The 103,560-nt window shown below is 42.5% G+C and overlaps 1 protein-coding gene and 1 long non-coding RNA gene across 2 annotated transcripts; one reads left to right on the forward strand and one right to left on the reverse strand.

The window, feature by feature from the left end:
* Positions 1-38,176: 38,176 nt before the first annotated feature.
* Positions 38,177-102,151, reverse strand: LOC135246813 (ribonuclease inhibitor-like; the record flags this gene model as incomplete). Its single annotated transcript, XM_064320100.1, has 9 exons — positions 38,177-41,367; positions 41,608-41,654; positions 42,415-42,576; positions 46,752-46,925; positions 56,522-56,695; positions 58,121-58,294; positions 84,918-85,091; positions 90,053-90,226; positions 102,077-102,151. Coding segments are annotated over 9 exons (1,753 nt in total), but the record flags the coding sequence as incomplete, so codon positions are not given.
* Positions 72,137-79,535, forward strand: LOC135246812 (uncharacterized). Its single transcript, XR_010327956.1, has 2 exons — positions 72,137-73,335; positions 76,661-79,535. It is a non-coding gene; the product is annotated as an uncharacterized LOC135246812 (long non-coding RNA).
* Positions 102,152-103,560: the final 1,409 nt, after the last annotated feature.

Raw genomic sequence — 103,560 nt, forward strand, 5'->3', positions numbered from 1 at the left:
GAGGTGGCTGTGAAGCCCGATCCTTGACCCGCATGTCCTGCCACAGCTGGGGCACGTGAGGGCTGGGTCTGCTGATGCTTGGGGTTGTTGCGCGTGATGATGTCTGCGCTGTCGTTGCGCTTCTCTCTGGGACGTGCGTTTTTATTCAAGGAGGTCAACGCCAGAGTTCACGGATGCGGCCCAGGCTCAGCGGTCCATGGCGTTTGCTTCAAGGGCCCCTGGCTTTGTTCCACCCTTCTTGAGTGACTCTCTAAGATGGTCCTTGTACCTCCGTTTTTAGCCTCCAGGTTTCCTGCTGGCTCCCAGGAGCTGACCATATAGGTTTGTCTTGGGAGACGATGTTCAGGCATCCTAATGACGTGCCCGACCCAGCGGAGTTGGCGCTGTAGCAAAGTTGCTTCCACACTGGTTGTCTGGGTACGCTGGAGGATGGATGTATGGGGTATGCGTTCCTGCCAGGTGACTTTTAGGATGCGCATGAGGCACTTGATGTTAAATGATTCCAGCTGGCGTATGTGATGTCGATAGGGGGTCCATGCATCGGCACCGTACAATAAGGTGGAGACACAGACTGCTCGGTAGACTGCTACCTTTGTGGACAGCTTTAGGTTGCAGCTCTCGAGGACGCGAGAGCGCAGTCTGCCATAAGAGGAAGAAGCACGATTGATTCGAGCTTGGATGTCATCATCAATTTGGCAGTTTGATGCAAGGATGCTGCCTAGGTAGCAGGACTGGTGGACCACCTTTAATGGTGTGCCGTGGATGCTAAACACTGGGGGGGTGGATACAGGAGCTGTAGTCTGGACAATAATTTTTTTCTTTTGGGTGTTGATCTGAAGGCCGATGGCACTGTAGATTTCAGATATTGTGCCCAGTTGCATTGCAGCAGGGGTGTGGGCAAGGAGGGCGCAATCGTCTGCATATTGAAGCTCTTGTATGGTGGTGGTTGTGGTCCTGGTGAAGGCTTGTAGACGGCGGAGGTTGAAAAGGTTGCCACACACACACACACACACACACACACACAGCACACTGATGCACACAGCCTCAGAGTGCATTAACATATAGCCTGCCAGGCCCCAGCAACACACACACACACACACACACACACACACTCACAGCACACTGATGCACACAGCCTCAAAGTACATCAACACACAGCCTGCCAGGCCCAGGCACACACACATTGTTCTCCTGATCACATGGATAGTCGGTTTGATACAGTGGTTTGTGTCTTTGGAGGCCCTACTAGACTGAATGCTTTTCTTTCTGGGGAGGCTATGCTCCTTCGGTGTGTGTAGCAGGATGCTGGCCATGTTCTACCAGATCATTTCTACATGATGAAACCAAAATGTCTGTATAAACTGGCAGAAACTAATAAAAAATCTTTTTTTATAGATTCTACAACCTGATGCACATACTCTAGCAGTCCCATGCCAACCACAGGCAGTGGGGATAACCAGGGAGGAACAGGGGACACCACCACGCCAAGGTAATATTCTTTCAAGGTAATGAAGGGACAGGTCCAAACTAAAAATTCACCACTACAGCATTCCCCTGTACCCAATCACACCTCCACCACCACTCATTCACTCTCAGCGCTTACAACCACCTCTCTAAATGATAACCCATCATTCACAAAGGTGCAGCACCCTCCCCCCTGACCAACTTGTCTGCCCCTCCGCACTGATCTATATCCTGATAGGACAAACGGCAGGTGTGCAGTTAGCCAAGTTTCTTCAATGCAGAGAAGGTCAGACAACTCAGGCAACTCTTAAGAAAATTTTTAAAATCCCTGCCCGTTGGCCACCGAACACAAGTGGAGACGTTTAAAAAACACCAGTTGTAAACTAAACTGTCAATCACCACTTTGAGATGCATGTGCCATCGCTGGAGCCAACAACCCTGTCAAGTCCTCCAGTGTTACTCCAGTTCTCCCTAAATGCACACCCACAGCAGTCACAGTGATTTTTTTGTGATTTGTATCAGTTTGGGCAGAACAGTTAATTACATTAGCCAGAAAATCTGTCTGTACCAGGCTGTCTGTCTGGGGCACCTGTGTGTACAGGCCTGTGTGTTCTCTTCACTGATCTCCCATCCTGCCTTATTGAAAAAAATAATGAAATAAAGCAGGAGAGATGGCCAGCCAACACTCATGCATTGGCGAAGGAGGAAATGCCAGCGTGTTGCCTCTTCCAGACTCCACTGCTGAGTTAGCTTGGCAACATGTCAAAAATACTGGGGAGAAAACCTGTTGGGGACTGAGTTTTTATGTGTATTAAAAGGGTACTCCTCTGTTTTTAATTATTTTTCTGTTATCATTTAAAAGTTACTCTTAAGAATTCTTGGAGTTGACAGCTAACATGCCAGAATAGTTACAGTATAGCCTGTAGATGACACTCTGTATCAGCAGTGATAGGAAAAACTATGGTTCTCGTGACGACGCTGTCACAAAGACTCTTTACAATGGCTTTACCAGGCCTGAACCCCCAAAAAAAGTTTGTTCTGATTGTAATTGCAGCAGCAAAATTTACTTTCAACTCAGGAGACGTTTATATTATTCAAGGTTAGTTAATCTATTTTCATGGTTTCATTACATTACAGGCGTTTAGCAGACTTACACAATTTTTACATTGTATCCATTTATACAGCTGGATATATACTGAAGCAATGCAGGTTAAGTACCTTGCTCAAGTGTACAACGGCAGTGTCCAACCCAGGAATAGAACCTATGAATTTTCGGTTACAAGCCCAGTTCCTTACTCACTGTGCTACACTACCACCACGGTTAAACAAATATCCATACATCAACCCTGAAGAATATTCAAATATCAAATTGTGTAAGAATGCACATCTGAAGCTGGATTCCTCCTGAGATTTCTTTTTTCTGGCCACCGCTTGAGTGTTTCGTCTTCCCATCTGGGAGTTTATCTTTACCTCTGCTTGTTTTTGGGGGTTCATGCCTGGATATTGCCAAATTTTCCTTCTGTTACTCTTTAAAACATAAATATCACTGAATTAGGCATGTTAATGCGATTATACTGGAAGATTGCCATTCCTCCCCACACCTCTTCACCTTCAGTTTATATTCTCTCCATCCCACTCCACAACAGGTTACTTACTCCGTTCTTTTTTCAGTTTTATTCCTTCTTTTACCCCCTCTTCTTTCTCATCCGTCTTTAAAATGGTGTTTGAGTTTGAAACACTCCCAGATTCATAATTTTGGACTTTGGACCATCTCACCCTTCCAATATGCCTTGCCCATTCACTTCCTCATGATCAGTTATGGCCCTTACGTAATATGCTAAAGTTTGTGGTGAATAATGTCTGTTAATACTAAAGTTATTTATTAGCTCCAGTTCTTAACTGACTGGTTTTGTTCATAAGTTTTTGTGTAAGGTTTGCTATTATGATGTCTGTATGTTGGTTATGTGACATTTCCAGTCGTTGACTGTTTGATTTCTTTTTTGGACAGTCTGGAAGGTTATTTGTTATTTTCATGTTTGTCATCCTGGAGACCAGGATCAAGGAATTGCAGCACTCATATAGTAAAATTATGTGATGAAGTTTATACTATTATTTCAACAATGCATCATACTTAACAATGTTCAACTGCAGAAAAAAATAGCTAAATGGCATTTAAAGGGACAAATTTTAAATGCTTAAGCAATGACAACAGAGTAAACAGAATAGCCTATGACAGAGTGAGCTGAATAGCCTATGACAAAGCGAGCTGAATAGCCTATGACAGAGTGAGCTGAATAGCCTATGATAGAGTGAGCTGAATAGCCTATGACAGAGTGAGCTGAATAGCCCATGATAGAGTGAACGGAATAGCCTATGACAGAGTGAGCTGAATAGCTTATGACAGAGTGAGCTGAATAGCCCATGACAGAGTGAACTGAATGGCCTATGACAGAGTGAGCTGAATAGCCTATGGCAAAGTGAACTGTCCCCCTTCAAATGGAAAGAAAGACAGTTTATGTGAAGGGGCTACTAGAGCTTACCTCTGTTAAATGTAGTTCTTTAGCTGAATGTCCGTCCTGTGGAAACTGTCTCTGCTGTTGTCCCTGCAAGTATCAAAATGTGTCAGTTGCTCTGTGCCGTCAGTGGAACCATCGCCTGACCTAACTAGGCAACAGGTAATATTGGAATGTGCAGCCTTCTTCTCTACGGATAATTATAAAACTGTAACACTAATGCTGCAATGCTTGTGTAGCTCTGTATTACCAGTTTGACCTCAGTACCCTACTGTGCTTTAGCTAAACCTGCTGTGTTAGCCAAATAGCATTAACACAACAACTGTAACAGTAACATGCCATGTTCTGTACATTCTGCCACATTTTACATTTTTACATTCTGCACAAATCCGAACTGCTTGATTATAGAGAAAACTCAATTCTGACATCCCTTTCCACAAAGTGAAGACTGTCCACACAAGGCTCATCATGTCCAACTGAACTGTTTTTTTCTATGTTATTCAGTACAAAATCAGTGTCTGTTAGACAAAACTACAACTGTTTGAAAAAAGTTTGGAATGTTATTCAATGTTACAGTTGCAGGTGTCAAAATGTAGCCTTCTCTTTAAATAAAATTACTAGGGCTGTGACCACCGCCACATCTCACAAGGTAAAATTATCATAAACTAGTTTTTTTTTTTTTTAAACAGAAGTAACACATAATTATTTAAAATTATTTTTTGATTACTTTTAGTCCCAAATGAAAAATTTGAAAAAAAGTAGCCTATTGCATCAAAACCGCCATTTTATTGTCAGTTTCCTGTTTTGCTGAATTAGGCGTGTTAATGCAATTTTGCTAGAAGATTCCCGTTCCTTCCCACACCTCTTCACCTTTAGTTTATATTCTCACCATCCCACTCCACAACATGCTACTTACTCTGTTCTTTTTTCAGTTTTATTCCTTCTTTTACTCCCTCTTCTTTCTCATCTGTCTTTAAAAATTCTGTTCGAGTTTGAAACACTCCCAGGTACTTTTGGACTTTAGACCATCTCACACTTTCAGTATGCCTTGCCCATTCACTTCCTCATGATAAGTTACAGCCCTTATTGGGATGGCAGGTATGCCATCCTGCCAAGTTACGCCTTGGCGGGGGCATGCCCCATACCTACACAGCACCGAGAGTTTGGCACTTTTCAGGGTTCCCCACAGAAATAACCACAACAGCCACAGACACTCAGCCCATAAAAACATTAAATTGTGTAAATTCTAACCCCATTTCAAGAATTCATAAACAACTTCACATGTCCACACAATAAAGCCCCAAACTAAGGGGATTTTGCATTTTCTCCTTCTTCTGATTCTTCTTCTTCTCATTCTTATTTTTCCTACCGGCTAACCCACAAACAAAATGTCTCCCCATTGGACAGTTTACCGACACCAGCCAATCCTTCACCCACACGAGCCAATCAAAAACTTGCATACACATGCAAAATACCCATACCTTTTTAGTCTGAAACATTTCTAATCTAAACAGCTAGTCTGTTCATGGCCTAGTGGTCAGGCTTACAGCCTAAGGTCCCTGGGGTGCTAGGTTTGAACCCTGCTAGGAACAAGTTTCTTTAACCTGAGACTTTAAAGAATTGAGGAAACATTGGGTAGCATTGCTTTGGAATACAGCTTATTTAATTTCAGTGAGGCAAGATAGCCTATATTGTTTGTACTACAGTAACTTGGTGTAATTTTGATATCAATACTTTTAATGGCAGGCCTAGATTTTGGCAGTTTGAATGAATGAGTTATAGATGGTGTATGTCTTGTATGTGTGAGTAACTTGGCATTTTTCTACGTTGAAATCATGTTTTTTATAAGATATAATTTCTTTTTGCTAAGCGTTTTGTTATGAGAAAGTGAGAAATGCGAAGCGACCCTGTAAGAAATGGTTGTGGATTATGGCTATTTGTCTGATGACCCTGTACCGTTTAGCACTTTCACTTTGCTATATATGTAAAAACAGTGGCTGTGACAAATAGTGCGGTGGCGTAACGTATGAGAAACGCAGCTGAAATATAGCCAGTGTACGTACTCACGGATTTGACGGCCATCCAAGGAGCCTTGATTGACAAAATTATCAGCAGTAGAATTAGAGCTCCCTAGGTCGCAACTTGTGTACCCTACTGTCCTGCTCCGTTGTCTGTTATTTCGTGGAGATGCACTTTTAGTGTTTGTAAGGTTTATAAGGCATTTTGATAGGCTTATCTGCAGGTAGGAGTCCTCTTCTCTGTTTTGCTAAACTAGATCAGTCACCTTACGTGAGAATTAGAGTTAGTAGAACTGGAAGATTTGATAGTGGAGAATCGGAGCAGACGCATATGTCCCAGCAAGCTTTTCATATGATAAAATAATAATAGTACGAGAGAAATGAGGAGAAATTATGAAATTGAGTAGTTGAAACAATATGTTTTTAGCAGAATGGGCATGTAGGTGAAGGCTGACATGATCACAGACTATAGTGCAAAGTAAATAAAGTGACCACGAGCGAGTTTCCTTATGGAACGGTATATATATATAACAGACAGTATAAAGTATCAGACGTTAAAGTGGTGGGTAAAGTAACGTGTGATAATGCATAGAAAATATTTTTTTGCACTGATGTACGTTTCCCATGTTCAGTACTAGTAGTTATAATTATGAGTGAGTCATGATTTTAAATGTAATGTTTTAATGGGGAGTTGCAGACCATACATACATAGTAATTGTTTGTATGTGGCTAGATAGAGAACAGGGCGAGGTAACATGAATGTAAAAACATGGAGTTTGCTGATAAGAATGTTTTGTACAGTAGCCAAGTGAAGAAATATAGTTAGTAGAAATGGCACAATGGTGAACTGGTGTAACTTTTTAATAAAATGAATACATTTGCCATCATGAAATGAATGGCCGTGAGTGACTTTTGGTAAAGCAAATATAAGCGTAAGAAAACGTTAGTGTAAAATATGAAAATATCTGCCTGAGGGCAAGGAGGAGGTTTACCAGTCTGTGACATTGTTAGTGCAGCACCATGACATAGCTATGCAATGCGTGAAATATCATTAGCAAGCCTGTCCGTGGTTTTAAAGAAGAACACAGGCCAGTAAGCACAGAAGAGCTCCCGTTGAATCCATATGGCCTGGCGATATTGTAGCCGGTTAAGTGAATGTGCAGATGGTATGTCATAATGCAGTGTATACGTTCGGTGAACAGCGGGTAGATGTGGTGCAAAGGCAAATTGTTGAGAAGTAATAGAGAATTATTAGTGAGCAAAAAAGCAGATTAAAGAAACTTGCTTCTGGCTGGGTTTGAACTGGCGACTTCATGATTCGTAGACAGTGAGACTTACAACTAAGCCACAAACTGACTAACTGTATAGACTGGAAATGTTTCAGACTAAAAAAGGTATGGGTATTTTGCATGTGTATGCAAGTTTTTGATTGGCTTGTGTGGGTGAAGGATTGGCTGGTGTCGGTAAAATGTCCAATGGGGAGACATTTTGTTTGTGGGTTAGGCGGCAGGAAAAATAATAATGAGAAGAAGAAGAAGTGGAAGAAGGAGAAAATGCAAAATCCCCTTAGTTTGGGGCTTTATTGTGTGGACATGTGAAGTTGTTTATGAAATCTGTCTGTTGAAATGGGGTCAGAATGTACAGAAAGGGCTGAGTGTCTGTGGCTGTTGTGGTTATTTCTGTGGGCAGCCCTGAAAAGTGAAAACTCTCGGTGCTGTATAGGTATGGGGCATACCCGCCAAGGCGTAACTTGGTGGGATGGCATACTTGCCATCCCAATTACAGATTGCCAGATAGTGAGACTCCACTGGCTTTGTATTCTGGCATTAGGGGTTGCCAGATAGTGAGACTGTCCATTGGCTGGCATTCTGCTATTGGTGCCTCAAGATAAGGAGACTCTCTTCTCTGGCCTCTATTGGGTATTTCCTGTATACTATACAGTGCTGCTTGAAAGTATGTGAACCCCTTGTGCAATTATAGATTTTTTTTTGTTTTTACCATGAAATCTTTATTTAATCAGAACCTGTTTTTTTTTATCTGACATAACAGGTTTATATTTTCCAATTCCATATTTCAGTTGAGAGAAAATCATGAGTGTAGTAGAAAAACAAAATGAAAAAGGAATTAGTGCAAAAATAAGTGAACCCTAAATTGATTGGTTGCATCAAGTAGAATCAGGTAGGTAAATAATTGTGTATCAAATGATCCAATCAAAGGAGAGGTCTTCAGGAAAAGGTTTTGGTTGGACTCTGATGAATAGAGGTAATAAACTTAGTCAGTTTGGTGTAACCCATACATCTGAATGCAACACACACCATGCCGAGAGGAAAGATCTCAGAGGAGTCTCAGGAAGAGGGCAGTGAGAGCACATCAGTCTGGGGAAGGCTATAAAATCATCTAAAAAAGATTTGAGCTCCATCAGTCCACTGTGAGGCGAAGCATTTACAAATGGAGAGCATTTAACATGACAGCACCTCAGACTAGAAGTGGATGCCCTTCTAAAATATCCCCAAAAGCCACAATAAAAATAATGAATCAGGTAAAAGCCAACCCAAGCATAACATCTAAAGATCTGCGGACCTCCCTTGCGGCATCTCAGATAACTGCGCATGTTTCAACAATAAGAAGAACGCTGAATCAAAATGGGATGGGATGGAAGAAGCCTCTGCTGTCAAAAAGGAACCAAACTGCCCGTTTTAACTTTGCCAGAGGCCACCTAGACAAACCTGAAGGTTCCTGGAAGTCGATTCTCTGGACAGATGACACGGGTCACAATAAAAATTGTTATGTTTGGTGAAAACTTGGCACTGCCTACCACCAAAAGAACTTTATCCCAACAGTCAAGCATGGTAGCGGGAACGTCAGACTCTGGGGCTGCTTTTCCTCCTCTGGACCTGGACGACTCCACATCATTAACGGAACCATGAATTCTGAAGCATACCAGGAGATTCTTGAACAGAACGTCTTGCCATCAGTCAAGGAGCTAAAGCTGGGCTGAAAATGTGTCTTCATACAAGACAACGACCCAAAGCATTCAAGCACATCTACTACAGAATAGCTCAGGAGAAAGAAGATTTTTTAGTTTTGGATTGACCAAGTCAAAGTCCTGACCTAAATTCAGCTGAGATGCTGTGGCAGGACCTGATGCTGGCAGTTCATACCAGACACCCCTCAAACCTCACTCAGTTGGCAGAGTTCTATAAGGAGTGGGCAAAAATTCTTCAAAACAGATGTCAGACACTGATTAGTGGCTACAAGAGACCATTAGTCCAAGTTATCACAGCTAATGGAGGCGCCACATGCTATTGACTGACTATTAAGGGGTTCATAATTTTGCACACATGAAATTTGCGTTTTTGTTAAACAAAACGCTTTTGTTATATAAACAATGAAAATAATATATTGTTTTGGTTTTTTTGTTTGCGTCCTTTATTTGGAAAAACTTCATTACAAATTGAGGTTTAGATAAAGATTTTGTAAGTTTATTTAAACATTTTATACAAAAATAATGACCATCCCTTCAGGGTTCACAAACTTTCAAGCAGCAGTGTATATATCCCCTGATAGAGCCATGGGGGTGTTATATACTGGGGAAACTGCTCTCCAGGAGAAATTGGCCCTTTGCATCAACGTGTCTTGATTGAACTTCCCTTTGACTGGTTTGACTTGATTTCTGTGCTCTGGAATCCGATGTACAGTTCCCTGCAAGTCACTGGCTCCTGGGTTACTATTTGGCAACAGTAAAACCAATTATGTTTATTAGTATTGCTTTCACAGAATGCTGTTGGGATTAACTGTCACTTTAATATGGTGTCAGAGGCTTGCTTTTAAGTGTAATTATTTGGAATGCTACTTAATTTTATATGCTTTTCGTTTTAGCACTTATATTCTGTCAGTGCTGATTTTTTGTCATTGTCACATTAATTCTTGATAGTCATTATGTTCTGTCCCTGTTAATGCCGCTGTTCCTGTGATGTAATATACATATTTAATAAATCATAAAAAATAACTTGTTAAAATAAATTTGTGCGTGAATCACTTCATATTGACCTGTAGTCTAAATTTAGTGTCATACACAAAAGTGGATGTTTTACACTCATATTTTACACCGTTGTAACCTTCAGTTTGTTCTGATATAATTGATACTTTTATCGTGTAGAGGACAGTACAAACTTTTGAACGGTATATGGCATGCTTCATTTAAATTTTATTAAAAAGTGCAAGAGCCCCGTGTATCTGCAGGAGTGGTTGCTTCAGCACAGCATTGTGCATTCAAGTGACATTACGCATTTATATACGAGCGCTCGTTGAGACATAATTGGTCTTTTCACAATATTTTACTAATTTAGCTGACTGATCAGCATGGCTAAAGCAAATCCTCTAGGGGTGGATCAGAAGGAAGTATTCCGTCTACCTAGGATATACAGTATGTGAACATGTATGAATTATTGCTTGTAACATTTCTATTATTTATGTTTTTTGATATTGTTATATTTGCATTGGTTGTAACAGACAACTGTTAGCCTTTCCTAATAATCCATCCATCCATTATCTATACCCACTTATCCTGGGCAGGGTCGCTGGGGGTGCTGGAGCCTATCCCAGCGTGCATTGGGCAAGAGGCAGGAACAGACCCTGGACAGGGCACCAATCCATCGCAGGGCACACACACCGTTCACTCACCAATGACTCTCACACTCACATTTATGGGCAATTTAGAGTTCCCAATTAACCTACCAGCATGTCTTTGGACTGTGGGAGGAAATCCACGTGGACACATGCAAACTCCACATTTGTATAACAGCCCTAGCTGTTAGTATGGGATGGAAATGGTATAGAATATACTCATTAAAATGTACTGTGTGCTGATATGTGCTAGGTGAATGTAAAATATCCCTTGAAGTGATATGACATCTGTAAAATGCTGTCTCATCCCCATGCAACAAAATATGACATACTGTAGTGTACAAAAAACATACTGGAGTGAATGATTACATATTTAGGTATGTGTACCACTGTGCATCACAATGTTTTTCACATCATTTTTCAATGTCATATCAATGTTTCATCTTAAACTGTCATAATGGATGAAAATATTTTTTTGCAAAAGTTTTGGATAGGTTTTTAGACCCCTAAACATCTTACAACTCTGTCCTGATGAAGATATTCTCATTATCATTTTAAAATAATGCAAAGGTAAGTTTCATGAGTCAAAACAGTTTATTTGTAGTGAAATATATGAGGTTATGATTTACAGCAATGCACAATTTAGACATTTTAGATTTTAGATTTGGAGACACTAAGGAACACCAGGGTACATTGCTTATCTTTAGTTGTTTTGCGTGTCACCCTCAGATTTTGCATACTTGCTCTCAAGGAGTTTATAATTCAGGACATGCTATACTGTACATGTGTGATCTCTCAGTATTTAAAAACTGAAGGAGAACAACATCATTTTTGCATCATCCAGATAATTTCATATGTGACTCTTCATTTCTGCCCGTAAATGTAAAAAGTGTCTTGCTTCATTTAAGCCAAGTCTCTGTGATTCTTGATTCTGGAGTTAGATGAAATAGAACACCCTTTAATGGGTAAGAATTGGCCAGATTTGGCACCAGCATGAAATGGTTAGGCAGAGTTTCTCAGAATAGCCACCTGCAAGCTGTCCTCCTATTAATATCATATTTTACCCAAATGGAATAGAATCATATTCGAAAATATATAATATATTCATAACATTCACAGTATAAAGATTTTTAGAATGGAACATATCTTACATATGTATTTCAAATATTTGAACGTAAAAATATTATTTCATTAATGTATTTGGGCATATTCAGAAATATTTTAGTGTCATTTAATACATAACAATTTTAAGACAGTTACAATTACAATAAATATTACAATTACTGTTTTAAATATTAAAGGACAATTGCATGAATGATGGTATAAATTCCTGTAAGCCACTGAATTTATTGGTAGTGACAAAATGGAAAACATAAAGCAAGTAATTGAATTTTAACATTTCAATTGTACCATCTAGAGTACAATAAACTTATTCATGAAAATATGATAATTGGTCTTATTACTACAGATTTGCTTATGTTATTAAAATTGAATTTGGACAGTCTTGAAATACTCAAAACAGGTACATCATAACCATCAAACTTTTAACAGAATACATTGCTGCATGTTTGTGCAAGAATTTTGTAGGCATTCTGTTTAAACTGAAACACATAGCAAAGCATTTACTCAAGAGTGTAATTGTATTGCAGTGCATTTGGAATACATTCGGTTTAAACTGACATACATAGCAATGTATTTATTTTCCATATGGGATAAAATATATGGGCTATGAAAGGCAAATATTAGATCAAAGGGGTTTGAAGAGGCTTTTGGCCACCAGAGTTAAATAAGCGTTTGGAATTCACGGTGTGTTTCAGCAGTTATCCCGTGTGAGTTCTGGCAGGACCTCTGTGGGTCTGCCGAACTTCAGCGAGGGGCTCAGCCCATCCTTTCTCTTGAGCATCAGCGCTTTAGTGCGCATACTTTTCTTGCCATTGTTGCAGGAGCAGGGATTTTTTCCCCCCGCCTTGGAAATTTAAAAACATGTTTTTTGTCTTTATTCTTTTTTTTTATTTTATTTTTTTTATTTAGTTTATTTAAACAGGGACAGTGTACAAAGAACATTAACCTTATATAAAACAAGGAAAGATGTACCGGGTTATAGCAATTTGCTAATTTCCACCCGTAGTCCCTGGGCAGGTAAGTAAGACAATAAAATAGAAAGTACATTAAACAGTAAAATAGAAAGGACATTAAAAAACAAAGTACAAAATACGAAAATAGTAAAAACATACAAAACACAGTCATCCCCACATCCCAACCCTAAAACAAAGCGCCACCCCCATCTCCCCCCCCCCCCCCCCGCCACACATACTAATTTACTAATGTCTGCAAGTTTGCTGTGTAAGGAGTCAGGAGTAAACCCTGTGAAGTACCTGCTACGAGCAGCAGTCTGTGTGACCCATTGCATTGGATTACGATTTTACATTACATTTACATTACATTCATTTAGCAGACGCTTTTATCCAAAGCGACGTACAAAAAAGTGCATTTTCATGATCGTAGACAACTGCTGAACACGGGTTCAGTAAGGTACAATTACTTATTTTGTAAAGCTATTTCTAGCCGACAACAAAGAACACTATCCTGGTCTAACATCTGCAAAGCCAAACTAGGCAGAAGAATAAGCTAGAGTATTAGGACAAATACAATTTACCAAGAAGTGCAGGGATGGGGCAACATGTAACAAGTGATAGGAAAAAGGGTTTTTTTTTTTTTTTTTTTTTTTAATATATATATACACAGCGTGGTGGTGGTTATTCTAGGTATAGTCTGAAGAGATGGGTCTTCAGGCCACGGCGGAAGATGGACGATTCTTTAGGAAACAATTCAATGCATCACAAAATCTCTCATTTTACCATGATTCAATTCAGTTTGATTATCTCGATCAATTTCATCATTTTTAAAAATTCATTGAAGAAAAAATGTGACTGGAAGAACTTTTTTATGCAGTGTTAGTGGAATATAGACATGAAAGTCAAGACTCCAAACGTTAAGTTCTCTGCACATTTATTTTCAAGTAGTGCCATATTTCAATTTTAAGAAAAACCTTCAATACCAAAGGCCAACATGTGATTAAGTCCTACTGTGGCAAAGTTGTAGCCAACAATTAGTTAAAAGGACAGTTAGCAGGACCTCCTTCTTGCATATAAAGCTTATATTTTATTTTTGCCAGATAAATGAGCACATTGCCTTCTTGAAATTGTTATTATAATTATAGTGGATTCTATCATTCCAGATGCAGTTGAATCACCACCGTAAGATCGATGCATCACACTGCATCAGTGCATTTTACACCCCTAGTACAGCACGAGGAAAAGTAGAGACAAAAAGCAAAGCCTGTATCCAAACCCCTGAGCACCCCCCGCCCCCTTGCTGTTTAGAAAGAGCCAACTTAGACACCTACCTTCCCATTATTACTCACTCTGTGCAGTCCAGCAAATTGACCTCAAGATACACAACTGACCGCCTCAGATATTCTGTCATGGTTCTGGCATCAAGCACACAAGCTATCTTTGAAACTCATTTCAAAAGGTGAAAAGGGAAACATGTTCCTGCAGTGCACACAATGTGTGTGTTTTTGCATTTGTTTTTACTTTTTTATTTTCCGGATATAAGTTACATATTTTTCCATCTGCTGCCATATCTGGATATCTAGTATTTACATTTCCGCCTATGAAAAACGCCATGACAAAGTTTAAACTCACACGATGGCTGGCTTTGTTTAGAAAGAAAAAAAGTAAATTATTGTTTTATTAATTTCAATGTGAATATTTTGTCAGTAAAAGGTCTTTATTTGAACAATGATAATCTATTTCTTGATTGCCTTTTGTCATATCACAAACTATTGAAAACCTGAAACATTCCAAAGGAACATATGTTTAAAATTTGCATTATAGTCTCATAATGGACCATTATTACTTACAAATGCACCACATATAAACTGCAACCCAAGTTGGCTCAGTGTCTGCCAAATGACTGCATTGCAAATTGTACATGAAATCTTTCCAGTTCCAGCATATGAAGAACACAGTAAGTCTGGTAATCATTTGGTATATTTCCATTTGATTTGGCTTGTATTGGTTTGGTTTACATTCATTGACATTGTTTACTATTCTTCTCTACATACATAACTTTGTTAACACATAAAGTAACAACTCTGAAAACAGTTTAACAGTTATGACAAGAAAAATTATGTAAACATTACATCATCCAGACTGTTCACAAAAAAAGAATGCCATTACCTTTCTCTTCTATTTTTAAAAATTTGCACAGAATGATTATTTTTGGTGCCCGCAAAATATACATATTTGGTGTCTGTAATGAACTGAAATACTCATGGAGGCTTTTAACAGAACCCACATCAGTGGAACTGATCATAAAAAAAATCTATTTAAAATAAAACTGTACTGAGAATGGTCCTATAGGCAATTAAATTCAACTAAGACCATACTGAGAACAGTCTTTTAGGTATTTAAATCCAATTAAGACCGTACTGAGAACAGTCCTGTATGCAATTAATTCCAACTAAGACCGTAGTGAGAACAGTCTTTTAGGTAATTAAATCCAACTAAGACCGTACTGAGAACAGTCTTTTAGATAATTAAATCCAACTAAGACCGTATTGAGAACAGTCTTTTAGGTAATTAAATCCAACTAAGACTGTATTGAGAACAGTCTTTTGGATAATTAAATCCAATAGCTTTCCATTTCATGACTGGAGAAAGTGGAAAAGAACAGGCCTGACCTCTGCAACATTACTGAACTGCATAATTACTGCATTAATGCCATGTCTAGCCACAGACCTACTGCCCGTAAGCGGCCGCATCTGAAGATCCCACAGCGCTCTGCAGGAGCGAGTGTAACAGAGCCTGCTCAAAGCAGAGAAGGCGGGAGAAAAGCCTGGCAGGCTGCTCTTCAGCCACTCAGAGAACAAGCAGAAACCTGGTCGAGATTCGTTTCTGGGAGATAAGGGGATGAGTCCTCCTCCCCTTCATCCGGAGTTCCCTCATCGCCGTCGTTCCCCCGCTGTATTTTGGGCGTTCTCTGCTTGTGGCGGCCGGCCCTGTCAGTGGCGTCTCTTCAGTGTGGAGGAGTCCCGCCCACGTGCACCCACTCGGAGCTCAGACAGGCACTGGTGTTGTTACAGATTCAGCAGGCCCGTCTCCCAACCTCGGCCCTCAGCAGGCTTTTGAGCAGCAAGGAGAAACTAAAAAAATAACATATTTGGGGTTTTGCTTGGAAGGATATTTCTCCTCCTCCCATTCGGCTTTTCCATCTCTTCACCTCTCTGTCTCACTACATCTCCAGTTCTCTATCTCCTTGTTAGGGGGCTTGTAGGTAGGAGTTGGGGGGGGCGGGGCACACGAGGGGTTGCCATGGCGAGAGTTGCCGTGGACGCCCGGCGGGAACAGGGTTCCGCGGTAGACTGTGCAAACGCGCGGCGGTTCCGCTCCGCAGGGGGTTAGAAGAACTCTGCGCCGCCGTCAGGACTCCCCTCTCTGTGGAAGAGCGGAGAAACGGCCCGTTAGCCAGGGTGCGACCCAACAGTGACGCCTGTAAGACCACCCTCCGGGCTGGAGCACCAACAGCTGCCTCTCAGCTTTGACTCAGATCTCCCATCCTGATGTATTTCTAAGGGTAATACTGTGGGGTTTAAAAGGCCACTTTACTGGTGAAACATGTTGGCAAATCAAACTGTTATTTTAGTTTTTTATGCTTTTTCCCCCAGTTGAGAAAGCCCAAATGTATTCGTCTCAGCTCACTGCCACAGTGGATTCAGCAGAGCGCAGACGAGCATGTGCCCCCCCTCCTCTGAAGCACGTAGTGCCAGCCCCCGCTTCTTACCACACTGCAGCTCAACAGGCGGACCGCGGGCTCCTGATCAACCAGCGGAGGGCGCTAGTGCACAACGAGGCACATAATCCTGGCTGAATGAAACCTCCCATTCGTGTTAAACTTTGAGCTGAGTTTAACTTTAGCCGGCTTGCTAACGGTACCTGCAGTCACTGACCGAGTCGTCAGAGCAAGTGTAACGTTAGCTAGTGAAGGTGTGTGGCACCAAAATGAGGCACTCAAATCTGTGTTGCGATTCGGTCCGGTAAGTACTGAGCGTATTGGAACCGGTGTTATAATGGTACCACGTTTCAGTACCCAATTAATCCAGTGTGTGAATAGGTTGCACAGTCTGGTATCTGTTAAGGCTGTGTTCCATTATGTGGATGAGCCCCATGGTCTGGTATCTGTTAAGGCTCTGTTCCAGTGTGTGGATGTGGCCCCATGGTCTGGTATCTGTTAAGGCTCTGTTCCAGTGTGTGGATGTGGCCCCATGGTCTGGTATCTGTTAAGGCACCGTTCCAGTGTGTGGATAGACCCCACGGTCAGGTATCTGTTAAGGCTCCATTTCAGTGTGTGGATGGGCCCCATGGTCTGGTATCTGTTAAGGCACTGTTCCAGTGTGTTGATGGGCCCCATGGTGTGGTATCTGTTAAGGCACTTTTCCTGTGTGTGTTCCACTTTTCCTGCATTCTGATATCGAATCTGGACCATGTCAGTACAGAGATGGGAGGCTTCAGCTGGCTGGGATTAAAGCATCTGATTGTTCACCACTGACCTCTGCTGGTCGACCGGGGCCCTGCAAGTTTTAACCTGGCACATGTTCCTCTGGATCATGCCTGTTTAGAGCCCTGCTTGTAACCTGCAGTGTGATGAGAAGCATCTGCCTGGCATGGTGAGGTTTGGAGAAAAGCAAACGCTGGTCTGCGCTCTCCTGAACGGACAATGTGATTGTGAGGGTTAGGGTTAGGTCACAGTGGAGGACAACAAGGGCAAATTATTTAAAACTCTGTAGAGAAAGAGGACTTCAACCCGCACTAATAAAAGCACCGAGTTACAACGGGCCCATCAGTTCAAAAAGGTAAGACTGGCTGTGAAAAGCAGAACGTGCACACCGTCTCATGTCTGAGGTAGGGCACCCGGCCTCTCTTTTCACTTCTGTTTTGCACTTGAGCACTTTTTGGAACTGATGCAGTTATGCAAATGAAAAGAGGGATGTCAGCTTGATAATTGTCTTTTTTTGGTTGAATACCTCCCACCGGTGAGTGGGTTTAACTTTTTACAGATGACAGGGGAAAACAGCAGGCCTCTTCAGCACAATCTTACAAAACCTGCCAATTCAAAAGAGTTACAATTAAAGTCAAGAGTCCAGTTTCCCTATTTAAAGATAAAGAGACCAAACTGCACACTCACAGAAGTTCAGGAAAAGTGTGGTAAAAAGAATATGTTTAAAATGAAAAACAACATCCATACATTTTCTCCATTGCAAATTTCAATTGTTTATTGAAAGTGTTGCTGCTGAGCTTTCAGTCAAAGATCGTTGTCAGAGCAAGAGTCTTATTTCCCTGCTTAAAAAGAAAAAAAAGTTACTATGGATCAGAGCGTCCAATTTCTTAATTCCTCATTTCTGAGATTAGCACCTCCTACTCTGATATCAACACCTCCTGCTCTGAGATCAGCACCTCCTACTCTCAGATCAGCACCTCCTACTCTGAGATCAGCCCCCCCTACTTTGAGATCCGCACCTCCTGCTCTGAGATCTGCACCTCCTACACTGAGATCATCACCTCCTACTCTAAGATCTGCACCTCCTATTCTGAGATCATCACCTCCTATTCTGAGATCCGCACCTCCTGCTCTGAGATCAGTACCTCCTATTCTGAGATCTGCATGTCCTATTGAGATCAGCACCTCCTACTCTCAGATCAGCACCTCCTACTTTGAGATCCACACCTCCTGCTCTGAGATCCGCACCTCGTACACTGAGATCATCACCTCCTACTCTAAGATCCACACCTCCTACTCTGAGATCAGCACCTCCTGCTCTGAGATCAGCACCTCCTTTTCTGAGATCAACACCTCCTACTCTGAGATCTCCACCTCCTTCTCTGACCCTGATCTTGGATAAATTCAACCTGTTAGGGCATAATGCACAGGGTCAGGATAAGGACAGATCAAAGCTAATCCTAGATCAGCACTCTCAGATGCTTTATGAATATGGGCCCTGGCCTCACCTCTTGTGATACTGTTCCTTCTCGTGCGGGAGCTCCACTCCAGTCTTCTTGTAGTCTTGGGAATCTGCACGGGTCCGGCTCAGGTACTTTCCGGCTTCGTGTTCCGATGGGGTGTCCTGGTCCGGCTGGCCCTCCGAGAGGTTGCTGTCATCCTCCACCTTCAGGAACCTTCCATAGCTCTCCTCAAGCCGGGAGCCCTCATTGTGGAAGAGGAGGGTACGAGAGCGAACTGCAGTGACAAAACATCATCAACAGGGGGAGTTAAATGCAGCTCAGTCATTTTCATTTCCGCATGTAAAAAACTCTAAATGTGAATGACATTGGAATGGACTCTCATTCTTAGCGACGATAGCTGCATTAGGCTACTGGGGGGAATGTACATCAATAATGCTGAATTTATTGGACAGAGAACCTTAATACCTTAAAACCTTTTTTTCATCTGAAAAAGTTAAACCATTATGACCAACACAGACTTAGACACAAATGGAACCTCTAGGGAAATACGAAGCAGGAATATATCCCAAAAGCTTCAATTGATTACCACAACACTTCCTGTGTTAGTTCAGTCATACACTCTGAGGCTGCCCACTTTTTACAGTTTCACTATAATATACTGCTGGCAAAGGGCTCCATTGGCTTCTCTATAATGAATTTGATTGTTTAAACAACATGGCTGGGGGTAAACGCCTTTGCATTCCACTGTACACTTCCTACACTTACTGCCTTTCTTGGGATTAACATCCCCCTCTAGGGAACTACTGCACCCAACCCTGGTCTTTGCACTTGCATTTGCACTGTGTGTCACTCTGGATAAACACGACTGCTAATGGCCACAGCAGTAAATTAGAGTATTGCTCAAACCCATGCCAATCCCTACAGTCCACGTACCTATAACTATAATCAAACCATGCTAATCCCTACAGTCCATGTGCCTATAACTATAAAAAAACCATGCCAACCCGTACAGTCCATGTACCTATAATTATAATCAAACCATGCCAACCCCTACAATCCATGTACCTATAACTATAATCAAACCATGCCAACCCCTACAATCCATGTGCCTATAATTATAATCAAACCATGCCAACCCCTACAATCCATGTACCTATAACTATAATCAAACCATGCTAATCCCTACAGTCCATGTGCCTATAACTATAATCAAGCCATGCCAATCCCTACAGTCCATGTACCTATAACTATAATCAAACCATGCCAATCCCTTCAGTCCATGTATCTATAACTATAATCAAACCATGCCATTCCCTACAGTCCATGTACCTATAACTGTAATCAAAATGATGGAGTTGTATCTTGCCTTGCAGGTGGCACAGAGAATTATGCCAAATGGATATATGCAAATACATATTTCAAACACATGAATATGAAAAATGGTCCAGGGCCTGATTCAGCCAGACACACAGGGTCTGATTCAGCCAGACACGTAGGGCCTGATTCAGCCAGACAGACAGGGCCTGATTCAGCCAGACACGTAGGGCCTGATTCAGCCAGACACGCAGGGTCTGATTCAACCAGACACGCAGGGTCTGATTCAGCCAGACACGCAGGGCCTGATTCAGCCAAACACGCAGGGCCTGATTCAGCCAAACACACAGGGCCTGATTCAGCCAAACATGTAGGATCTGATTCAGCCAGACATGCAGGGTCTGATTCAGCCAGACATGTAGGGCCTGATTCAGCCAGACACGCAGGGCCTGATTCAACCAGACATGTAGGATCTGATTCAGCCAGACATGTAGGGCCTGATTCAGCCAGACACACAGGGCATGATTCAGCCAGACAGGCAGGGCCTGATCCAGCCAGACACATGCAGATGGGCCCACTGTTGGAGACCGAATGCAGGCCCTGTGGGCTGTAAGCCGTGAAGCACAGACGTACTTTAAGTGGCGGTGTAGACTTCAGCCGACAGGAGTGGGGAGGATTTCACTGTGTGGGTCACAGAGGAGAACTCGGGCAGACAGGGCATAATGGAGCCCAGCACCAGCAAGAAACACAGCGCCACCACCTGGCAGGGATGAACATATACAGGGAGATTCAGGCTGAAGGCATCTCACAGGACAGCCTATAGATGGCACTGTTCCCATGGCCACAGTACGCAGTACACAGTCACAGCATGTCCTCATGCTGACAGCCAAGTAAAATGGAAATAATGAGCCCACTAATATTTTATTTCACATCTGAGTTTGATGAGTTGGCCCTGTATCAAAGATTTTAGATGTGACAATTTGCAAATGTATATGTGTGATATGTGTGTGTATATGTGAGAGAGAGAGGGTGTGCATCAGTGTGTGGGTGTGTGTATGTGGGTATTTGCACATGTATACAGAGAGGATGTGCATCAGTGTGTGGGTGCATGTATGTGGGTATTTGGACATGTATACAGAGAGGATGTGCAGGAGTGTGTGTGTCTATGTGTTAGCGAGTCTGTCTCATTGCACACAGCAGAAAGCTCTGGATGGCTGCTTACCATCAGACAGGTGCCAGTCTGAGTGGAGGCCATCTTGCACAACTGAGGCACCTTCCCAGCCACCAGAACCTGGAGCTTCTGAAGCTGCTGGAGCAGAGACCTGTCAAGCAGCAGGATGGACAAACGGACATGCATCACACAAACCCCCAACCCTACCTGCATTCTGCCAATGCCCGCCCCCCAGCCAATGCCCATCCACCAGCCAATGCCTGCCCCCCAGTCAATGCCCGCCCCCCAAACAATGCCCACCCACCAGCCAATGCCCATCCACCAGCCAATGCCCACCTCCCAGTCAATCCCCACCCCCCAGCCAATGCCCGCCTCCCAGTCAATGCCGGCCCCCAGCCAATGCTCACCATAAAGTCAATACCCACCCCCTAGTGCAGCAGAACCTCAGCCAGTTTAGAACCGTGAAACATTTCATGACTTTGAAACGGATGTGAAAATCAATTTTGTTTACTTGCTTAAAACAGCAGGCTTGTTTTTAGGCGATTTTCATTCTGTGGTTGTCCTGCTTAGCTCAGTGCTACTCTACACCAGGTCCCGTGGGCTACAGTGTCTGCAGGTATTTGCTCCATGTACTACAGCACCGGAACCAAGGAGGTGAAATAATTAGGGAAATCTGGTGCTGTAGTGCATGGCTAAAGGAAATACTTGCAGACAGTGTGGCCTGCAGGACCTGGAGCTGCGTAGGCCTGGCTTAGGTTACATTAATGAGATCAGTAAATGAGATCTCATTAGAACATTCACCTATTTTTTTATCTACTGGCTTTCCAAAACGCAGCCATCATCCCCCTTTCCAAAACCTGCTATGTCTGGCTTTTCTTTTTTGGAAACCGTTTGAGTTAATCTCCACCTTCTGTAAATGAAACCCTTTTGACTTTCCTATATTCTGCTCTTCAGAAGTAAGACAAGACCAATACACTGCCTTTTGCATGATTTTGGTTGCATTTTAAATTTTGGTCAAAGGATTTGATTTAATGCTTGAATTGTTTCTTAAATACATAATTTGTTAAGTAGTTGTTAGGCAGATTCTCCCGTCTTTATGACATGAGGATGGCTGGATGCCCTTGGCTCCATGAACAGGATGAGCCATCCAGATGATTTAGAGCTCAGTGCAGCTGTACAGCATCTGGAAAAAGCTGATCCCACAGACTGACACAGTCCTGTTCTGGCTGAAATGAGACTGAGATAATAGAAACCTGCAGTGGACACTGCACTCTGAACGGTGGCAGAACCACAGACTTCTTCCCGTTGTGTTGTTTGCGAAAGCATAGCAGCCATTCGGTTTGAACAAGCTTCCCTCAGTTTCTATAAGAGCCACTGATGCCAGCTGCTAAATTCATTTTACATTGCAGTTTATAAAACTTTTGGGCATTTAGCAGACTTATTCAGAGGAACTTATGTCTCCAATACTAGGATAACTGAAGTCAGGCGCACTCTCACAACAACAATCTGTCATAAGGCATGGGTTTTTAGTCCTAGAGGTGCACACATTATAAGACTCTGCAAAGACTGGAATCATACCGCTTCACACATTATAAAACTAAGACTCTGGGAATCATACAGCTTCACACACTATAAGACTCTGGGAATTATACAGCTTCATACATTATAAGACTCTGTGAAGACTGGAATCATACAGCTTCACACATTATAAGACTCTGAGAAGACTGGGAATCATACAGCTTCACACATTAATGCAATTCATTATAGACATTATATTATGAAACTGCCGTCCAGGCATAATTTCAGACTCTTATCCCTGTACTCTTTTTTTAAAAAACACTGTATAACACCAGTTGCAGTTGCACCATAATTTGTCCATTTTTCCTCACTGAGCCGAACAACAATTTGCAAAATGGTATCTTATTGGTTAGAGAAATAGGAAGCCCGAAAGTCTGATTGGCTGTTGACGGGTCATGCCTGTGAAAAGGTGAACTGTGGACAACATTTTTCAGGCAACTTTGGTTGCTCAGTTGCCCAGTTGCTCCTGTTGCTGGGCGTCGCTCAGCTACACTGAGAATGAATCGACTTCCTGCAACTCGCTGAGCGCACCGTCAGATAGCTGCCAAAATCATTCATATCTTTCAGTTGAGATTTGTAACTAAAATTCATTGAAGGGTGAATGTAAAATTTGATTTGTATTTGTGTTAATTTATAATGAGTTCTGCATGTGCTGTCTGCACAAGCAGAGCTCATTATAGGAGTGTGCGCTCGATTCTCTAAGTACATGCAGTTTGGCGGTATGGTCAGAGACTATGGCTCTTGGGTATGGTGGCACCTGCACTGAACTGTAACCGTAATTTGGAATTCATAACCACAGCAGTGCGAAACTAGATCAGGAAACAACAATTAAACACTGGATGTCTCAGAGACAATGTTTTCAAAAGTTGTTCCCAAACAATGTCAAGTAAACGTTACTGTTTTTGAGCAGTTAACACGCCTCTCTGGGTGTTAACTTTTGTTCAACCAAAAAAATACACAAATTAATCATTACCTTTTCAGTACAAGTGTCATGGAAATCTCACAGATACTAAAGGAAGAGAGACTGTACTTCAGAGTGTCACACAGAATCACTCTTTATTATATTTGATCAAATAGGAGAAACAGTTCAAACACCTCTTCATAGGAGCTCGGAAAGAATCTCAACTAACTCTTTCACACCATGCTAGGAGGGGAAGAGACATTCCCTTCTTATCAGTAAATGGCAAATTCCTCTATGTAACATGGCAATCTTATCCTTTCCTGTCCATCCATGTTCTACCCTCCCTCGTCTGAGGGAGTCGGGCAGCCTTCTACTTTCAGCTTGTGAGAGTCAGCAACTTATTACATTCTCAATAGCCAAGCATATTTAAATGGATAAAAAAAGCGGCCCAGAACATTTTCTCCCACTCTCAACCCTTTTGTTACTTTTGAAACAACACAGATTATCAAAAATATCAGTGTTAGACATACACTCTTTCTATTTCTTTTCCTAGTAGGCCACAATTATCAATTTTAGCTCTTAACCCTCTCATTTCACACTACAGTTTCTTCATTTGCAAATGACATTTCTAAAATAACACCAATGCATTCTTCATCATCATCATCATCATCCTTTTTTCTTGTTGTGCAAGCAGAATCCTTAATCAAGCATTTCATACAGGTGCATATGCAAATGAATCCAATAAGGCATAGTATTAAAACAACGAATAAAGGTAATAACCATTTTACTATAGCTCCCCAAGATCCAAGATTGTGGTAATTGTGAAATTGCGCTCCTTCTGCTCTAATATGTTTGGTTAGATTATTAATAGTTATGTTGTTGTTAGGCACATATGTGCAGCAGGCTTGTCCCACCATAGCACTCATACCACCCTTTTCGGCTAAGCCCATATCTAGAGTCATTCGGTTTTTCATAGTCGTTGGCTGTAGTGGCATTAATTCAACAGAAAGAGTAGATAAAGCTTTGGCCGTATCATTTCCTAATTTTTTCACGGTACTTGCCATATTTATCATCTCCCTGGCTAATTTCCCCATACCATACAATGGAATTGCTATTGCCAAGAATTGCTCAGTTTCAGTAATTCCCTGGAATGAGCAATTTGTATGCACTGTTACATGGGGAAGAACATATGCCAAATAACAAACACCATGGCTCAGGCAACCAAGGCAGGGTTTATCTCCTGTGGCGTGGATCGGGGCATGCCCCCGCAGTGCCCCTCCCAGCCTGATATGCATCAGCTCAAACCTACCACCAGGCCCGCTGTTCAGGCCCCAGGACAGCGCCACTCTGTGAAGCCCAGCCACAGGACCCTGGAGAGCGGCAACCTGGAAATTCCCCAACTCCCTCATTGGCACTCAACACACCTGAAGTCAATGAGGCCACACAGCTGCCGCTACTCCAGGGAAATGAGCTGGGAGCTTAAGAGGAGGCCTTTGTCTCCCTTGAGCGGAGGGGGTTTTTGGGCTACAGCAGAGTGGCTAAATATCTTGTAACTTTTTACTTTTTTGCAGAAGCCAGCGGAGACACGGGATCACATCCCTCTTCCTGCTTTAAAGAGGGATCCCCTCAGCGGTCTCCTGGTCATCATTACCTTAATTTCAGTTACTTTACTTTAATTTAAAGAAGAAACTTTTGTTGTTGAGTACGGCTTTGATTTGTGTGCTTAATTTTTGTTTAATTAAAGAGCCCTGTTGGGCTATTTTTCCCCAAACCTCCGGTCTGTGTATTTCTGTGCCGCCCCGCCTGCACCGTCACACCCAGTACGGTGCCACACTCCACACACCCACCATGATACATTTGGCAGATCGTCCTGTGTATGGTTCCATACAGGAACAGAGTATCTATTGCCTATTATAATATGTTTGCCTGTGCTTTTGTTTGGGCCCATACAGCTGTTTCAATACATTTACTATATCCCATTATATTGTTTTTCCCTGGTATGATTTAAGAAGTAGGTTCCATTTATTTTCCCAGTTAACATTATAAATGGTAGCTGGTGGATCTGTTTATATTGACGTGGAAAAAATCCTGTAAAATGGGTTTTGTTCAAGTGTCCGGAGGAGCAGCTTGCCAGGCTATTATTAATGCAAGAACAGATTGGTGGGGTCGAATCTGGTGTGCATGTGGTATTTTCCCAACTCCTCCTTTAAACCACCGATGTAATCCCATCATATTGGACATATTGAACGGTAAAGCAGTCATTGGAACCCCAAATTTACAGGAGTGGGGCATGTGAACGCACACCCATCAAGAGCTTGTGTTGCCGGCTCTAGCAGCTTCAAGAGCCAACATCATATAAGCGTTATGGCCCTGGTGTGAGTGATGAGCGTGTTCCAAGGATGGTGGGGAGCGGCTGTCCTTTTAAGTCCTGCTGTGGGACTACGGGGAACAGGAACAGAGCTGGAGCTATTAAGCCCAGGACCCCTCCTGTGGTCCTTGTTAGGGTCTTCATCTCGGTTGATCCTCAGGGATGGTGACCTTTCGGCAGCGAGAGGCGTGTACCCACAAATCGTCCGGTGACTTTCAGCGCCGTCGGAGTGGTCAACAGCACCTGACACAGTCCTGTCCAGTGGGGTTGGTGCCAATGTTTTCATCTGAGGTCCTTTATCACCACCCAGTCTCCAGGCTGCAACCCGCACTGGGCATCTGTCCAGGGTTCAGGTCCTTGGGTTCTGCATAAATACCTTTCAACACATTGTTTAATTCCATACAGTAATCTCCCATAGCTTCTTCACATCCTTGCAGAGTTCATCTATTCTGGGGAAACGGTGCGTTCACCATCCACATTGGTCACCCTGTGAAAATCATGAGAGGACATTCCGGTTGTGCAGTGTGTTCTTCCCCTCATATGCATCTGAGCCAACGGTAGCACTTGTACTCATGACAGTCCGCTTTCTGCCATCAACACTGCGAGCTTATTCTTTAGCGTCCCGTTGGCCCTTTCTACAGCGCCTCCACTCGCAGGGTGGTAAGCACAATATGTCCACACATCGATCTGCAGACAGATGCTGAACTACCATATTAACAAGTTAGTCCCATTATCACTAGACAGTTTAGATGGAAGTCCCCATCTAGGAATAATGTCTCTCAGCAATGACAGTAGCCTGTTTTCAAGGACAACATTCAACCCATTTGGAGAACATATCTACAACAACAAGACAATATTTGTAACTCTGGCATGGGGTTAATTCAATAAAATCCATCATTAAATGCTCAAAGGGTCCTTCTGGTCTCAGGTGAGCAGATTGGGGCATTACTGTCCCTCTTCCAACATTGTTGGTGAGACGTATAATGCATTTTTCGCCTAAATTTTGTGCATAAGTCGAAAATCTGGGAGCATAATAATAACGGTTTATGTAGTCAATCCATCCCCCTTTTTTGACACATGATGGGAGGAATGTGACAGTTACCCCAGAAAAGGAAAGGCTGACCTGGGCAGAGCGGGGTGCTGTTGTGAATCAGTCCATAAACCAGAAGGAGTCTTTGAGCAATGGCAGGCCCACGTCCAGATTTCACAAGGGTCTGCAGAGGACCAGAAAACCTGTATATCCTGTACTGAGAAAAGGTTAAGATCATTTACAGGCACCAAGGACATTACCAACACGGGAGAATTAAGAAGTTAGGATCAGCATGAGCATTACCTAGGGAAACAAAATCAGTGGAGGAGGTGTGAGCCTGACATTTGTAATCAAAGAGGGTTTCAGAAGGGCTGAGAGCAGGTTTCAGGCTAACTTGGCCTGAGAGATGGGTTTTCCTGTGGAAGTAAGAAAATTACACTGCTGCCTAAGAGTCATGACACCAAAATAATGACACACACCTAAAGCGTCGCGAGAATCAGTGTATACAGTGAGGGATTTTCCTTCTGCTATAAGGCAAGCTCGGGAGGGAGCAAAGAGTTCTGCAGCCTGTGCGGAGAGGTGAGAGGATAAATGAGCGCTCTCTGCTGTGGAGAAATAACTAAATACAGCACAGGAAACAAGGGGGATCCCGTGGTGGGACTGCAATGAGCTGAAAAAAAGGATCAAGTCAGAATTAGGCAAGGGCACATCAGAAAGGTGAAGATGGGGCTTAGTGTAAGCATCAATCAGAGCCTCACAGGAATGAAGTTCATCATCGTCAGCTGTGGGGAGCAGAGTGGCAGGGTTAAGGACAGAACAAAGTGGCTTGAGGCACATTAGTCAAAACATTGCTGTAATGTAAGGTGCGTGCGGGGGTGAGATGTGCCTACAGAAGAATCGAGTGCACTGCATGCGGTACATGAACAGTCAGAGGGGAAAAGGCTACGAGGCTAACTCAAGCTAAGTGCCTCAGTTGCAGCAGCAATAATTTCAGCTGATTCCAGTGACACATGCAAACCACTTACTCCCTCGGTGGCTTCTTGACAAGAGGGGCTATCTCAAGCCTTCTCGAATGCTGGATCTCTGCCTGTGTCAGAATGTAATGCCATACAATGCAACCTAGTTGGTTTATGTGAGAAGCGGTTCCCATGCTCACATGAGTATGTGTGCGTGCTGTGTGATCTTCTTCAACCTCTGCCTTTTCCTATGTGTAATATGGCCCTGGCCCCCCAGGTTGTGTCACCGTCACATCTTGGGGTGATGGCGTTGACCATCGTCCTGATTCTAGTTTATTTGGGCAGTTTCTCGCAATGTGTCCTGGTCGGTGGCACACTGATAAGGTACAATAGTCATTATGTAACAGTCATTCATAGCCACGATCACGTTAAGTCCAGTTCACACAGTAAGCAAAGGCTGGGTCAGAAAGTTATGGTGAGTCATAACACTCATAACAGATCACTGCGTTTGCGGTACCCCGTCGTCTCTGTCCTCCATTTTGAGCTTTCCCTCTTCCTCTTTGTCCCTGATTTGCCCCGCTCTGATAGTACCTTATTTGTGTGCTTTGCAGGTCCTTGCTTTTCTTTTCTCTCTTTTGTGCTTCTTGCCTTTCAGCATGTAAATCATGAGCCCAGAGATGTTCCAGCATTCCCCCTTCCTATCCAATGCAAGTGGACATGGCCGTTTTTCGTAGATAAATAAACCTCCCACCAAGCTATTCTTCAGACTATGTTCATAAGCTTGGTTGTCGGGTCACACGCCGGAATATTTCTGGAAACAGTCAGTCATGCAACTTCTGTTATTCGCGCAGGATTCAGTGTGCCTCTTTTTCTTTGTTCTTTCTGAGTCCAATGAAGAAGCTAGTGTATAGTGCACACTCACTATGGAAGCATGTTGCAGGCAAAATTCAAATGAACATGCAATATGTAAAATGTCTGTGTAATTCTACATTAGAATTTAAATTTCCCCCCCATATACGCACTTGCCCTTCTTTAGCACCAGTGAGGGTGCACAAATACTGTAAATCTACGTTGCTGGTATTTTCAGCTTTTATCGTTGCTTTTTAAATTCTCCCTTAACCTTACACACACTGTTTCACTCGCCATACATTAATTTTAGCTGAGTGATGAAAATAGAAACAGGAATATTAAAAAAATATACATTGTCAATTTTGATATTACCCTGCCTCCAAATCCAAAATTAAGATGTTTCTCATGAATATTGTTCTCTTGTCTTTGTTTCAGACCAATACTGCACTCTGCAGGAGTTTTCAGATCATCTTCTATATTTCACAGATGAAGTCCAAATGAAGGCTATTCCCCTGAGCACCTCTCAAGCGAGTGTCATGATTGGGCAGTTTTATGTACATAAGGCTGCTCCAGAAGGATATAGATTAGAAGGTTGATAAACGTTTATACCGTAATACCTGTTCTGTTAAGTGCTTTTTAAAACTGTACTTAAGATTAAGGTGATGTAGGCTTTGTAATACACATTTACTGTCATGGTTCTGTGTTTCTGTCTCTGTTTTTCCCTGTTGGGCCGCCAGATGGTGGCACTTCTGTTTTGTGTCCTGCTCGTTCCCCTGTTGGTTAATTGTATTATTGCTTTCAATTATTTTATTATTGTCTCGTTATTTAATCATCGTCCCCACCTGCCTCTCGTTTTCCCTTCCCTCTGGTTTGATTGTTCTTTGAGTTCACCTGTGTCTTGTTACCCCTGTCTATTTAAGTTCTTTGTCCCCTTGACTCGGGTGCTGGTTCCTTGTGTTTGTTTCCGACTTGTGCTTGTTCCTGACCTGTATGTATCTTCTTGCGTTTCTTTTATGTGTTTGCCTGTGTGTTCCACATGCCTGTACCCTGCCTGCCTGTGTTCTGTTCTGTGTTTTTTTGTTCTTAAGAATTTTTTGAGTTTGTTGTTTTGCCCTTCGTGGCCTTTTCTGTTCCCTGTTTGTGTTTGCCTTTTTGTTAGTAAAGTCTTTGTTAATTTTCCCTTTTTGAGTTTGTCTCTCCTTACTCTGCGTTTGGGTCCTCCCTACCAGTTACGTGACATTTACCATATTTATCATATCTATCTCTCCCAAATACTCTTATTAATATTGTTGGTTACCCTAAAAAAAAATCATTCGAACTATGTGTCATCACCTTCTCCTTTTCCTTCCTCTCTCTCTAAAGTTTTCCATGCACAAGCATTTTTTAAAATTGTTATTTTTAATTTCCATGATGTTCCAGAGTCTCGAGAGTGTCTGTATCATCTGGAATACTGACAGAACGCTTTTACTGGACTCAGAAATACTGCCTGTCAGAAATACAAGACCAGCAGTATTACAAGTAATACAAGTTGAGGTATGTGAAAAGTAAGTGGCCCTTGATACTACTCTAATGTTTTTGATGGCTATTCTATTTTAAAAGGAATAAATATCTTGGAATGGTATTTCAATTTAACACAAGTGAACATGAAATGTCCACATCTTGTGAAAATGTCAGAGCTTTTAATGTGCTGTCAGTGGGCACATTGGGTTGTATGAGAGAGACAGAGTGAGGTCTGATGACAGTGGCAGTTTAAGACAGGAAGTAAGAGCAGCAGCAGGGTCAGAGAGCCACGCTGAAGGGCAGGACAGGGCCTCAACATCAGGGCCTAGTGGCTCCTCAGCCAGTCACTGCCCATCAGCAGAGCCGGCCATTGAAGGTGTCTCCATCCGAGCCTCATCACACAGCAGCACCATTCTCTGCATTCTTCTGCACATTTTCAGAGCCAAACCAATGACAGGTGGTGTCATGAGATTCATCATCTCACTGATTTCAGCATGAAGCAGTCCCTTTGATGAAATATGTTTTCATTGTTAATATTTGTTGATGTTTTCAGAGAGGAAGACAGAACCTGTTCTGAAAACAGCAGCCCGGATGTATCAGAGACATGTTATAAAGAATGCTGAGGACAGGCCAGAGTTAGTTCTTATGCTTGATCTAAATAGTGATGAGAAGGATTGTGCACGTGAAATGTTCTTTTATAAATGGCAATATATTGACTGGACAAGGACAAGTCCCTTCACCAAAAGCCTTAAGGGTAGGTAAAAGTAAATCAATCAGTATTGCAGTAAAATTTGACTCTCTCTCTCTGCAGCCATAGCCTGATACTGAATCTCTTTCCTTTGCGTTTGCTTACTGTACTCTAAACTGGAGATGCTGCAATAGAGGACAGGGCAACACCACACTTCTCACTGATAATGGAAAAGCTGAACTTTAGATTTGACCTTGACCTTGGTGAGTCACTGTAACTCCCACAGAATTAAATAAGTTCAGATTCTTAAACTAACGTGTCTAGAGAAGATGCAAAGATGTTCAATGAAAAGATAATAATGACAATTTCTTAGACCTCTGGTGAGATTTCAAATTATATCTGTTTGTAATATTTTCACAAATTGCTTTGTGTGTTTTATAAGACATGCATAAATTTTAAAATGGTTTTAAAATGAATCAGCCAAGTATTTTGTGATGGCACTTATTACACTGATGGTGGAAAACACTGTTTAATTGGCTATTTTCTTAAACTACTGGTAACCTGTTTGTTCTTAAATGGCACGTTCCATATTTGTGCTCTTTGATAAATCCGCACTTCCATGTATTTGATCACATGTATATAACAAGTAGTGTCTTGTAAGCTCATAGGGGCTGGGCACCCTAAAAGGGTGTAAGACAATGAAATAAGAAACAAACAAACAAAACCCTGTTCAAAGAATATCATAAAACGTGATGTTCAAAGAATTACTGTGCTGCAACCCTGTGTTGTATGTTAGGAACTGTAAAATTGTGTTGAGCAATGTTAAACTGACATGGTGAAATGTTTTGGCTTTAAGCTAGTGATAAATACCATTCCATAGGCACCAGCAGGTAGGCTGGAAAAACGTTTTACCAATGACTGCTTATGATGGCATTTTATTGTGTCATAAACTCTCTCCGGGGGCAACACGGTGGTCCAGTGGGTAGCACTGTCACCTCACAACAAGAAGGCCCTGAGTCTGGCCTGGGCCTTTCTGTGTGGAGTTTGCATGTTCTCCTCGTGTCCACGTGGGTTCCCTCCCACAGTCCAAAAATATGCAGGTAGGCTAATTGAAGATAAATTTCCCATAGGTATGAGTGTGTGAGTGAATGGTTTGTGGCCCCATTTATTATCAAACAGGTTTCCAGTAGTTTAAGAAAATAGCCAATGAAACAGCATGTTTTCCACTGTCAGTATTGTTAATACCTCCCTTGCCTCTGGTCATGTTCCCTCCGATTTTAAGATGGTTCGCTTTACCCCACTCCTCAAGATGGCTTGCTTTACCCCACTCCTCAAGAAACCCACCTCAGACCCCTCTGATGTAATGAATTATCGACCTGTATCGCTTCCACCTTTTTTGTCCAAAACCCTTGAGCGAGCAGTGCTTAAACAACTAACCTCTTTTCTCCATCAAAACAACCTGCTAGACCCTCTCCATTCTGGCTTCTGATCCAGGCACTCAACAGAGACTGCTCTCCTGGCTGTGATGGAGGCACTCGCTACTGCAAGAGCCTCACGCCTCTCCTCTGTCCTGATCCTACTAGAACTGTCTGCAGCATTTGACACGGTCAACCAAAACTACTCCTCTCCACCTTGGCTGAGATGGGCATTTCTGGGACTGCCCTGTCTTGGTTTGCTTCCTATCTTGCAGATAGGTCCTACCAGGTCACCTGGATGGGGTCTGCCTCTGCTTCTCATCCCCTTGTTACAGGAGTACCACAGGGATCTGTACTGGCTCCTCTGCTGTTCTCCATTTACACCAAATCTCTTGGTTTAATTATTAATTCACATGGCTTCTCCTATCACTGTTATGCAGACAACACGCAACTCTTCTTCTTTCCCCCCCTCTACCTCACAGGTTAATGATAAAATATCTTCCAGCCTGGCTGACATATCAACTTGGATGGCCAGCCATCGCCTGAATTTCAACCTCAATGTCACACACTGCGACACACCCCTTTCTGAACAGGAGAGATTGACACAGGGAGATACGTGAATCCGGAAATATTCCGGTCTTTATTTACATACTTTTAGAGAGAGAGAATCCAGTCTATTACAAAACAACAAAACAGCTTTGCCCTTCACCCTCACGGGATCGGGGTAAAAATAGTAAAGAAACACAACAAACTAAAGTAATAAAAACAAAATTGCAAAACTGACACTTTCTAGTCTCTCTCTCGGCTCGCGTTTTCCTCGGCCAGAGACACCTACTGGGAAGAAAGCACACTTTAAATACCTGGATTAATTACTGACGCACTCCAGGTGCGTGTGCCTACTTAACCAGTAGGTGTGGTCCTCAGACTGCCCCGAACCACTCCCACAAACTGAGCCCTGCCACACAACAAAACTGAACTGCTGTTCTTCCCATACAAGACCTCCCTACTACGTGAGCTCTCAATCACAGTTGACCCACCACAGTGACTGCCTCCACCCAGCTGCTTGTCCAGGCTATGGTGACCTCCTGCCTTGATTACTGCAACTCTCTCCTTGCAAGCTTGCCAGCTTGTGCCATACAGCCACTATAGATGATTCAGAATGCTGCTGTCCGACTCATCTTCAACCTTCCCAAATTCTCCCATGTCACTCCTCTGCTGAGGTCACACCACTGGCTACCGGTCACTGCCAGGATCAGGTACTAAGTCCTGACCCTCGCCTACACTGCAGCCAACAGGACAGCCCCTGTCTACTTACAGGACATGATTCGATCCTATACGCCTGCTCGACCACTCCGCTCTGTAGCAGCAGGGCGCCCTGCACCCCCTCCCACTCGAGTAAAGGGATCACGGAGCTTCTCCACCCTAGCTCCCCAGTGGTGAAATGAACTCCCTGTCCCTCTTCGAACCTCTCCCTCACTACCCATCTTCCGCCGTGGTCTGAAAACGTATCTCTTCAGACTATACCTGGACTAACTGCCACCACTCTGTAAATCATTTCACTTTAAATCCCCCTTTTCATGGCACTCATGTTACATGTACCCCCATTCCAGCACTTTTTGTAATTTGTATCTCATAAAAAACACATTTTCAACATACAAAAATGCCAAGTTACTCAAAAGTATTGATATCAAAATGACGCCAAGTTACGGTACTACAAACAGTATTGGCTATCCTGCCTCACCAAAATTAAATAAGATGTATTCTAGAGCAATGCTACCCAATATTTCCTCAGTTCTTTCAAGTCACTTGGCCCTGTGTGTATAAGCATGCACTACGAAGACTGAATGATAGTATGTGTCTTGGTATAAGTGTGTGTCATAAATGTGAATGTAACATGCTGCGAGGGAAATGATAAAGAAGTTCTCTATATATGTATGTACAATATGTATTTTACATGCAGTATTTATTGTATGTAGCAAATATACAATAACATCAAATTCAGTTCAGAAGCAAGAATAAACATGTTTTCTGGAGAAATATGCTTCCTGTAGTTACTCAGCAGCAGTTTTGTACATGAATTTTTTTGATCTTACACAAAGTTTGCATGACATTATAAAATGGTAAGATTACAAAACACAGGGCCAAGTGACTTGAAAGAACTGAGGAAATATTGAGTAGCATTGCTTTGGAATACATCTTATTTAATTTCGGTGAGGCAGGATAGCCTATATTGTTTGTAGTACCGTAACTTGGCATCATTTTGATACCAATACTTTTGAGTAACTTGGCATTTTTGTACGTTGAAAACGTGTTTTTTATGAGATCTCATTTCTTTTTGCAAAGCGTTTTATTATGAGAGTGAGAAATGAGAAGTGACCCTGTAAGAAACGGTTGTGGATTATGGCTGTCCTTGTGTGAATTTGTGCAGTCTGATGAGCGTGTACTGTTTAGCAGTTTCAGTTTGCTATATATGTAAAACAGTGGCTGTGACAAAGGGTGCGGTGGCGTAATTATAAACGCAACAGAAACGCAGGTGAAATATGGCATGTATGTACTCACGGATTTGACGGCCATCCAACAAGCCTTGATTGAGAAAAGAATCAGCAAGCCCGTAGAATTAGAGCTGCCTAGGTCGCAACTTGTGTACCCTGCTTTCCTGCTCCGTTGTCTGTTATTTCGTGGAGATGCACTTTTAGTGTTTGTAAGGTTTATAAGGCCTTACGGACGGAGGACGGAGTGTGGAGTAGGACGGAGTGTGGCACAGTGGGTAAGGAACTGGGCTTGTAACCGAAAGGTCGCAGGTTCGATTCCCGGGTAAGGACACTGCTGTTGTACCCTTGAGCCAGGTACTTAACCTGCATTGCTTCAGTATATATCCAGCTGTATAAATGGATACAATGTAAAGTGCTATGTAAAAAAGTTGTGTAAGTCGCTCTGGATAAGAGCGTCTGCTAAATGCCTGTAATGTAATGTAATTATAAGGCATTTTGATAGGCTTATCTGCAGGTGGGAATCCTGTTTGCTGTTTTGCTAAGCTAGAACCGGAAAACTTGATAGTGGAGAATAGGAGCAGACGCATATGTCCCAGTAGGCTTTGCATATGAGAAAATAACAACAGTGTGAGAGAGATTAGGAGGAAATGATGAAATTGCGTAGCTGAAACAATATGTTTTTAGCAGAATGGGCATGTAGGTGAAGGTTGACATGATCACAGACTATAGTGCAGAGTAAATAAAGTGACCATGAGCGTGCTTAGTTTCCTTATGGAATGGTATATATAACAGTCGGTATAGAGCATTAGCTGTTAAAGTGGAGGGTTAAGTAACTTATGAAATTTATTGTAGCCGGTTAATAACTGAACGTGCAGACGGTACGTCATAATGCAGTGTATACGTTCGGTGAACGGCGGTTAGATATGGTGCAAAAGCAATAATTGAGAAGTAGTAGACAATTATTAGTGAGGGTAAAAGCAGGTTAAAGAAACATGTCCCTAGCTGGGCTTGAACCTACGACCCCATGTTCCCATGTTACGTCCCCTGCCTCTGCTTGCCTGGGTGGAGGTAGTGCAGGTGGAGGTAGTTGCTTAATTACTTAATTGCCTGATTGCTTCCACCTGCCTGTAGCCCAATATAAACCCAGTAGTATGAGGCAAGGGAGATTTTCTTTTGGGGCTTGTGATTTGTGTGGAGAGCTTTGGTTTTGTGAACTTTGTGTGTTTTTGTTTGTAATTTAGATTAATACATGTCTGGGTTTGTTTTTAGATCAGTTTCTGTCTTGTTTTTGATGCATCTGGACTTTGTTTGTTGCGGCCAGTCGAGCCAGCCGTAACATCCCAAGACTGTAGGCCACAATCAGATTAGCTGTTTAAACTGGAAATGTTTCAGAGTAAAAAGGTATGGGTATTTTGCGTGTGTATGCAAGTTTTTGATTGGGTCGTGAGGGTGAGGATTTGGCTGGTGTCGGTAAAATGTCCAATGGGGAGACATGTTGTTAGTGGGATAAGCGGCAGGAAAAATAAGAATGAGAAGAAGAAGAAGAAGAAGAAAGAGAAGAAGAAGGAGAAAACGCAAAATCCCCTTAGTTTGGGGCTTTATTGTGTGGACATGTGAAGTTGTTTATGAAATCTGTCTGTTGAAATGGGGTCAGAATGTACAGAATTTAATGTTTTTAAGGGCTGAGTGTCTGTGGCTGTTGTGGTTATTTCTGTGGGGAACCCTGAAAAGTGCCAAACTCTCGGTGCTATATAGGTATGGGGCATGCCCCCGCCAAGGCGTAACTTGGTGGGATGGCATACCTGCCATCCCAATTTTTGTCCTAATATTGTAGCTTGTTCTTCTCCCTAGCTTGACTTGGCATAACCTGGGTCAGAATAATGCTCACTGCATGAACTGAACTGTGTGGCTATAAATAGCTGTACGAAATGAGTATTGTACCTGTGTTTTGTAGTTGTTCCGATGACCTTGATATGCAATTTTGTACATCGCTTTGGATAAAAGCGTCTGCTAATAAATGTAATGTAATGTAATGCCCTGCGATAGATTTGCGACCTTTCCAGGGTGTATTCATGCCTCTCGCCCAGTGCACGACACAAGAACGACACAAATCAAGACTGTGTGTCCAAAACATAAAATCTATGACATAGGAGCTCTGACAGCATCGATCACCATCAATCTCTGAAATAAAGACACAACAGCATTACTGGGACAGTATAAACAGAAGAATGCTTTACAGTATGTACTCTATGCGCAAAAACAAGGCAATTTATGTGCATCATATTCATATCAGTACTGTAATTCTGTAATATCCCACTGTAATATTGTAATAATATAAAATGACAGCAACACATTTCTGTAATGTAATTACAGTATCACATTTTGCATTAAATAATCAATGTTCAGTCCAAAAACTCATATTAGGGGCCATTGTTGGGGCCACCTTTTAAAGTTTGGCTGTACAATCCTTCCAGCTTCTCCCATTTTTATGCCTGGGTTTATAACATAGTCAATATCTGTGGCTCTAAATTCATTTTATACAGCAGTATTTTTGCTACTTGCTTGACCACAACCTCAGCCTCAGCCACGACACGTACATCAATACCAACTGCATTGGGCTGCTCCATGTTGTCAGACACTGCTGAATGTAGTGCTGTAAAACAGCCTTTTATGTTGGGATTACCAATCATGCTGCAATGCGACTCACCTGGGCAACGTTGCTGGAAGTGACGAGACAGGATTGCAAATATCTTGACTTTATTTCACAATCAGCATGTCTAGCAATAACAATTTGGATGTCTTAATATGAGGTGACTGTTTTGTGAAAACTGAGTGTGTGATTTAGAGTTTTGTACTTTCTGTGTAGGTACAGAAATTTGTGTCTTAAGGTAAGAATTTTGCCCATTAGTTTGGCAAATTGAGTTTTCCACATTGAGTCAAAGCAATCATAACATACTGTAATGCATTTGTAATGTGTGACTGCGGTTATTAGAAATGCATCTGAAAAAATGAGAATAAGTGCAGGGTCTCAGGAACATCTCAGAGACTGGATGTCATGCAAACCACACTTCTGCCCTGATTTTGGCTTTGTGGTCTAATCCATTCAACTGATGTGCAGCAGATCCAGGTTCAAACCTACAGGAAAACCATTTCTCTGAGAAGTAACATAAATATACCAGCTCAATAGACAAGCAGTGACTTTTCAAAATGTATTGAGTTGTGGTTACACTACAGTAACAGAAGCAACCATTCAGCAGACACTACACAACTTGTCTTATAACAGATTTTATTTCCACTACTGTAAATGAATTTCATTGCTTCAACTGTGCAGATTTTAGCCCCATGCTGATCTACTCATATTGAGCCCAAACATAATCCCATACAGAATATGAAATAAGTACTACTGTGTCACAGGAGTTCAATACATCACACAACAATGAATCATAACACCAACACATCTGATATTTTTTATAATTCAGGTTTAATCATTGAAGATTGTTGTCTGAAAATACAAAACATTAAAGCAACAGATTTAAAAAAAAAACAAAAAAAACAATCCCGACCCAACAATTAAGGAAACTAAACTCATCATTGTTTACAGTAATGAAATTAAAAAAGTACACTGCAGTGATCATTCTGCATTCTCCCTATCAGCTGCATTTGCCCACAGAAATTTGCACATTGGAACTCTTGTGAAAATGAATGAAAGCAACTGTAAAAACTAGTAAAATGCACAGTTAACTGGAGGAGTTTGCCACTGGCTTCTTTTATACAAAGATGCAGATACTGGAGACAGAGTTATTACTTCAAAAACATTTTACTCTGCCATCTTTTGGCATTATTACTCTCAATGTTATATTGATGTTTTAATAATCAAAAGTACATAAACACACCTTGAACATTTTCAATATAAACGTATAAAAATGTAAAAAAAATAAAATCATATTTAGACAGCAAGTGCTTAACCTGAACCTGCTAAAAGATCATACTCTCATGTACAGGGTTTAAGCTGTACTGAGGTTAATATTGGGCACAGCTGAAATTGCAGTGGTAAGGCATTGGTCAAGGAAGGTTGCAAGTGTGTCGACGTGTGTGTGTGCGTGTGTGTGACTGGGTGAGAGTGTGTTTGTGTGGGTGTATTTGTGAATGTGTGTGCATGCATGCGTACGTTTGTGGGAGTGACTGTGGATGTGAACATGTGTGTGTGTGTATGGGTAAGAGAATATGTGTGTGTGTGCGTATGTGTGAGAGTATGATTGAGTGCATGAGTATGTGTGTGTGTATGGGTAAGAGAATATGTGTGTATGTGCGTATGTGTGAGAGTATGATTGAGTGCATGAGTATGTGTGTGTGTATGGGTAAGAGAATATGTGTGTATGTGCGTATGTGTGAGAGTATGATTGAGTGCATGAGTATGTGTGTGTGTATGGGTAAGAGAATATGTGTGTGTGTGCGTATGTGTGAGAGTATGATTGAGTGCATGAGTATGTGTGTGTGTATGGGTAAGAGAAAGTGCGTGTGCGTGCGTTTGTGTGAATGTGTGTGAGACTGTGTATTTGAGTGTGTGTGCGTGCAAGAGAATGAGTGCATGTATGTGTATGTGTGTGTGCGTGACAGTGCCATTGTGAATTTGTGTGTGTTTATACATATGTGTGTGTGTGTGTATGTATGGGTATGAGAATGTTTGTGTATACATGTGTATATGGTGTGTGCACGCATGTATGTGTATGCATGTGTGTGTGCATGAGTATGTGTGTATGTGTGTGTGAGATTGTGTGTGTCCGTGTGTAGGTGTGTGTGAGTGACTGGGTGTGAGAGAGTGTGTGTGCGTTGGTGTGTGAGTGCGTGTGTATGAGTAAACATGAGTGTGTGTATTTGTGAGTGCTAGTACATGACTGAGAGAGAAAGGGTGTGTGTGAGAGTATGTGTTTGTGTGATGGAGTGTATGTGAGAGAGAGACGGTGTGTGTGTGTGTAACTGGGTGTGCGAGAGTGTGTGTAGCTGTGTGAGTGCGTGTGTGTGGGTCTAGGTGCATATGAGTATGTATATATATGTGTGAGTGTGTGTATGTGTATATGAGTGTGTGTGTGTATATAAGTGTGTGAGTGTTTGTATATATGTGTGTGTGTGTGTGTGTGTGTGTGCAGGTGTGTGTGGGTCTATGTGTATATGAGTGTATGTGTTTATATGTGTGTGTGTGAGTGTGTGATTGAGTGTGTGTGTGTGTGTATATATATATATATATATAGTGTATGTGTGTGCATGCGTTCGAGTGTGTATGCGCACATGTGTGTGTGTATGCGTGTGTGCATGTTTGTGTGTGCGCGCATGTGTGTGCGTCTCTACTCCAGTTAGCAGAGGGACACTGAGGAGTGTGTGTGTGTTGACACGTGTTTGTGTATTATGTATTATGTATGCATGCATGTGTGTGTGCGCGTGAGGGTGCACTGGTGAATGTGTGTGTTTGTGTGTGCGAGAAATTGTGTGTGTTCATGTGTGTAGGTGTGTGTGTGCATGTGTGTGATTGGGTGTGTGAGTGGGTGTGAGAGTATGTGTGTGTGTGTGTGGATGTGTGTGTGTTGGTGTTGGTGTGTGTGTCTATGTGTATCTGAGTGTGTATGCGTGAGTGTGTGTGTATGTGTAAATGAGTGTGAGTGGGTATGTGAATGTGGTGTGTGTGTGTACGTGAGAGTGTGTGTGTGTGCGTGCATGCATGCGAGTGTGTATGCGCACGTGTGTGTGTGTATGCGTGTGCACGTGCATGTTTGTGTGCGCGCGCATATGTGTGCATGTTTGTGTGCGTGTGTGTGTGTACATGTTTGTGTGTGTGCACGTGTGTGTGTGTGAGAATGTGTGTGTCTCTACTCAAGTTGGCAGAGGGACACTGAGGATCTCCTCACATAAAATCCAGCACAGAGGGGTGTGTGTTGAGTGAAGTGTGTGTGGAATCTGTGCAGGAGGGTCAGTGTGTCAGAGTCAGAGACGCTGTAGAAGGATAGAGTGCCGGCCGGACGGTCCACACACACTCCTACCCTGCACACACACACTCCTCTACCAGCACCATCACACACTCCTGCTCTGCGGTAGGGGGGGAGGGCAGGTATGCGTGTTTGGTTCCCATTGTGCCAGACAGAGTAACTGAGTTTATTACACTCCAGACTCCAGGAGATTTTATTGAATCCAAACCCACAGTCAGAACCCTCTCCTTTCCTGCTGATTCCTTTATATGTCACTGCTATAAAAACCCATACCCCCCACTCAGACACACTGAACTCAGCCTCCCAGTAACAGCGCTCACACACACTCTCTCTGCACACAACCTGGGGCTTGTACTCAAATCTCTCTGGATGATCAGGGTATGGCTCCTTTCTCCCCAGTGTGTGTGTCACCCTCCTGTTCCCCTCAGACAGAGACAGCTTTCTGTGCGCTGTGTTTGGATCCAGTGTGAGCTGACAGCCATCTGCACACCAGACATTAATGAGATTAATTATCATTATTAATATTCACCTCCTTATGTGTGTGAGAGAGAGAGAGAGCTGTGATAGTACCTGTGTGTGTGTGTTTGTGTACATGTGTGTTTCTGTTTGTGTGTTTATGTGTGTAAGAGAGAAGTCTCTCTCTCTCTCACACACACACACACACACACACACACACAGCAGTGTGTACCTATGGAAAGTGTTCTGTGTCGATACACACTCACATTTCCTGGGTCCTGGTTTGGTCCTGTTCTCCCCTCCATGGTCCACACTGTAAGAACAGCAAAACAGAATTTAGAATTTTAACCATCCTTTATTTCCACTCTCAACACACCAATGACATCACATAAATAAAAACAAAGACACAATAAAACACAAAACCAAGATCATATTAAAAACACACAAATCTGTCACAAAGGAAACTTATTCCATTCCCTCACCCTATTCCAAGTGCAAAAATAGCTCCCCTCCCTCCACTGAACATAAAACACCCTTATAACACACACACTCAGGTTCTCCATTGCTTTGTAATACTGAAACTCCACCATCAGTGTCCCTGATCAAACCCCTAACTACAACAACCACATCGTATTTACTGCAGTGATCCCCTGCAGCACCCTCCACTGGAGATCCCCAACCCTCTCGAGTAATGCTGGTTTGAATAGTGCCCTCCATGCCCCCCAACTCCTTTTGTGTGTGTATGTGTGTGTGTGTGTGTGTGAGGGGCACTATGGAAACTCTCTGTACTTACAGCAGTGTGAGTGTGTCCAGTTTAGCAGCAGACAGCACTCACACTCCTGAGTCTCCTGGGTGATTGTATTTCAGGTCCAGCTCTCTCAGGTGTGTGTGTGTGTGTGTGTGAGGTGCAGTGTGGAAACTCTCTGTACTTACAGCAGTGTGAGTGTGTCCAGAATAGCAGCAGACAGCACTCACACTCCTGAGTCTCCTGGGTGATTGTATCTCAGGTCCAGCTCTCTTAGGTGTGTGTGTGTGTGTGTGTGAGGTGCAGTGTGGAAACTCTCTGTACTTACAGCAGTGTGAGTGTGTCCAGTTTAGCAGCAGACAGCACTCTCAATCCTGAGTCTCCTGGGTGATTGTATCTCAGGTCCAGCTCTCGCAGGTGTGAGGGCTTTGAACACAGAGCTGATGCCAGAAAATCGCAGCCTCTCTGTGTGACTCTACAGCCTGACAGCCTGCAGAGAGAAGGACACACACCTTACACACATTAATATAAACTAACAGGGCCACGTGTGTCAAACACGTAGCAGTGTGTTACACACCTTACACACATTAATATAAACTAACAGGGCCGTGTGTGTCAAACACATAGCATGGTGCTACACACCTTACACACATTAATATAAACTAACAGGGCTGTGTGTGTCAAACACATAGCAGGGTGTTACACACCTTACACACATTAATATAAACTAACAGGGCTGTGTGTGTCAAACACATAGCAGTGTGTTACACACCTTACACACATTAATTGGGATGGCAGGTATGCCATCCCGTCAAGTTACGCCTTGGCGGGGGCATGCCCCATACCTATACAGCACCGAGAGTATGGCACTTTTCAGGGTTCCCCACAGAAATAACCACAACAGCCACAGACACTCAGCCTTTAAAAACATTAAATTCTGTACATTCTGACCCCATTTCAACAGACAGAATTCAAAAACAACTTCACATGTCCACGCAATAAAGCCCCAAACTAAGGGTATTTTGCGTTTTCTCCTTCTTCCTCTTCTCATTCTTCTTATTTTTCCTGCCGCCAATCCCACTAACAACATGCCTCCCCATTGGACATTTTACCGACACCAGCCAAATCTTCACCTACACAACCCAATCAAAAACTCGCATACACACGCAAAATACCCATACGTTTTTATTCTGAAACATTTCTAGTTCAAACAGCTAGTCTGCTGTGGCCTAGTGGGCAAGGTTACATTCTTGGGAACACAGGGTCGTAGGTTCAAGCCCCGCTAGGAACATGTTTCTTTAACATGCTTTTACCCTCACTAATAATTGTCTACTACTTCTCAATTACTGCTTTTGCACCATATCTACTCGCCGTTCACCGAACGTATACACTGCATTATGACGTACCGTCTGCACGTTCAGTTATTAACCGGCTACAATATTGCAAAGCCATATGGATTCAACGGGAGCTCTTCTGTGCTTACTGGCCTGTGTTCTTCTTTAAAACCACGGACAGGTTTGCTAATGATATTTCACGCGTTGCATAGCTATGTCACGGTGCTGCACTAACAAAGTCACAGACTAGCAAACCTCCGGTTTAAGGATTGAATCCCGCCTCGCCCTCAGGCAGATCATTTCCTCTTTTACACTAATGTTTTTTTACGCTTATATTTGCTTTACCAAAACTCACTCACAGCCACCCATATGCATTTCATGACGGCAAATATATTCCTTTTATTAAAAAGTTACACCAGTTCACCACTCTGCCATTTCTACTAACTACATTTCTTCACTTGGCTACCGTACAAAACCTTCTTATCAGCAAACACCACGTTTCTACATTCATGTCACCTCGCCCTGTTCTCTATCTAGCCACATACAAACAATTACTACATATGTACGTTCTGCAACTCCCCATTAAAACATTACATTTAAAACCATGACTCACTCATAATTATAACTACTAGCACTGAACATGAGAAAAACACATCAGTGCAATAGATTTCACGTTACTTAACCCTCCACTTTACCGGCTAATGTTTTATACCGATTGTTATATATACCGTTCGATAAGGATACTAAGCTCTCTCATGGTCACTTCATTTACTTCGCACTATAGTCTGTGATCATGTCAACCTTCACCTACATGCCCATTCTGCTAAAAACATCTTGTTTCAACTACGCTATTTCATCATTTCATCCTAACTTCTCTCACACTGTTGTTATTTTCTCAAATGGAACGCCTGCTGGGACATATGCGTCTGCTCCTATTTTCCACTATCAAGTTTTCCGATTCTAGCTTAGCAAAACAGCGAAGAGGATTCCTACCTGCAGATAAGCCTATCAAAATGCCTTATAAACCTTACAAACACTAAAAGTGCATCTCCACGAAATAACAGACAACGGAGCAGGACAGAAGGGTACACAAGTTGCGACCTAGGGAGCTCTAATTCTACGGGCTTGCTGATTCTTTTGACAATCAAGGCTCGTTGGATGGCCGTCAGATCTGTGAGTACATATACTGGCCATATTTCACCTGGGTTTCTGATGCGTTTACACTTACGCCAGCGCACACTTTGTCACAGCCAGTGTTTTACATATATAACAAACCAAAACTGCCAAACTGTACACACTCATCAGACTGTACAAATTCACGCAGGGATAGCCATAATCCACAACCGTTTCTTACAGGGTCACTTCACATTTCTCACTCTCATAATAAAATGCTTTGCAAAAAGAAAAAATATCTCATAAAAAACACGCTTTCAACGTACAAAAATGCCCAGTTACTCACACATACAAGACATACACCGTCTATAACTCATTCATTCAGACTGAAAAAATCCAGGCCTGCGATTAAAAGTACTGATATCAAAATGACGCCAAGTTACGGTACTACAAACAATATAGGCTATCTTGCCTCACCGAAATTACATAAGATGTATTCCAAAGCAATGCTACCCAATATTTCCTCAATTCTTTCAAGTCACTTGGCCCTGTGTTTTGTAATTTTACAATTTTACAATGTCATGCAAACTTTGTGTCAGATCAAAGTGTCAAATATTTCGAATTGCCTCATGGAACACTTTGAAATTCATGTAGAAAACTACTGGTGAGTAACTACAGGAAGCATATTTCTCCAGAAAACATATGTTTATACTTGCTTCTGAACTGAATTTCAGTAAATGTACAAGTTATTGTATATTTGCTACGTACAAGAAGTACTGTATGTACAATACATATTGTACATACATACATAGAGAACTTCTTTATCCCCATGAGGACATTTCCCTGGCAGCATGTTACATTCACATTTACGAACACACACTTATACCAAGAAACATACTATCATTCACGCAACAGAAAGGCTGGGCAGCGAAATACATACATACCAATACAAATTGGACATATAGACGCCGATTCAATCAATCTTGACTGTGAGAAAGCCATCCACACATATGTTTGGCCTGCCCATGTAGTGCATGCTTTTATACACACAGGGCCAAGTGACTTGAAAGAATTGAGGAAATATTGGGTAGCATTTCTTTGGAATACATCTTATGTAATTTCGGTGAGGCAAGATAGCCTATATTGTTTGTAGTACCGTAACTTGGCGTCATTTTGATATCAGTACTTTTAATCGCAGGCCTGGATTTTGTCAGTCTGAATGAATGAGTTATAGACGGGGTATGTCTTGTATGTGTGAGTAACTGGGCATTTTTGTACGTTGAAAACGCGTTTTTTATGAGATATAAACTAACAGGGCTGTGTGTCAAACACATAGCAGTGTGTTACACACCTTACACATGTTAATTGTCTTCAACCTGCCCAAGTTCTCCTCTGCTGAGGTCACTCCACTGGCTACCAGTCACTGCAGGTTCAATGTCCTGACCCTCACCTACACTGCAGCCAACAGGACGGCCCCCGTCTACTTACAGCACATGATTAAATCCTATACGCCCACTTGACCACTGCCTTGCACCCCCTGCCATCCGGGTAAAGGGTTCAAACTTGTCTCTACCACGAAGCTTCTCCACCCTAGCTCCACCCTAGCCAGTGGTGGAAAAAACTCCCTGTTCCTCTACGAACCTCTCCCTCACTACCCATCTTCCGCCGTGGTCTGAAGATGCATCTCTTCAGACTATACCAGGACTAACTATCACCACTCTGTAGATCATTTCTATCACTTAAATCCCTCTATTTCTACACATGTACCTGTGTTCACTGTGTGAACTATACTGAATGTGTTCATGGCTATGAATAACTGTGCAAAGTATTGTACCTTATTGGACCAGTGTTTTGTAGTTGTTCCAATTACCTTTTGTATGCACTTATTGTACGTCACTTTGGATAAAAGCGTCTGGCAAATAAATGTAATGTAATATAATATGAACTAACAGGGCTGTGTGTGTTAAACTAAAATAACATGAATGTGGAATGAGTCATTATCAAACACATTTGAGTTTACACCCCATTACAGTTCAGTAAACAGGACTGATTCATTTTCTTCATTCATTTGTGTAGTCAAATTCTACAAGAGGAAGAACAGGAACATGCTGTTTCAGTTCTGTGAAGTGTCTGCTTTCACATTAGAAACATTGACATCAGTGTTGTATTTAATTACATTGTAGCCCTTTGGATTGAAGGGGTTTGTGTTTGTACTCACCCCAGTCTCTGCAGTTTACAGTGCGGGTCCTCCAGTCCAGCAGAGAGGGCTCTCATTCCCGAATCCTGCAGCTCGTTGTCTCTGAGCTCCAGATCTCTCAGCTCTGAGTGAGAAGAACGCAGGATTGAGGCCAGAACCTTACAGCAGCACTCTGTGAGATTACACCAACCCAGCCTGTGGAGAGACCACACACACACAAACACGCACGCACGCACACGCATACATTCTTTGTGACATTGTTCACCTTGACAGTTGATACATATGTACCTATGCATTCCTGAGATGTACACACAAAAACAGGGAGGGAGGTGTGTAAATTAAGTTCATAAAGTATTCTGACTAATCCACGATAGCCTAAGGTAATTACTGGGCTCTAATAACCCTTTCCATGTGATGAACTTATCTGATTTGTAAACATATTAATTTCATCTGCAAACACAAAAAACAGCATTTTTGTGGTGCACTTTACCTCACCTGACATGTTCTTCAGTACATAAACATTTATACATTTCAAAGACGCTGAATATTCATCACTATGAATAGATAAATATAACCGTTAATGTATAACTACTCGTATAACCCATTAGCTAAATACATTACTGTTATAATGATAATATTTTCTTCCTAATCTTGTAACCATCAAGTTATCAAACAATTTAAGTTTAACAAATTATACAGTCTGTCAGGGTTTTTGACATTAATTTTAAAATATTCAGCAAGGTGAAATGAAACCGCATTCAATACAAAATTGCGCTCTTCCTTATTTACCTCTCGCCAAAGTAACGTGACGGTAACCATGACGACGCTGTTTAAAACGTGGCCGTTAGGAGGGTCGGTTGGTTACCATGGCGATGCCAGCTCGCTCTGAGCTGTTTACTGTTACCTCAGCTAGTTCATTCTTTGAAAATACAGAACTACAGTTACATAACACAATTATTTGATAATAACTATTAACACTTTGCAAATATCATTTGTTTACCATTTACATCAAACAACATGACCCTCAAGTTGACACGTTGCCATTGTTCTAAGTTCAGCTTTCGCTTTGATTCACAGGCACGAGTTAGCTAGCTAGCCAGCCCAACCTACCTTAACGTTACTTCATGACCCAACCTAGCTAGCGGAGGCAGTGAGGAACTAAGCAGCTAACTGTCACAGACAACTTAAATATATACACCAGTATATAAAATAACATGAAGGTTTTATCTAACCAGTCATGATATTAATGGTCAGACCTGCGATATTATACCTGCTAACAGCTGAAGCAGAGCCGGAGCTGTGTACGAGCTGTGCTACAATGCAACTACGGCATCAACTGGAATTACACTGCATCGTCAGCTAGTGGCGGTATGAGAACAGCACAACTGATTACTGTTACTAACTTTTTTATTGTTGGTAGACGCTAGATTTATAAAAACGTGGTGTCTTTTGAAACTTCCACACATTGCACCTATGTACTGTATGTCTTTACGCTATAATCCATCCATTCATTTTATTTTCACACGCTTTTGCGAATATAATAGGTTAATTATTGCGTTACATTTAATTATTTTTGTAACAATGATAATAATAATGAAAAAAAAAGCCTGATGTATTAGGTCATTTTTTTTATTTTATTTTAAACCCCCTTATCAACATGTTTGGTAGCCCTTGTGGAGTAATAAACTTCACAAAAAATGTAATAAGTGGGGGCATTTCAAGATTATTAGAATACTTATCTAAGAAATACTCCTGTACATGATGTTATTCTTTAGATGATAGGAGCTAGAGCCAGAATATTGATCTCTGAATCAGACTATTCCACACAGCATGACTGCTTACAAAGGTATATTATCCAGGCTATGACTTGGGACTGGAACCACAGAAAAGTAACTAAACTGAACGATGTAACACTGCATCTAAACAGCAGCTCACATGTTTTTCAGATGGACACTCTCCCACCAAGATGTACACACATACCGTGCCGGTGAGTTAATGCCCGGCTTTACCAGCAAAATAAAATACCATTTTATTCACAGTCCTTTCAAAAACACCACAATGCTGAAAATGAAACATCCTGCTGGACTGAACTCTGACAGTTCTATAGATGTAATTCTGACATTATGGGCCCTTATCCTATAATGCAAGTTCTCTGAATTGGGGCAATGGGCTCATCTACCTTTTCTATGATCTTTTCTCTGGGCTTAACCCTCCCATCCCATACTAGACGTGCAGCTGCCACCTTTCAGAGTGGACAGTGAGTTAGTTTTCAGTGCTGTAGGATGTTTGGCCACCACCAAAAGTGAAGACAACACACATTTTTTATGTGTGGACAGTGAATTTTCTCATTTCCTTTTAGTTTTCTGTGACAAACTTCCCACAGCACTGCAAGCTAACACAGCTAAAGGCAGATTCACTGTAGAAACAGGAAGTAATGCACATGCTCATATTTATGTATTGTGGTGTGGGCCGCTGGAGCCCCGCCCCTCCCTGCCATCAGCCGCCACTCAGCTCCACCTCACCTGTGTCTCACCGGCCCAGCCTGCCGCCCCATGGACAGCGCCAGAGGGACAGAGCTGAGTTTCAGCACCTCCACTCTACACTCAGACCTGGACAGCGCCGGAGGGACAGGGCTGAGTTTCAGCACCTCCACTCCGCACTCAGACCTGGACAGCGCCAGAGGGACAGGGCTGAGTTTCAGCACCTCCACTCCACACTCAGACCTGGACAGCGCCAGAGGGACAGGGCTGAGTTTCAGCACCTCCACTCCACACTCAGACCTGGACAGCGCCGGAGGGACAGGGCTGAGTTTCAGCACCTCCACTCCGCACTCAGACCTGGACAGCACCGGAGGGACAGGGCTGAGTGTCAGCACCTCCACTCCACACTCAGACGTGGACAGCGCCGGAGGGACAGGGCTGAGTTTCAGCACCTCCACTTCACACCACACTCAGACCTGGACCTGAGATACAGTCAGGCCACCGGCAGCATACCAGTGCTTTTTCCACACAACTTTCCCCTTTTCCTGAGTAGCTGCTGGCCCTATATAGGCCTCATGGTCTCACTCCAGGGGTGTGCTGGCTTTCCCCTCACTGAGTGACTAACAGAATCTCTGATTCCCGTTTCTTTTTTTTGTGGCAGACTCGGACGTGCCCCTCCTCATGGGCTGAATTTTGGACCCACCTGCACTTCCCTAGCACTTTTGCTTTCCCCAACTTTTGGGTAGCCTGATCTTGTTTTGTGTTTCACTTTTCCCCTGTCTTCATTCATTGTGATACCGCTGTCACAATAAAAGTTCTCGCTCAAAAAATGGCTACAAAGCTTCAATAAAATGTCATTATTTATTTTTTATTAGTTTTCTTTAATGCAGATTCATGCACAAACGTTTTGGCGTGTTGCCTTCTTCAGTGTGCAGGTACAGTGATTAAGACATTCCACCTTCTTATGAACAGGTAACAGCTGCCTTTCATTAGGGCTGCTGGCCAATTATTATGAGACAATTATTTATTAAGGCTGCTAGACAATCATAGTGAGGCAATTTGATAAATTGGTAAATTGGTTAACAAGAACAATCAAGGAGAATAGTAGAGGGGTGAATGTATCCACAAGTGGCCACAATAGAAGACATCAGACTAAGCCGTTCATAAATCCATGTGGCCACTCGTGAGCCCAGTCACACCCCTCAATCACAAATGCATTCAGGTTATACACTGCAAAATCAAAATCAACAAAAAAGCAGGCATAAAGGCCATACACAGAAATCTAAAGAAAAGGAATAAGGTCCTGCTCCTCATTGAGGCCCTCTGGTGACACAGATTTGAGTCTATATCCAGAAGGCCTCTCTTTGGAGTAGTTTTTTCTCAAAGTCACCTCCCCTGCGGGCTGGCGTTACCTTTTCTATACCCATACATTGAAGGTCTTTGATAGAATGTTCCTGTTCTATAAAGTGCCTTGCCACTGGTGAGGTGATATCACATCTTCTTATAGAGGATTTATGTTCCCCAAGTCGTTGTTTTAAAGCACGTGTAGTTTTACCTATATACACCTTGGGGCAGGGACACTTCAACATATAGATTACACCTTTTGTACTGCAAGTGATACAAGATTTAATTTGATAAGATCTGGATGTTTGGGGACACACAAAATGATGTCCTTTCATCATATTACTACAAGATGCACAGCTCCTGCAAGGGAAACAACCAGTTATAAAAGCTTGTTTTTTCTCTTTAACTACGTCTGACTTCACTAGCATACTAGCCAAATTTCTTGCTCTTTTATAAGCAAATAGAGCAGGGCTCTGAAAGGCTTGGTTTAAGGAAGTGTCTGAGGACAAAATATGCCAGTGCTTGTTTACGATAGATCAAATTTTGTTAGAACAGTCATTGTAAGTCAGAACATAGCTAACAGAGAATGTCTTTTTTTGTTTACTCTGTGTTTTATTTAGCAGGTCATTTCTATTGAGACCTTTGACCTTTTGTTTAGCGTCATCAAGCCATACTTCAGAGTATCCTCTTGAGTGAAAACGCTCAATGAGGAGTTCCGATTGTTTGTCGTATTCTTCTTCATTGTCACAGATACGGCGAAGCCTATGCAACTGACTCACAGGTAACCCTTTCTTTAATGGTAATGGGTGATAACTGTCAGCTGACAAAATTGTATTTTTGTCAGTGGGCTTTCTATAAACCGTAGTACTTAGAGAATTGCCTTTTTTAGTGACTAAGACATCCAAGAAGTGAATAGCTTCTGGGCTCTTCTCAACTGAAAAGGAAATAGATGGTAGTTTTGAATTAATGTAATTAACAAATTCCATCAGCTTAATTTCTGAATCATTCCATATCATAAAACAACCATCAATATACCTCAGTATTTAGTCCAGTATTTAATAGAACTTATGTAAGGATTGTTCTCATAAATATAATCAAGTTCAAATTTTCCCATGAACAGATTAGCATAGTTGGGGGCTAATGGAGTCCCCATGGCAGTGCCATGTGTTTGCAAGCAGTAATCTTTATCAAAGAGAAAATATTTTTTTGTGAGCACCAATTGAGTGAGACTGATAATAAACTCAGTAGGCACACTACCTTCATGATTGGAAAGAAAGAATCTCAGAGCCTCCAGGCCGGGATTCATAGGTATGGAGGTGTATAGAGAACCAACATCTAATGTAACTAAAAAGTCACCTTCATCTATGTTTGACAATGCTTGTAAATTCACTAAAAAATCAGTGGTGTCTTTCAAGTATGATGGTAATAGCTTAACTGTGGGGTAAATATGAAAGTCCACAAATCGAGAAATGTTCTCAGTAAGGGAGCCAATGCCAATGATACTATAGGCCTCAAATGAGGATCTTCAAGGGATTTATGAATCTTAGGCAATGCATATAGTACAGGTACGGCAGGGTGATTCACAGAGAGATATTTAAATGACAAGATTGCTCTGTGCCTCGTTCCCGTAACATACAGTATGGATGTGATAAAAGTTTATTAAAGAAGATGAAAGATATGGAACTGAAGGTATCTGTAAGTGGGTGGAAAATCACAACCTGTACCTGTACAACATGCCATATAAATGATCTGCCCGTTTGCAAATGTCGCACACAATGCAAATCATGCAAACTATGCAGACTACACAGAAGTATAAAACAGTCCTTAGAAGGACCATCACTGTCAACCCTTGCAGGAGGGAGTGCAACACATACAGGAATGATAGATTCAATCATTAGGGCACACCAGTAGCACAATGCCCCTTATTTACTGTCAGGATAATTACCATGCAGTGCCCCCAAACCCTGTGGGGGGGGGGGGGGGGTTGTCTGGCGGGGATGGCGGTAGGTACTAGAGTTTTGGTCAGGTCAGACTCTATTTTGTCAAATGTAAACTAGTGTGGATTGCGGGAGATGTTCTCTGGATAGCATTTAAGGGAAACTCAAACAATTTACTTCATTATCCAAAGTCCTTTCATAAAAAACATTTTTGGTATGCATCACAATTTCTTTGTGTTCCTTTTCTTTATCTTACAATCACTTCAGGTGCATGTCCTTTCCTCAATTATAGCATAGTGTCCAGTCCATCTTGGTATGCCTTGTAAATAAAATGATTGCCTCTTAACACTGTTAAAGCTTTCTATTCATGGTTATTGGCAACTCTCATACTGTGTCATAAAGTGCTCTTTCTCCTACAGCGCATATAAAGTACGTGGCTTACTTATACACTGACTGAAGTGTGCATCTCTGCTAGAACCAATCACTGCATTGGTGCCATAAATAAACTTCTCTTTCATCATCTTGTGTTTGAAAGCCAACTCTAGGGAATGACATCCGGTCCAGACCTGCATAGAAGCATCCAATTGCACCAAGTTTGGTGCTGACAGACAGTAGCGTGTCCAATGCGAAAGGAGGCTACTGCCCTCCTGGAAAAGCACATAGGACACTGCAGCGCTAATATAGCCAAGGGCTACAGACAATAGCCAAGGGCTACAGACTCCAGTTCAAAGTGAACCCCCATTTCTACAGAGTCATTTACTCTCAAACAAAAGAGAGCACTCCCATGTTTAAGAGGAATAAATTCCTTCCTTCTTACAAAAAGGGGGAAATACATGTGGTTCCCAGAGATCGAACCCAACATAGTTTTTATTTTCATTATTTCCAGCTCCCAAAGAAGGACGGTTCTCAACTTCCTATTTTGGATCTCAGTGTTAAACAAACATTTGAGGCAATATCATTTCAAAATGTTAACATAAAGCACTCATTCACGTTCAATATGTAAGAACGATTGGAAAAATATTGTGCAATTCTTTTAATCAATCGTCGGCACCCAATAATTGATTAATAATGATTAACTGATTAGAATAAAATCTACTACATGGCCTATAAAAAGAATGACTTAAAATATGCGTAACTTAATACTTAAGCATTTTTGTTAAGGAATATGACAATGTCTATGTGCATTGGGGTCAGTCTGGTGTGCAGTCTGCTGAAGGTGAGACCAGCAGCTGAGAAGACGCGCTCAGATGGCACTGATGTTCCAGGAATGGACCAATAACGTTTCACTAATGCTGACAGTCGAGGGATCCATGACTCTCTAATAAAAACATTTTTAAATATAAAAAAATTAAAAACTTTAAAAAATTTAAAATATAATCACCAACATAAGGTTATTTATTGAAATAGTTTATTGAAATGTAACTTTTTAATCTATATAAATTCATCAATCAAACTTCTTATTAAGAACTAACACTTAATTAAGAACTAACACCCCCTACTACATGACCTGGCAGGCCATTCCACACAGTGACTGAAATTCAGCTCATTTCTATTTATGGCCCCTCGTTCTACATACAGAACTCAAGGAGTTTGTCTGTACACTCTAGGAGATCTCCTACCAAGACCACAACTTAAAAACGCATCAGTGGCTCCGGACAACTAGCAGCAGAAACTGGAGAGGCACTTTAAACTAACTAATATTAAGTGTTTAAATAAGAATGACCAGGTGCAGAATTAATTGGGTTAAATGAACTAACTTACCTTTTACAAAATAGCAATTACTAAATAGCAATAATTGAAGGAACCCAGGTAATATTTTATTCATATATCTCAGGACGCCGCCAGGCCGCCATTGTAAATAAAAATTTGTTCTTAATGACTTGCCTGGTGAAATAAAGGTGAAATAAAAAATAAATAAATAAAAAGGACAAAATAAAACAAAATTCATCCAGAACCAGATTATATTAAACTACTGCTAACATTAGCACATAACAATGAAGGCAAACTATCTAACAACAGTTATGTTTTGCTCCTGGGAAAGCGAACAACCAAAAACGACAAGAAGGTGGCCGAATTAGCTAACCGGCTAGGGAGGAAAAATTTGAAAATTCCCTCCCTGTCCCCTGACGGCAACAAAGATTTTCACCTACTGAGCAAAACAATCTTACTTTACTTTTAATATGGGTTTTAAAAACTAAAATGAAATAACAAATACACATTTCAAAGCACAATACAATCCTGTAACTAACTTTTCCAAACTCCAAACTTCTTCCTCTCTCTCTCTACCACAAACAGGAAGTGCGTGTCAGGCTCAAGCAATCGAGCCACAGCTGTGAGCATAGGGCAATCTGGGAGTTGTCCATATCTCCCCGTTGGTGGATCTCAAACACAACATGATGAAAGAGAACTTTAGGTTACTGTCGTAACCAGGGGTGCAATTGGGATTTTGGAGGTGGGTGGACCCTGAGATCCGGTGGGAGGTGGGTGAAGAAAGGTACAATAAATGTCTCAGCTCAAAACAGTTGTATCTTTAATGTATTGTGCGCACATTTGGAATTAAGGAAAACAATGTTTTGAAAAGAATGTATACTATTGATGCAAGCTTTTACATAATATATTTCAAGTTCATTGAGTGTCATTAATGCTGAGAATTATTTTTACCCACAAAAATAATCGGTCATCCTCCTCTTGTCCTCACTTTCTTCCTCCTTTATCCATCTTTCTTAAACTGGTGAGGCGCAAAACTTTCTTTTAAACTGATCATTGATCTTGTAACGTCCCCGCCGTTTCTCATGTTTTCTGTTTTGCCTCGTGTATCTTGTCTCTTTTTTCACCATCTTTGCTTGCCTCCACAGCGGAGGCGAGTCTCAGTTTCAGCGATCCCTGAATACCTAATTTTACCCACCTGTTTCCCCTGCATTCCGCACGCTTTCCCGTCACGCTCACCAGTATTTATTCTCGGCTCGCCTACCACTCCCTGCCAGATTGTTGCCTCTGTTCCTTGCAGCTTCTCGTCGGCTTGCGTAAAAGATCGCGAATTCTCTTTAGTCTTGTTCCCCGGTTTTTTCCTAACTCTTATCCACTTTTACTTGCCACTTTGCGTTCAGGTTCCCCAGTCTGTGTCTTTCCTGTTGTCGTGTTTGTCTGGTCTCTATTTTGTTCGCCTCGTCTTGTCTGCGTTTCCCGTTCCCTGTCAGCCGTGTCCAGCCTGCCCTTCGCCGGCCTCCCAGTCCAGCCCTGTCCAGTCCTAATCTGCTCCTGTTCCTGCTCAGATCTGCTCCAGCCGCAGTCCTGCTTGGTCCTGCTCCTGTTCCTGCTCAGTCCAGCTCCAGTTCCAGCCCTGCTCGGTCCTGCTCCTGCTCCTGCTCGGACCTGCTCCAGCTCCAGTCTTGTTCGGACCTGCTCCTGCTCCTGCTCGGTCCTGCTCGGGCTCCAGTCTTGTCCCGTCCGCTTCCAGCCTTTCCCACTCCAGTTCCAGTTTTGAATTGACCTGCTCAGTTTGGATACCTCTCAATAAACCAGTTGCTTTTCTCCTAAGCCTCTGTGTTCGAGTCCTGCGTTTGGGTCCAGCATTACACATCGTCACAGATCTCAAACTGTTTTAATTAATTTTCAGTGATTTCAGATGGATCTGAATGTCATTCAATAAAATAATGCAGAGGTCATGCCCTGGGATATTTTGATTTAGATTAGCCTCTTCACCCAGATGGGCTAAGCCTTAATTAGTTGTTATTTTTAGATTCTTGGATTCCTATGATTGAAGGTCTTGATGTCACAGAACACTTGAACGAATGCCTGGCAGCAGTAGATAGTCTCTCCAGGGTACAATGTCTTGCCGCCCATCATTTCATATGAGCACACCCCTGTTAATGTGCTTATACGCTAACTCGTATTCACACATATACATTCTGGTTACAGGTTCTGAATATTAGTGAGGTTTTTTTCCCACTCGGTGATAAAATTCACACTCTTACACACATCATCACAAATTCTACCAATTTAAAGTCACACAGTACACAGCACTACTCACCCCAGTCTCTGCAGTTTACATTTTGGACTCCTCAATCCAGCACAGAGCAGCTTCACTCCTGAATCTCCCAGGTTATTGTAGCTGAGGTCCAGATCTCTCAGGGGTGAGTTTGATGACTGGAGAGCTGAGGCCACAATATTACAGGACTTCTGTGTGAGGACACAGCTGTTCAGTCTGCAAAGAAGAGTTTATACATTCAACTCAGGAATTACTGGCACTCTTTATGAAAATTAGCAAATATTATTGTGTAAGACAATCAATATACCCATTGATGCAAATTGTCCGCTCAAACATTTGGAGAAACTACTTACTTTCAGTATGATTAAAAAAATATTCTTTAAAAATTTTTTTTGAGTAATAGCTGTTTTCTCAAATGCTTAGAGGTCAAAATTATTGGCACCCATAATGAATATTTAAAATAAAACTAAACAAAGTGGCATCTGAAGAAATTTTTTATGTTATTTGATCTCCAGAACTGCCCCCAGAAACTGTAAAGGGATCAGCTGAGCCCCTGTGCTGAGGCTGTCTCAGGACCCCCTGGTGCTGCACACTGCTAAGGGATCAGTGGGCAGGGAGTCGGGGAGCCCCGATACTCCCAGGGAGAGCAGGGCAGCAGTGCAGTACTGTATGACAGGGGAACATCTGCACGCTGTGTTTATACATTAAAATACAGGAATAAGCAGTGAGCAGGCTGTACGGACCCAGCAGCGGTCTATATTGTGATTAAAACTCAGACAGCAGTGTATTTACATGCACGTGTAACATGTTGCAGACAAAGATCACTCCATTTCAATATTAGAAGCAAAACTCCAGGAAGCACTGTCGGACAACCGACATCCATCCATCATCCATCGATTATCTATACCCGCTTATCCGGGACAGGGTCGCGAGGGGTGCTGGAGCCTATCCCAGTGTGCATTGGGCCAGACAGGCTGCCAATTTATCGCAGGACACACACACCATGCACTCACACACTCATACCTATGGGCACTTTACTGTCTTCAATTAGCCTACCTGCATGTCTTTGGAAAGTAGGAGGAAACCGGAGTACCCGGAGGAAACCCATGTGGACACGGGGAGAACATGCAAAATAAAGGCCATTCTGCACACAGAAAGGCCAAGGCCGGATGTGGCAGGGCTCGGTTTGCGGGAGGAATTCAGGGCAATTAGAGGACCACGCCTACTGGTTAAGCAGGCACACACCTGGATGATGTTAAGAATCAATCCAGGATTTAAAAGTGTGCTTCTTTCCACCGTAGGCGTCTGAGACCGGGATCCCCCACGACGGTGAGAGAGAGCACGTACAGACCATTCCTGGATTCCTACGATTGAAGGTCTTGATGTCACAGAACACTTGAACGAATGCCTGGCAGCAGTAGATAGTCTCTCCAGGGTACAATGTCTTGCTGCCCATTATTTCATATGCACACACCCCTGTTAATGTGCTTATACTCTAAATCGTATTCTCACATATACATTCTGGTCACAGGTTCTGAATATTAGTGAGGTTTTTTCCACCCCGTGATAAAATTCACAATCTTACACACATCATCACAAATTCTATCAATTTAAAGTCACACAGTACACAGCACTACTCACCCCAGTCTCTGCAGTTTACAGTTTGGACTCCTCAATCCAGCACAGAGCAGCTTCACTCCTGAATCTCCCAGGTTATTGTAGCTGAGGTCCAGATCTCTCAGGGGTGAGTTTGATGACTGGAGAGCTGAGGCCACAATATTACAGGACTTCTGTGTGAGGACACAGCTGTTCAGTCTGCAAAGAAGAGTTTATACATTCAACTCAGGAATTACTGGCACTCTTTATGAAAATTAGCAAAAATTATTTTGTAAGACAATCAATATACCCAATGATGCAAATTGTCCGCTCAAACATTTGGAGAAACTACTTACTTTCAGTATAATAAAAAAAATATTCTTTAAAAAAAACTTTTGAGTAATAGCAGTTTTCTCAAAAACTTAGAGGTCAAAATTATTGGCACCCCTAATGAACATTTAAAATAAAACTAAGCAAAGTGGCATCTGAAGAAATTTTTTATTTTATTTGATCTCCAGAACTGCCCCCAGAAACTGTATAGCTGCCTTTCACAATTCCTTGTATCACTGGCGTATAAATATGATGTTGCACACATACAAAATCTCTTTGTCATCTATGACCATGGGGAAAACCAAAGAGCTTTCAACTCAGAAGAGACGGTTGTTGACCTACACAAATCTAGCTTGTGTGTGGTAGGTTCCTCATGCTAGGCAGCCGACAGCTACCAGCCAGCTAGTCAGGATCCCCTTATCCTGCACACTGCTAAGGGATCAGCTGAGCCCCTGTGCTGAGGCCGTCTCAGGACCCCCTGGTGCTGCACACTGCTAAGGGATCAGCTGAGCCCCTGTGCTGAGGCTGTCTCAGGACCCCCTGGTGCTGCACACTGCTAAGGGATCAGTGGGCAGGAAGTGGGGGAGCCCCGATACTCCCAGGGAGAGCAGGGCAGCAGTGCAGTAATGTATGACAGGGGAACATCTGCACGCTGTGTTTATACATTAAAATACAGGAATAAGCAGTGAGCAGGCTGTACGGACCCAGCAGCGGTCTATATTGTGATTAAAACTCAGACAGCAGTGTATTTACATGCACATGTAACATGTTGCAGACAAAGATCACTCCATTTCAATATTGGAAGTAAAACTCCAGGAAGCACTGTCGGACAACCGACATCCATCCATCATCCATCGATTATCTATACCCGCTTATCCGGGACAGGGTCGCGAGGGGTGCTGGAGCCTATCCCAGTGTGCATTGGGCCAGACAGGCTGCCAATCTATCGCAGGACACACACACCATGCACTCACACACTCATACCTATGGGCACTTTACTGTCTTCAATTAGCCTACCTGCATGTCTTTGGAAAGTAGGAGGAAACCAGAGTACCCGGAGGAAACCCACGTGGACACGGGGAGAACATGCAAAATAAAGGCCATTCTCCACACAGAAAGGCCCAGGCCGGATGTGGCAGGGCTCGGTTTGCGGGAGGAATTCAGGGCAATTAGAGGACCACGCCTACTGGTTAAGCAGACACACACCTGGATGATGTTACGAATCAATCCAGGATTTAAAAGTGTGCTTATTTCCACCGTAGGCGTCTGAGACCGGGATCCCCCACGATGGTGAGAGAGAGCACGTACAGACCAGAGAAAAGGCTGAAAAGCGCTTGTATAATTTCATTTATTTTGTCTTTGTTATTTTAGTTTATTGTTTTTGCCCAGATCCCGTGAGGGTGATGAGTGAAGGTGTTTCGTTTGTTTGTGATTACGCTCTCTCTCGCTACCCCAATAAAACGTTAGAGATATCTGGAATTTCCAAATCTCCCTGTGTCCAGCTCTTCTGTCTCTATCAGGGTAGTCACGGTGTGTTACACCGGAGTTGAACCCAGAACCTTCTTACTGTGAGGTGACAGTGCTACCCTCAGACAAGTACTCTCAGTCAATGCCCTTGTTAAAATGTTCAGCACTCTGAATACTGAACACAAGTGGTATTGCATGCAAGAACCTCTCCCTTAACCTACATATAAAATGTATTTTACATGACTTAATTTAATAATTATTGAAAATGACATTTATAAATTAAATAGACAAATTCTTTGATAGGTCAGTCGACAGTAACCTGGTAGAATCAAGTGACAAGCCAAAACAAATTATGTATCAGGTAAGAAGACTAAATAATTTTATTAAATAAGCAGAAATTAAACAATATGCTAATTTGGGATTACCAGAAAAGAGGGAGAGACTGATAAACCAGACCATACCAAAGTATTACCCTCTTCCTGTGACGGTACGGGTGCTGGGACCCAGGCGCAGAGTGGAAAAAAACACGAAACTCAAAAGGGAGAAAATTAACAAAGACTTTACTTACAGAAAGGCAAACAAACAGGGAACAGAAAAGGACACGAAGGGCAAAAACACAAACTCAAAAAAATATCTAAATAAAACAGAAAACAAGAGGAACTCACAAACATGGGCAGGGCAGAACACAGGCAGGTAGAGGACAAGGGCAGGTCAAACAGAGCACAAGGGCAGGTCAAACAAAACAGGCAGGTATAATACGGTCAGGAAACAAACACAAACAGGTAAAAAACGCAGGCAGGTACAATGGGTCTGAGGAAACGCAAATCGGGAACAAACACAAGCAGGGCAGAACACGGGAAGGCAGAGCACAAGGGAAGGTCAAACAAAACACAAATCAGGAACACAATACAGGCAGGTACATACGGTTTTCAAACAGAATTCAGGAACAAACACAAGAAGGCAGGTACGTGAAAGTCAGGAAACAAACACAAGGAACCAGCACCCGAGTCAAGGGAACAGAGAACTTAAATAGACGGGGGTAACAAGACACAGGTGAACTCAAAAAACAATCAAACCAGAAGGAGGGGATAAGACACAGGTGGGAACAATGATGGGATAACGAGACAATGAAACAATCATACAATTAACAGGGGGGGAGCAGGACACAAAACAGAAGTGCCGCCATCTGGCGGCCCAACAGGGGAAACACAGACAGGAAAACAGGACCATGACACTTCCTGTTTCAGTGCCATAGGAACAAATGAAATGAGCTAAAATGCACAACCAAGAAACCACCACCAAAATAAAGACCAAATACAAGACAACTTTTTTCCTGAGGTCATCATAAACACTTAACGCAGCATGGCTTGAGCATGTTTGCCCTGACTGAGAGATGCCGAGTTGAGGTGTGGAAAGTTGGGGGGGGGGGGGGGGAGGCAGGCTCATTTAACACAAGGACTGGTCTATCTAAAAGCTGACAGTGTACTTATTACATTAAAGTGACCTTATGTTGTTGAAAGCAGGGCTAAATATTCATGAATTATTACCAAACTATTCATGAATTGAGTCCCTTTCTAACAAGACCAAACAGGAATATAATAGGTAGTATAAGAGGTAATTCTGTTCAGCTATTGTATAACTATAAAAAGCATGGAAGTTTACTTCTTCTTCTTCTAACATAGACATAAAGATTTTCCAATCAATGATTTCAATTAAATGCACAAATTGCATTTAAACTTAAAATCAAACAGAACCGGATCTTTATTTGTCCTGTAGCCACACTGGGCCTCTGGCCTCATAAATAGCTTTGTCCTCTGGTTTGTCTCTCCTTAGACAAACTCTGCAGGAGGTGGGACCCATAGATCCCCTGCCTAGATTAGGGTATCAGACTGGCGTACAGGACGTTTCCTTTAATGTTTGTGGAGTGGAGGGTAGGCAGCATTCTTCAAGCCAATATTGTATCCAGTTCACTGTTTCTCTCTCTGAGGCCAATAATCTAAACACTTGATATCTGACATACTGTAGATAAGTTATCGCTAATTTCGCCCTCACCACCCAACCACAGCGTCTGGCTTCAGTCGGTTCGTGGTCTGAAGAACAAAGCATCACTGCAGACCCGTCGCCCCGTCCCACAGGTGGACTCTTCCATTTCAGAGCAGTCAGCAGCTCAGTGGTTGCGGTCTCGTCAGAGGCAGTTCGTGAAAATGAATAGGTATTGTGTAGCAAGACTCATGTGAGCACCCTGGGGCAATACAAAAGGACCCTTTGTTCCTTTTTTTCTGTTTTGTTTCTTTCCTCCCAATTCATTGTTGAGCTCACTGAAAGTCAGCCATCTAGCAATAAGAATTGTGCAGCCACAACTAATGCCAATGATGTTCAATTCAATAAACTTTATTTATTCCCGAGGAGCAATTAATTTCTGGGCATACTGTCAATCAACATCAAAAACAGATGGGAGATAATATACTCAAGGACCTGAGGTCACATACAACTGAAATTCAAATAAACAAATTTTTTAAAAATGCAGTAAAAAAAGTGCAATAAAAAGTTATGGAGTATATATGTACATGTAAAAACACACGCACATGTACAAATTCACTTGTGCCATTCAGGCTCAGAGAGTGCAGGGGAGAGGTGATCAGGAATCAGCCTGATGTCCTCAGGCATAAACGTTACTCTCTGCCTGACCGTCCGGCACCGGGGGCAGCAGTACCGTCGACCCAGGGGCAAGCCCAACCAGATCGCTATGAGAGCAACTATCTTTTTCCAAGATGGCTGCACCCTCATGCAAAACGGGGAATTTTAGCATATTTTTCTGGCAAATACGGATTGATTTCACATTTGAATGCAGGGCTATATCTTATTTAAGGTAAAAAGCAAACAAACCAGAGTCACATAAACAAGTGTAACAACACTTAATATAATAACAATAGTTAATCTAATAACTTTGTCCTTCATGTAATAACTTTGTCCTCTTTACTGTAATAAATGCTGGTTAACCTGTTTGACCTTTACCAGTCTGGCTTTTGATCCGAGCACTCAACAGAGACTGCCCTCCTGGCTGTGACGGAGGCACTTGCCACTGCCTGATCCTACTAGAACTGTCTGAAGCATTCGACACGGTTGACCACAAACTACTCATCTCCACCTTGGCTGAGATAACCATTTCTGGAACTGCCCTGTCTTGGTTTGCTTCCTATCTTTCAGATAGGTCCTACCAGATCACCTGGATGGAGTCTGTCTCTGCACCTCATCCCCTTTTCACAGGAGGCCCACAGGGATCTGTACTGGGGCCTCTGCTGTTCTCCATTTACACCAAATCTCTTGGTTCGGTCATTAATTTACATGGCTTCTCTGCTATGCTATGCTGATAATACACAACTCTTCTCTTTCCCTCCTTCTTCCATTACGGTAAATGAGAGAATATCTTCCAACTTGGCTGACATCTCAACTTGGTTGGCCAGCCATCACCTGAAGCTCAGCCTCAAAAAGACTGAGCTGCTGTTCATCCATCACAAGACCTCCCTACTGCGGGAGCTTTAATCACTGCTGGCGGCACCACAGTGACTGCCTCTCACTCCGCAAAGAACCTGGGGGTGGTCCTGGATGACCAGCAGGACCTCAAGGAGCACGTCAAGGCAACATCATAGTCCTGCAGATTTCTCCTGTATGCCATACAGCCACTATAGATGATTCAGAATGCTGTTTATCTTCAACCTTCCTATGTTCTCTCACATCACTCCCCTGCTGAGGTCACTCCACTGGCTACCGATCGCCGCCAGGATCAGGTTCAAAGTCCTGACCCTTGCCTGCACTGCAGCCAAAAGACCAGCTCCCGTCTACCTATAGGACACGATTCAATCCTACACGGCAGTTTGACCACTCCACTCTGTGACAACAGGGTGACTTGCACTCCCTCGGGGTGAATGGTTCTCCCTACCACAGATCTTCTCCACACTAGCTCCCCAGTATTGGAATGAACTCCCTGTTCCTCTACGAACCATTCGGTCATTGCCCATCTTCTGCCGTAGTCTGAAAACGCATCTCTTCAGTCTGTACCTGGACTAACTATCACTACTCATTACATCACATTACATTACAGGCATTTAGCAGACGCTCTTATCCAGATCGACTTACACATAGCATTTTACATCGTATCCATTTATACAGCTGGACATGTGCGGAAGCAATTCAGGTTAAGTACCTTGGTACAGCGGCAGTGTCCTACCCAGGAATCGAACCTGCGACCTTTCGGTTACAAGCCCAGTTCCTTACCCACTGTGATACACTGCCACCACTCCCAGGGCACTCTCTGCAGGGCACTCCCAATCTAGGATCACTTATCACTTGTACCCTTCAACCTTATTCCTGTAGCACATTGTTACTCATTACGCGGCTCGTGAGACTTTGTTTTGCGGCTCATATATAATATATATACTGATAACAATAAGAATATAGCTATAACTTACTTCTATATGTTCCATGTATGTCCTGTTTTAGCACATTGAAATTAATTATCCAGCAGATGGCAGCATACTGAAGATACGTCAAAGAACGTAGGCTACGTAACAGCGAGGGATCATGGGTAGTCGTTTAGCCTATGTTTGTAGCTTTGCATTTGCGAATGGTTTTGCAAGTTTAGCACGTAAGCCTAAATTCGATATTCCATAATGCCGTTTGATGTAAGGTTAATTGGGGTCAGAATGTTCAGAATTTAATGTTTTTAAGGGCTTAGTGTCTGTGGCTGTTGTGGTTATTTCTGTGGGGAACCCTGAAAAGTGCCAAACTCTCGGTGCTGTATAGGTATGGGGCATGCCCACGCCAAGGCGTAACTTGGCGGGATGGCATACCTGCCATTCCAATGATTGAATCTTAACACTGTTAAAGCTTTCTATTCATGGTTATTGCCAACTCTCATATTTAGTCATATGATAAAGTGCTCTTTCTCTTACAGCGCATCCAAAGTACTTATACATTGACTGAAGTGTGCATCTCTGCTCGAACAAATCACTGCATTGGTGCCTTAAATAAACTTCTCTTTCGTCATCTTGTGTTTGAAAGCCAACTCTAGGGAACGACATCCGGCCCAGACCTCCATAGAAGCATCCAGTTGCACCAAGTGTGGCTCTGACAGACAGTAGCATGTCCAATGCTAAAGGAGGCTACCGCCCTCCTGGAAGAGCACACAGAACACTGCAGAGCTAATATAGTCAAGGGCTACAGACAATAGCCAAGAGCTACAGACTCCAGTTCAGAGTAAAACCCCCATTTCAACAGAGTCATTTACTCTCAAACACAAGAGAGTGCTCCCATGTTTAAGAGGAATAAATTTCTTCCTTCTTACAAAAAGGGGGAAATACGTGTGGTTCCCAGAGATCGAACCCAACATAGTTTTTATTTTCATTATTTCCAGCTCCCAAAGAAGGATGGTTCTCAACTTCCTTTCTTGGATCTCAGAGTTAAACAAACATTTGAGGCAATATAATTTCAAAATTATATTGACGGACCGTCAATATTCCAATGGGAGCATCAGAATACTCATAAATGAGCGGAACAACACATTGAATAAATCCATGACCACAGCAAGTAAGCGTAACAGTTACTAGGTTTTACTCTCGTAATAATCTGACTCCAAATGAAATTATAACTTAAAATTTGGTTTTAACTATACGTGGAACTTGGAGTGGTTACACTCAACTCTATCTTGTGCCATCATTCCTCAATATATGCTCCCGGGTTTAGCACTATTGTTAAATCTCAGTTCGGTGAAGCCCCCAAAGGGTAGGAGGCGAACCACCATAATACATGCCTTCCTTTGTGCATAGATAATTATGAGCCCAGGACAGTGTGTATCTATCGGGTTCCTTAAGGCGAATTTGACAAGAACCGGCGTATAACGCCCATGGGTCCTCTTAAGCCAAAACACCAGAACCAATACAACACCAATTCCGTTAGCGGGCAGATCGTGGTCGCCTATCTAACTTGAGGACCTCACTAAAGACGTTCGCTGTACTAGACCCCTGATCAGTAGGTTCTAGTCATAATTGTCCCCCTGAGTATTTAATCGGAATTTCGGCTGAAAATAAAATAAAATGGATTAGAGTCATGAGGACCACGCAAGTTAAAAATAAGAAGAATTTATTTAACAGGCAGGTAGGTCATTAGCTTCAAATTCACAATCAATTTAAAATATGGAAGGTTTTAAAACATAAATATAGAGTAAAAAGTTCTTACCCAGCCTGCTTAGCTACACATGAAATCACAGAGTATGTGACGTGTGGGAAGTCGATTACGATCTTCCTTGTCCAGCTACACGCAGAACACAGAGTCTGTGCAGTGTGGGAAATCGTTCATGATCTTCCCTGTTCAGCTATACACAGAACACAGAGTAGGCTATGTGCAGTGTGGGAAGTCGATTACGATCATCCTTGTTCAGCTACACACAGAACACAGTATGTCCCGTGTGGGAAGTCGATTACGATCTTCCCAGATTGCTTTGTCTCCCTTCCTTTTAAGCCAAATCACGCGTTTGATCGAGGCGGCATTGCCATAAATTAACCTGGCCGAATAATAAAATCTGGAATTTAGGGCCCCACTGTTTTGGGGCTGTTGTCAAAACAATTAGTGGGGAAATTGGGAAAAGGAGATGATTACCAGAGAGGACATTCCATTGGGATAGTTTTTTCCTGAGTTTCTGAAACTATGTTTTATCAAATTCTATTTGGTATGAAACATATTTCATTCAATTTTGTTGAATTTCCCTGAATACGTCCATACCAAACATGTCAAGGGGATGTAATATTATGGTGCAGTTGTCATGAAAATACCCTTTTGTTGAACCATTTTACATGCAATCCATGTTATTATTACATAAGACATAATACAGTAATATAATGAAAACATGTGCATGGTTTGTAAGGTTTTCCGGGGTTTAAATATGATAAACAGATGGTTTAGAGTCCAGATCCAGAAAAGAAATGAAAAGTGTAATGACAGAGGGGACCACATAAGGGCACTGTGTTACTGTCCAGCACAGTTGCCCCACCATTTGGCCAGAGGCCTGATGATCTTTTCACCCTTAATGGCCCCAACACACACACACCCACAACCCTAAACAAAGAGACTAGTTCCCCTTATCTTAGTCGTGTCCAGATGGCAACATTCCAGAGAGCTAACGGCTTGCTCACACAACCATAAACAACTAGTCCAGTTCCCCTTATCTCAGTCTTGTCCAGAGGGTAACAGTCCAGAGAGCCAAAAGGACTGCTCATCCAGAGGAAGTCCGAGTAACCTATTGTTTTATCACAAGGCTCTCGGGTCCTTTGAAGTACAGGATGAGTCCCAGCATGCAGGCTTGCCAGCCAGCCTTTTCTGGGTCCCAGTTTGACTCCCCTCTTACAGCATTTATCCCCCTCACACAAAATTCCTCCGCTTTGCCCATCGCGGTGTTTACTACAAATACACAGTTCCACCCTTTGCCCTTTTCCTGAGTCCACGGGTGTTCTGTCTTTGTGGAGAGGCGGGTCTGGCTCCATTGAGACTAATGAGGCTCAGAATACTGACTTATACAGACGATTGGCTGATTATTGCCAATTCAAAACCCAGAGTTGTGCAGGACACTCAGCGAGTTCTGACGCATCTGTTGTCTCTTGGTTTCAGTGCAATCTCTCCCCATCCTGGAGTGTAACCTTCTTGGGAGTGGATTTATACTCTGTATCCATGTGAGCTTGCCTATCAGCGGACTGCATTTTATCTCTCAGAGTATGTCTCTCTTAGTTCAAGCCCGGCTCGAGAGTACAGTATCACACATGCATTAGACTACAGGAGCTGATGGTGCCAGCCTCTCAGGTTTTGCCACTGGGGCTGTTAAGAATGAGGGGCTTTATGAGGTGGAATTCATCCCTCCACCTCAGCCCTGTGTGCGATCTCCATCGCCGTCTCACGGTGACACACAAGCGCTCTGTAACTCTGCGTCACTGGGAAAACACAGACTTTTACACTCAGGGATCCCCTCTCAGGATCGTTCTCATGAGGAAAAAAAGGACACACACATCCCTCTCTGGGGTGGGGGGTCTCAGGAGGGTCACATGGTGAATCAATATTCTTTTAGCTATTAACTATATGGACAGCTCTCAGATATTTTATTCCCCGTCTAAGGCAACATCATGTGCTCGTACGCTGTGATAATGACTGCGGTAGCATATGTCAATCACCAAGGTGGCATGCGCTCCCTCCAGCTCCATGGTCTAGCCCACAGACTGATGGTCTGGAGTAGCTGTCACTTTCTGTGGTTACGCGTGACCCATATTGCTTTAGGCTTGCTCCTATGGGGGTCTAGGCCAGGGTTTTCTGTGAAGCGTATGGTGACAATTGCTGTGAAATACGCTATACAAATAAATTTGATTGATTGATTGATGTTCCAGGAATTCTGAACACGAGCGCTGATCTGCTGACAAGGAGAAACTCACTGTACGGGGAATGGTGTCTCCATCCCCAGATTGTGGAAATGTTACTGCAGTGATTATCCCTCTCCTTTATGTACAGCCATGCGTGCTCCTGCTACGCACGGACCTCCTGTCTCAGGTGAACGGGGAAATACACCACCCCTGCCCCGAGAGAGTAGCTCTATGGGCTTGGCCCGTGAGAGGCATAACCTCAACGCATTAGGGCTTCCCCCTCGCGTGACTGCAACCATCTAGAGCACAAGAGCGCCCTCTACCAGGTCACTTTATGACAATAAGTGTCAGGTGTTTGAAAGATGGTGTGCCTCTCGTAAGTCAGTGCCTTACCAGCGCTCTGTTACTGACGTGCTGTGCTTTTCACAGAACCTTATGGATAAAGAGAAATCCTTTTCTACCATTAAGGTCTACCTGGCAGCTATCACTGCTTGTCATGTTGGGTTCAGAGACTATGCAGTGGGGCAGCACCCCCTCATTCACCGGTTCATGAAGGGGGCTCACTGTTCTCTGCCTGTTGCTAAAAAGCTCATTTCCCCTTGGGATTTATCACTGGAGCTGGAGGCTCTGTCTCTAAGGCCGTTTGAGTCTATAAATGAGATTTAAAATTGTTGTCTCTCCAGACAGCGTTGCTGCTTGCACTAGTCTCAGCTAAGTGAGTCAGTGACCTCCATGTGCTCTCAGTGCATCTCTCATGCACAATATTCTCCCCTAATATGGATTTGGTTTTTTTAAAGCCCAATCCAGCCTTTATGCCTAAAAGCTTCCCAGCTTTCACATGTGAGGTGTTGGAGCTTGCCGCTTTTCACCCACCACCTTTCTCCTCTGAAGAGCAGCACAGGCTGCATATGCTGTGTCCTGTGTGTGTTCTCCACACGTATATGACAAACACTAAGGCTTTTAGAAAGAGCGACCAGCTCTTAGTCACCTGGGCCCCTGCCTGCAAAGGAAAAGCATCTCTAAGCAGTGGCTGTCCCATTGACTTGTGGAACTCTTGTTATGGCATTATGATTCAAAGAGGATAACATCCCCCTTGGGGTGTCCATATCTCCCCATAGCTGTATCTCAAACACGAGATGATAAAAGAGAACTTTAGGTTACTGTTGTAACCCCGGTGGAGAGATCCACCAAGACTGCCCTGCTTGCCGCGCATGAGAAGTGAATATGAAGAGTTGTAGCACTGCAGTGTCCCATATGTTCTTCCAGGAGGGCAGTAGTCTCCTGTAGCACTAAATGCACTGCTGGCTGTCAGAGCCACACTTGGTGCAATTGGATGACCGGACGTCATTCCCAATACGTGGATCTCTCTGCTCTGTGTTTCAGAGAACTGGGGTAGCGACATACATAGAGCCATATTATTACCTAAATTTTCAGGAATTTAGCCCCTTTCTAACAAGAACAAACGTGAATATATTAGGAGGTAATTCCGTTAAGTTACTGAATACCAATAAAAAGCATGGAAGTTTATTTGTGCTTCTAACATAAACAAAAATTTTTCAGTCAACAATTTCAATAAACAATTTTAACCCATAGATCGCCGGCCTAGATAAGGGTATCAGAGTGGTGTAAAGGATGTTCCTTTAATGTTCGTGGAGGGGAAGGTAGGCAGCATTCTTCAAGCCAATATTGTATCCAGTTCACTGTTTCTCTCTCTGAGGCCAATAATATAAACACTTGATATCTGATATACTGTAGATAAAATCATTGCTAATTTTGCCCTGCCGCCCAACCACAGCGTCTGGCTTCAGTCGGTTCGTGGTCTGAAGAACAAATCATCACTGCAGACCCGTCGCCCTGTCCCACAGGTGGACCATTTCTGAGCAGCCAGCAGCTCAGGGGTTGTAGTCTCGTTAGAGGCAGTTCATGAAAATGATAGGTATTGTGTAGTAATACTCATTTGAGCACCCTGGGGCAATACAGAAGGACTCTCTATGCATTTTTTGTTTAGTTTCTTTCTTCCTGATTCGTCGCTGAGCACACTGAAAGTCAGCCGTCTACCAATAGGAACTGAGCAGCCGAGACTAATGCCAATGATATCACAAACTATCTTGTTCCAAGATGGCTGCAGCCTCATGTAAAAAAGTGAATTTTATCTTTTTTCCTGGCAAATACAGATCAATTTCAGATTTGAATGCAGGGCCATACCTTTTTTAAGGTAACAACCGCGAATCTACAATAGCTGCGACTGCACACGCGCATGCATCCATGCGTGCATGCAGGGGCATCGTGCAGAAATCTGGAGGGGCACAATTAGAGCAGGGGGCATGGGGGTCCTTCCCCAGAAAAAGAAAGAAAATAATGATGCAATTTTCTGCAATTTGACATATACATTCAAAGACTTTGGAGGGATTATTTTAAAACTTCACTAAATCAGTTTTTGTAGCTTGGTAATCTCCCACTTTATATTAGGGTAAATACTGTATGTTTATTTAGCCAGAGTAGTCAGAGAGGTGGAATCCCTTTCTGTCATGCCAAGTGACACTGCTGCCCCTGAAAAATCACCTGGATCTACAGGACAAGCCCAAAGTGCATCTAAGAGGCAGAGGAAGAGTATTGGAAGCTTTTTCAAGAAACCAGCTGCTGAGCTGACCAGCCTTTCTGAGACAGAGAAAATTGAGGCTGAATTAAACAGCTATTTGCTTTGTCCACTGGCAGATGACGAGAGTGATCCCCTCGCATGGTGGAAGCTACACGAGGTGAATTTTCCTCAGATCAGTGGTTTGGCAAAAAAGTACTTGTGTATCCCTGCCACAAGTACAGCCTCAGAGAGGCTATTCAGTGCTGGGGGAAATATAGTAACATACCAAAGGTCTGCTCTGAAACCAGCCACAGTTAATATGATAGTCTTCTTAACCAAAAATTTAAGCTGTGATGTCCTGTTCTCTTTTTGGTAGCTACCTCTTCCTGAATCACATGCTGTAGTAGTATGTGTGTGATACCTTGCACTACCTAATTTATGGCATGTTCCAGCCACAACCCCATTTCCACATAAGTTATTTTATTTACAATTTCAGAGTATATCAGTGTTTACATTTTCATTGAACTTGTATTTTATTTGTTAATTTGTTGTTAATTTATCAGGTGGTTTTGTGTTTTGTAGTTTTGTAACCTAACTGAAGAGATGTTTGGGATTGTTACTTTTTGATTTGCTGTTTGCACTACTTTTACGACTATTTGTGCCATGACAGTACAACAGAGGACGTATAAGTGTTTACGTTTTCATTTGTTGTATGTAGTTCATGATTAAAGTCAGATTCGGTGTTTACATTTCAAACTTGTACTTGATTTGAATCATCATTGTGTTTATATACTGTTTTGATGTTTTGCAGCATAGTTTAAGACTTGTTAAGTTTGCACTATTTAAACATTATTTGCACTTTTACTGAAGAAAAGTATTTTTACAACATTTCCATTTGTTTTTCCTGGGGTTAGATTATGAATCCTGCGAGTATTGGTGTTTGCATTTTCACTGGAATTTTAATTTGTGAATAAAATTAATATTCTATTTTTTAGCCTACTTAATTAGTATAGTTTAGTATCTGATGATGGTCAGGATTAAGTTCTGCTTTTTTGTATCAATGTGTGTGTTTGCACGGCTCTCAAGACTGTATGCTGATGTGACTTGTGGCCAAAAGATAGTGTTGAATGGTACTATTTTCATATCATCTTTTATATAATTACCGCAAAAAATACTATGACATATTGTGATACAGTTTTAAGCCTATATCACCCACCCCTACTCACTACCCAGATACGCCTTAATTTGGTTGATCCCTGGGATAATGCGTTTTGGCACTTACATTGTAGGAGAATTTTGAGACTCCCCATGAGTGTGATGACGTCACATGTTAAAGTTTTTTTGTTAAAGGTTATTCCTGTCAATGTTGATCAGACTGTTTCCTCCAAACTCTCAATGCTTCATGATAAAAATTATATACACTCATATATCACATGTATAACTATATACTAATATAATCAATATGTAATCCAATAACTCTATATCAGTAGTTGCAGCAAAGCTTATGGTAACGCAAGAAACCACAGTATCCACTGTAGAAAAAAGGCAAACGCAGAAGGCTTAAGAAAAATCATACTTACTCATTAAGCAGAAAACACTAATCGAATAATAATTCCAGCAGATAACACTAACCAAAAGCTAATCATATATTACTAAAAATATAATCCAAAAAAACTAACAAAACGTTATTACCCAATAGAATATGCTAGAAAACTAATACTTTACAGTGACCCCTGTGTAACCTGAATAAAAAGAAAAAGTACAGGAGGCTATAACTCTGTGAACTTGTATGTGTAATGGAAAATACAGAAAGCAATGACGTGTATGCATAGGGAAAAAGTACAGAGTAAGGGAAAATTGGAAAAATACAGACAGCAATGACGTGGTGTATGCGTAGTGGGAAAGTACAAAGTAAGGGAAGATTGGGGTACCTGTCCACTGATGAAGATTAATTAAGAACATCAATAGATTAATTAAGAACATCAATAGAACCAAAAATCAGTTTTGGGGCACCTGTCCACTATGATAAGATTAATTATTGATACATTAAGAACATCATAAGGACCGAAAATCATTTTTGTGCCAAAAAAGTCAAGTTGACCCACGAACAGGAAAGTGAAACTCCTTACTGTGCCTGATATTTTTAGAAATATGTTAAAGGGGGGTTTTGGGCACAATTTGTGTATAAAATGTATGCAAAACTGACAATCGAGGTTCAATTCTGCTGAATTGATCCGGCTTTGTGCACCTGTGCAATAAAGTCTGAACTTTCTGAAGAGCTTGCTGCTGTTGTGTCTTTTCCCTCCTGAAATTGTTTTCTACAGATTGGCGATTGGCGTGGAACTCTGTCGTTTCCTAGACACGACATTTGGGGGCTCGTCCGGGATACGAAAAAGGTACCATCCTTTCGTAAAACCAACCCGGACACTAACACCGAAAATTGAGTGAAAGAAAAGCAGCGAGCTCTTCAGAAACGTGCGCTACGAACCGTGAGTGAATTGAGTGTGGTATAAGAACAGGACAAAATATGTTTTTTTGTTTGTTGCAAAATGTGCTGAAACTAGGATAAGTGTTTAAATGCATTGTGGCTGCTGAAGGTTTTCGCTGTTGCTGTTGTTTGTTGCAAAGTGTGCTGGAATAGTGTTTAAATGCATTGTGGCTGCTGAAGGTTTTCACTGTTGCTGTTGTTTGTTGCAAAATGTGCTGGTTTTCACTGTTGCTGTTGTTTTAAAAAGAGGTGCCAGAGACTTGGGAGGAGAGAAACCCAAGAAAGGCCACCTGCAATAGCCCTGGTAAAAGCGTGTTTGGGAAAAACACTGTCCTGTGAGGTATAAAGTAAAAGAAAAACTATTGTTGGTAAGGTAAAATATTGTTAAACTGTGTTTATGCTTAGATTAGATGCTTGTGCTTGCGCGGAACTAAAGTTGTATTGAGGCAACTGAGGTAAAAATTGTGATTTATGTGTATGTACAACTATAAAGGAGAAGGGTGAAAAGTAAATGATAAAGTAAAATAAGAAAAGAAACGGGAAGTGTGTAGAAGGTATGAGCAAGTGTGTAGAAGGTATAAGCAGGGGAAAATAAGGAAAGAAACGGGAAGTGTGTAGAAGGTATAAGCGGGGGAAAATAAGAAAAGAAACGGCAAGTGTGTAGAAGGGAGAAAATAAGTGAAGAAAATAAAGATTAAATATATAATAAATCTTTAAATAGGAAAATAAAATAAAAGTATAAAGTAAACATAAAATAATGGAAAAAGGAGAGAGAACGCCGGTTGAAATAATCACAGGAAAATATCCTAATTGTAAAAAGGAGATAGAACATATATCAGGAAAATGGGAAAAAAGAACTAAAAGAATGGTGACAAAATGGCCTAAAGAGGGTACGTTTGATAGAGAAATATGTGATCAGATGGGAGGGGTAATAGCAAATTATAGAACAGGAGACAAGTCAGAAAAAAGAAAGCGAAAAAGAGAACAGGAAAAAAGAATTTTAGGATGGTTTAGGTCCGCTTCCCTAGAAAAATATGTAGGAATGAGTGGGGGTCGCAGTGAAGAAATGACCCCCCCTCCGTATACCCCGCAGTCATCAGGACATGCGGAAATAAAAGAGAAGGGCGTGTACCCAATAGGCCCGGTAACATCTGCAGTAACAGTGTGTCCAGTAGTAAAAATACAGGTTCAGATACAAGGGTGGGTAGAACATGAGGAAAGTGAGGAACAGCTCGGGATAGAGAGAGCGCGGCTTGAGGAAGAAAAGGGAAAAATAGAAAAAAGGGTAACAGAGCTAAGGAGAGAATACAAGGAAGTGGAGGAGTTAGAAGAGCTGTTAAAAGAAAAATATAACCAGTATGATGAATACCATAGCCGGTTAATAAAAAAGGCAAAGGAGATAAGAGACACTGAGAAAAAACAGCAAACGTCTAAAATATGCCAAAAGCCTGAACAGGTGGGGCCAAAAAAATACGGGGAAACACATAAAAAATGCAAAACTGCGGGGTGGGGAAATTTTAGATGGGAAAAGCTCCCGTATAACAAATGGGAAGAGCTGAAGAAAAAAATTACCAAGAGAACAGATTCCCGAGATAAACATAAGACAAGTTTAACAAAAGGCACTACAAGTAAAAAGCAAATCCCCCAATCAGAGTATGAATTAAGCCGCGTTTCCACCAAAATTACCCGGAACTTTCAGTCCCAGGAACTACTTTACCAGGAACTAAAAGGTTCCTTCAGCCAATGGTTGTCTGCGTTTCCACAGGGGTCTAAAGTACCGCGAAGATTAGGCAAATTAGCCCACTGACGTTGTCGTCGGTCCATCTGTCATATGATTTCTTCTGTAACCCCATACTACCACCGAAGTAGCCTACATTATTTTCTAATAACCGGGACAGCTCGGAGGGGTTTATTCCACTTATATACAACGGGTTACCAACAATGACTATATATGGTTACTTTTGTATTTATTGATTTTCATATATCCTCTCAAACACATTCATTAACAGCAGAAAACATGCACACGTTGTAAACAATTTGCTGTTTTATTACTTTCTCGTCGTCAATTCCATATAGGCTAATCGCAAAATGACAAGGATAGAACGAAAACTCGGACTTGCGTGAAAATGTAAATTAGTAGTGGTACAGCCACCGTTTGCTTTCCTTCGAAGTTACTGCTAGCCGAGCAGCGAAGTGTGCCCTCCAGATGCGAACCATGCACCATAAATGAGTCCATAGTCTTCCTGGTCTTTTCGTGGAATTGAAAAATGGCAGTAAAATTGAGTAAAATTACGGCAGTCTGAAAAAGCTAAAGGGAAGATTACTAGAATTAACCTGTTATTTTACCCGGATAAAAAGTGCGGAAGGTGATTTCCAGTTTGCTTGTACTGTATCACCAATGTTAATTATGCAGAACTACCGCATACCTCACATAACTGTATCAAACGTTTTGAGTCATTTACAACGGGCTAACAAAGAAAATCCGGAAGAAAATATTCAGCAACCGAATTAATCCGTTTGAATGTTTTGGTAGCCTACGTAATATGCTGTCCCAGCACGAATGCTTAGCATTTTATAAAACGAATACGAAAAGCAAGAAAAGAACAGAAGAGCACACGTTATAATTCCAAGACGTTGACAGGCTATAACCAAAAGTAGGCTACTGCGCCGCATAGCATACAAGTTTGATTTGAAGTTATTATGAAAATAAATTGGTTTGCCGCTGCATATTTTCAAACATGGCGGGTAATGGCGGAAAATAAATACAACACAAATGCTACGAGTACTCGACCAATCAGAAATGTTCAGCGCTGCAAGCTCCACCCAAAAGGTTCCTGTACTTTCGGAAAGTACTACCCCCCGAGCAGGAACCTTTTGGGGGGTAAAACAAAGCCCCCAGAACTAAATTTAGACCCTAGTTCCTGCGGTGGAAACGCACTGAGTTCCTCAAAAGGTTCCTAGTTCCGGGGTATAGTTCCTGCGGTGGAAACGCGGCTTTAGAAAACAATGAAGGGGAGGAGTTCTCCCCAGCAGAAAAAAGTGAGGCGAGCGACAATGAGGCATGCCAGACAAACAATAGCGAGGCAGAAGAGTCAGACGGGGGAGAGGGGCCTGCACAGGTGGGAGGAGATTTAGCTGGGCGATATCAAAACACAAGAGAAAGGCCGCCAACCCGGCGTAACCCAGAAGCAGAAGGATATAGCCATACTGCTAGTAAACCCAATACTATAGCACCATTGTTGATTAAGGAAGGGGGTGTACCCCGATACATTCCCTGGTCCACCCAAGATATGCAGAATGTAATAACCAATCTCCCTGATTTGCAGAATGGAGCAAGCCACTGGATCAGGGTGCTGGAGGAGGAGACGACAGGCCGGATCCTGGCTGTGGGGGACCTGAAGGCTCTCCTGGGAAAGGTTGTGGGGATGGAAACAATGCTGGACATATTTGAGCAGGCTGGCTTTGACAGAGACCATGCGCAGTCGCCAGCAGTGGACGGTGGGCCATTTGATAACGTGCGTGGGGTTGTTTGGACTGCTCTGTGAGCCCTGTATCCCGCACGACTGGACATGGCGGCCTTAACGGGACCGCCGTTAAAAGACAATGAACCACCGGCGACATACATCCACACGTAGTTGCACAGGTGGAGATTGATAACTAAAAGGGACGTACGGGCAGATCCCATAATGACCACCCTCTTCCGCAAAGCCATCCAGGAGGGGATGTCACCGGAAGTGGGGCGCCGCCTTGATGAGGTGGTGGGACTGAACACCATGACACACAGAGAGTTTATGGATCATGTGGTGCACGCTGTGGACAGGCAGCGGAAAGAAGGGAAAAAGCTGGAAGATCAAACAAAAGACATTCAAAGGAAGCTACTGCAGTTGCAGCTGGAGGAGCTGAGAGCCAAAGAAAAAGAGGCGGAAAAAGTGGCATCTGCGAAAATACAGTATATGGACAATGAATTCTTTAACTTCGAAGCCACCCCCCCGCCTGAACCATGGAGCAGCCTGATGGTGCCTCGGCCAGCGGTGATGTACAACTTCTCCGGCATCCCTCACCCAGTGGCCATGCAAGGTAATATGAAAGGGGGGGGCACCCAACCAGGGGACCTGGGTACCTAATCAGCCTCAGCAATCGCAGGGTTACCCCAACTTGGCCCCACCTCCCCAGGCTAGGCCCCCATATCAGAGTATGGAACCTGTAAATTACCAAGGTGCCCAATAGGGGTGCCCAGAGAACCCAGGCAGAGTAGGGCAGCATGTAATGATAACAAACGGGCCAGAACAAGAGCCTATAATAAATGTACAAATCGGAGAAAAAATTGTCCCTATGATGATAGATACTGGAGCAACATGTACATGCATTAAGAAAGAATATGCTTTACATCTGCCACTGTCGGGAGAAGTTATTCAAACAGTAGGGTTCTCTGGGAAAACAATGTTAAGCCCGACCACAAAACCGGCATTAATAAAAATAGGCGCAAAAGAAGCAAAATTAGAGGCCGTAATAGGGGATATTAAGACACAAGTAAAAGACCAAGTGTGGTACCGTGGGAAGAGAAATCTCAAAAGTGTGGTGTTGCAATATGTTGATGACTTATTACTATGTGCAGATACAAAAGAACAGTGCATAAGGGGGGCAAAGGGGGGACACAAGGTGTCCAGGAAGAAGCTGCAGCTCTGCTCTCAGAAGACGGGGAGAGCAGAGGGACTGCGGGCGCTGACACCAGCCCAGGGAGCAACAGCACCAACAGTGCCCCTGCGGGTCCAGTGCGAGAATCGCAGGCCGGCTTTCCAGTGGAGTGACGCGCAGACCGCGTACTCTGGATTGGAAGATATACCAGGAACCTACCACCTATGAGGACTGCAGCAACACATCGTGCTACGAATCAACGTGTTAAGAAATTGTGTATAATAACTTTGTTGGGTCATTTAGAATAATATATACAGCTTTGATATGTATAATCAATTTTTTGCGACTAGAGAGAGTGTTGGAGGAACCATGGGAACAACGTTACATTGAGGAATCTGATACATTTGGATGCTGCTATGGCAGCAGGGGATGCGCAGGCACCCAACATAATATACATGGGGTGGTGCACACCCGACACTGACTGACGCTGAGAATAAGAATACAGCGAGGGGTGTTTTTCGGGGCCATGAGGTTTGACCCCGAAAGGGGGGAATGTAGGAGAATTTTGAGACTCCCCATGAGTGTGATGACATCACATGTTAAAGTTTTTTTGTTAAAGGTTATTCCTGTCAATGTTGATCAGACTGTTTCCTCCAAACTCTCAATGCTTCATGATAAAAATTATATACACTCATATATCACATGTATAACTATATACTAATATAATCAATATGTAATCCAATAACTCTATATCAGTAGTTGCAGCAAAGCTTATGGTAACGCAAGAAACCACAGTGTCCACTGTAGAAAAAAGGCAAACGCAGAAGGCTTAAGAAAAATCATACTTACTCATTAAGCAGAAAACACTAATCGAATAATAATTCCAGCAGATAACACTAACCAAAAGCTAATCATATATTACTAAAAATATAATCCAAAAAACTAACAAAACGTTATTACCCAATAGAAATATGCTAGAAAACTAATACTTTACAGTGACCCCTGTGTAACCTGAATAAAAAGAAAAAGTACAGGAGGCTATAACTCTGTGAACTTGTATGTGTAATGGAAAAATACAGAAAGCAATGACGTGTATGCATAGGGAAAAAGTACAGAGTAAGGGAAAATTGGAAAAATACAGACAGCAATGACGTGGTGTATGCGTAGTGGGAAAGTACAAAGTAAGGGAAGATTGGGGTACCTGTCCACTGATGAAGATTAATTAAGAACATCAATAGATTAATTAAGAACATCAATAGAACCAAAAATCAGTTTTGGGGCACCTGTCCACTATGATAAGATTAATTATTGATACATTAAGAACATCATAAGGACCGAAAATCATTTTTGTGCCAAAAAAGTCAAGTTGACCCACGAACAGGAAAGTGAAACTCCTTACTGTGCCAGAAAAGACCAGATGGCTGATATTTTTAGAAATATGTTAAAGGGGGGTTGTGGGCACAATTTGTGTATAAAATGTATGCAAAACTGACAATCGAGGTTCAATTCTGCTGAATTGATCCGGCTTTGTGCACCTGTGCAATAAAGTCTGAACTTTCTGAAGAGCTTGCTGCTGTTGTGTCTTTTCCCTCCTGAAATTGTTTTCTACAGATTGGCGATTGGCGTGGAACTCTGTCGTTTCCTAGACACAACAACATCTGCTGATTTTACAGGTTAAGTTGCTCCTTCAGGGCAGAAGTCACAAGATTCCTGGATGAGCGGTACATTTACCTCCTATGACTGATGGTCTTAATGTCAGAGAACACCTAGATCAGTGTTACTCATTACGCGGCTCGTGATTTTTTTTTCCGGCTCAGATCCACTGATAGCAACACGAATATAGCTATAACTTACTTCTATAGGTTCCGTGTAGGTTCTACAGTTGTCCTGTTTTAGCACATTGAAATGAATTATCCAGCAGATGGCAGCATACTGAAGATACGTCAAAGAACATAGGCTACGTAACAGTGAGGGATCATGGGTAGACGTATAGCCAATGTGTGTAGCTTTTGATAGGTTCCCAGTTTTATTTACTACCATTTATATATTATATGTAGTGTACAGTGTTTCCGTTTCTGCCATTACTGTGTCTGTAGGTTGCATGCCACTGTGTCTAGCACCTCTGTAGTGTGTCTCAGTATAACACCTCTAGTGTCTGCAGCAAGGATGTCACATACCTTTGCTAAATAGCTGTGAGGGTTCTCAGGGAGGAGCAAGACCATTTGTCTCCGGCCCGCCATTTAACTCAATCTTTTGAATGACCACGGACTGCATATCAAGACACCACACAGCATGATCGGCAGAGACTTGCTTGGCGCACTGGCCGAATGTTCCGAGTTTGTCTCTCTCTTGCGCATTGTAATAAACATCAAATTCTCTGAGGAGACGTCGCCAGCGTGTTCTTCATCGTCCTGCATTTTACTCCACAGAGAAGGGCAAAATAATCCTAACACTGCATTTGTGAATGGTTTTGCAAGTTTAGCACGTAAACCTAAATTAGATATTCCATAACGCCGTACGTCGTAAGGTTATATCAAATATTGTCTCGGCCTCCGCCCCACTCAAAATGGACAGATTTATTATTAGAAAAAAAGCAGAACGAGAAAAGTGATTCTTCATTAGCTGACTATGACGGAGTTAGAAACAGGCCCGAGGAGAAAGAGCAACGTGAGGAAAGAACGGGGGGAAAATGCAGATCAGTTTGGCCGAGAAGCCCAAGACAACGATGCTGCACCAGCAAAGAAAAATCTGCGGTCAATTCAGGACAAACACCAAAATTTTCAGGATACATGGACTGATGAGTTTTTCTTTGTGCAATACGAATCCACTCAATTCTGCCTAATTTGCCAGAAGACTAGTGCCAATTGTAAACGGTCTAACCTTGAATGCCACTTTAGTGCTTTTCACGCCAAGTACAACATGTTGTACCCGCCAGGTAGCAACCTGAGAACTAATAAAAGTAAACAGTTGACACAGACTCTGACTGAGCAGCAAAAAGTGATGGCGAAATCAGTCTCTGTTGCCGAGAAATCGACCGAGGCCACTTACGAGACCGTATGGATTTTAGCTAGGCATAAAAAGGCTTTCACGGACGCTGAAATAGTTAAACAATGCTTTTTGACCTCAGCTGAGATGATGTACCGTGACTTCACCAATAAGGATGCAATATACATGCACTGCAGCTTTCAGATTCGACATTGATGAGGAGGATCGAGTTTATTGGGAAAGATATCCAGGAACAGCTAATTGCAGATCTTGCAGCGGCACCACGTTACAACATTGCACTCGATGAGAGCACGGATATAAGCGACATGGCGCAATTGTGTGTGTGGGTTCGCTTTATGAAAAAAGACGAATTTCGGGAGGAGCTGTTATGTCTGTTACCACTTCATGGACAGTCCAGAGGGGAGGACGTTTTTCAAGCACTGATGAACTTTTTTGCAGAGAAACAAATCGACTGTTCGAAACTTGTGTCGGTGTGCACCGACGGAGCTCCAAGCATGAGAGGGAAGGAGAGAAGGGACTTATCGGACTGATGGAAGACAGCATTCCCAAGTTTGTCTCCTTTCATTGTATAATTCATCAGGAGGCACTGGTGTCAAAACTTAAAAACCAAGAGCTAAAGAATGTGATGCAGCTCATTGTGCGAGTCATCAACTTTATCGAGGCCAGGGCATTTAATCACCAGGAATTCCGTGCACTTCTGGAGGAATACGAGGCAGAGTACGGGGATCTGGTGATGCACAACTAAGTGAGATGGCTATCACGTGGCCGGGTGCTTGAACGATTCTGTACTCAACTTCCTCACATCCCTGATTTTCTTGCAAGCAAGGGGAAGCTGACCCAAAGCTTGAGGACCCACACTGGATATTACAGCTGACACTCCTCACTGACATGACATCCCAGCTGAATTCCCTTAACCTCTAACTCCAAGGAAAAGGGAAGCACCCAGGTAACATGCTAAGAGCAGTCACTGCTTTCCAGCACAAGATCACCACTCTCTTCATACCCGACAGAGAATTTCTTCACTTTCCCAATGTAAGAGCCTGCACAACTGCTAACCCTGATCTACTGCAACATTTTGACTATGATTAATTTGTAGGCATATGGGAGGAAATAAGAAATGAATTTGAAAGGAGATTTCAAGATGTTGTGGGGTATAGGGAGCTTTTCAATTTCATTGAGAACCCTTTTAATGTGCCATTGTCAAGCCTTACACCTGCTCTGAAAAACCTTTGTCCAGACCTTGGTGTAATACAGAGTGAGATTCTTGAGCTGCACGTCAACAATGTACTGAAAACTGAGCTCAGATCAGGCGTTGCTCATTTCTGGAGCATGGTCCCAGCCTCAGATTATCCACATTTAAAGCTTTGTGTGCAGAAGGTAATGAGCTTGTTTGTGAGCACTTACTCATGTGAGGCAACATTTTCTATAATGAGCATTGTCAAAAGAAAAGAAGTAGACTTACAGATGTGCATCTTGACTGTTTGACTAGGATTGCAACCACTAACTACAAGTTTTGCATGGAGAAAGTCAAGGGACAGCTAAAACACATGAGAGCCTCAGCATATTGATACAAATATAACCGAGAAAAATACGTTTTTCATCTCTATTAGTAGGCCAATATATACATTTTTGTGAACTTTTTTTATTTCATGTTGATAATGCTTATGTATAATTGCATATGTACAGACATACATAAGATGGGTTCCACTCCCAGCCTTACACACTCACACACAAGTATTATACCTTTTAATAATGCAATGTAATTATGAATTGAGAATAAAAAGAGATGTAAGGATGGAAAGCATGGTACTGTATTTTTTTAAACATACACAAAGATGGTAAATATCTTGAGAGTGATGATTTAAAAAAACATCTGAGTTATATCTGCAATCTCTGTGGCTCTTTGAGTAATGGTCTTACTCATAAGAGACTCTCCTAAGAAAATTAGTGAGTACCACTAAACAACGGCAGAAACTGTAATTACACTGCATCGCCATCTAGTGGCTGTATGAGAACACCACAACTGATTATTGCCACTAACTTTTACTGCTGGTAGACACTAGATTTTTAAAAACGTGGTGTCTTTTGAAAATTCCACACATTGCACCTATGTTCTGTGTGTCCTTGCCCTATAATCCATCCATTCATTTTATTCTCACAGGCTAATTATCTAACAGGCTAATTATTGCGTTGCATTTAATTATTATTGTAACAATGATAATAATAATGATAATAAAAGCCTGATATATTAAGTCATTTTTTTTTTTAAAACCCCTTATCAACATGTTTGGTAGACCTTGTGGAGTAATATAAAATGCACAAAAAATGTAATAAGTCGGGACATTTGAAAGAATTTGAATACTTATCTAAGAAATACTCCTGTAAATGATGTTATCCTTTAGATGATAGGAGCTAGAGCCAGAACATTGGTCTTTGAATCAGGCTATTCCACACAACATGTCTGCTTACAGTGGTATAATATCCAGACTATTACTTGGGACTGGAACCACAGAAGAGTGACTAAACTAAACAATGTAACACTGCATCTAAACAGCAGCTCACATGTTGTTCAGATGGACACTCTCCCACCAAGATGTACACACATACCGTGCCGGTGAGTTAATGCCCGGCTTTACCAGCAGAATAAAATACCCTTTTATTCACAATCCTTTCAGAAACACCACAATCCTGCAGCACACACAGGTGTGTGATGAAGGAGTAAAACTCACCTTCATCAAAAGTTCAGAGTGTGAAAGAGAGTGGGGTAAATGTATGGATTTCATTAGAGTTCATAGCAGGAAGTGAAAATGGAGATGGATGTAGACTGCAATGTGTGACAGACCTGAAACATTTTACTATACAGGCGGTCAATCCTTTACCATGTCAATCAGACACTCAGCATCCAGTCATCACCTGTGACCTTATACTACAGACTCCACTGAAACCTTACATTCTGCTCAGGAACCACAAACCTGGAAATCCTCATAAGGTTTTATCCTGCTTTCATTTGCTTGTTGTGATAGAGTAAGGTATATCTCATAAAAAACACGTTTTCAACGTACAAAAATGCCAAGTTACTCAAAAGTATTGATATCAAAATGACGCCAAGTTACGGTACTACAAACAATATAGGCTATCTTGCCTCACCAAAATTAAATAAGATGTATTCCAAAGCAATGCTACCCAATATTTCCTTAGTTCTTTCAAGTCACTTGGCCCTGTGTGTATAAGCATGCACTACATGGACTGGCCAAACATATGTGTGGATGGCTCTCTCACAGTCAAGATTGATTGAATAGGCGTGTATATGTCCAATTTGTATTGGTATGTATGTATTTCGCTGCCCAGCCTTTCTGTTGCGTGAATGATAGTATGTTTCTCGGTATAAGTGTGTGTTCGTAAATGTGAATGTAACATGCTGCGAGGGAAATGTCCCCATGGGGATAAAGAAGTTCTCTATGTATGTATGTACAATATGTATTTTACATGCAGTATTTATTGTACGTAGCAAATATAAAATAACTTGTACATGTACTCAAATTCAGTTCAGAAGCAAGTATAAACATGTTTTCTGGAGAAATATGCTTCCTGTAGTTACTCAGCAGCAGTTTTGTACATGAATTTCAATGTGTTCCATGAGGCCATTCAAAATATTTTACTCTTTGATCTTACACAAAGTTTGCATGACATTGTGAAATGGTAAGATTACAAAACACAGGGCCAAGTGATTTGAAAGAACTGAGGAAATATTGGGTAGCATTGCTTTGGAATACATACAACTTGGCAGGATGGCATACCTGCCATCCCAATATGGGCAAAGAAAGAATGCTGGTGGACAGAGGAGTAAACAGAGAGAGAAAGAGCTTTTTAATATTTCACTTAATAGAACCATAATCACAAATACTATTTAGTTAAGATCACACAATACACAGCACCACTCACCCCAGTCTCTGAAGTTCACAGTTTGGACTCATCAGTCCAGCACAGAGCAGCTCTACTCCTGAATCTTCCAGGTTATTGCAGCTGAGGTCCAGATCTCTCAGGGGTGAGTTTGATGACTGGAGAGCTGAGGCCACAATATTACAGCACTTCTGTGTGAGATTACAGTTGTTCAGTCTGCAAAGAAGAGTTAATATATTATAGTATTATTATATTAGATATACATGAAGCATTATCTAATATGGGAAATGTGCCAATGACAGTGTTCAGCGATGAAGAGTGAAATTGAGGATTTTAAGGTTAATGATGCTCTGAGGAAGATGTCTGTGCTACACTCTCCAACTGCAGTATTTTGGACCTGAAAATTAAACATCCTGCTGGACTGAACTCTGACTGTTCTACAGATGTAATTCTGACCCAAATGTCCCCTTTTCTTATACTGTAAGTTCTCTGAATTGGGGCAAAGGGCTCATCTACCTTTTCTATAATCTGTTCTCTGGGCTTAACCCTCCCATCCCATCCCAGAAGTGCAGCTGCCATCTTTCAAAGTGGACAGTGAGTTAGTTTTCAGTGCTGTAGGATGTTTGGCCACCACCAAAAGTAAAGATGTAAAAGGCAACACACATTTTTCAGAGTGGACAGTGACTTTATTTCCTTTTGGTTATCTGTGACAAACTTCCCACAGCACTGCAAACTAACACACAGCTAAAGGCAGATTCACTGTAGAAACAGGAAGTAATGCACATGCTCATATATAAGTATTGTGGTGTCAGCCTCTGGAGCCCTGCCCCTCCCTGCCATCAGCCACCACTCAGCTCCACTTCACCTGTGTCTCACCGGCCCAGCCTGCTGCCCCATGGACAGCGCCGGAGGGACAGGGCTGAGTTTCAGCACCTCCACTCCGCACTCAGACCTGGACAGCGTCGGAGGGACAGGGCTGAGTTTCAGCACCTCCACTCCGCACTCAGACCTGGACAGCGCCAGAGTGACAGGGCTGAGTTTCAGCACCTCCACTCCACACTCAGACCTGGACCTGAGATACAGTCAGGCCACCGGCAGCACACCAGTGCTTTTTCCACACCACTTTCCCCTTTGCCTGAGTAGCTGCTGGCCCTATATAGGCCTCATGGTCTCACTCCAGGGGTGTGCTGGCTTTCCCCTCACTGAGTGACTAACAGAGTCATTGATTCTCGTTTTTTTATTTTTTTTGTGGCAGACTCGGACGTGCCCCTCCTTGTGGCCTGAATTTTGGACCCACTTGCACTTCCCTAGCACTTTTGCTTCCCCCAACATTTGAGTAGCCTGATCTCTCTCTTTGAGTAGTCTTTCACCTCGTCTTTCGTGTTTCACTTTTCCCCTGTCTCCATTCATTGTGATACCGCTGTCACAATAAAAGTCCTCAACAGGCATGTTGCCAGCACCGTCTGCCTCGTCTGTGCCTCGTTCCCATAGCATACAGTATGGATGTGATACAAGTTCATTAAAGGATATGAAAGATATGGAATTGCAGGTATCTGTAAGTGGGTGGAAAATTACAACCTGTACCTGTACAACATGCCATATAAATGATCTGCAAATGTAGCACACAATGCAAATCATGCAAACCATGCAGACTACACAGTATAAAACAGTCCTTAGAAGAACTATCACTGTAAACCCTTGCAGGAGGACATGCAACACATACAGGAATGATAGATTCAATCATTAGGGCACACCAGTAGTACAATGCCCCTTATTTACTGTCAGTATAATTACCATGCAGCACCCCTGTCCCTGTAGGGTGGGGGTGGGGGGGGGTCTCCTGGGGATGGTGGTAGGTACTAGAGTCTTGTTCAGACTTTATTATGTAAACTAGTGTGGATTGTGGGAGATGTTCTCTGGATAGCATTTAAGGGAAGCTCAAACAATTTACTTCATTATCCAAAGTCCTTTCTTAAAAAGCATTTTTGGTATGCATCACAATTTCTTTGTGTTCCATTTCTTTATCTTACAATCTCTTCAGGTGCATGTCATTTCCTCTCTTACAGCATAGTGTCCAGTCCATCTTTCCATGTCTGGTAATTAAAATGATTGCCTCTTAACACTGTTAAAGCTTTCTATTCATGGTTATTGCCAACTCTCATATTTTGTCATATGATAAAGTACTCTTTCTCCTACAGCGCATCCAAAGTATGTGGCTTACGTATACACTGACTAAAGTATGCATCTCTGCTCAAACAAATCACTGCATTGGTGCCATAAATAATCTTCACTTTCGTCATCTTGTGTTTGAAAGCCAACTCTAGGGAACGACATCCGGTCCAGACCTCCATAGAAGCATCCAAGTTGCACCAAGTGTGGCTCTGACAGACAGTAGCGTGTCCAATGCGAAAGGAGGCTACCGCTCTCCTGGAAGAGCACACAGGTCACAACCAGCCTCTCAGGTTTTGCCACTGGGGCTGTTACGGTGAAGCCACACTGATTCTGGCAAAGCCGCCTGGCACCGCTCCCGTGTCCCACAATCGGCCGCTTGTGGGCGTGTCACCAATTTTAGGACAGACACTTGTGTTTGTTAAATGTTGATCGGGTTTAATGTTGCCTTTCATATCATCATCCAGTCTGAATAAAAACTTTTAAAATGAGCTTACATTTTCATCATTACATTTTTACATTACAAATAAATGTAATGTAAAAATGTAATGCTGAAAATGTAAGATATTGTATTTGAATTATTATGATAGGCTAGGCTCCCTTATTCATTTTGTGATTTCAAATTTAATATCAAATAGGATCCATTCCTGCTTGTTTTCAAATTTTTGGAGGGAGAGCACTTTATAAATAGAAGTAGGATTATTGGTTTTTATCATTATCTGAATTGGATTAGCCAGCTAATGTCATCAAATTTAGATCTGGTTAGCTAGTTAGGTGGCTGGTAGAAATGATCACAAACAACAAGCAACCAATATATTATTAGTTTTATGGTCAGCTTGATTTCACTTAGTCTACGTTTCTCTCACAACTAGATCAGGATGTGCTTCATTGTTATCCTATAAACGTTCTTGTTCAAATCACCAGTTTCTTTGGTAAAACATTTGTGCTGCTATCATTTATTTTATTTATCATTTATTTTTAGAATAAAATTGTTTGCAATATATAATATAAATATATATGGCATGTTTCCTTCTTTTGAATTACTGTCAGGTGTTTTAAAGATGGTGTGCCTCTCGTCAGTCAGTGCCTTACCAGAGCTCTGTTTCTGAAGTGCTGTGCTTTTCACAGAACCTTATGGATAAAGAGAAATTATTTCCTACCATTAAGGTCTACCTGGCAGATATCACTGCTTGTCATGTTGGTTTCAGAGACTATGCAGTGGGGCAGCACCCTCTCATTTGCAGGTTCATGCAGGGGCCTCACTGTTCTCTGCCTGTTGCTAAAAAGCTCATTTCCCCTTGGGATTTATCACTGGAGCTGGAGGCTTTGTCTCCAAGGCCGTTTGAGTCTATACATGAAAGATTTAAAATTGCTGTCTCTCCTGACAGCATTGCTGCTCGCACTAGCCTCAGCTAAGTGAGTCAGTGACCTCCATGCGCTCTCAGTGCATCTCTCGTGCACAATATTCTCCCCTAATATGGATTGGCTTTTTCTTAAGCTCAATCTAGCCTTTATGCCTAAAAGCTTCCCTCCTTTCACATGTGAGATGTTGGAGCTTGCTGCTTTTCACCCACCACCTTTCTCCTCTGCAGAAGAGCATAGGCTGCATATGCTTTGTTCTCCACACGTATATGACAAAGACTAAGGCTTTTAGAAAGAGCGACCAGCTCATAGTCACCTGGGCCCCTGCCTGCAAAGGGAAAGCATCTCTAAGCAGTGGCTGCCCCACTGGCTTGTGGAACTCTTGTTATGGCATATGATTCAAAGAGGAAAACACCTCCCTTGGGTCAGAGGGCTCATTCTATAAAGGGCATGGCTGCATCGTGGGCACTATTCCATGGGATCTCCTTGCAGGATATTTATTCAGCTGCAGGCTGGGTTTCTCCAGATACTGTTGCTAGGTTCCACTGTCTGAGGCCGGTAGCCCACTCAGTTCTGGGGGTGAGCTCTGTGTGAGGCGCACACATCTCCCCTCATCTGCTATGGGTTTTATTACCTCACATTGTTCCCGGCACCTGGCTATAGTTTGGGCAGTGGAATGTGTTTAGTACTTCCCTACTTGGATGTGCCAGACACTACCCTCCCCTCAGGGGAGGAGGCATCCTTTGCTGGCCTGACAGCATCTCAGCTGTGAGCATAAGGCAATCTGGGAGTTGTCCATATCTCCCCATAGGTGGATCTCAAACACGAGATGATGAAAGAGAACTTTAGGTTACTGTTGTAACCCCGGTGGAGAGATCCACCAAGACTGCCCTGCTTGCCGCGCATGAGAAGTGAATATGTTCGCTGAGGAGAAGTAGCGCTGCAGTGTCCTATACTTTCTTCCAGGAGGGCAGTAGTGTCCTGCAACATCGAATGTGCTACTGGCTGTCAAAGCCACACTTGGTGCAATTGGATTACCGGATGTCATTCCCCATACGTGGATCTCTCTACTCTGTGTTTCGGAGAACCGGGGTAGCGACGGTAACTTAAAGTTTTGGGGTAACACCCTTACTGAGGTACTCACTGGGCATATTGTTAGTTTCACTAGCAGGATTTGCAGCTCATTTAGGATAGCAGCTTGGGTCAATCAAATGTCATTTAATAGAAAAATACACAAGTCATGCCTTGTGATAGTTATATAGTCTCGGTACCCAAAAGGGGTAAATCTTAATTAGGTTAATCTCAGGGATAGTTGATTGTTTTAGATTCCTGGATGAGCAGGGTATTTACCTACCAGGATTGAAGATCCTAATGTCAGAGAACACTTAGATGAATGCCTGGCTCTCAAATGCAAGGAGCTAGTCTCTCTCTCCAGGATACAGGTTCACGCTGCCCATCATTTCATAGCACACCCCAGTCAATATTTTTATATATAAACACACATTCACACAAACATTTAGGTTACAGGCTCTGAAAATGAATAGAGTCAGGAAATTAGTCTTCCCTGTGACAAAATTCAAACCCTTACATTTCCATAATCAGTAATTCTATTTAATTAATGTCACACAGTACACAGCACTACTCACCCCAGTCTCCGTAGTTGACAGTTTGGACTCCTCAGTCCAGCACAGAGCAGCTTCACTCCTGAATCTCCCAGGTTATTGGAGCTGAGGTCCAGATCTGTCAAAGGTGAGTTTGATGACTGGAGAGCTGAGGCCACAATATCACAGGACTTCTTTGTGAGTTTGCAGCTGTTCAGTCTACAAAGAAGAGTTAATATATTCAAGTATAGAATAATTATTGGCACTCTTCATTAAAATGAGCATAAATGATAGTATAAAAGAAATATTTTAACATAATGATTTTAATTTTCTGCTCAAACATTTGTAGAAACTGCTTACTTTCACTTCAATTAAACATAATTCTTATAAATGTCATGGTCTGTGGTTTGTCTGTGTTTCCCTGTTTGGGCCGCCAGATGGCGGCACTTCAGTTTTTAGTTCTGTCCTTTTACCCCGTTTAATTTTATTATTGTTTTCAATTATTCCATTATTGTTTCTGGGTTGTCTCGTTTTCCCTTCCCCCTCTGTGGCCTGATTGTTCATTGTGCCCTCCTGTGTTTCGTCAGTGTCGTGTCTATTTAAGTTCCCTTCTCCCTGACTCAGGTGCTGGATCCTTGTTTGTTTGTGTGTGCCTCTGATTGTGTTTCTGCCCCGCGTGTTTCCTCCTGAGAGTAGCTTCCTGTGTTTTTGCCCACGTTCCATTTTTACGTGCTTTTGGATTTTTGGATTTTCTTGGTTTTGAAAATTTACTTTGTTTTTTTAGGAGTTGCCCTGCGAGGCCTTTGTTCCCTTTTGTTCCGGATTTGTTTGTTCTGTTTCTTGTTAAGTAAAGTCTTTGTTTCTTACCATTTTGAGTTTTTTCCCTTCATTCTGCGTTTATTTTCTGAATCCAGTGCTTCGGTCAATGCCCTTGTTAAAATGTTCAGCACTCTGAATACTGAACACAAGTGGTATTGCATGCTAAAACCCCTCACTTAACCTACATATAAAATATATTTTATGTGATTTAATTTAACAAGTATTATTGAAAATGACAATTATAAATTTAATCATTGATAGGTCAGTCGACAGTAACCTGGTGGAATCAACTGACAAACCAAAACAAACTCTGTATCAGGTCTACTTCTAAGTTACAAAACAAAACAGAAGACATCAAATTTAGATTACCAGAAAAGAAAGACTGAAGAGCCAGACCTTATCAAAGTATTCCCCTCATCCAGTGCCACGGGAACAAATGAAATGAACTAAAACGCACAACCAAGAAACCACCACCAAAATAAAGACCAACTGCAACACAACACAACTTTTTCCTGAGGCCATCATAAATACTTAACGCAGCAGGGCTTGAGCATGTTTGCCCTGATTGGGCAATGCCATGTTCAGATGTAGAAAGGGAGGCAGACTCATTTCTGACAAGGACTGGCCTATCTAAAAGCTGACAGTGTACTTATTAATTAAAGTGACCTTATGTTGTTGAAAGCATGGCTAAGAACCATACTTTTACCAAAATATTCAGGAATTTAGTCCCTTTCTAACAAGACAAAACATGAATATATTAGGAGGTAATTCAGTTAAGTTACTGAATACCAATAAAAAGCATAGACGTTTATTTGTGCTTCTAACATAAAAGTTTTCAGTCAATGATTTCAATAAAATGTCAGATTGCATTTAAACTCAAACAGAACAGGATCTTTGTTCATTCTGTAGCTACACTGGGCCTCCAGCCTTGTAAATAGCTTTGTCTTCTGGTGTGTCTCTCCTGAGACAAACTCTGCAGGAGGTGGGACCCATAGATCGCCTGCCTAGATAAGGGTATCAGAGTGGCGTAAAGGACGTTTCCTTTAATGTTCGTGGAGGGGAGGGTAGGTAGTATTTTTCAAGCCAATATTGTATCCAGTTCACTGTTTCTCTCTCTGAGGCCATAATCTAAACACTTGATATCTGACATACTGTAGATAAGTTAATTGCTCATTTCGCCCCGTCCCACAGGTGGACCATTTCTGAGCAGCCAGCAGCTCAGTGGTTGCAGTCTCGTCAGAGGCAGTTCATGAAAATGATAGGTATTGTGTAGTAATACTCATTTGAGCACCCTGGGGCAATACAAAAGCACTCTGTGGTGTGGGGATGGCTGGTTTAAGCAGCCACACCTGCCCTGGGTCAAGCTAATTAGACCTGGCCAATTGGATAATTGGTTAAGAATTAGATAATTGGCCAGGCTAATTGGACCCGGGAGCAGGAGTGGCTGCACCTGTGCGTAGTGAGGTAATCACTGCGCACAGGTTAAATCTGCTATCCCCACTCACACGGGGGAGCCTTTCTGTCATGACAGTGTTTTAACATCTGCTCCTTGGCAGTAACATCTTGCCAACCCTTGTAAATGTGGACTATTTGAACATCATCTCCCTGTGTCTCTGTGCTGGAGGGCCCCCAGGAAAGCCACTTCGGTGGCCTGTGGCAGGCGTGTTTGCCACAGACTCTCTATACATTTTTTGTTCTTTCCTCCTGATTCATCGCTGAGCTTACTGAAAGTCAGCCATCTACCAATAGGAACTGAGCAGCTGAGACTAATGCCAATGATGTCACAAACTAGCTTGTTCCACGATGGCTGCAGCCTCATGTAAAAAAGGGAATTTTAGCTTTTTTCCTGGAAAATACGGATCAATTTCAGATTTGAATGCAGGGCCATATCTTTTTTTTTTAAGGTAACAAGCGTGAATCCGCAATAACTGCGACCGCACATGCGCATGCATCCATGGACAATTAGGGGCACAATTAGAGCGGGGGGCATGGGGATCCTTCCCCAGAAAAAAAAGAAAATAATGACGCAATTTTCTGCAATTTCACATATACATTCAAAGACTTTGGGGGGATTATTTTAAAACTTCACTAAATCAGTTCTTGTAGCTCGGTAATCTCCTACTTCGTATTAGGATAAATACTGTATATTTATTTGGAGATTTTCATGTCATTTATTTGTACTGTTATGGTTAGCCTATTGAAAATGACACTCACTTATTCACTCACTTCTACACTGCTGCCACTTTTCTTGAAAAAGAGCTAAATCTTGTCTGCGTCATCCAAAAATGTTAAGGGGCATAAATTCACATAAAAAGACTATGCCCACAATGCAAATTAATTTAGAGAACACAGATAATAAAGCCACAGATGAAAGGAACCTGCCAACATGGTAATAGCTGTATTTTCAAACACAATGCATAGGAAGCAGCATGAGTACAGATGAGTCTGTGCTGACATCACATAGCAGTATCTGCTCCATTGCCAATAAAAGCTCAGACTGAGCAGCAGTAACCTATTTTCCAAACTGCTCAGCCTCCATGAAAGATCCATCATCACCACTAGCCTAAGTACATATAACCTGTAACCACACCTACACACAATTAAATCTGCATACAATTAAGGAAAAATAGCCTTTCACTATAAATCTCACCTAAGATAAAATCTCTTGCACTATCAATCTCCTGACTGAGGACAGGGCTGGGGCTTTCTGTCGTTTTTTTAAAGAATGACGAGATTTTCCTCTGCATCTTGACCTGGAGATATCAAATGGAGTTCAGTGTTTTGCTAACTATAACCTGTGATAGTGGTGGTAAAAAAATCAGCTCACTGCCATAAGATTCACACAGCTCTCCTTTACCAATATTAAATAGCATGCTATGCTATCACAAATCACGACTAGCTAGCGAACCAGAAGGCTAAACAACCGGATTGAGGGATGGCTACTAACTTTAGCTGGTACTAGCCAACTATCTTGCAAAGCAAACTATGCCTATATTTTCTCAAATCCAATTAAGTGTCTATAACTAATTGCATTTAATTTTCACACGTTTGAAAAAGGGATTGATGCTCTACTAACCACTTCAGCAACACACCGTTAAGCTGTAGCCTACATCTGCTCCAGCATTGATGCGCAACAGAGTGCTGTGTGTGTGTGTGCGTACCTGCTGTTACGAACCGATTTCATCCAGCAACTTTTGGAAGAAACCAAAACCAATGCACGTTGAGCATGCATGAGCTTAATCTTTAATGTTCTTCAGAGACAACTTCCTTTGTTGCCCACAGTCATATAACTATACTTCTCGAAAAGTAATTGTGGTGTGGGGATGGCTGGTTTAAGCAGCCACACCTGCCCTGGGTCAAGCTAATTAGACCTGGCCAATTGGATAATTGGACCCAGGAACAGGAGTGGCTGCACCTGTGCGTAGTGAGGTAATCACTGCGCACAGGTTAAATCTGCCATCCCCACCCACATCAGGAGCTCTCTGTCATGACAGGGTTTTTACATCTGCTCACTTGGCTGTAACATCTTGCCAAACCCTTGTGAAATAAATCTGGACTGTTTGAATATCTTCTCCCTGTGTCTCTGTGCTGGAGGGCCCCAAGGAAAGCCACTTCGGTGGCCTGTGGCAGGCGTGTTTGCCACAGTGGCGCCCAACGTGGGGCTCCTCCGGCACAGCAAAGAGGCACAGGAGGGCCAGCCAGGAAGCACACTGGAGGAGGGGCGGCTGAGGTGTTCCCGACAGGGCTTCGGGTGGATCCTCCGGGCCAAAAATGGGGAGCGGAAGATGACCAGGGAGGGGAAGGAAGCAATCCTCAGCTGGGACGCTGAGGAGCTGCACCTGGCCGAGAAGGCAGGTCAGCGACGGGCGGTGCACGAGAGGTGGTCGCGCCGTGAGCTGGACTTGGCCGGGAAGGCGGGTCAGCTACGGGCGGCGCACGAGCGGTGGCCGCGCCGTTTTGCTTCCTTTCTCGCCCATTTGGTTGTTTTTAGTTCTTTGTTTTGGCCTGGTTGGTTTGCCCGGAGCCCATGAGGGGATAAGCCTGCAGCCGCCCGCCAGCAGAGCCGACTGGCGGCCACCACAGCCACGAGGGTTCCTGGTCCCCAGCGCCACAAGAAGGCCAGCCCACCAGCCCAGCCACCCCACCACAGCCCCTGGAACAGCCCAAGCCGGTGACGCCCCCACCGGCCAGCAGAGCAGCCCAGGACTTCCCGTGCTCCGGGAGGGAGGAGGAAGAAGGGCTGCCTTGTCGTCCGAAGGAGGGTCACGGCATGTACTGGACTGTCCCGGGGCCACCCACCCTGACTTTTTTTTTTTTTCAGCGTGTTTGGAGTGTTTTTGTTTTTGTTTGTCTTTTGCTTTGTTGGGAGTGTGGGGGTGGGGGTGGGGGTGGGGGTAGGCTTCGGCCAGTGATTCTCCCTGGCCTCAGTTTGGCGTTGGGGGTATGTGGTGTGGGGATGGCTGGTTTAAGCAGCCACACCTGCCCTGGGTCAAGCTAATTAGACCTGGCCAATTGGATAATTGGCCAGGCTAATTGGACCCAGGAACAGGAGTGGCTGCACCTGTGCGTAGTGAGGTAATCACTGCGCACAGGTTAAATCTGCCATCCCCACCCACATCAGGAGCTCTCTGTCATGACAGGGTTTTTACATCTGCTCACTTGGCTGTAACATCTTGCCAAACCCTTGTGAAATAAATCTGGACTGTTTGAATATCTTCTCCCTGTGTCTCTGTGCTGGAGGGCCCCAAGGAAAGCCACTTCGGTGGCCTGTGGCAGGCGTGTTTGCCACAGTAATACATTACAAAAAAAGATATTAAAACATACAGACACGTGGCACAGACATAAGAGGTAATTATATATGTATGCATGGTGTGTATTTAAGATTACGATGAAATGATGAAATTAATATTTACCTGAACTCTCATTCATTGTTTTTTTGCAGAGAGAAGCATGAGGGATGCCAGGATTGACAAAGCTGTGGGAGTTTGTAAAAAGGTTGTCAGTGCATTCTCACACAGCTGGAAAAGGCAGCGGGCACTCAAAGATGCTCAAGAAGAAATTGGCCTCCCTCAGCATAAACTGGTGACGGAATCTCCAGCACGATGGGGATCAAGGCAAAAGATGATTCAGCGACTGCTTGAACAAGAAAACGCCCTCACACACGTCTTAGCTGCTGATAGGTCAACCAGGCATCTGGTGCCTACATGGCAGGACATTGATGTCCTTGATTCTGTGAGCAAGGCACTAGGGCCTCTCCTTGATTTCACAGATGCTCTCTCTGCTGAAACTTATGTCACTGTGTCATGCCTGAAGCCTGTTCTTCAGCTATTCAACAGTGAGCTGCTACAGGGGAAAGATGAAGACACAGATCTCACCAAGACAATTAACAGTTCAATACTGGACTACTTGAACACCAAGTACAAGGAGCCAGAGATTGAGAAACTGATCAACATGGCAACAATGCTTGATCCATGCTTCCGCACTCAGCACATGAGTCAAGAAGAGATCCTGGTCATCAAAGAGTATTCAGAGAGGTGGAATCCCTTTCTGTCATGCCAAGTGACACTGCTGCCCCTGAAAAATCACCTGGATCTACAGGACAAGCCCAAAGTGCATCTAAGAGGCAGAGTCTTGGAAGCTTTTTCAAGAAACCAGCTGCTGAGCTGACCAGCCTTTCTGAGACAGAGAAAATTGAGGCTGAATTAAACAGCTATTTGCTTTGTCCACTGGCAGATAGCGAGAGCGATCCCCTTGCATGGTGGAAGCTACACGAGGTGAATTTTCCTCAGATCAGTGGTTTGGCAAAAAAGTACTTGTGTATCCCTGCCACAAGTACAGCCTCAGAGAGGCTATTCAGTGCTGGGGGAAATATAGTAACATACCAAAGGTCTGCTCTGAAACCAGCCACAGTTAATGTGATACTCTTCTTAACCAAAACTCTTAAGCTGTGATGTTCTGTTCTCTTTTTGGTAGCTACCTCTTCCTGAATCACATGCTGTAGTAGTATGTGTGTGATAACTTGCACTACCTAATTTGTGGCATGTTCCAGCCGCAACCTCATTTCCACATAAGTTATTTTATTTACAATTTCAGAGTATATCAGTGTTTACATTTTCATTGAACTTGTATTTTATTTGTTAATTTGTTGTTAATTTATCAGGTGGTTTTGTGTTTTGTAGTTTTGTAACCTAACTGAAGAGATGTTTGGGATTGTTACTTTTTGATTTGCTGTTTGCACTACTTTTACGACTATTTGTGCCATGACAGTACAACAGAGGACGTATAAGTGTTTACGTTTTCATTTGTTGTATGTAGTTCATGATTAAAGTCAGATTCGGTGTTTACATTTCAAACTTGTACTTGATTTGAATCACTATTGTGTTTATACACTGTTTTGATGTTTTGCAGCATAGTTTAAGACTTGTTAAGTTTGCACTATTTAAACATTATTTGCACTTTTACAGAAGAAAGTATTTTTACATTTCCATTTGTTTTTCCTGGGGTTAGATTATGAATCCTGCGAGTATTGGTGTTTGCATTTTCACTGGAATTTTAATTTGTGAATAAAATTAATATTCTATTTTTTAGCCTACTTAATTGGTATAGTTTAGTATCTGATGATGGTCAGGATTAAGTTTTACTTTTTTGTATCAATGTTTGTGTTTGCATGGCTCTCAAGACTCTATGCTGATGTGACTTGTGGCCAAAAGATAGTGTCGAATGGTATTATTTTCATATCATCATTTATATCATTACCGCAAAAAATACCATGACATATTGTGATATAGTTTCGCCTATATCACCCACCCGTACTCACTACCCAGATACGCCTTAATTTGGTTGATCCCTGGGATAGTGAGTTTTGGCACTTACATCTGCTGATTTTACAGGTTAAGTTGCTCCTTCAGGGCAGAAGTCTATGAATCACAAGATTCCTGGATGAGCGGTACATTTACCTCCTATGACTGATGGTCTTAATGTCAGAGAACACTTAGATCAGTGTTACTCATTACGCGGCTCGCGATTCTTTTTTTTGCGGCTCAGATCCACTGATAACAATAAGAATACAGCTATAACTTACTTCTATAGGTTCCGTATAGGTTCTACTGATGTCCTGTTTTAGCACATTGAAAAGAATTATCCAGCAGATGGCAGCATACTGAAGATACGTCAAAGAACGTAGGCTACGTAACAGTGAGGGATCATGGGTAGACGTATAGCCAATGTGTGTAGCTTTTGATAGGTTCCCAGTTTATTTACTACCATTTATATATTATATCTAGTGTACAGTGTTTCCGTTTCTGCCATTACTGTGTCTGTAGGTTGCATGCCACTGTGTCTAGCACCTCTGTAGTGTGTCTCAGTATAACACCTCTAGTGTCTGCAGCAAGGATGTCACATACCTTTGCTAAATGGCTGTGAGGGTTCCCAGGGAGGAACAAGACCATTTGTCTCCGGTCCGCCACTTAACTCAATCTTTTGATGTGTATGACCACGGACTGCATATCAAGACACCACACAGCATGATCGGCAGAGACTTGCTTGGTGCACTGCCGAATGTTCCGAGTTTGTCTCTCCCTTGCGCATTGTAATAAACATCACATTCTCTGAGGAGACGTTGTCAGTGTGTTCTTCATCGTCCTGCATTTTACTCCACGGAGAAGGGCAAAATAATCCTAACAGTTTTGGCGACCACGAAGGGACAGGAAATATCTTCCACTAGAACCAAAGAGAATCAACAAGAGGGTGAGTATCTTTTCTTAAACAAAACCTACCACCCTCATTAGGCGTTGATCTTCCTTGGTGCAATTTGGGAGTGACTCCTGTTCTGTATTTTGTTTAGAAATAGTTACGTGGGCAGGACTTTGTTGTAACAACTGATGATGATTTTTGTCTTTTAATGTGGTTATGTTAAGGTCGTTGTGGTGGGGTGGGCGTGGTTTGAGCGTCGGCTGCAGAGAGAGTGTGAGAGGAGCGGCTCTCGGATCCTTTGTCACGACTGTCAGCTGGAGGTAATCAGCGCCGATAATTGTTAATTGTTTAATTGCGCTGATTGCCTCTGATTGCTTTCAACAGTGAGCCTGGGGTTTTTTAAAGGAAGACCGGAAGCTGGAGCGGGAGGGCTGATAACAAGACGGCTGCGGAACCGTCGTTGGTGCGTAAATATTGTCTGTAAAAACGCATCTGTAAATAAAAGAGCAGGGCAGTGCTGATTAAGGAAACAACTGTCTCCCGTGAGTGTGTGTTTAAACCGGAGGGGTGGCACTCACTTGCCACAGTCGTCTTTAATGTGGTAGTGCTAGCAGTGTTAACAGAGGACGCGGGAGCGTCAGTCTGTTTAGTAACATTGGCGTGTTGGGTTAAGTCACGTCAGCGTTTCGGGTTACGTCGGACCCAGGACGGCGAGAGCGTCAGTCTGTTTAATAACGTGCGTGTCGGGATTTGGCACAGAGGTGCGTTTCAGGTCACGTTGGACCCACTGGACGAGGAAGCATCCGTTTTTGTTGGACAGGTTTTGGTGTTGCTGCCCTTTGGGGCATGCTGGTAGCTGTTAGCAAGTGCTTTAGAGTAACACTGTGAGCTCTGAAAAAATGGCCTGTGTGCCAAAGTGTGTGCAAGAAGAGAAACTAGATTGTTCGCCAATGCGAGTGAATGCGTGAGAGAAAATGCACTCAATGTTGTTTTGTTCTGAGCTCAATTGGTGTTTTGTATTTGGAGGCCTTATGTGCAGGAGTTGAAGTGCTTTAATGTCTACAGAATAACTATTGTATTGTTGTGTTAGGCCTACGTGATATGTTCGTTATATAAAGTGTATGCAATATAGCCAATAGAATACATAACCTATGTAATATAATAGAATTAGAGTACATAAACGCGTTGAGGTTCCGGACCAATAGCATAAGGACCGTAGACATCATAAACCCCTAAATATTCTTCATTTATGAGCCCAAGATAAGGGAGTAACAATAAAAATAAGAATAAAAAGGCAGCACACAGGATTGACCCCTATAAGGTAAAATACAAAAGTGCATATTTTCCTTCCGTGTAGCAGCTGTGAAACGTTTTATAATGGCTAATCCGCGTACCTCTGAAGGCTTACTATCCGCTGGAACGGAGAAAAGAGGTGTTAAGCGGGGATTTAAAGGTGGCGGCGCTAAAGTCTCTGGTGAAAAGATATGGGAAAGCAATAAAAACTAACCCCCCATTCCCCAGCAAAAATAATTTCGGAGTAATTTCAGATGAGGCAATGAATAGATGGTGGTCCCAACAGAAGAATAATAAAGAGAAAAGGAAATATGCAGCAATGTGTGTAGTGGTGGCATATGAGAGCACAGCCCACAAGCTAAAAGAATATGAGGAAGAGCTGCAGAGGTGTCGCAGCGAATTAGAAAGCAAAGACGGACAGTTAGCAAAGGCACAGGAGGATTTGTACAAGGTTCCCCCGTATTCACAGTTTATGGATGGTATATCTGCAAAACCCCAATGGCCCCCATAGCGGTAGACTCGATTCCGAACCCGGATCAAAGTGAGGGACAGCCAAGTATTGTGACACAAATCAAACACAATCTTTTGATGTGTATGACCACGGACTGCATATCAAGACAGCACACAGCGTGATCGGCAGAGACTTGCTTGGCGCACTGCCGAATGTTCCGAGTTTGTCTCTCTCTTGCGCACTGTAATAAACATCAAATTCTCTGAGGAGACGACATCAGCGTGTTCTTCATCGTCCTGCATTTTACTCCACGGAGAAGAGCAAAATAATCCTAACAGTTTGCATTTGCGAATGGTTTTGAAGTTTAGCACCTAAATTAGATATTCCATAACACCGTACGTCGTAAGGTTATATCAAATATTGTCTCGGCCTCCGCCCCACTCAAAATGGACAGATTTATTATTAGAAAAAAAGCAGAACGAGAAAAGTGATTCTTCATTAGCTGACGGCGACAGAGTTAGAAACAGCCCCGAGGAGAAAGAGCAACATGAGGAAAGAACGGGGGAAAATGCAGATCAGTTTGGCTGAGAAGCCCAAGACACCAATGCTGCACCAGCAAAGAAAAAGGTGCGGTCAATTCAGGACGAACACCGAAAATTTCAGGATACATGGACTGATGAGTTTTTCTTTGTGCAATACGAATCCACTCAATTTGCCAGAAGACTAGTGCCAATTGTAAACGGTATAACCTTGAACGCCACTTTAGTGCTTTTCACGCCAAGAAAACATGTTGTACCCGCCAGGTAGCAACCTGAGGACTAATAAAAGTAAACAGTTGACACAGACTCTGACTGAGCAGCAAAAAGTGACGAGATCAGTGGCGAGATCAGTCTCTGTTTCAGAGAAATGGACCAAGGCCACTTATGAGATCACATGGATTTTACCTAGGCATAAAAAGGCTTTCACGGACGCTGAAATTGTTAAACAATGTTTTTTGACCCCAGCTGAGATAATGTACCGTGAATTCACCAATAAGGACGCAATAATAAAGCAAAAACATGCTTTAAGCTTTAAGATTCGACATTAATGAGGAGGATCGAGTTTATTGGGAAAGATATCCAGGAACAGCTAATTGCAGATCTTGCAGCGGCACTATGTTACAGCATTGCACTCGATGAGAGCACGGATAAAAGCGATATGGCGCAATTGTGTGTGTGGGTTCGCTTTATTCAAAAAGACGAATTTCGGGAAGAGCTGAGAACCCTTTTAATGTGCCATTGTCAAACCTTACACCTGCTCTGAAAAACTTTTGTCCAGACTTTGCTGTAATACAGAGTGAGATTCTTGAGCTGCAGGTCAACGATGTACTGAAAACTGAGCTCAGATCAGGCGTTGCTCATTTCTGGAGCATGGTCCCAGCCTCAGATTATCCACATTTAAAGCTTTGTGTGCAGAAGGTAATGAGCTTTTTTGTGAGCACTTACTCATGTGAGGCAACATTTTCTATAATGAGCATTGTCAAAAGAAAAGATAGAAGTAGACTTACAGATGTGCATATTGATTGTTTGACTAGGATTGCAACCAATAACTACAAGTTTTGCATGGTGAAAGGGACAGCTAAAACATATGACAGCATCAACATATTCATACAAATATAACAGAGAAAGATACGTTTTTCATCTCTATTAGTAGGCCAATATATAAATTCTCGATTGGGTCACATGCTCATATATATGTATTGTGGTGTGGGCCTCTGGAGCCCCGCCCCTCCCTGCTATGAGCCGCCACTCAGCTCCACTTCACCTGTGTCTCACCGGCCAGCCTGAAGCACCATGGACAGCGCCGGAGGGACAGGGCTGAGTTTCAGCACCTCCACTCCGCACTCAGACCTGGACAGCGCCGGAGGGACAGGGCTGAGTTTCAGCACCTCCACTCCGCACTCAGACCTGGACAGTGTCAGAGGGACAGGGCTGAGTTTCAGCACCTCCACTCCACACTCAAACCTAGACCTGAGATACAGTCAGGCCACCGGCAGCATACCAGTGCTTTTTCCACACCACTTTCCCCTTTGCCTGAGTAGCTGCTGGCCCTGTATAGGCCTCATGGTCTCACTCCAGGGGTGTGCTGGCTTTCCCCTCACTGAGTGACTAACAGAGTCTCTGATTCCCGTTTTTTTTTTGGCAGACTCAGACGTGCCTCCTTGTGGGCTGAATTTTGGACCCACCTGCACTTCCCTAGCACTTTTGCTTTCCCCAACATTTGAGTAGCCTGATCTCGTCTTGTGTTTCACTTTTCCCCTGTCTTCATTCATTGTGATACTGCTGTCACAATAAAAGTCCTCTACAGGCATGTTGCCAGCACTGTCTGCCTCGTCTGTGCCTCGTTCCCGTAGCGTACAGTATGGATGTAATAAAAGTTTAAAGGATATGAAAGATATTGAATTGAAAGTATCTGTAAGTGGGTGGAAAATCACAACTTGTACCTGTACAACATGCCATATAAATGCTCTGCCCGTTTGCAAATGTCGCACACAATGCAAATCATGCAAGCGATGCAGACTACACAGAAGTATAAAACAGTCCTTAGAAGGACCATCACTGTAAGCCCTTTCAGGACATGCAACACATACAGGAATGATATATTCAATCATTAGGGCACACCAGTAGTACAAAGTCCCTTATTTACTGTCAGTAAAATTACCATGCACCACCCCTGTCCCTGTATTGTCTCCTGGGGATGGCGGTAGGTACTAGAGTTTTGGTCAGGTCAGACTTTATTTTGTCAAATGTAAACGAGTGTGGATTGTGGGAGATGTTCTCTGGATAGCATTTAAGGGAAGCTCAAACAATTTACTTCCTTTCATAAAAAGAATTTTTGGTATGCATCACAATTTCTTTGTGTTCCTTTTCTTTATCTTACAATCTCTTCAGGTGCACGTCCTATCCTCTCTTATAGCATAGTGTCCAGTCCATCTTGCCACATCTTGTAAATAAAATGATCGCCTCTTAACACTGTTAAAGCTTTCTATTCCTGGTTATTAGCAACTCTCATATTTTGTCATATGATAAAGTACTCTTTCTCTTACATCGCATCCAAAGTACGTGGTTACTTACTTACACAATGACTGAAGTGTGCATCTCTGCTTGAACAAATCACTGCATTGGTGCCATAGATAAACTTCTCTTTCATCATCTTGTGTTTGAAAGCCAACTCTAGGGAATGACATCTGGTCCAGACCTCCATAGAAGCATCCAACTGCACTAAGTGGCTCTGACAGACAGTAGTGCGTCCAATGGAA

This window comes from Anguilla rostrata, unplaced genomic scaffold (assembly GCF_018555375.3).
Source record: "Anguilla rostrata isolate EN2019 unplaced genomic scaffold, ASM1855537v3 scaf0936, whole genome shotgun sequence".
NCBI classification, from domain to species: Eukaryota; Metazoa; Chordata; class Actinopteri; order Anguilliformes; family Anguillidae; genus Anguilla; species Anguilla rostrata.